General features: G+C 31.4%; 13 protein-coding genes and 2 pseudogenes across 20 annotated transcripts; 8 read left to right on the forward strand and 7 right to left on the reverse strand.

The window, feature by feature from the left end:
• The first annotated feature begins 1,647 nt into the window (after positions 1-1,647).
• LOC113852610 (putative inactive cadmium/zinc-transporting ATPase HMA3) lies at positions 1,648-7,332 on the forward strand. The gene is made up of 9 exons (XM_027482924.1): positions 1,648-1,906; positions 2,494-2,751; positions 2,920-3,017; positions 4,136-4,391; positions 4,470-4,607; positions 4,780-5,104; positions 5,201-5,403; positions 5,715-5,917; positions 6,235-7,332. The coding sequence occupies exons 1-9, from the start codon at positions 1,726-1,728 to the stop codon at positions 7,147-7,149; spliced, it is 2,577 nt and encodes an 858-aa protein (XP_027338725.1). The 5' UTR covers positions 1,648-1,725; the 3' UTR covers positions 7,150-7,332.
• An 851-nt stretch (positions 7,333-8,183) lies between these two features.
• On the forward strand, positions 8,184-9,278 carry LOC113853243 (annotated as a pseudogene).
• A 10,900-nt stretch (positions 9,279-20,178) lies between these two features.
• On the forward strand, positions 20,179-22,571 carry LOC113852543 (LEAF RUST 10 DISEASE-RESISTANCE LOCUS RECEPTOR-LIKE PROTEIN KINASE-like 2.2). The gene is made up of 2 exons (XM_027482849.1): positions 20,179-20,469; positions 20,778-22,571. Exons 1-2 carry the CDS (start codon positions 20,349-20,351, stop codon positions 22,061-22,063), a joined length of 1,407 nt encoding a protein of 468 aa, XP_027338650.1. The 5' UTR covers positions 20,179-20,348; the 3' UTR covers positions 22,064-22,571.
• Positions 22,572-27,133: 4,562 nt separating this feature from the next.
• On the reverse strand, positions 27,134-28,233 carry LOC113852312 (annotated as a pseudogene).
• Positions 28,234-31,365: 3,132 nt separating this feature from the next.
• LOC113853154 (G-type lectin S-receptor-like serine/threonine-protein kinase At1g34300) lies at positions 31,366-33,001 on the reverse strand. The gene is made up of 2 exons (XM_027483632.1): positions 32,890-33,001; positions 31,366-32,779 (listed from the first exon to the last, which is right to left on the reverse strand). Exons 1-2 carry the CDS (start codon positions 32,948-32,950, stop codon positions 31,587-31,589), a joined length of 1,254 nt encoding a protein of 417 aa, XP_027339433.1. The 5' UTR covers positions 32,951-33,001; the 3' UTR covers positions 31,366-31,586.
• Positions 33,002-35,230: 2,229 nt separating this feature from the next.
• On the reverse strand, positions 35,231-36,349 carry LOC113852313 (rust resistance kinase Lr10-like). The gene has a single exon (XM_027482545.1). It carries the CDS (start codon positions 36,332-36,334, stop codon positions 35,231-35,233), a length of 1,104 nt encoding a protein of 367 aa, XP_027338346.1. The 5' UTR covers positions 36,335-36,349.
• A 2,450-nt stretch (positions 36,350-38,799) lies between these two features.
• LOC113867209 (adagio protein 1-like) lies at positions 38,800-45,618 on the reverse strand. Of its 2 annotated transcripts, none has more exons than XM_027502361.1 (2): positions 45,081-45,552; positions 38,800-41,023 (listed from the first exon to the last, which is right to left on the reverse strand). In XM_027502361.1, the coding sequence occupies exons 1-2, from the start codon at positions 45,301-45,303 to the stop codon at positions 39,438-39,440; spliced, it is 1,809 nt and encodes a 602-aa protein (XP_027358162.1). In that variant the 5' UTR covers positions 45,304-45,552; the 3' UTR covers positions 38,800-39,437. The 2 variants fall into 2 exon arrangements, with proteins under 2 accessions (XP_027358162.1, XP_027358153.1); XM_027502352.1 differs by having other exon boundaries at positions 38,806-41,043; positions 45,071-45,618.
• A 4,401-nt stretch (positions 45,619-50,019) lies between these two features.
• Positions 50,020-52,698, reverse strand: LOC113871914 (pentatricopeptide repeat-containing protein At2g18940, chloroplastic). Its single transcript, XM_027509009.1, has one exon. The coding sequence runs from the start codon at positions 52,690-52,692 to the stop codon at positions 50,068-50,070; it is 2,625 nt and encodes an 874-aa protein (XP_027364810.1). The 5' UTR covers positions 52,693-52,698; the 3' UTR covers positions 50,020-50,067.
• A 2,216-nt stretch (positions 52,699-54,914) lies between these two features.
• LOC113868741 (probable homogentisate phytyltransferase 1, chloroplastic) lies at positions 54,915-62,063 on the forward strand. 4 transcript variants are annotated; one of them, XM_027504592.1, is made up of 13 exons: positions 54,947-54,998; positions 55,085-55,132; positions 56,280-56,548; positions 56,661-56,744; positions 56,980-57,054; positions 58,508-58,591; positions 59,076-59,165; positions 59,865-59,966; positions 60,441-60,536; positions 60,657-60,728; positions 60,814-60,909; positions 61,329-61,433; positions 61,880-62,013. In XM_027504592.1, the coding sequence occupies exons 1-13, from the start codon at positions 54,947-54,949 to the stop codon at positions 61,919-61,921; spliced, it is 1,215 nt and encodes a 404-aa protein (XP_027360393.1). In that variant the 3' UTR covers positions 61,922-62,013. The 4 variants fall into 4 exon arrangements, with proteins under 4 accessions (XP_027360401.1, XP_027360393.1, XP_027360417.1 ...); XM_027504600.1 differs by lacking the exon at positions 55,085-55,132 and having other exon boundaries at positions 54,915-54,998; positions 61,880-62,063; XM_027504616.1 differs by lacking the exon at positions 59,865-59,966.
• A 1,803-nt stretch (positions 62,064-63,866) lies between these two features.
• On the forward strand, positions 63,867-70,430 carry LOC113868423 (lysine--tRNA ligase, cytoplasmic). The gene is made up of 16 exons (XM_027503994.1): positions 63,867-64,070; positions 64,160-64,235; positions 64,409-64,477; positions 64,564-64,729; positions 64,821-64,914; positions 65,637-65,722; positions 66,209-66,327; positions 66,403-66,462; positions 66,948-67,073; positions 67,157-67,439; positions 67,542-67,798; positions 68,681-68,824; positions 68,904-68,972; positions 69,073-69,216; positions 69,291-69,380; positions 69,862-70,430. Exons 1-15 carry the CDS (start codon positions 64,009-64,011, stop codon positions 69,327-69,329), a joined length of 1,794 nt encoding a protein of 597 aa, XP_027359795.1. The 5' UTR covers positions 63,867-64,008; the 3' UTR covers positions 69,330-69,380; positions 69,862-70,430.
• A 14,945-nt stretch (positions 70,431-85,375) lies between these two features.
• Positions 85,376-93,526, forward strand: LOC113866090 (plasma membrane ATPase 4-like). The gene is made up of 16 exons (XM_027500982.1): positions 85,376-85,606; positions 88,488-88,607; positions 88,701-88,937; positions 89,018-89,779; positions 89,873-89,995; positions 90,067-90,171; positions 90,267-90,411; positions 90,524-90,688; positions 90,796-91,034; positions 91,133-91,165; positions 91,259-91,340; positions 91,436-91,596; positions 91,678-91,851; positions 91,998-92,180; positions 92,404-92,582; positions 93,011-93,526. The coding sequence occupies exons 1-16, from the start codon at positions 85,547-85,549 to the stop codon at positions 93,105-93,107; spliced, it is 2,865 nt and encodes a 954-aa protein (XP_027356783.1). The 5' UTR covers positions 85,376-85,546; the 3' UTR covers positions 93,108-93,526.
• Positions 93,527-97,182: 3,656 nt separating this feature from the next.
• Positions 97,183-98,449, reverse strand: LOC113853278 (ruBisCO-associated protein-like). Its single transcript, XM_027483829.1, has one exon. The coding sequence runs from the start codon at positions 98,402-98,404 to the stop codon at positions 97,511-97,513; it is 894 nt and encodes a 297-aa protein (XP_027339630.1). The 5' UTR covers positions 98,405-98,449; the 3' UTR covers positions 97,183-97,510.
• Positions 98,450-109,484: 11,035 nt separating this feature from the next.
• Positions 109,485-110,090, forward strand: LOC113852314 (transcription factor bHLH146-like). Its single transcript, XM_027482546.1, has one exon. The coding sequence runs from the start codon at positions 109,485-109,487 to the stop codon at positions 110,088-110,090; it is 606 nt and encodes a 201-aa protein (XP_027338347.1).
• A 7,014-nt stretch (positions 110,091-117,104) lies between these two features.
• Positions 117,105-119,066, reverse strand: LOC113848545 (nifU-like protein 3, chloroplastic). Its single transcript, XM_027478144.1, has 4 exons — positions 118,873-119,066; positions 118,619-118,739; positions 117,939-118,237; positions 117,105-117,420 (listed from the first exon to the last, which is right to left on the reverse strand). Exons 1-4 carry the CDS (start codon positions 118,984-118,986, stop codon positions 117,229-117,231), a joined length of 726 nt encoding a protein of 241 aa, XP_027333945.1. The 5' UTR covers positions 118,987-119,066; the 3' UTR covers positions 117,105-117,228.
• Positions 119,067-131,340: 12,274 nt separating this feature from the next.
• Positions 131,341-135,147, forward strand: LOC113872825. Of its 4 annotated transcripts, none has more exons than XM_027510670.1 (3): positions 131,341-131,839; positions 133,116-133,354; positions 134,255-135,147. In XM_027510670.1, the coding sequence occupies exons 2-3, from the start codon at positions 133,118-133,120 to the stop codon at positions 134,882-134,884; spliced, it is 867 nt and encodes a 288-aa protein (XP_027366471.1). In that variant the 5' UTR covers positions 131,341-131,839; positions 133,116-133,117; the 3' UTR covers positions 134,885-135,147. The 4 variants fall into 4 exon arrangements, with proteins under 4 accessions (XP_027366471.1, XP_027366463.1, XP_027366489.1 ...); XM_027510662.1 differs by having other exon boundaries at positions 131,365-131,956; positions 134,255-135,134; XM_027510688.1 differs by having other exon boundaries at positions 131,365-131,956; positions 133,155-133,354; positions 134,255-135,127.
• Positions 135,148-136,853: the final 1,706 nt, after the last annotated feature.

The raw sequence follows: 136,853 nt of genomic DNA on the forward strand, positions 1-136,853 counted from the left end.
TCATATAAGAGGTTTTGATGGCAATATTTTATTATTTTATAATTTCATTACTCGCATATCTGAATTTTATTGCCATGCCTAGACATATTATTGGGATATTTTATTTTATTTTTTGTTTGAAGAACATGGTAAAATTCAATCAAAACACTTTGACCTAATTTGGATTGAGTAGGTTATAGGTACATGCAGCAATGTGATGAGATGGGCACGTATAGTGGATATTTGCTACTTCCAATTGCGAGTTAAAATTTGTCTCATATCTATCCATGTTTCTATAAAATGAGTTTTAAACAAATTTATGATTGCTTACGAATAGCCATATACATCTATAGATACTTATAAAAAAAATATAAAAATAAATCTCACAGCAACCTAATTGAACATATCTTTTATAAAAAAATCTTGATTAAGAAAATAAAACAAGTTAATTATAAAAATAATTTACTATTCTGTTTCAATGACGATAACATAATACTACATTATTATTAACAAATAAAAAAGTTAACAGCATATTTATTTTAATATAGAAATAATTTAATGATGTTATTGACAAATATCTCATTGATCGAACTCACCACTTAGAGACATATGCAAGAGCAATGGACATTCAATTTAGACGAAGGGAAAAAAAAGGTCTTTTTTTTTTAAAAATATTAACACTATTGTAAAGTGATTATTTATATAGGCTTAATTAATTCTGTAGTTATTGCAAATTGCATGAACATTTGAGAGTAGAAAAGGATAATGTATTTAAATGAGTCATGACGAAAATCAGTAACGTCAGTGAAAGATTGAAATTGTTTTTGTCCAAGTGTATTGAAGTCAAAACGAAGACCATGAACTTCAACCCTCCCAGTGTAATCCAAATGAGGATTTAGTGTGTGAACAATGGTGTTTTAGGGCAGTTTTATCTCAGACTAAATCCCTACATGGAATATTTTAATTTTAATTTTTTAAGGGTATGCCCCAATATCATCTTAGGACAATTAGACGAATTCATTAATTGCCTCAAGTTACGTAAGTAACAACACTAGATGTCTTTATTTTCTATAAAAATGATGATATCAACTAAAAGACCAAGAATTTTTTATACACATACATACGTAGAATTTACTAAACATAAAGTCAGCGATTACTCTCTTATATTTTAAAATGGATACAAAATAAATAAACGTATTTGGGATAATTATGTAAAAGATTTGTTAAATAATAAATTAATAACTGAAATTTAAGCACCAAGACAAAATAAAAGTTAAATATGTTTATTTACAAATATAGAAAATTTAGGATGACTGTATGTAATTTTCTGAAAATAATAATAATAACGATATATCTTAAAATTATATTCTTAATTTTTTAAACTCTTAAAGATTTAGGTATGATACTTTATTTAAAAGAGACCTGTTGCCTTATTTAACAATCTTATTATAAAATACATTTTTAAATAAATTTTTAGGCCAAACTAAACTTTACAAATGATACGACAGGCATTAAAAAAGTGAATACCTGATCAGTGTCTTTTATTTTGGAAAATAAGCTAAACTTGTTCAAAGTAAAGGTTTAAGAACCGTATTATATTTGATAGTATTTGGGATTGAGAATATAAAAACCATATAAATATGGATTGTATAATTCCCTCCACATATTAGAGAAGGCACCAACTACTAATATCTTGTAGTTTGAGTTTGCTTCTTATTTGTTTCCCTTTTGAACACAGTGAAAAAAATGGAAGATAACTTGAAGAGAAGCAACTTTGAAGTGTTGGGAATGTGCTGTGCCACAGAAGCGGCACTGGTTGAAAGAATTCTGAAGCCTCTGCATGGAGTCAAAGATATCTCAGTGATAGTCCCTACCCGAACAGTCACTGTGGTCCATGATATTCTCTTGATTTCTCAGTCACAAATAGGTGACTTCTATTCTCTACTATTTTCTCTTCACTTTCCTTTGGTGCTGAATTTTTTACATGAATTGGTTATCCAGGGATACATTTAAATTTCTAATATGTAAGTTGACTAGTTCCTTATGTCATAGCTCTCATATCATAGCCTCTTTTATTACTTGGATTTCCTGTGGTGTGTTACTATATGCTTTTTACAGTATGTTCATTGATCAAATGGTTTAATGCATCTCTTTTGAAGAGTTTATAAATGACTTATGATAAACAACTATTTTCAGCTCATTTTAATAAACTTTTTGGGTCCAATTTGGGTAAACCTAGTCCTTATAAGAAAAAATTCAAAATAAGTTGTTTAGATCTTATAAGAGAAGTTGTATTCATTTTTTTAATGATTTTGTTTTACGTGAACAAGGACTTTAAAATGAGAAGCTTTCTATCTTCATAGGCTTTCTAAGGGATTGTAAATACTTGTAATTCTATCCAATTGCATGGTAGTTTGTTTCCAATTAAGGTGAAAAATCTTATCAGTCATTGTTTTATTTTCTTCGAAGAGACACGACCTATATGTCTTGATTTTAATTATTTGATTGTGTCAGCTGATGCACTGAATGCTGCAAGGCTTGAAGCCAGTTTAAGTCTACAGGGAGAGACTGATAATGACAAGAAACGGCCAGATTTACCAACAATGGCATGTGGATTTTTATTGGCACTTTCTTTCTTGAAGTATATATATCACCCTTTGGGATGGTTGGCACTTGGTTCTGTTGTCATTGGCTTCCCTAAGGTTCTATTCAGGGCTATAGCCTCCATTAAGGCTCTCACTCTTAATATCAACATTCTTGTTCTATTAGCAGGTAAATTTTCTACATCTGTGACATATGATGGAATTATATTTTTATTTATTACACACTGAGAAATGGGTAAGCGGTACTGCTGTAAATTACTTACCAAAGAATATGTATACATCTGTGACATATGATGGAATGTTCTGTTTGTGACGTTTCCCCATTCATATCTTACAGTGTGTGGCACTGCTGCTTTACAAGATTTTTGGGAGGCAGGAGTCATCATATTCCTGTTCTCCATTGCTCAATGGCTTGAGACAAGAGCAACTCACAAGGTTGGTGACATTACTTCCCTTTTTTCTCTTAAACAGTTTGCAGCTTTTTCTTACTTCATTAACTCTTCCTATTTGATTAATACCAAATTGTTTTCTTTTAATGTGAAATTGTGAATATTAATGTACACTAGCTTCCTTCTATACGGCATAATGTTAAGTCAATTTTCTTAATGTTTTGTTTGACAACTCCTGCCAATGACTAATTGTGGTTGAGTATTCCCTAAGAAGTGTGCAGTATCAGGTTAAATGAAAACTAACAATGATTTCTTAAGACTTTAAGGATATGTTTGAGGCATAAGCAAAGTTCAATTTTATATGATCCCTTTGCTCTTGACTAAAGATGGATTCAGCTATAATTCTAGTCTATACTCTTATTATCAAATCTTGAAGTATTTCTGTTTTCTTCTCTGCCACACTTAATTCATTGCTAAGTTGGTAATACTTAACTATGCTACAAGAAAACATTTCAATTGAATGCCAATGCATGTACAAAGTACAAAGTGATAAGGAAGTTCAAGTTACATGAATTTCACTATTATATTCAATATGATTTCTCAAATTCCAATTATATTTTCTCTCAAATTAATCTTCGTGCTTATTGCCGAATCATCACAAGTTTTCCTTGTTTCTCAAGGTGTTTTCAGTTTTATTACAGATATCTCTGGAACTTCGATTCATATCTGGAATTATTAAGATTATATGCTTTTAGAACTAGTTCAGAATTATTAACAATGCAAGCCTGCAAAGAGGAGCTTGAAAGATAAGGCAAGAATCTTAGAACTAAGTTGAGGGGAGAGTGTGTTAATGTGTATGAGAATTGTACACCAAATCAAAGCAGCCTGTGTTATCATGGGCAAGTTTACGCAACAAATATATGTATCTTTATGATAATGGTTTGTCTAATTGAACATGCTCCAGCTGAATCTTCTTGGTCTATTATTATATTATATTTATAATTACTTTTGATTCTTGACACTCATAAACATAGATTAGTTCTTGGAGTTAGAAACATGAAAAATTTAATCAAAGAACAAATGATAAACAGACCTGATTTATGTTAAACATTTGACATTTGACATTTGAGTTTTAAGTCAATGCTTCCTTCATTACATACTTAGGCAGTGGTTGCGATGTCCTCATTAACGAACATGGCTCCGCAAAAGGCCGTTGTTGCTGAAACTGGGGAGCGTGTTGATGTCAATGATGTAAAGATTAATACCATCCTTGTGGTTAAGGCTGGCGATGATATTCCTCTTGATGGAGTTGTGGTGGAAGGAAAGTGTGAAGTTGACGAAAAGATGTTGACAGGAGAATCATTCCCTGTAACCAAAGAGTTAGATTCATTAGTCTGGGCTGGAACTATTAATCTGAACGGTTAAGTATCTAGTTATCTCTTATGTTTTTCTACTAAAATAGTACTCCTAATATACTTTTGGGTATATATGATTCTAGGATATATAAGTGTAAAAACTACTGTGTTGGCAAAAGACACAATGGTGGCAAGAATGTCAAAGCTTGTTGAAGAGGCTTCTAGCAGAAAATCTCGAACACAAAGATTCATAGACAATTTTGCCAGGTACTATATTCCTGGTAAGTATTAAGTGCATGCACCAACTTTCTCCTTTTTGTGAAAGTGAAGAAGAAAAATCCTTCATTGATGTTATTTTCACTTCCAAAGTAATATTTTGATTGATAAATATCCTGGAGAACTTCATTATCCCAGTAAATACTGATATTTACATTAATTTATGTTATATTGCAGCTGTTGTCTTGATTTCAGCAAGCATTGCTGTGGTTCCGGCTGCATTAAGAGTTCCTGATATTACGCCTTGGTTTCATCTGGCCATTGTGGTTTTATTGAGTGCATGCCCTTGTGCTCTCATCCTCTCCACACCTGTTGCAATCTTTTGTGCTCTTACAAAAGCTGCAATCAGTGGATTACTATTTAAAGGTGGAGATTATATTGAAACACTTTCTGGAATTAAGACAGTGGCTATTGATAAAACGGGCACTATAACAAGAGGAGAGTTCACTGTGACAGATTTTTCTGTTGTACAGGACATAAGCATTGAAACTTTATTGTACTGGTAATTTTATAATTTAAACAAGTGTTAATACAGCATGTCTGGAGAATTCATGATTCTTTCAATGATATATTCATTTTGTTAATGTAAACTTTGTAGGGTTTCAAGTGTTGAGAGTAAATCAAGTCATCCGATGGCAGCTGCACTAGTGGAATATGGAATGTTGCACTCTGTCAAGGCAATGCCTGAAAATGTGGAGAATTTTCAAAATTTTCCGGGGGAAGGTGTTGTTGGTACAATTGATGGGATAGATATTTATATAGGAAATAGGAGAATTGGTGCTAGAGCTGGTTCTGAAAGAGGTGATTATAAAATTGCATCTTTAATTTCATAAATTAATTCTTGTAGACTTCTATAATTTTGAATATCCGAATGTTTGTGTGTTTTTTTCCACGTGCTGTTTCTTTGGTCATCCTTGTCTAATGACAAATTCGAATGCTTAATACACATTTTTTCCTAGTAGTATAAAATCGTATTTGGAGTCTCGTTTGTGAAACAATTTAGGTTTGTTTCAATATACTTTTGATACATGCTGATATTTATGTGCTTATCATTTTACTTGTGAAGTTGTGATAGTTTATGATCTATAATTAAATTATTCCATCCTATTTAGTTGATTGTGACATGCAATTTCAAAGCCACGAAATTTCTACCCCGAAACAATGCTGTGGACCAACCCTTGTTGGAGTCTTCAACTTATCTGATACATGCAGATCAGGTGTTTTGGAGGCAATAGAAGAGCTAAAGTTGTTAGGTGTGAGGTCAGTCATGCTGACAGGAGATAGCACTCAGGCTGCTAAGCATGTTGAGAGTCAAGTACGTTCACAATAATCTACACACTATTTAATCAGCAATCTTAGGACAAAATGACAAATTTGTTATGTAGAAATCCCACATCGACCACAGATATTGCTAAGAGCTTATAAGGACTAAAGTAATCCTCACATTATAAGCTAGTTTTTTGGGTTGACTTAGACCAAAGTCCAGAATTTAAGATGTTACTTTGATAAACTTCATTACTAACAATGTCAATTTTCTTTTTCTAACTGAAAAGATCAACCCTCTTTAGTTTTGGTGATTGATATTGCTTATTATGACTTATATTAAGAAAATTGTTGACTTACTCTCTGCAGTTGAACCATGCTCTAGACATTGTTCATGCAGAACTTCTACCTGCGGAAAAGGCCATGATCATTGATAATTTCAAGAAAGATGGGATAACAGCAATGATTGGAGATGGCGTGAATGATGCTCCTGCATTAGCTACAGCTGACATTGGCATCTCAATGGGAATATCTGGCTCAGCTCTAGCAAATGAAACAGGCAATGCAATTCTCATGTCAAATGACATGAGAAAAATACCTGAAGCTATTCGGCTAGCAAGAAAAACTATGAGAAAGCTCATTGAGAATGTCATTATTTCAATTGGCTTCAAGAGTGCCATTCTGGCATTGGCAATCTCAGGACACCCAATAGTTTGGCTTGCAGTGTTGACTGATGTTGGGACCTGTTTACTTGTGATTCTCAATAGCATGTTACTTCTAGAAGAGAAACCAAAACATGAAAGAGAATCTACTAGCTCTAAATATGGCACCTTCTTGGAAGATAAGACCATAACTTTACTTGACAAGAACTATAATAGTAATGAGAACCAAGTGCTTCTTACTAAAGAAAAGTGTGGTAAAGAGTGCTGTAAAAATGTCAATCATCATGTGGCAACTGTTGAAGTTCATATAGTGAAATCTTGCAATGGTTGCTGTCTAGGAAAAGTCAAAATGTGTGAGGATTCTTCATACAGAACAAATAATAGGTGTGCTAGTTGGCAAGTGCACTACAAGACTAAAAAATGTGGCACTGGTTCTGTTGTGACACAAGATGAGAAAATTGCTGCTACCTTGGAGTCTGTTGGCTATAAAATAGAGTCTATGGATGATGTTTCAGAGTTGTCTGAGACAAGTGGGATTCCAATGTGCTGCAAGAATCGATGCTGTAATGATAGAGTAAACAATATCAGTAGCCTTAACAAGCCAGAAATTATTATTGAGTGATTAGCGTTTCAGCATGCGACTTTAGTTTCATGCAATAAGTATAGGATTTTGGTGTGACATTTATGAAGTCGCACTCTCTTAATTCAATAGTAAGTTTTTGTTATGTGCTTCTCTTAGGCCTTTCATCATGATCATTGTAATTTGAACTTAATTCTTATTAATTAATTTCCCAGAGTAATTTTTATTTTTTTTTGTGAAATTTCGATGAAATTGAGCAAAACTAGAATCGAGGAGCGATTATTAGTTCTCATTTTTATTTTAATATTAATTTAAATTTTGAATATTTCATAAGCTTCTTTTTTAATTTAAATTTATCTCTTTGTTTAATTTTTTTTTTTTAATGTGAGCCAACCATCAACTAGTCACTAGTTTAGTCTGAAAAACAACGTACAAAACAGTATTGGAAATTAACTAGGCACAAAATTTATGAGATGTCTTTTAGTTATTGTTAGTACTGTTTATCAATTAACATCAGAATTTAGTAAATAACATCAATAATACTTAAATGACTTGATCTTGTTTTTTAATTTGAGAAATTGGGTGACCGACCGAATTGACTCCCCATGAAAAGACAAAAATGAAAAACTTTACTGAAATACAAGTCTCCGCTGCCTTGAATAAGCATTTAATCTCACAAACCGTGTTTTGACTAAGCTTGGTGGTCATGCATAGAATATAATAAATGTTACTAAGCTTCACAAAACAAATAAATTGCAAGCTATAGAATTTCATTATTAGTTGCTCTCTTCCTTTCACTTTTGTTCATCACTATCATTTTAGTCTTTTGAATTCTTATCTCTTGTTTAATGTCACCCAATATTATCATCGGTATAGGTAGGATTTTAACCTATGATATCTTTATATTTTCATCTAATTCTGTTCTATGTCCTCTTATTGGTATTTTAGTGACAAGAGTTTGTTCTGACTGAAAACTAACACATGTTGCAGTTGTCGCTCTTGTGCTGATAAGTATTGTGATTTGGTTAATGCCTGAATGCTTAAGAACATATCAGATTGGTCGTAGATTGGTTACACCAGACAAAGAATTTATGATACTAACTATGGATAAATTTCTGAATGAGATGGAAAAAGAGAAACCAATGAGGTTCACTGATCAGCATCTAAAAATTGCAACTGATAACTACTCTTACTTGTTGGGTTCAGCAGGTTTTGGAGCTGTTTATAAGTTAATTTTTAGTGATGGAACTCTTGTAGCTGTGAAGGTTCTACATGGGAGTTCTAACAAGAGAGTTGAGGAGCAGTTTATGGCAGAAGTTGGTACAATTGGTAAAGTTCATCATTTCAATCTTGTTAGGCTCTATGGATTTTGCTTTGAAAGAAACTCTTCATCACTAGTTTATGAGTACATGGAGAATGGTTCTCTTGTATATATTTCGTGAAACCAATACTAATAGGATTTGAAAGGCTTCATGAGATTGCAATTGGGACAGCTAAAGGCATTGCTTACTTGCATGAAGAGTGCCAACAAAGGATAATTCACTATGATATCAAACCAGGGAATATTCTCTTGGACAAGAACTTCAATCCTAAAGTTGCTGATTTTGGTTTGGCCAAGCTTTGCAATAGGGAAAATACTCATATAACTATGACTGGAGAAAGGGGTACTCCTGGTTATGCTGCACCTGAGCTTTGGATGCCGTTTCCTGTAATTCACAAGTGTGATGTTTATAGCTATGGCATGCTTTTATTTGAAATCATAGGTAGGAGAAGAAACCTTAACATTAACCTTCCAGAAAGTCAAGAGTGGTTTCCAATGTGGGTTTGGAAAAAATTTGATGCTGAAGAAGAGTTAATAATAGAATGTGGGATAGATGATCAAAACAAGGAGATGGCAGAAAGAATGGTTAAGGTAGCTTTGTTATGTGTTCAATATAGGCCAGAATCAAGGCCTATAATGAGTGCTGTGGTAAAAATGTTGGAAGGTTTAGTTGAAATTCCAAAACCATTGAACCCATTTCAGTACATGATTAATGAGACTTTCCCTTCACATCATGCCAACCATTGATGCAAGTACTAGTTCTGGCTCTTCATTGATATTAACTGAATCTGGCGTTGCAAGTGCTACTCCTATTATGACAAAGCATGAGATTGAGCCATCTTCCACATAAACTTATTTCAATGATTCATGTTCCTGTTAAAGAAACACTGGTCTTTAAGTCTCTACTCTGAAACAATGACATCCTTCTGACTGTCGCTGACGTGGGGAGGGTACCTGCAAAAGGCACTCTGATGCTGAAGTCAAGATTCGGTTCTGAGTAATAAATGGTATTTAATAATGAAAAGTTAACCCTTTACCTGTACTTCCTACCTTCCTTTTATAGGCTTTATTATGGGCTAATGGGCTTAATGAATCATCCTTGATTTTGACCCTTTGCTTAAAGTAGATAATACTCTAATTATTAACCTTAATTGAGTTAATTACCTCTTAATCCTGATACCAAGGTATCCGGCCAGATTGGACCGAATAGGTACTCGGTTTCCTTTTCCTATATGTAGGACCGAACAGTTCCCTGTCTAGTACACTAGCCCCCCAAGCCCGACGAGGTATGATGTAAGGGCTAAAAATATACAAGTATTAAGCACATGCAGATGAAGGGGTAATCGGTTTGGTAGGTGGTAAAGAAGACTAAGGAGGGTATTCGGTGTTTAGGAGTGTAATTAAGCCGAATAGGGTATTCGGTTAAGAAATATGAAATCTTTTGGTAGGTTGGAATGCATACCGAAGGAGGATTCAATTTTTTTAAAAAAAAAGTGATGTAGACCAAAGAAGTAAACAATAAGAAAATAAAAATAAATAATAAAAAAAGATTATTCTAGAACTTCATGTTTCTTAGGGTTTTCTTGATGTGTGTGTACGAAACGAAAGGGTGCTTGATCTCAACTGTTTGATCTGGAAGGGATCTGTCGGTCAGGAAGGGGTGTGACTCTTCACATCCGAGGACCCTAAACCCTATAAATACATGGTGGTCCAAGTATTTTGTTCTCCACTTTTTCTCTGAGCCGAGAAGTACATACTATTGCTTCAAACCGAAAGGTATTCAAATTTTTATCTTTCTTCCAACCGACTACCTTTGAGGTATGTTTAGTTTTCTCTTTCCCTTCCTTATTTTATTATGGCTGAATCCTTGGAATGGGAAGACTCGCTGTCGGACTCATCTAGGCCGACTAATGTCAATGGTCATAATGTTTAGGGAACCAAAGGGGGGGTTGAATTCTCTTCAAGACCGAGTGATGTGAATGAAGAAGTGGAGACCGACTCTGGAGAATGTAGCGTCGAAGCCGAATCATCTGAGTTAACTGATTCTGATTCTGCTGAGCTCCTACTGAGCATGAGCCCTCCTAGGGAAAGACCAGTATTCCCTCCCTGTACAGTTCATGGATACGAGTAGGTACACAGTGAAGTGGCCGCCTACTTCTCTCGGTTTAAAAAAAATAGGAGTCTTCAATCTTTCATGAACCATTGTGAAATTTCATTATGGGAACCTTCTAATCTCTACCCTATATCCATTGACCCTTGCCGAGGAAATGAAACCGGGAACCTTGAATTTGTTTTTCTAGGGGGTGCCGGGATGGCCGACATCTTCTTTGTGTACGAGTATATGTTTAGGGAACTAGGAATAAAAATGCCCGAGTACTGCGGGTTTTACATGTAGTGCCAACACAACTCCATCTGAATGGATGGGCGGCTATCCAAGCATTTAGAGTACTTTGTAAATTTCATTATATAGAACCTAGTGTAGGCTTATTTCTTTATTTCTTCTGTACTCGTCCATCAGACTTAGCAAGATGGATATCTTTAATAAGACAACTAGAATTGCCACTGTTTAAGCCTTATGCTTCATCTTTTAAGGGTTTTAAGACCGACTACTTCAAAGTAACCGTCCACCCTGTAGATAGAAACTTTTTCTTTGATAATGAGAATAATCCTCTCTTCCCCTTCCACTGGACTGGAGTGCCTCGTCGGTACGATTGGATTCCAGAGGACCTGTTATCGGCCAAAGAGTTATCAGCTTTGGATTACTTGAAGTCTCTTCCCCGAGAGCTTCCTGCCCGACACATCCTTTTAGTGTTAAAATCACCTCACCCTCGTCTAGATATGGATGGTATATTTCGTCTTTATGATTTAGTTTTTGAATCAAATTGTATTGATTTGACTTTTTGTTTTTACTGTAGGCTTAATGGCTCAACACGATGTTCACGTACCAACATACCGTAAAACCTTGAAGTCTAAGGCACCTGAAAACATATCCATTGAGGAGCACTGAAACCCTCAACTCGACCATACGCCAAAGATAATTGGGCCTCGTCCTCCTCCCCAAGACCTTGTCATTGTCGAGAATCAGCCCAAGAGGCGTAGAGAGAAAGGAAAGGAGAAGGAGAAAGGCAAAGACAAAGAGGCCGAGAGGGAGAAGAAGAGGAAGCATTCCCACTTGGGTAAACCGAGTGATTCAGAGGGGGCATGAAATCAAGCCCGAGGTGATTTAATGGTCGGGGTTGGCAGCTCTTCAAATATTCCTCCATTCTTCTTATCCAACACCTTCCTCATCCCAGGAGTACATGCTGGACGAGTGGTTGCACCTGACTTGCTTTCGGATGCAGGAAAGGAAACAGTCAACAACCTAGACCTCGAGTCCCTCTGGAAATGCTACGTGGAGTTTCAAATCCAATCCATGATGATGCTCTGAAGACTAGTACTAGAGCTGACACTTGAGATGAGGAAGGTGCAAAACGAGTTCTCCACCTCCCAACAAGCTTTAGCGGATAATGAAGAGATTCGGCTAAATCTTGCTGAGACCAATAAAGCTTTGGAAGCCAAGGTTGTTCAATATTAGGAACACTATCATATAGTGGAGAATCGGCTCCAGGCTACCGAGCAAGCAATGAGGGCTAAGGAGGAAGAATTGGGAGCTTTGAGGGTAAAATCTTTGGGATTGGAGGAGGCCTTAAGGGCCAAATCTATTGAAATGGAAGAAGCATTGGCTCTTGAGAGGCAAAAGGCTGATGTTGAGATGAAGGCCTTTGCTGACAAGTGTTCGGTCCAAGTGGCTATTGAACACGAGTCGGGTTTTAACCATGCCTTTCGCCAGTGCTATGACTTCTGCCAGGTGCCGGCTGACTTCCATTTTGATCTTACCAAAGATTTTTTCGGTGGTAGGTTTTTACCATATAATGATGTGGATGATGAACTAGAACCTGACACCGAAGCCCCTTCTCGAGTTGAAATAGATAACAATGCTGAAGCCTCTGGTACTGATGCACCCTGTCCTGACGCCCCCGATCCGGATGTTGGAGAAGAGGGAAATTAATAATAGTTTTTAGATTTTCTTTTGTACTCATGGGCCGATAGTGCCCAAATTTTGTAATCCTTTTGAAGCGAAATACAAGTTCAATTCTTTCTTGTTTTCTTGCAAATTATCTTTAAACAACTAAGCCGAATACTTCTGTTTGTTTCATTTCTTGGCCGAGTAAGGGTACTCGTGACGGAATTAATGAATTCGACCTTAGCCAAGTAGAGGTACTTGTAATGATAATTGATTCATCTTTGGCTGAGCAGGTGTACTTGAGCAGGTGTAATGATAATTGACAATTTAATTCATCCTTGACTGAGCAGGGGTACTCGGGAGGGAATTAATTCAACCTTAGCCAAGTACTTAGAAGGGAATTTGTAATAATTGTTTCATCATTGGCCGAGTAGGAGTACTTGGGAGGGAATTAATTAATTCAACCTTAGTCAAGTAGAAGTACTTGGGAGGGAATTTGTAATAATTGTTTCATCCTTGGCCGAGTAGGGGTACTCGGGAGGGAATTAATTAGTTCAACCTTAGTCAAGTAGAAATACTTGGGAGGAATTTTGTAATAATTAATGATTCATCCGTGGCCAAGTAGGGGTACTCGGGAGGGAATTGAGAATTTGAATTTTAATCAAGTGCTTGGTAGGAGATTAACTAACTCATGAAAACCAAATATCTGAGAAGAAATATTTCATTGATAAGGTGCCTCATTAAAAACATTCCTAGGAAAACTCCTTTTCACTTTCTTTTAAGAGGACAAAACTTGAGCGAAGAAAAGAGTGCACCGATTACATGTTACAGAAATTTAACTAAAATAATGCTTCAAGTGTGTGACATTCCAAGTTCTTGGTATAAGCTTTCCTTCCAACGTCTCCAACTTGTATGCGTCATTGTCTAATCTTGCCGCTACCCGAAAGGGTCCTTCCCAGTTTGCTGCCAACTTCCCTTCTCGCCGATCTCGTAGTGCATCTCCAGTTACTCGCCATACTAAGTTGTCAACGTAAAATTGTCTTGGGCTGATTTTGGAGTTAAACTTCCTAGCCATCATTCTTCTGCTAGCTTCGGTCATTATTCCTGCTTGGTCGCGTACTTCATCTAGCAAGTCCAGGCTGACAGCTAGGGATTCTTCATTGGCTGATTCCTCAAAGTTCTCCCTTTGAAAAGATGGTTCTCCAATCCTGACCGGTACCATGGCATCAGTACCATAGTTAGCCAAAAAAAGGTTTCTTTTGTGGTGGTTTGTGACGTACAACGATAAACCTATAAGTTCTCAGATAGTTTTTCTGCTCATTCTCCTTTAGCCGCTCCCAACCTCCTTTTTAGTTCATGTAAGATAACTTTGTTTGTTGCCTCGGCCTAACCATTAGTCTGCAGATGTTTAACAGACCCTGTGTTTAATATGAAGCCCTTTTAAAAATCTATTAAACCGGCGATCTGTGAACTGCAGTCCGTTATCTGTTATTAATGCATGAGGAATACCGAATCGTGTAATAATGTTTTTCCACGTGAATTTTTGAACATTATTCGCCGTGATGGTGGCGAGTGGTTCAGCTTCAATCCACTTGGTGAAGTAATCCACAACGACTATTAGAAATTTACACTACCCTTTTGCCAAAGGAAAAGGGCCGAGAAGGTTCATACCCTAAATGGCAAAAGGCCAAGGAGAACTGATAAGACGAAGGGTGTCGGCATGTTGGTGTAAATGAGGACTGTGCTGTTGACAGGGAATGCATTTCTTTACAAATGTTTGGCAATCCTGGGCAAGTGTTGGCCAGAAGTATCCAGCTCTTAGTATTTTAGCAGCCATGGTTCGAATGGGTACCACAAATACCTTCATGAATCTCCCTCATAACATAGCTGGCTTGATCTTCATCAAGACACTTAAGCACCGGTGTTGAAATTCGTCTCCTATATAATTCTTTACCGAGAAGGAGATACTTTGTTGCATGCATTCTTATCTTCTTAGCCGAAGCTGAATCTATTGGTAAGCTGCTGCTAGCAAGGTACTGAATAATGGGGGTCATCCAATTTTGAGGCATATTTTCTATGTCCATGCACTCTTGTTTGGCGATGCTAGGTTGAGGAATTTCCTGATGGATCACACTTTGTAATTGCTCAGGTTTTCTTTGACTAGCAAGTCGGTCAGCTTGTTCTTGATAATACTGGAGCATTATCGAATCCTTCACTTGATATGCTCCATTGACTTGTTCAGCTACTATTTTTGAATCACTCCAGCAAGTAACACGTTTTACTCCAGTTTCTTTTCCCAATCTGAGACCGGCTAATAGAGCTTCATACTCAGCTTGATTATTGGAGGCTTTAAATCCAAACCGAATAGATTGCTCAATAGTTACAACATTCGGCCCTTTCAGTATAATTCTTGCTCCACTACCCAGTTAGTTTGATGATCCATCAACGTGCAAGTTCCACATATTCGAACTGGTGTGTGACTGAGTAGTGAATTTATTGACGAAATCGGCGAGTACTTGAGCTTTAAGAGGGCCTTGGTTTTCAAAATGAATATCAAATTGGGACAATTCGATCGTTCAGGATACCAATCAATCGGCTAATTCTGGTTTTCGCAAAACTTTAGCCATTAGGCATTCTGTACGCACCACCACCTGATGGCTTTGAAAGTAATGTCTTAACCGACGAGCCGTATAGACTAGGACTAGCACCACTTTCTCCATTAACTGATAGCGTGATTCAGGGCCTTGGAGTGCTCAGCTAATAAAGTAGATAGGGACCGGTTCAGGCATTTCTAGTAATAAGACTGAACTTATGGCATTTTTTGAGACGGCCAAGTAAATAATTATCTCCCTTTCAAGCTTCGGTTTTGCCAAAACAGGCGGTGCTGCTAGTATATTTTTATACTGTATGAAGGCAGTTTCACATTCGTCGGTCCAAATAAATTTTTGGGATTTTTTAATTAAATTAATGAAAGGCCGAGATCTCTCTGCCATGATGGGCAAAAATCTAGCCAAGGCAGCAATACGACCAGTGAGTCTTTGAACTTGCTTGACGTTTCGAGGACTAGTCATCTCAATAATGGCTTGGCACTTGTCAGGGTTCGCCTGGATCCCCCGTTCTGATAACATAAACCCCAAAAACTTACCACCAGCTACACCAAACGTACACTTTTCTAGGTTAAATCGCATTCCATGTCGCCTGGCTTCCCCGAACACATCCTTTAAGTGAGTGAAATGATTTTTCAATGCAGTAGATTTTACCACCATGTCATCTACATATATCTCCATGCATTTTCTCACTTGTTTTTCAAAAATTTTATTCATTAGCCTCTAATAGGTTGCCCCTGCATTCTTTAGGTCGAATGACATTACTCGATAGCAAAAATTTGCTGAGTTTGTGATGAATGTCGTCTTCTCTTCATCTGGAGGATACATTCGTATTTGATTGTATCCAGAATAGGCATCCAAAAACTAAGTACCCGGTGACCGGCTGCACCGTCTACCAGGGAATCAAGATTTGGTAGAGGGTATGCGTCCTTTGGGCATGCCTTATTCAGGTCTGTAAAGTTTGTGCACATTCACCATTTACCATTTGCTTTTTTAACCATGACTACATTGGCCAACGAAGTTGAATATCTAACCTCTCAGATAAAGTCGGCCTATAGCAACTTACTAGTTTCCTCCTCTACTGCCTTTGCTCTATCCCTGCCAATCTTCCTTTTCTTTTATGCTGTCGGTTTGGCCCCTTTATAAAATGATAGGTGATGACAGAGAAATGCAGGGTCAATGTCGGGCATGTCTGAAGCTGACCAAGCAAACAAATCAGCATTATGTTGCAATATTTCCTGAAAGGCCTGCCTCTCTTGTATAGCAAACCGAATCCCAAATAAGTGACCTGTTCAGGCTTCGGTCCAAGTTGGAAAGGCTGCTTGTTTTCATTGGGCTCCACCCTATACCCCTCATCCACTCTAGGATCAAGTTCAACATCCAATTCCTCTCCCAACCAAGGGGATACAATATTGACATCTCGGCTACCCCCATGAAAAGGCTTAAGAGGTAGGCTTGCAAAGTAGCATTCTCTAGCCGTTTTCTGATTAGTGTGGACTGTAACGATTCCACCCCTTTTAGACAGAAACTTCATGGCCAAGTGTGGAGTAGATACTATGGCCTTCAATTTGTTTAGGGATGGTCTGCCGAGCAGTATATTATAGGAGGTATTCGCATGCACTACAAGATAAGTGACTTTTATACGTTTTTCCTCGTGCTCTGACCCGAACGAGGTGTACAGGTCAATACAACCCCGAGTCTCCACTCGTTTCCCAAAGAAACCCACCAGCGGCTCATGATATTCTCTGAGCTCTTCTTCTGGGATGCCTAATTGTTTAAACGTATTCTAATACAGAATGTCAGTCGAGCTCCCCTGGTCAATTAGTGTTTTCCGGTCAGTGCAATTAAGAATGTCTACACTAATGACCATGGGATCATCCTGTACCGGATCCACTTCTTGAAAGTCATCATCTGTAAATGTGATAGGCGGGATTCAGATTCTGCTGCCCAATGAAATGTTATTAACAGAGATGCCTCTTTCTAACCAAATGAGTGGGTCCTCCACCTGCAAACCCACCAGCTATGGTGTTGATCACCCTCTTCAGGTATTTTTTTTCTCGTTCATTAGATCTTCTTACAGGAGGCTCTCTTGACCTGCTCCGCTGTCTCTCAAGCTGCTTATTCTCATACCTTCTTGAGGATTAAGGATACCGATCTCTCCCCCTTTCGGTGTAACTGGTAGGGTTTGTTTGAACAAATCCTCTAAGGTGCCCATCTTTGATCAAATCTTCTATTTTATCTTTTAGGGTCGTGCACTCCTTTGTCGTATGACCCCTATTGCGATGATATTAGAAAGATTTGCTCTTATCTGCCCGAGGGGGGTGTTTGTGCGTCTTGGCATGGTCAGGATTTCTGTTGCTAAAGCCTGATCAAGTACCCTGGATCTGTTGGCATTGAGTATACTGTAAGAGGGGTATTTTGTCCCCCTAGGCGGCCTCTCGGGCTCATCCTTTCTTTTATTTTCTTGCCAGGGTTTGAAAGTTTCTCTCTTATCTGGATTTTTTGAATTGGACCCCTGGTCCATGCGAATTTGATTTCGGTATTCGGCTAATTCTTCCATCTGCATGTACTTTGCTGCCTTACTCCTCAATTCATCCAAATTAGCTGGTGGTTTTTTGCAGATGCTGTTAACGAAAGGCTCAAGCGTAAGGGCCGTTGTAAGGTGGTGCATGGCCACTGCTGGTTCCAAATGGTAGATGGAGAGGGTCACTTTGCCAAATCGTTCCATGAACGCTCGAAGTGATTCTCCTCTTTCCTGTCGAATATTGACAAGAGCTAGGGATGTCAAGGGGTGAGGTCGGCTTGTAGCGAACTGTAAATTGAACCATCTTGTGAGGGTTGTGAAGGAGTCAATAGATGACGGAGGGAGTCGGGTGAACCAAGCGAGAGCTGGTCCTCTTAACAAAGTGGGAAAAATTCTACACCATAAGGAGTCATTCTCCGTGTACAGGCCTACCTGAATTGTGAAAACATCTAGATGTTCCCCGGGATCAGTTGTGCCATCATATTTTTCTATTGTTAAGCCTCTTCAATTGTCCGGTAGTTTAGCATCCAAAATATGGTGAACAAATGGGCTTCGACTCACTACATCATCTCGGTCATTCTTAGTTTCAGATTGCTGTATTCTTAGTTTTTCTTGTAACGCCGAGGACTCCCCCTGATCCTGAGCGAGAGGTGTAGTTTGGGAAAGGATGTGTGTTCTTATTTCTTCTCTTAAGTGGGCATTTTCCATTCTCAAGACCGAGAGCTCCAGGGCATCTTTTTCCCTTTCCTTTTTCATGTCCATCATTTTTGTTTTGAGATGCATTAACACCGCTAAAAGGCCTTCATCGGTTCCTGCTTCTACCAGAACCTCAGGTGTCGGTTGGGTGGGTGTGATATCTTCTTGTCGAGAAGTTTCCCCTGCTGAACATGTCCATCCTGTTGGCTTCTTGTTAGTACCATATTGATCGAATAAGCAAGGCTCTTAACCTTGTGGTCGTGGGTTCGAGCCCCACGGTGGGTGCCAAAATGTTCTTATTAGAGAAACACTGATCTTCAAGTCTCTGCTCTGAAACAATGACGTCCTTCTGACTGTCGCTGACGTGGGGAGTGTATCTGCAAAAGGCACTCCGATGCTGAAGTCAAGATTCGATTCTGAGTAATAAATGGTATTTAATAATGAAAAGTCAACCATTTACCTGTATTTCCTACCTTCCTTTTATAGGCTTTATTATGGGCTTAATGAATCATCCTTGATTTTGGCCCTTTGCTTAAAGTAGATAATACTCTAATTATTAACATTAATCGAGTTAATTACCTCTTAATCACGATACTAAAGTATCTGGCCAGACTGGGCCGAATAGGTACTCAGTTTCCTTTTCCTATATGTAAGACCGAACAGTTCTCTATCCAGTACAATTCAAAAGATCCCTTGTACACAAGTTGTCCGTAATGTGCCAAAGTTATTTATTTTCTACAAAAGTATGTCTCACAATTAATTTAATACTTTAAGGTTTGTCTGTTTCCTGTTCACAAATGATGTATTTACTGAAGTAATTGCATCTTCATATTTCTACCAAGTCACTTAGAATGTAATTAGTTTATCTAGGGAGCTTATTAACATGTACCTTGATCGTGAGCAAGTCAAAATTTAAGTGAAGTTATTTGGTTTTATTTACAAATATCCTCTCTACACCTCTTTTGTCTGCGTCTTTTAATGTTTTCTTTTTGGTAACGCCTATAGTGCATAAGGTCCAAATATAAAGTCAACAATTTGGATAAAGTTTTTAACAAATAATTTATAAAAAATAAAATAAAGAGATGATATAAATTAAGCTTTTGTATTATATATTAAAATTATGATCAACTTATATAGAAGTTAAAAGATAAAGTTTCTGAAAAAAAAATTGCATAATTTTTAGACTTTTAATTTATGAAAAATATGATTATTTTGTTTTATTATTTTTATTTTTCTCTCCTAAAAGATCATGTTAAGACGTTTATTTAAATTAACTCGTAATATTTATTTAAATGGATGACTCAGATTGATTAATTGGCAATCTAAACAAGTATTTTGTGCAGCCCACACAAAGCTCACAGAATTCTGGAAAAAAAAAAAAAAAAAAAAAAAGCTTTCACCTTTTCTTGTAAGTATGTTATTTTTACAATATTCCTTTTAAAATTATTTCTCACTCATTGATAAATAATTTAATCATAGGGACTAAGCTATGTCAATTGTGAGCTATATTAGATATTATAACCGTGAATTGTCTTCTCTCCAATGCTCTATTATAATTTATATTTGTTTCCATTTTTCCTTAACTTAGGGTATAAATTCACAATATTTTGAAAGCAAAATGTGTTCTCTATCTTACTTCTCCCTCTTTCCCATTCACTGTACTAGGAAAGTTCTTAACGATTTCCCATAGGCCAATGCATTAATACAACATTAAACTGAACCATAATGGTCCACAATATACCAGTTTTAAAATGTTCCATGCTACGCGTTGCCATATTTTCATGGTGCAATTTCGACGCAACTAAGCAAAACGCGTTTTGTGGATAAAATGGTCAAAGATTTGTAGTACAAATGAGTCATGCTCGTAATAAACTGGACCATAATGTGCTATAAAGTCTTATATAAGACTTTGTCAGAAAACACATTTGTCAAACACTTAAATTATTTCACACTCCCATACATGTTATATACCTCAACAATTGCATATCCCTTTGCATTTGCATGCTATGTAATATTAATCTTTTGCAACTCCAAAATTCGACCATTAACTCTTTTCTTGAAGCTTAATTTCCTGCACATTAGAGAATAAACATGAGTTTTCGCTTTTCTCCTCCAGATTTCTACTCTTCATCAAACGATTTTGACACTCAAGCGCAAACCACTTTTGACAATTTTAATTCCTCTGTGAAATGGGCTGTGGCAGGCTCAGTTGGTAAGCACTTATCATATTTCTGTTGGGCCTGTTTTCATATTTCCTTTTCACTGCAACTTGCAAAGCGATTATTGGTTTCAATTTCTCTTTTTAGATGTATACAATATTGACCAGTTTAGGATCTGAGGTATATTAAATTATACTAAAAAGTATAGCTTCAGAGATTAAATGGTAAATGCTTATTGCAATGACAAAATGAAAGTAAGAAAAAGGGCAAATAGCTTCAAATTAAACTTGTGTTATAGTCTTCTGAATTAGAATTTCGAACAGCTTTAACTTGTGTATTTATGTGATATTTCAATTTTCAGTTTCTGGAGTGGTGGTAATGATAGCAATTGTAGCAATAGTTTATGCCGTCATTGATTGCTTGAAGAAGACAGGAGCAGCAATTCCATCTTACACTCAACTTCCAACCATAGAAAAAACTCATAAAGCTTCAAATTCCTTTCCTTCAAGTAAAATTGAAGTTATAATACCACCAGATTCCACTGTTCAAGGTTCAAAAGTTGAGTTTGCAACTATGGAAAGGTTCTTAAGCAACATCAACAAAGAGAAACCAATTAGATTCTCACCAGAACAACTTGATGAAGTTACATGGAACTACTCAATCATATTGGGTTCTGGTGCTTTTGGAGTTGTGTACAAAGGGGAATTGTCAAATGGAGAGCATGTAGCAGTCAAAGTTATCAACAGTTTAGATATGCAAATGGAAGAGCAAATCAAAGCAGAAATTAGCACCATTGGAAGAACTTACCACGTCAATCTAGTTAGACTTTATGGCTTCTGTTTCCACCGTGACAAACGAGCCCTTGTCTATGAATATGTGGAAAATGGGTCTCTAAACAGGTACTTGTTTGGCAGCCAGAACCGCGACATCGCGTTGGAAAAGCTTCATGAGATTGCAATTGGAACGGCTAAAGGAATTGCTTATTTACATGAGGAATGTCAACAGAGAATAATTCATTATGACATTAAGCCAGAGAATGTTCTTCTTGACATGAAAATGGAACCAAAGGTAGCAGATTTTGGCCTGGCAAAGCTTAGCAACAGAGAAAGTAATGTTGCAGTCAATACACACTTTAGAGGAACAAGAGGATATGCTGCACCAGAAATGTGGAAGCCTCATCCAGTGACTAAGAAATGTGATGTGTATAGTTTTGGTATTCTTCTCTTTGAAATTGTAGGGAGGAGAAGGCATTTTGATTGTAACTACAGTGAATCACAGCAATGGTTTCCAAAATGGACATGGGATATGTTTGAGAATAATGAGTTATCTGTAATGCTTTCACTTTGTGGAATTGAAGAGAGAGACAAAGAGAAGGCTGAGAGAATGTTAAAGGTAGCTCTATGGTGTGTTCAGTATTTGCCAGATGATAGACCTCTTATGAGTACTGTGGTGAAGATGTTGGAGGGTGAAATTGAAATTTCTCCACCTCCACCTCCCTTCCAAAATCTGGTGTCCAATAAACCAAACTTGACTCCAGAAGGAAGCACTGGAGGTTCAGATACTACTACGTCATGGCAGACAGAATCTTCCGGAGTATCTGGCTCCAAAACCAATAACAATGCATTTCAGATTGAAAAGCCTACTTAACTGTATCATGATAGTATAGTGATTGCTGTAAAATATAAATTCTATTTAATTTTGTACATTTAAACAAAGTGAGAATGGTTTGAGCTTTGTTGAAAATTACAATGCACATTCTGCTATCCAACTCTTGGTGCCTAAACTAAAACCTCTGAAAGTTTGTATCACACCAAAATAATAGAACTATGCTCTATTTCTTGTGTCTTCAATTTGTTGTTCAACTGCAGAATAGAATCAATCATACAATTCGCTGACCCAAAGCCAAGCACAATGTATCATGTCTTGTAAGCATCTCTCACATTTTCTTTTGGCTGAGAGTATACTTTGGTGGTTTTCAAGCTTCAGCCAGCTAAGGTCATTCTAGTAGGTAAGAACTCCACTTTTCAGAGAAGTAAAGCCTAAGATTATAAGATAGGAGCAAATCTTTGCATAAGATATATATTGAGTTCAAGTATCTCTTTCAAATTCATGTAGAATTTAAAGAGATGTTTGATTTCATTTTTCAATCAAAATAGAAAGTACAAAAAAATCAAATTAGAAAAAAGGAAAACATTTTACAACATAATCTAAGCTACGGAAACCTTCCATCAACAAGCATGTGTCTCTCTTATGCCCCTCTGCTAGAGCCTGTTTTATTGTCTTACCTCCTCATAACAATAGTAGGAGTGGCACAAAAAATGCAGGATGCGATTACCATCACATGAGAGCCAGAATGGACAATGTGAATTCAAATAAAAGCATTCCAAACCTGCATTTGTGATTTACTTGAAAAGGCATCCAAAGTTCAGGTGCCGCACTATCAATATCTCAATACAGCTGTACATATTTATTGTAATTGATAATTGTTTATTGTAGAATTATTTTATTACCGTATATAGATATCAGTTTTAGGAAGTTGTTTATAATCCTTGAAAATCTGCTGTATTAGAGGAACATTTACAGCATATTCCTTTTTGTATAGTTTCACAATTAATATTTAAAGAGAGACAGGGCCTCAAGGAAGGCAAACAATCTTATCACAGAAATACTCTAGCTTATTATCTTTTTATGTGTCTTGTATTTTTCTGACATAATATCAGAGCTAAAACTCTAAAACGTGGTCAGTTTTTTTGTCCTGGTTATTTGTGTCTTGGACATATCTCAACCCATTTCTTAGTTGTTGCTTTTGTGTTTTCGTGGTGCATCATGTCTTGTGAGAAAGTAGAATCTTTCCATATTCGTTTTAATGAAAAAAATTACTTTGCTTAGGAATTTTAGTTCAAATTGTTTGTGAAAGGGAAAGAATTAGGGGTCATATTGATGGGAAAGATCCAGCTCCCAAAGATGCAAAGGCCTTGGCAAAATGGGAAATTAAGGATGCTCGTGTCATGAATGGATAATCAGCATAGTAGAGCCTCACATTGTTCTCAATTTGAGACCTCATAAGACTGCCAAGAAAATGTGGGAATATCTTAAAAAGGTTTACCATCAAGAAAACTTAGTAAGAAAATTTCAACTTGAGTATGAGATAACAAATTTCACACAAAAAAGTCTTTCAATAGAAGAATATTTCTCTGCTTTTCAGAACCTTTGGGGAGAATATTCAGATATTGTTCAGGGTGATGTTCCTGATGCAGCTCTCACTGCTATCATAAAAGTACATGAATCCAGTAAGAGGAACCAATTTTTGATGAAGTTGCGTCCAGACTTTGAAGTGGCTCATTCTAATCTGATGGACCGTGATCCTGTACCTTCCTTAGATGCTTGTTTGAGTGCACTTCTTCGAGAAGAACAACACTTACTAACTCAAGCATCAATGGAACAGAAAGCTAATGCTAATGACCCAATTAATGTAGCCTATGCAGCACAAGGAAGAAGCAAAGGGAAAGATGTACGTGGTATTCAATGCTATAGTTGTAAAGGATTTGGTCACATCGCAAAGGATTGTTCACAGAAATTTTGTAATTATTGCAAACAACGGGGACACATCATTTCCTCGTGTCCCACATGACCTATAAGGAGGCAAGGAACTGCATATCATGCGTCAATTGGTGCGTCAAGTTTTGCTGCTACTCCTATGATCGAACATGATACAACTACACCTTCTACCTCGTCTCAAAATCCAAATACACTAACTCCTGAAATGGTATAACAGATGATACTTTCTGCTTTTCCTGCATTTGGATTCTCAGGTAGTTCCAATTCTCATTCTCTGCCTTGGTATATTGATTTTGGAGTCTCTAATCATATGACAAATACAACTATACCTCTGTCCAATGTTCAAAAATATGATGGAATTCAAAAAATACATACTGCTAATGGAAATTCTCTGGATATAAGTGTTGTTAGTGATATTTCTCCATCTCTGACTAATGTTTTTGTGTCTCCTGGACTATCTACTAATCTTATTTCTATTGGATAATTAGTAGACCATGATTGTAATGTGCAATTTTCTTCTTTTGGTTGTATTGTGCAGGATCAAGTGTCGGGGAAAATAATCGCAAAAGGGCCTAAAGTGGGACGACTCTTTCCTATACAACTTCCTAGATTTCCTCTTTCTGGAACTTCTCCTAGATTTTCTTTACTCTCACTTGCTTGTATTGATGCAAAAATTGGTAACCAAGAGTGGCATAAGCGTTTAGGCCATCCCAATCCTTACATTCTTTGTACCTTGCTTAAATCTGGTTCATTGGGCAATAAAAATTCTCACATTCTTGATGTTTTCTTTGATTGTACCACATGTAAATTGGGAAAAAGTAAAGTTCTGCCCTTTCCTTCTAATTCATTCCATGCAATTGAATGTTTTGATGTAATCCATAGTAATATTTGGGGTATTGCTCTTGTTATTTCTCATGCACACTAAGTATTTTGTTACTTTCATAGATGATTGCAGTCGCTTTACATGGGTGTATTTTCTTTGGTCTAAAACAGAGATTTTCTCAATTTTTAAACGTTTTGTAGCCTTCATTGAGACTCAATTCTCAAAGCATATAAAAATTTTGAGATCTGATTCAGGTGGGGAATATATGTCTAAAAAATTTCAGGCCTTTCTACAAAACAAGGGAATAATTTTTCAACGCTCTTGTCCTTCAACACCATAACAGAACGGCATAGCCGAAAGAAAGAATCGTTACCTTCTTGATGTTGTTCGAACTCTTCTTCTTGAATCATTTGTTCCTCTTCGTTTTTGTTGTGAAGCTCTTTCTATTACAATTCATTTAATAAATTGTCTTCCATCTCCTGTGTTAGGTAATATTTCACCATTTCATAAGTTGCATGGATATACTCCTTCTTATTCTAGTCTTCGTACATTTGGTTGTGTTTGTTTTGTGCATCTTCCTATTCATGAGGGTCATAAACTTGCTGCTCAATTAGTTAAGTGTGCCTTCTTGGGTTATTCTAATTCAAAAAAATGTTATGTTTGTTATGATCCATTTGCTCGTCGCATGAAAGTATCTAGGAATGTTATATTTTTTAAAAAACAATTTTTTTTCAATCATATGTTGAACCACAATCTTCTTCACTTTCGCTTATGCCTCACTTTTCAAATGATTCAACCACGGTGGAACGTTTCAAACCTAGTGTTGTGTATGAAAGACGTCGTAACAAGTTAGGCTCTCATCCAGACCCTAGCTCGGCACAAGATCCTGTCGTGCGTCCTATTCGTGATCCACTCGGCCATTTAGACCTCCAAATTGGTATGGTTTTCTTTCCCATGTATCCTTTAGTACTACTTTGACTTCTATTTATGTTCCATCAAGTTATAAACAGGCAATAGAACAAGAGTGTTGGAAACAGGCTATTCAAGCGGAATTGGAGGCTCTTAAAGAGAATCAAACTTGGGACATTGTTCCTTGTCCATCGAATATTAAACTCATTGGGAGTAAATGAGTTTTTTCTATTAAGCTACATTCTTATGGTTCTTTGGATTGTTATAAAGCACGTCTTGTGGCTCTTGGTAATAAGCAAGAATATGGAATTGATTATGATGAGACATTTGCTCCTATGGCTAAATTAACTACTGTTAGAACTATACTTGCTATTGCTGCATCTCAGTCTTGGCCACTTCATTAAATGGATGTGAAGAATGCTTTTCTACATGGTGATCTTAATGAAGAAATTTACATGAATCTTCCTCCTGGTTTGTCTACTTCTTTTTCTCAGAATGTTTGTAGATTAAAACAGTCCTTATATGAACTTAAGCAGGCACCTCGCGCTTGGTTTGAGAAGTTTCGTCATACACTTCTCAACTTTTCTTTTTCACAAAGTCACAATGATTATTCTCTTTTCTTTCATAAGTCTTCTACAGGGATAATTCTTCTTTTAATTTATGTGGATGATATTGTTATCACCGGCTTAAATAGAAGCTTAATTTCCAAGCTTCAAGAAATGCTTAATTCTACTTTTCACATGAAGGATCTGGGTCATCTCACATATTTTTTGGGTCTAGAAGTTCATCATCAGTCAAATGGAATTTTTGTGAATCAATATAAATATATCCAAGACCTTGTGGCTTTGGCAGGTTTACATGGTGCTAGTTCGGTGGATACTCTTATGGAAGTCAATGTGAAACACAGCAAAACTGTAGGAGATTTGCTGCCTGATCCTACTCTTTATCGACGTTTGGTTGGAAGTCTTATATACTTAACAATCACTCGCCCTGACATTTCATATGCAGTTCACCAAGTTAGTCAATTTATGTCCTCTCCTCGATATCTCCATCTTGCTACTGTTCGTCGTATTATTCGCTACCTCCTCGGCACTACTATGCATGGGTTGTATTTTCCCTTTGGTAAATCTTTACAGCTCACAGCTTATAGTGATGCTGATTGGGCCGGCACAACTAGGAATTCCCCTTCCTCCAATCATGGTTAACTTATTAGTATTTTCCAATAGGTCCTACTCTAGCTATTGACTTGCCTATACTTCTTTGCTTCACTCAATACATATGTTTATTTTAAATAATACAGGAGGGAAAAGCATATTATTACCAAAAAATAAAGCACACATATATAGATACAACAGGATGAAATTAGTAGTAAAGAAGAAATTCTTAACTTTTTAAAGCAATGTAAAACATAAATCAAATACCCTGTCTCATTCATCTCCATTGGTAGAGGCCAATCCAATGTCACCCTTACTCATCATAGGAGTGGCATATGCATTGTCAGATTCGGATACCATAGCATGAGAGTGAGAATTGAGACTTGAATTAACATCAGTCCTTGATGGTTGGATTGGAAGAACAGGGTAAGCCTCATCCATCATTTGCAGAAATGGGAACAAAGGTTTTGGAATTTCCAGAGAACCTTCCAACATTTTCACTACATCACTCATCATGGGTCTTGATTCAGGCCGATACTGAACACAAGGCAAGGCTACATTAACCATTCTTTCTGCCATCTCCTTATACTTCTCCTCTATACCGCATGCAGTTATTAACTATCCCACTTCTCCAGCATCAAAATTTTTCCAAACCCACTTTGGAAACCACTCTTGGCTTTCTACAAAGTTAATGTCATGGTTTCTTCTCTTACCTGTGATTTCAAATAACAGCCTGCCATAGATATAAACATCACACTTGTGAGTCACAGAAGCTGACATCCAAAGTTCGCGTGCAGCATAACCAGGAGTACCCCTTCCTCCAGTCATAGTTATATGAGTATTTTCCCTATTGCAAAGCTTGGCCAAACCAAAATCAGCAACTTTAGGATTGAAGTTCTTATCCAAGAGAATATTCCCTAGTTTTATGTCATAGTGGATTATTCTTTGCTTGCAATCTTCATGCAAGTATGCAATGCCTCTAGCTGTCCCTATTGCAATCTCGTGAAGCTTTTCATATCCTAAGGTTTCCATGAAAAAAATACCTATCAAGAGAACCATTCCTCGTGTACTAATAAACCAGTGCTCTCGAGTCTCTTTCAAAGCAATATCCATAGAGATAAACAAGATTAAAATGATGAACTCTACCATTTGTACCAACTTCTGCCATAAACAGCTCCTCAATTTTCTAGTCAGAATTCCCACGTAGAACCTTCACTGCTAATTTGGTGCCAAAGTTTCCTTTATAAAGCAGCTCCAAAACCTCATGAACCCTGAACCAACAGTGTAGAGTAGTTATCAGTTGCAGTCCTTAGTTGCTCACTGGTAAACTTGATTGGCTTTTGTCTTTCCATCTGTGTGAGAAATTTATGCATGTTGAGCAAATCTAATTTGCTGCCACTCTTGTAACTTTTGTAGCAACCTATAGCCACAAAAATCACCGAGGACAGTAACACAACTGCAATAATATTTCAGTAGTAGCAGTCAGAAATTTTGTCACAAAACCAATGAGAAACCAACATAGAATTAGAAGGAAAAAAAAAAGTAATTGGTTCAAATCCTACCTGCTCCAAAGGCTATCATCATGATATTGCTTTGTTCTCCAAAGACAAAGCAAAATCGAATGTAAAAAGCATTCATATATACATGATATGAAGTTTGAAGTTTCAAGCAGAGAGGAATGTGTTCATTTTTTTATTTATTTTACTAGAATACTACTCATCCATGGTCTAAAGTTATTATTTTGACATTAATAAAAGAATAAAGTTACTTATTACTTTGACCATGGATATGCTTGACTATATGAGTTAGTTAAGTTCCGAATACTACTTTCAATATTTGCACATTCCTTCTACCTTCCGCATGACATGATCAGAAGGTTATTGTTTGCTAAATATGGAATGTCAAAAGGCAAATGTCTATATCATTAATTATTTACCAATGAGTAACGACATATTAAGAGTAAACCGCACTTGCCATTCGATTCTGTTCACAAGGAACGCCGTAGTATAAAATTAGAAATGACAAAGATTATCAAAGGGAAATTTTCATTTTTCCTTTTTTATTTAAGGTCATTATCTCTTGGAAAATTAAGTTTACTTGGATAATAATGTCAACCTTGATTTAAACCCACACACAGCATTGGTGGTTAAATGCCTTAACCATGACAGTAAGATATATCCTTTTTTCATTTTGTCGAAGTGGCTCAAGATAATACGATTTTTTTAAAAGAAAATAAGCTAATGTAACTGTGAGAAGCAATTCTATTGACATGTCCTAGGGTACTTAAGAAAAAATTATTTTTAAATATGTTTCTTTATCCTCTCAATTTATATTTTCGCTCAAAATTTCTTAATACATACATTTGTACGGATATTGTTGCTAGTTAAACATTTTGGAATCCATAATATCAAACATTCTACCTCAAGCAAGCACATGTGCATAACATTATATCATAACAATGAAAACTCATCTCAATAATTATCGCTAGTAGGTTTTTATATGTATTACCTTAAATTATCCTTAAATTTTTTTGGTAATGACTCAAATGATGAAGGAATAAGCTTATTAAAATTTGTACCAAAACTTTTCCGTTTCTGCCAATAGATTTATGCTAAGTTCGCTTTAACCAAAATAGGAAGAATTAAATTAGAAGTCAATTCAATGTAACACTTGCTCATTATAGGAGTGGCTTATAAGAGAGCATAAGAGCTAGAGTTAACAAGTAGTATCAACATGGATTGATCCGTGTTGCTTGGAATGGATCCATCATTTGCTTAAATGGGTTATCAGGTTTTGGAATTTCTACAGAACCTTCCAACATTTTCACATCACTCATTATAGGTCTTGATTCTGGCCTATACTAAACACACAAAACCACTCTTGATGAATCTTACAATACAAACTGTAACCACTTCTGCCATAAGCCGCTCCTCAATTCTCTTGTGAGAATTCCCATGTTAGACCTTCACAGCTACAATGGTTTCATCACTATAAACCTCATAAACATAACCCAATAATCTAGAGTAGCTATCAGTTGCAATCCTTAGCTTCCTAACAAATAATCCTCGTTGGCCTTTTTTTTCTTTCCATATCATTCAGAAATCATCCATTGTGAGAGGGTCAGAAATTGCATGTCTGAGTTGCTATCAGTCTTGGTCTTGGATCTTTTATACCAACCAACAACCAAAAGAATCGTCAACCACATTAACCCTGCTGCATCATGCCAGCATACAGTAAGAAATTTTGTGACATGCAAAAAAAGCAACATAGAACAAGAAGTTAAAAAATATATATGACAAGTTAAAATCCTACCCGCTACAATGGCTAAGATAGACTTGGTTCCTCCATACTTGACATTAATTCATTGATAAGAATTGAAAAATATGAAGGGAAGGAAGGGTAAAGGTTTGTAATTTATATGCAAAATCAATTCTGAAAAAGAATGATGTCTACATGATCTGAACTTTCAAGTTTCAAACATAAAGGGATTGTGGTCATTCTAAATTCAGTTTTGTTAACTTTAATATGTAGTTACATCTAAAAGTATTAAGTTTAAAAAAATAATATTTGTTACACTTTTTAAACTTATAATATAATGAATATTTTTCTAGTAAAGAGTTATTATTTTTAGATATTTAACACCGGGCCTTAACAAAACGATTCTAAATTTTACTGGTCATTCCCAGTCTAAAGTACTAATTTGACCAATAATATTCTTGATTAAATGAGCTAGCCAGCCAAATTACAAGACGGCCAGAAACAATGTTTTGAACCAAATCTTTAACTACAAATGCTAAGTTTAAGATGTCCACCTTCCTAGTATTATCCCCCTAGATTAGTTAAACTTTATTATTCTTACATATATTTGTTTTCTCCATATCACATCGAAGATTTTAAAAAAATGAGAACACCATGTGATGTTTCCTACAATGCCTCTTGATAGGGTGCTCAAAGAACCTTTTTCTTTCTAATTAAATATGAAAAGTCAAAGGCAAATATAATTCACGAAATCTTCTTGGATATTAACGACGTATCAGGATTAAACAACATTTGTCATTTTAAGCAACTGACAAGGAACTCCACCAACATAAAACTAAGAAATGACGTTGAATAATAAAGGGACAAAGACTTTGTTTTGTTTAATATCATTTTCTTTTGGAAAAGTTCACTTCATCTGTTGTTTCCTAGCCACGCCTGTGCTCATTCCTCGATTCAAGTGTGTACATAGTCACCTTGTTTGGTCATTTTCCAAAAATCAGATATCTTGATGCTAGTTTGAAAATATAACGGAATTTCTCAGGAACGATAATGGGACTATGCAGGAATTAATAAACACGAATGAGAACCTTATTTTAACTTCATGATATAATATTGATAGGATTAGAAATTAAATGACTACGGAAACAATTGCGAAGGATGATGTATGAGATGCACATGGAAAGTGGAGGCCATTTTACCTGTCCTGTAGATATATATATATATATATATATACACACACATATGATGTTGCAGATTTATGCATTACCTTTATGCTTCACTTATTACACTGTGTTTTAAACTCCAAAAACTTCAGAGCAAAATGAAAAGGACATTATCACCAAGAATAAAAAGGACATGTGAGTAAATAAAATGGATTAAACAAAATCCAATTACCAGAAGAAAAAAAAATTAAATTGTACAACTTTTAACTCATGGAAACCTTCCATTAAGTAGTGTATGCCCTCCATCACACACTGCTAGCGGCCAATTCAATCTCATACTTTATCATAACAGGAGTAGCACATACAAAGCTGGAATCATTTACCATAACAGAAGAAGCAGGAGAAATACTTGCTGTATAAGTCTCTGAAACTGGGATTGGATGAGCAACAACCCCATCCATCAAGTGCTGAAATGGGTTCATAGGTTCAGGAATTTCCACTGAACCTTCCAACATTTTCACCACAACACTCATTATAGGCCTTAATTCTGGCCTATACTGAACACACCACAAAGCTATCTTGACCATTCTTTCAGCAATCTCCTTTTTTTTCTCCTCTATCCCACAAACTATTATTAACTCCCCAAGATGTCCAGCATCAAACTTTTTCCAAACCCATATTGGAAACCATTCCTGGCTTTCAGAAAGTTTAATGTCAAGGTTTCTTCTCCTTCCTATGATTTCAAATAACAACATTCCAAAGCTATAAACATCACACTTGTGAGTTATAGGAAATGGCATCCAAAGCTCAGGTGCAGCATAACCAGGAGTACCCCTTCCTCCAGTCATAGTTATATGAGTATTGTTCCTATTACAAAGCTTGGCCAAACCAAAATCAGCAACTTTAGGATTGAAGTTCCTATCCAAGAGAATGTTTTCTGGTTTTATATCATAGTGGATTATTCTATGTTGACACTCTTCATGCAAATAAGCAATCCCTCTAGCTGTTCCAATTGCAATCTCATGAAGCTTTTCATATCCTAAGGTCTTGTTTTCATGAAACAAATACCTATCAAGAGAGCCGTTTCCCATGTACTCATAAACCAGTGCTATCAAGTTTCTTTCAAAGCAAAATCCATAGAGCCTAACCAAATTAAAATGATGAATTCTTCCAATTGTACCAACTTCTGCCATAAATTGCTCCTCAATTTTCTTGTCTGAACTCCCACGTAGAACCTTCACTGCTACCATTGTTCCATTATTAAAAACCCCTTTATAAACAGCTCCAAAACCTCCTGAACCCAACAAGTTAGAGTAGTTATCAGTTGCAATCCTTAGTTGCTGACCAGTGAACCTGATTGGCTTCTCCCTTTCCATATCATTCAGAAATTTATCCATAGTGAGTGTCAAAAATTGTGAGTCTACACCCACTTTACTATCATTCTGATTTCTTTTTCGGCACACACAAATCAAAATACCAACCTTCACCCCAACCACAACTGCAAAATATTAATGTTCAATTAGAAATCTTGTGACTTAAGCAATGAAAAACCAAGGCAGAACAGAAAATTATATGAGAACAAAAATATATCATAGGTTTAAATCATACCAAGTAAGATGACAGCCCCAATCGCCCCAAATTCAGTTCCATCACTAGTGCTTGTTGACATTAGACAAGAGATAAGAATTCAAAATACTCAAGTGATTGTGAGGAATAATGTGAGGAGGAGAGGCATAATAAGCTAAACTTATATGAAAAAAAATCCCATCCACTTGTAAAAAAAAAAAAAAAAAACATATCAACATCCTAAATTTCAAATGAAGGAATAACGCGTAAATTTCCATCATTTAGATGTCATCATCACGGGTCAAAGTAAATACTCTGGTACCATTTAGATATACCAGATCGAATAAGTTAGCTAGCTAAATTCAAAGATGGCCTGAACCCAAAGAAACTTGAAATTCCAGACAAAACTTCTAATGAAAAATACTATGTTATGCAATTTAAAATACATGTTGATACTGAATTACAAATTAATTACTGTATATAAAAAATTAATTTAGTCTCGCGAGTGTTTTATTACATTTTCATTCCTGTAGTTTTAACATTATTGATGTATATTGACTAAAGTATAATAAAATATTCGTATAAAAATTAAATAGTAAATTTTTATAATATAAAAATTAATTTATCAATGAATATTAACGATAAAACTACAAGCATATTTAAAACCTTTCATATCAACACATTCGAAGTTCGTTGAATCTTCCCACCCCACGTAATAACGACATATCAAGAGTAAACAGAAATTAACATTCAAGTCAATTCACAAGGAACTACATTATTATAAAATAGAGAGATAAGAGCGATTAATAAAAATTATTGTATGCTCTCTTTTATTCCTCTAGACTAGAAGCATATGTACTGTCGTCAAATCTGTAATGTAAAATTTACGTAGATCTAAGAGTTGAATATAAATTGGCAATCTGATTAACTTCACTAAACAGAGTTGGAATGTTAGTACACAGTCATTAATTTACACTTTTAATTAGGAGACGTAGCCTTTGAGAAACTCCGAAACATAAATATCATTAAAAATAAGTACTCCACTAACTCTAAACATAAATAGTATCAAATGATCATCACTAATTAACAGAAGCGTACAAAAGACAAGTGCTATGAAACATGCTTCAATTTGATGTGTAAACAATTTAATCCCTTTCCTTTGAGTTTGTTCATAACACACTTCTTTTATTAAAAACTATAAAAATTATGTGTATCTTATACTTTTTATTCTTAAATTAATGTTTTTCTTTTAGTTTAGTGTTAGCATTCTTTTTCAAAATCAGCAATGTAACTAGGGGACCATATGTGTGTCATTTAAGATTTCATCCTTTTAGTTTTAGATCTTGCATGTGTTATTGGGCTAACAGAGCATTAAGTTTGTCATGCAGCTCTTGGTCAGATATTGTGTCAACGCCATTGTTATTTAAGAAATGAATCAATACCGTCTTGGCTAAGCTCAGCTTGTTTTTCATGTTTCATCCGTTTCCTTGCTTCGGTGGACTCTTGACTGGAGAAACTTTTCTTTTCCATGAAAATTTTCTATTATCCCAATTTCGATAGAATGGGAATACGAATTAGTACACTGGAATGAGAATATTATTTTAATCATACATGGTATAATTTACTCTCTGAGAAACAATGCCGAACTCTGACTATAAAAATTTTATATCTTTGACTTTATAAAACATTATATTCTATTCGCTTTGCTTGTTAATATTATCAACACAATGTAGCCAAAAAATTATTAAAGGAAATAAAATAAAATTATAATATTTTACAAAGGCAAAATTTACAGTAAAGTTTCTGTAAAGCAAGAGATTAAAATATAACACTTATAATCTCAAGACCAAGGTAGTAAATTTGGTGGTTTACTAATTTTATTTGTATAATACGTAGAGAGACAGGGGGGGGTAGAAATTGGCACATTTATAAATTGGCTTTTAAATGTGTAATTAAAGGTACGTAAGAAAAAATATTTATAATATTTTTTAGTAAACATAATATCATAACATTTAATACATTAATAATATCAAATATTATAATTTTAATAAAAATTATTATTTATTAATTTCTTATTTCCTGACATTGAATAAACATTAAAAAAGATGTTTATAAGTTTAGATACTTTAAAAAGTTTGCTATAGGTGATAATGCAATGTTGTTAAATGACGTGCCATATTTTTGGGGACCAATATTTCCTTCTTTGCTTCACTGATTATACAAAGTTGTTAACTCTAAATATAAAAGAACATAATCATAAAAAAAACAAATAAAAGTAGACATGAATAAATTGGATCCAAAACAACAAACAAGCAGAAAGGAAAACATTTTACAGATTATTTAACCGATGGAAATATTGCATGAGGCAGCATATATCCTCCCATCAGCCCTGGCTGGAGGCTAATTCAATGTCATGGTTCCTCATAATAGAAGTGGCATGCAAAATGCTAGAATCAGATGCCATAACAGAAGAACCACAAGTACTTGTACTATATGTCACTGGCACTTGAACTGGACCAGCAATGAAATTCCCATCCATAAATTGCTGAAATGGATTTGAAGGTTTCGGAATTTCCACTGAACCTTCCAACATTTTCACCACATCACTCATTATAGGCCTTAATTCTGGCCTATATTGAACACAAGATAGAGCCAAATTAACCATTCTCTCCACAATATCCTTACTCTTCTCCTCTACCCCACATGCAATTATCAACTCCTCAACTTCTCCAGCATCAAATTTTTTCCAAACCCACATTGGAAACCACTCCTGGCTTTCAGGAAGCTTAATATCAAGGTTTCTTCTCCTACCTATGATTTCAAATAAAAGCATGCCAAAGCTATAAACATCACACTTGTGAGTCACAGGAAATGGCATCCAAAGTTCAGGTGCAGCATAACCAGGAGTACCCCTTCCTCCAGTCATAGTTAAATGCGAATTTTCCCTATTGCAAAGCTTGGCCAAACCAAAATCAGCAACTTTAGGATTGAAATTCCTATCCAAAAGAATATTTTCTGGTTTGATATCATAATGGATTATTCTTTGTTGGCACTCTTCATGCAAATAAGCAATGCCTCTAGCTGTCCCAACAGCAATCTCATGAAGCTTTTCATATCCTAAGGTCTTGTTTTCATGAAACAAATACTTGTCAAGAGAGCCATTCACCATGTACTCATAAACCAGTGCTATAAAGTTTCTTTCAAAGCAAAATCCGTAGAGCCTCACAAGATTGAAATGATGTATCTTACCAATTGTACCAGCTTCTGCCATAAACTGCTCCTCAATTTTCTTGTCAGTACTTCCACGTAGAACCTTCACAGCCACAATGGTTCCATCACTAAAAATTCCCTTATAAACAGCTCCAAAACCTCCTGAACCCAACAAGTAAGAGTAGTTATCAGTTGCAATTTTTAGATGCTGATCAGTGAACCTAACTGGCTTTTCCCTTTCCAAATCATTCAGAAATTTATCCATGGTGAGTGTCATAAATTCTTTGTCTGGTGTAACCAATCTACGACCAATCTGATATATTCTTAAGCATTCAGGCATTAACCAAATCACAATACTTATCAGCACAAGAGCGACAACTGCAAAATGTGTTAGTATTAGTCGATCAGAACAAAAATAATTTTTCCAAACCAATAAAAAAAATATAACAAAATAAGATGAAAATACAAAGATATCATAGGTTAAAATCCTACCCATTACAATGATAAGTACAGTTGGCATTAGACAAGAGATAAGAATTCAATAGACTAGTTAAAGTGATGTTGAGGAACAAATTGGAAGAAGCAGCAAAGTAATTAAATTTATATGCAAAATCTGTTCCCATTGTTACATAAAGAAAATAATCATATTTACATTATAATTTTTAAAGTGAGGAACTGCGTGGCCGATCCATCATATAGATGTGAGTTATTTAGCTAAATTCCAAGACCGTCTGAAAAAAATAAATTTAACAAAACTTCTAACGACAAATACTACGTTTTAGATTTCCACTTTCTTAATACCATGCTCCTGATTTTCGACGCTTCTCACATTAGCAAAACGTATTTTGCAGTTTATGAAATCCTCCCACGTAAATAATAACGACATATCAAGAGTAAACACAATTTGACATTCTATTTAGCTGGCAAGGAGCTACGTGACTTCGAGATGAAGTCACTGTTAAAAAGCAAAGCATTCTTTTTTTAACAACGATGTTTTATTGAGAAATCATTGTTTGCTGCTCCTTTTTCTTCATTTATGCTATCTTTCCATATCTAATAAGGGGTGCTAAATAGGAGGAAGGAAATGGAGAAGAATGAAATAAAATAAAATAGAATTACTATTTTATTATTTGAATAGATTAAAATACACATATATAGTTAATATTTATATACAAATATATTTTAATTCTTATATAATATTTTATTATGTTTTAATATTTTTATTTTAACATCATTAAAAAATATTTTGTGACTAATTCAATAAATAGTAATTTTTCCAGATGGCAAAAATTAAAGTGTAATAAATATTCATATAAAAATTAAGACATTTTCTTTTTGGGCATAAAAACGAAATTGTAAAGAAGTATAAATACAGAAAACTAATGTATATTTTAATTATTTAAATATTTTATAATAGGATAGGCAGTTCATCTCTGACCCTCAAAATAGAGGGAACTAAATGAGGATGGGCATGAATGAGTTTAAGAGCACTGTTGTGTGTGGAATTTACGAATGAAGATTGTGCCAATTTGAGTAGGATATTTTAGATTATCATGTTTTCATGTCCGGACATGAGTTGTTGACTCATCTAAAAAAATTTATTAAAATAAAATAATTTTTACGATATCTTGTAAATTATATATTTTTCATACGTGAAATTATTATTATTATTTATTTTATATTAAATATGTATAATAAATAATGAGACTTAACAGTTTATTTTTAAAAAATGTAAATATTTTTAAAATTTTAATATTTTAAGTTAATTTAAAGAGAATATACAATATTTTTTTTAATTTATAAATATTGTAACACCTTAAAGAATGTACTATACTGTACAAATTTATGGTTTACACAGGATAAAAAATTGATGATGTGATGGAAAAATATACAGAATAAGCTATAGTAAAAAAAAGTATCTCTATAAAAATATATGACAAAACAAAAATAATTTGTATTTATATGAATCAGATACTAGATGTTTGATTTTGAACATTTGGGGGCAATGCTTTCAATATTTATTGTTGAGTTTGAAGATTTTAAAATATATATAAATAGTCGTACCTTTTAATTATTTAGCTATGAAAATGAGAAAATTATTTCGAAAAGTTCAATTCTGTAGAAATCTATTTTGCTTGGTTTCCAAACGGAGCACCATTCATTCAATTACTATAGGTGAGAGGTGAGAGTCCATGCCTTCGTGATGCACTTGTTCCCTTAGATTGGCCGGTATGAACTGTGGATTCTAATGTCAAAGTAAGCATTTACGGATATTTACGATACAAAATAAGACCTAGTTTAGCCATATAATTGCATTTTGATGCCCGTAAGGCTAAGCATTTGGTTAAGATAATTACTTACAATCATTTCTGCAGTAATATCAACAGTGAGAGAAGTAAAAATTTTAAATATTCTAATGTGCAAATAATTATAATTACAAGATCCCAAAAAAATTAAAAACGTATATCCAGATTTCAAAATTCATTCTACTTTGTCAGTCAAATAAAATCATTTTTTTTTTCTGAACTCACTTTCAAAAAAATCATTTTCAAAACACATTAATTTAACGTCAATTTCTTAAAAGTGTAATTGTGCCAAAACCCGAACTAAACAAATCCTTACTTATTTTAACTCTTGTATCATCGACATTACAGTCCAAAAGATATTGATTTATCACGGTAACATAAATAAATTCAAAGCAACGTCATCGAACACACAATACCGCTAGACCATATGACAAGAAAAATAATAATAAACCATACAAATGTTGACATACTCCATATTATCACAATATTAAGGAAAATATGTACAAACTGCAGGGTTCCCTACCTTATACACCTGTTTGCAGTGGCACAAACCAGTACAACCAATTATGACCATGTCAGCTGACTCGTGTTCAGAAGCATAAAAACAGAAGTAGAGACTTCCATTACATACAATAGACCTAATTACGTTACTATGAACATGGCATTTTCTTTTTTCTATCATTTGTCATGGCTCAAATTACATGATTTGAACAAAACAACACGTGGGGTAATCAAGTGATGAACTACCCTAATATATTACCTACTTGTTATCAGACACTAATAATCTATTCAGGAAGAATAATTCATTGTGCATACTGAAGGGCAAAGTCTCACACAACCTCAAAAAAACCAAACATGGTATGGTGTCACTCATTGGAAAGTTCTCCTCCAGCCAGAACCAACCATACAATAAAATGCATTGTAGAAACAACTTAATACACAAACGTTCTGACCAGAGCAATGCTTGTCAAGAGGTATCAGTGACCAACACAACCGTTGCCGCCAATTCAGCTTACAATGATTTTCACAATTTTACCATTCCCCTCACTACCGCATGCAGTTTATTCACTGGATCTAGATGACTGAACTTGCCAAGGAAAGTTCATGGAGCTCACTTAGCATCCATTCCTCCCCTGTTTGACCACCCAGTACAATAGCTCTTGTCCCTCCAACAACACACGTACTATGTCCCCAAGCAAATCTCGGAGGGTGCCCAGGTACATTGAGGATTCTCCATGTAGGCTTCTCATCAGTTGGATCTAGTATGTAAAGCTGGGAGGCAGAATGAAGGCCTGCAACAGACCCACCAAATATTAGAATTCTCCCACCTGGAAGGCTAACAGCCACATGATCAAGTCTAGGAGGAGGGGCTATGCCTCCAGGATTTCCAGCACCGGGCATTCCACTCCCTGTTACACATCTCCAGCAAGGCTCCTCCTCACTTAAATCCATTGTGAATACATCGCTGGAGCGGAAACGCAGGGGCCCACTCTTGGCCAGACCCCCAAACATCAGTATTTTCCTACCACCATAAACAGATAGTGTGTGACCCAGCCGTGAAGGTGGAGTCCATGCCACTGGTATCTCTCTCCACACAGGTTTCTCCATCGACAAATCAAGGAGGAAAGTATCACTCAAGAGTACTCCAGAATCAGCACAGCCCCCAGAGACTATCAACTTGGTACCATCAAGAGTACACGAGCTATGCCAAGATCTTGGAAGTGGAGGTGCCAATCCAGAAATTTCACGCCAAGTTGGAGGCTTTGCATCCAGGTCCAAAACAAACACATCATTGAGCAAGCCCTGCCTTCCACAGCCTCCAAATACAACTAAACGTGAACCATTAACACAAGAAAGAGTGTGGCCCCACCGGCCAGGGGGAGGAGAACTCACTTGGACATGTTGCCACTCAGGATTACTAGAATTGAGATCCAATACAAAGGTGTCATTCATAGGTTGCATGTTAACCCCTTCACCACCAAAAAGGACAACTCTATTACCAACTGCACAGGCACTAAAATTACAGCGTGAAGGTTCAACAGCACCTCCAACAGTTAGTTTCCTCCATGCTGCTGCTTCAAGAGTGGTCAGTTCCCTTGCCAGACGACCCCATCCAAGTCTCCTTGCACCAGGCACAGTCTCTAAAACACGTGTAGTCTCACTGCCCCATGCATTCTGGCACACCATTCTCCAAAGGTCCTCATTTTTTGTTAGCTCATACAATCGCCTACAAACAGAACCAACTGATGCAATATCTCTTGGAGTTAACCGAGCAAGTATCTTGAGAGACAATACCTCATCACTCAACTGCAATATCCCACAAACTCCACGAGCAACATTACGGTCCCCCACTGGAAGAGGATGCAATGACGAAAGCACAGAATGAAACCGATCTGATGATTTAGTAGATTCCTTAATTGTAGAACCCGGAACAGGACCAAGATCAATGTTTGCCTCCGTGAAGAACTGGATTCCAATGACATGAGTTATCTCATCATCTCCAAATATAGGTGTCAGCCGCAATCTGTTCATAAGTGGAGATCCATCTTTCCGAAAGTTCAGCAACTCACCTTGGAATTCAATCCCTTCCTCAAGGCATCTTCTAATTTCTGAAACTACAGTTGAGTCCACCAATGGATGCCTTCTCTTAGCAAATGGACCTCGACATTGCAAGAAACGGCTGCAAAATATTTTAAATGATTAGAACAACAAAGCCACATTGAATTAGAAACATTCAACCGTAGAGACTCAAGCAAGCAAGACATGTAATGAAGGGCTACCAATTATTGCTTAATTGCTTAAATAGAATGCTCTTTTGCCTTCTTTTCTTTCTTTTATTTCCCCAGTACAGTGTACAGGTTACTCATTCTATTTCCTGAAGAAAATAGTTTCAAAATTACTACAGAGAGATTACAAGTCTATCTGGATGAGCCACCATCGCATATTAGTCCAAATGAGTTACAAGCCAAGAGTAGTGTTGTTAATAAAGTAATTTTTTAAATACCCGAACTACCACATCATTTAGCCCTTCTTAGTATGTCTATGCAAAAACATAACAAAAAAGCACTTGCAGGAGGGTCATGTGAGAGAAAATGGATCTGCAAATAAATTACTGTTAAGAAACTACATCAATTTCTTAGCTAATTCACTTTTTTATCATAAAGCATAAGACAAGACAAACCCAACAAATATACATATCCACATCCTCATAATACGTACATTAAGATTAAAAAAAATAAAGAAAAATAAAAGTCACTATTCTGAATGCTTTAAAAGGCAGATACTCAATATTTCATACAACCACAAATAAATTACCATGCAATATCTAGTCTAATTCTCATTTTTACTCAATCAAAATTCTAATATGACTTCTATTACAGTTTTAAAGCCTTGCCCCAAACTGCAGCATTACAAGAAACTCTGATATAAAAATACCAAAAATCACCTTTCTATGAATTTTTCATAATTATTATTATACATACCATAAAATTAATTTTGCATAACTGTTCTAACCTAAACAGTCCCACAGTTGATCCAGACCAGTAACCGATTCATACATTAAACATTTCTATTTCAAATCCACACCATCAAAGCACAAAGTTTTCAATGCTTTTTATTCATCATTAAACCTATCAGCCATCCCAGATTCTCAGCAGCCAACCAGCCATCTAAGCTTAAATTGAGACACTTCTGTCCTACATCACCTCACTGGAAATAACAAAGTAGCTCTCCAAATGCACACTTTCTACATCTCTAAAAACTAATGACATGTGGCTGACAATTGCATCATCAAGTGTTCCAAACAAACTAAAAACTACTGAAGACCAGAAAAATTCTCACTTGAAGTGACAATGATTATCCAACGTATTCTCACAAATGTTACTAAAAGAGTTTAACAGCAACAGGACATTTACACTCAGCTTACATAAGAAATCTTTCAATTATGTAAGGAATTATTATTATTGCATAACCTGTCAAAGAGAAGCAACTTCTTAATGCAGGTAACAGTATACTAGTTAGGAAGGATGAAAAGCAATTGAGAGTTTATGATCCATCATTTAACAAATACTACTCCAAAAAACACAGTAATAATACATGAAAAACATTTCATCCATGTAGAAACTACATCGTCTAAACTGTCAAACCACAACTTCTTTCAATGCTGGATAAAAGTTAGTGACTCTAATGGATGTATGCAATGCAAACTATAACCCAATCTCAATTAAATCAACATAAGAATGACAAATATTGTTTCATACAATTCAACATTTCAACTTGCAGATGCATTTGGTTGTTAACATTAATAACATATTTTACATATTAACACTCAAAGCACTGGACATTGAAAGCTGGGAAACCAAAGCCATTGAAGGCATCCAATCTTTGATAATATTTTTTTGGTAGAGATGAAGTTTTAATGGGTATTCAAAATTTGAGATGGACCTTTTTGTTGAATTTTGGGTTTCTGGAATTATGGACTCATGGTTGTTCAGAGCTTCACTGTTTTCTAGGTTGATGATTACAATCAGGTAGGGGTGTGCATGGTTTTGATTTATGAAAAACCAAAACAAATCTACTATATTTGGACTGGATTAGATTTCAAAACCAAATCACCGTGTTTTTTATAAAATGGGTTTGTAATTGGTCAAACCAGTTTTAGGACCAAAACTTGTTTTAAACCCAAAAACTTCCATAAAATCCAGTTATAAGACCATTTCTGCTCTACAAAACTGGGTTAAAAACCAGTTTTCAGCATCCCAAACCAGTTTTTAAATCAATTAACTAAACAATTCACAAAAAAATATATCAATTATGTTTAAAAAATGGTTTTCATCATATGGTTTTTTAAACATGGTTCAGCTTGAATTATGGTTGGGTTTGAGTTATTTGGATATTTGGCCCAGCCCCTGCTGTTATTAAGATGTAGACAGTGGGCATTCTGGAATCTGGATTGCTGGGTCTTCTTTGTTGGCTGAGTTTCCTTGAGATTCAGGATTTCTTTTCCTTGAGGAGATTTTTGTCTGATTTTTCTTTTAATTTCCATTGGTAGTTCAGATGGAATGTAAACAGACGACTTACCACCTTAGATCAGTACCTGTCCTATTATTAGGTTTTTAGACAACTTAAACTACATACTTTATGCCATATTACATTATTACTCCCTACAGTTTTAATAATGCTAGTTGCCTATAAATAAGAGAGGACGTTAAGAGGGAGATATTTTGTCATTTGAGAGGAAATTAAGGTCCTTGGCTCCTGGAGGTAAAGGCCCTCAAAGTTTTGCAGTGTCCAGTCTTTGTAATTGGGGTTTATCCCTATTTCTTCTTAACATACCAGGTTTCCAATCAATTGATTTTAGGATTCAATTGTAATTTGCAAGTTATGGGACTTGAGTCTCACATTGGAAATATGGAATTCTAGTGTAGGGTTTATAAGACCTTAGGATCTCCAACTACATCAACGAACTTTTCTGGTGTAATTTTCCCAAGGTTATTTTTACAATTCCAGCCTGTGGAAAATCAGAAATAAATCAGAAGTGGCTCTTAGCCACTTATTCTAAAACCTTGCCCAAACTTATGCTTCTTTATTCTTCCCACTGGAATTTTCTTTTCCCATTAAAAGAGAAGAAAATTCAAAACAAAAAATGCCCCAGTATTTCTTTCCATGAGAAATCTTCGAAGGAAACATCTTTCTTTTATGACAGATAAGAAATATTTGGATAAGTATACAGCAGAGACACTCAATATATAAACTAGAGCCTAACAGAAAAGGCGTAATAAATTTTAGGCTGGTTCTAAGCCTGTTTGAGAGTTGAGACACTATTTGTTCATTGTGCTTATGTAGCAAAGTAATCCAAAACACCTGTTCCCTAGACAGAGTAGACAGGCGAGAACATTTAAAAACCATGATATATGGTTGCAATGATTTCTCTAATTGAGGCCATAGAAGTTGGAACTTGAAACTGAGGATACCAAAAAGATAAATTTAGTGAAATAGCATGTTTTACTAGGATTGTGGAAGCCAAGTTCTATTCTAATTGATTCATGTTGCCTCTATAACTCTTTGCAGACTTCAACCAGTTTTAGAATCTGAAAGAAAAAATCTAACCTGTTTCACTACCACACTGATCTTTCCACATTTACCGAAAGAAATTAAAAATCCAGAAAAAAAAAAGTGCTCAAAATGAATATTTCATAGGAAGACATCATAAAGGTCTGGGCCTGGCCCTAATAAAAACCCATTCCACCAACATTGCAGACAAGTTTATTACACAAGGACGAACCTACTGCGTTGAATCCCCAAACCCCTTCAATCAAGGGACCAAAGTGATAACGTCATTCCTTCTTTACTCAATACTCAGTAATTCTAATACCAACATATAACACAGAGACAACAAAATTCCTAAAAGCAATCCGAATTACATGAACAGCCAATCGCGAATCACGCAACCAGTTCACTCCCTCGTTAGTTAGCATTTCACGGCACAAAAGTCAAAACTCCAACCCTAAAATAAATATCAAACACGCACAGCACAATAGCTCCAAATCCGAGCCCCCACTAGCATTAAGTACCACCAGCATTACACCACGCCCTAACAGCCATTCAAATTCAAGTCGTTTCAAATTCTAACCGTTACCTAGGGTTTTCAAGCAAAACGAAAAACCTAAACCTAATAAACAGAAATCGAGAGAGGAAAGAGTACTAACCAATTGCGACCGAGCACTTCTTCGGCACGGTAACCGGTAACCATCTCGAACACGGCGTTGACGTATATGATAGGGTGGTCGGGTTCGAGCGCGTCGGTGACGATGAAGCCACACGGCGCCGTCTGGAGGACGGGGAAAGGGAGGGGTCCAACGACGTCGTCATCGTCGTCGTTTAGGAGGAAGGAAGCGGCATCGTCGTCGCCGCTGAGATCGGAATTGCTGTCCCACTCCATTTAATTGAGAGCGAATGGCGGTGGTTCAACCCATGTGAACGACGGGGCGTTGAGAAGGAAGAAGTGGAAACGGGGAATGAGAATGAAAAGAGCAATGAGAGGGAGAAAGACTTATTGAGTTGGTGAGGGTGTGGTGCTTGTTGTCGTTTGGAGTTGATGAGAGTGGGGAAGATTGAGAGGCATAAAACGAGTGGCGAGCAATTTAGCTAAGAAGACAGGGTTGAGGTTTGAGGTTGTTCCAGAAAAAGAAATTAGTTGATGGTCTTGTTTTTTTCACATGTGGGCTTCCCAGACACTACTGTTTGTTTCCAATTCCAAATATCTCTTTCTGAACCCTTCTTTTACTTTCTTCCCTTCCTTATTTCCATTTACATTTCCTCCATTTTATTACTTTATCTCACTGCTTTTATTTTAGGATTAACTTTACCTCATTTTACCATACATGTAATTTTGATAGATTACTCTTAAATTTTATGTAAATTTTATAAATATAAAAACACTAAAAATAACCATGTATATTTTTTAGTCCTAGTTTAAAAAAATATAAATTGTAAAAAATCAAAATTATATATATGCAAATTAATTCAAGAAACTAAAATGAAATGTTATTTAAAAATATAAATTGCTCTAAAAAAGTACAGGATTATCAAATATATAATTAGAAATTTTGTATAAAAGTTGATAAGATAACAAGAGATATGGATTTGGAGGAAATCTACTATAGTTAAATTTGTGCGTTTTAGTACATTCTGATTTGGCAGAAATAGGTATGCTTGTTATTTTGTACCGCAGAAAGGTGTGTTGTTGGGTGCCTTTCTAGTTTCTACTTTCTACTATATTGTGCTTAACACAGTAAGCGCTTTTTCATACTCTTGTCCTTCTGCTATGAATCAGGGAAAAGGGTTGGTGTATTTTTTTTCCTTCTTTGAATATAGTCTCTTGGATGGAGATAATTCACTGAAGAAAGTAATAACAATGGTAGATAATGATGATGTAATGAGTTGAATATTGACATATATAACATAACCAAACTCTTCTTTCTAAGTCTTTGATTTGAAATACTTAGATGCTTGAGTACGTTTTTAGTTTAACTGAAAATAAAATTAAGATCTTCGTATTCACTCACTTGTATAGTCAATTGTTTTTAGTGTGCATAAAGGAAAAGCCATATGAAGAGGTAATGCAAGCATTTACTACTGAGAAATTTAGGTAGAATATTGTTGGTGAGCTATAAAGTTACATGTTTCCTATTACTTATGAAAAGGATTGCACAACCAGACAAAATGCCAACAGATTTTTATCTTTGTGTTCAGTTAAGGGTGCGTTTGTAATTACAAACTGAAATTATAATTATCAATTAATTTCTTCTTTTGAAATTAGACAAAAATCATTCTAAAATTAATCATTATCAAATACTTTAGCCACTCAAATTGAATTATAGTCAACGTAGTCCCTAATATTATTGCATTGGTTAATTTAGTCATTAAATTTGACAACTATCAATTAATTTAGACAATGATATTAAAAATTAATACATGACAACGTCAAAGACTAATCACTAAATTCAAGATCGATCTAGTAAGAAATTGATTGTAAGTGCATGTTTGAATTATTGTTAATAATTTAAAATTAATTTTATTCAAGTTTAGAAAAAAAAAAAAAAACCCTTATTAATAGTTGAATGAAGTAGGTGCAAGGGTAACTAGTTAGATTCTTTAAAAATATTGATCAAAATTAAATTCTAAATTATCTGTATGAAAAAATAAATCTTTAAAAAAAACTTTGATATTTTCTCCATCTTAAATGATTATTACATAACCATGAAAGTGAGAATATACTTGATATACACACCAAAAATTAATAATAATTAAATGAAAATTATGAATTTTGAAGAAGAAGAAAACTCTCTTAACTTTCAATTGCTCGATGTGAGCAATTATATAATTGAGTAAAAAAGAAAAGATGCTTGTCTTTATCCTTACTTATAACATTTTATATGTCTCTTGGTGTTTTTATCAAGAATAGAGCATCAGAAAATAAAAAAAACAAAAAATAGATAAAGGTGTTTATTCCAGTGAAAGTTCTACAAAAATTTGAGCGTCAATTTTCATTATAAAGGTTATTATATTAGTTGGATTCATTGTCAATGAGAAATTTGAATATTCTGCATCTTTATTTTGCATGAAAAAAAATAACATAAAATCGAGTTTCTACAGTTACATCTACATATTTACTTGATGCATACATTAATTTTTTATAATTTAATTTAAGAGTTTAATTTTAATATATTATTAATGTAAAGGAATTTTTTTAATGATTGTAAAAATAAATTTGTGTTGTCTAATTTGTGATATAGGATAAATATTTTTTATTCCATAGGTATTGAAAATAAAAAATTAAAACAAAATTATTATTTAAGATGATGATTAGTATCACAAATTTAAGCAAAGATGGTTTGATACAACTAAATACTTTAATTGGGGTAGGACTACTGCCAAAAATGTATTAAAATTTAAGGGAACCCCAAACTTATAAATATATGCACTAGCCTACTCAAGAGTTCCCATGTTATCAAATTAAAATATGTTTATGTTTCAAACATGCATGCGTCTTACACTTGTACTTCAAATAAAAATAGTATAAAATTATATAATACAATATGACAAATAAAATAAATATAAATTTAACTTTATAACAAAAATTAAAATAAACTTACATATATGGTATGGTAATTACTAAGTCTTGTGATAACTTTATCTATTGGATGCAAGTTTTTGAATTACTTTATAAAATTCCGCAAGGTATTTCTGCACATTAAGTATGGAAGAATACATCACACTTAAACTATGTGTGAATAAAATAATTACAAATATGTCTCATTAATACATAGTTTTTCAAGCGTTTGATATGTCTTAGGCAATTAGCATGCATAAATCTTTGAACATCATTTCCCAACATGAATCACATTGCTTGTCTTAATATTTATATGGGTATATTAATAACATAATTTATTTTATAATTATGTTGGAAAATAGGTCAATATGCTTGTAAAAATCTTAGCTATGGCCTAACCTACATTAGGATTAGATCAAGTCAAACTTATTTATTAAATAAGTCAGTTTAAGATTTTTCTTTTTCTTTTTTTAAGTATGACCAGTTAAAAAGCCTAGACTTTGAGCCATTTATCAAACCTTCTAAGCAAAATAGATTTTCCTATTTAAATTATAATAATGATATTTAGATATTATATATTTATTTTATTTAAAGATACAACTCTGTTTAGTTATATATAAGTTTAGACTTATTAGTAGATTTAGAAGTAAATTTTTTTTATATATTTAAAAGATTTTATTGTTAAGTAAACTTTTAAATAGACTTGTAAGCAATATTAAATTTTAAAAAATCAACTATTAAAAAATAGGTCAAAATTAACAATTGAATTCAATAGTTAGGTTTGGCTCAAATTTTATGAAACTTAGTTTTGCTTGGCTTGTTTTCACCCTTTCTATAATTTCACATTTTTAAAGTTAGAAAAATTAAATAAAAAACACATTACTTCAAAAAAAAAATTTAAAAATTGTCTAAAAGTTTATTTTAGATTATCATTTTTTCTACCTTTAGAAAAGCACATTTAAAGACGTTTCTTTATACTTTTGATGTTTATTTTTAGAAAGTGTATAATTTTTCTTAAAAGTAAAAGAGACAAAAATAATTTGGTATAATATTATATGTGGTGTCAATTTTTAGTAGTTTAAGAAACAAAATTGTTATATTATTGTGACATCATAAATTAGGTTTTAAATCATCTCTATTTATGGCAGAAATTGAACATCCAAAATTAATAGTCTAAATTAGTTAAAAATGGTTGAATATGGAGATTAAAGAGTAAGTGTTAGACATGAAGAGAATAAGAAAAGAAGACGTAAAATTCGCTTAATCCAAAAAAATTTCCTTAAACAAATTTACAAAAAATTTTGCTTAAGCCAAAAAAAATTTGCTTAAACTAATTTTGTATAAATTTTTTTTATTATTTTTGTATGAGTCCATTTTCGCTTAAATAAAAATAAAACTAGATATACAATTCCCGCTACAACTGAAGAGAATTTAGATCCCATAAATTAATAGTTTGACCAGATTTAATTTCTTCGAATTTAATTCAACTTCACTGGTGGGATGCCTATTACAAATGTCATTTTGATGTTATGGAACAGACAATTACAAATGCTGTCAAACTCCTCAAAGTTCCTCGAACACAAGATGTTGTGATGGGATAGAATCACCGGTGTCCTAGACTGAGTATGATCTGATTGAACTTTTAGTCTAATCCGGGGCTTCTTCTGTTTAATATTTCATCTTATGCAGGCTATTTTGTTAATTTTATTTGTGCTGAAGTTTCATAATGAGTCTTCACTCTAGAAGTTCAAAATTTGATTCCAAATTTGCACATTGTTCAAATTCAAGGCCTAAACTTCAATTTTGTCTCCCTGATCACATTTAAAAATGAAAATTCAAGTATGCAAATTACAGACTTAGGAAACTTTCTTATACCAAATTGTGTAGCTTTCAGTTGTTTAATTAAAATTTCCCATGGAATTCAATATATTTCTTTTTCTTTTATGGACCGAAGTGGTCATTAAGTTAATAGAATTATAGTATAAAATGAATTTTCAAAAGATTAAAGAATGCAGCAACTGATGGAATTGTATTTAGCAAAGGTATTATATTTATATATATAAAAAGAAACCCAATGAATAGGTGACAAAGTCAAGTCCCTAAACTCTCCCTTATGCAAGAGGCTAGCCTTTTCACAGATTGATCATCACAAGAGATATCAATCTCCTTAATCTTAGACAAAAAGTCCATGGCTTCTTTATGTTTCCTTGCTTTACAATAACCATCAACTACAATCTTGTAAGTTAGTTCATTGGGCCTGCAATTGTGCTCAATCATATATCTAATGACTTCTTTTGCTTCGGCAAATGACCCCATCCATGCATAACCTGTCAAGAAAGTATTGTATGTAACTATACATGGTTGAATCCCCTTAGTGGTCATCTCTGAGAAAATTCTAATAGCCTCCTGCATGAGCCCTTTTCTACAAAATCCCTTGATCACAGTATTATAGGACACAACATCTGGCTTTGGACCAGAGTTTTGAAGCCCCATGAGCACTTCATTTGCTTTCCAACACTCGCCCTCTCGGACATACAAGTCCATCAAGCTATTATAGGTGACAAGATTTGGCTCCAACCCACTTTCCTGAATAAAATGTAGCATTTCGCGAGCCTTAACAAACATCTTGTTTCGGGCAAACATTGATAGCATGGAGTTTACTATAACCAAATCAGGTTTGTATCCATTCTTTTGCAATTGATCAAATGCCTTTTCCATTCCTTTGAGCTGTTTGCACTTGTAGTTTGCAATGATAAGGGATCTCAGAAGTACCCAACTAGGAAAGACATGACCATCATAAATTTCTTTCTCAACTTTTTCTATCCCCTTGACATTCCCATCCTTGGAATAACAGTGAAGCAACAGTGAGTATGAAGTTTCATTAGGCTTAAAGCCTTTAGTCCGCATATCCAGAATGACAGATTCTGCTGCTTTCCAATCACCTCGCCTTGCAAGAGCATTTAGAAGAGCATTATACGTTGTTACACACGGAGTAAAGCCTGCTTTGACCATCTCCCCATACATTTTTGCAGAATCAACCTCAGATCCACACCGACCGTATGCACTAATCAATGTATTGAATGTGTCTTTGTCAGGCTCAAACCCACATCTTTTCATTTCCCTTAAAACCTGATTAACATAATTGTGCTTACCCTTCTCACCACAAACAGCAAGCATGGTGTTCCACGTAGCTCGATTAGGAGCACATCCATTCAATTTCATGTCACAGAGAACATTTATCATCTCTTCAGATCTTGACTTCTTGCCTAGCATTGCAAGAACAGAGTTGTAAGTGCACACATTGGGAACACAACCCAAGTCCTTCATCTTGCCAAACAATGCTAGCGCCTTGTCCTCCTTTCCCGCCTTACCATATGCATCTATCACAGTGGTATAAGTAATAGCATTTGGCATCACTCTTTTGCTCATCATCGTATCTATGACAGCAGCCCCTTCATCAAGAAACCCAGCTCTTACATATGCCGCCACGAGCTCGTTGTAAGTAACACAATCAGGAGGGCAATTATTATCCTCCATCTCCTTCAAGATATTCAATGCCTCAGCGTAAACCCCAGCCTTTCCAAAAACCTGCAGCATAGAATTATATGCAACAGTTCCAGGTTTATATCCATTCAATTTCAACTCAGCAAAAAACTTCCTTGCTTCATCAAGCATACCCTCTCTCCCACAAGCAGATATCACAGTGCTGCAAGTAAATTCATCATACTCAAGCCCTTTACTTCTCATCTCATCCAAAAGGTCCAAAATCCTATTCCAAGACCTACCCATCTTGCCATAAACATCAAGCATAACATTGTAAGTGACCAAAGTTGGATCAAGACCAGTCTCCTTCATCTTCTCAAACATATGAATAGCCCGTTTATACTTGCCAGTGCGAGCATATGCATGAAGAATAGTGGTGCAAGCCCTTACATCAAGTGAGTACTCTTCAACAGGAATAAAATCAAACAACTTGCACACAATTGAATGCTGTGACTCTCTCCCCAATATCCTAACCATAAATTCAACAACCTGATTATCCACCCTGACATTCTTCTGATCATTCCCACTATGCAACCAAATCCATTCAAACAGCAAGAGTGCTCTTTCCCAGTTTCCAGAAAGGTCCAAAGCTTTCAACAAGCTGGGAAAGTCAACCTCAAGCAAATCAAACTTGACAGAGTTGAAGAAAGCATTCAATTCATGCAAGGGTGACCCAACAATTGAATTCAGCATAAACTTACCCTTTTCTGATAAAAATTTAAAATTTGCATCATCAAAGTGGTCCTGAGGGGCAGAGGGCGAAATGGGGTGCTCTGAAATAAGAGAATCTTGGAAATGGGTTGTGTTATTATCATGAATTGGAGGCACAAGTGTGAGGGTGTGAGAGGTGATGGGAACTGAAGAGAGATGATTGAGATGTTGGAGAAGGGAATCTAAATGAAAGGAAGGAGGAGGAGGAGGAGGGGGAGAGGGTGGTGGTAAAAAAGTTGGTTTGAATTTCAAAGGGTGTGTAGGTTTGTGCGGTGTGGAGGGTAAAACTGGCCTATTGGGGAAGAGGGTACCCTCCATTGCCACAAGGAAGTGCAGTGGCAACAGAAGAAGATGAGTTTTGGGTTCAGAATAAGGCTGAGACTGTGACTTGTAAGCAATTGGAGAGGTGTGGGGAAAAGAAGATAGAGAGAGATGAGTCACAGTGAAAGTAGTGATTGGCATTAAAACTAGGATGATAATCTTATGTCATCCGCTATATAGTAAGGGGAATATTAGGTTTTACTTCAGGGGAGGAAAATGCTCTTCAATCTTCATCAATCTTTTATTTATTTTGTTAGTTTGGTGTTTGATTCACTATTCTCAGTTTCTCACAAGTAGAATCAGTGCCCGCGATAAAGTTTGTGATTTTAATATCTTGGGCTTGTTGGGTTGTTTATTCGCATGCATTAGTAAGTAAAATTTTTAATTTAGATGGACTTGCTTATACTTGAGAATTTTAAGTTTTTTCTTTTAAATATATAAATTAATTGTTTTTATTTTACATTAAATATCTTTGCACAGTTTTTTTTTTTGTCTAAAATATAATTGCTCTTGTTAAAATCAATCTTTTTGACCCAATAAAATCATAAGAGAGAGTTTTAACAAAGTTATTAAAATTCAAATTTGAGAGTACAAATTAAACTCAAACATTTTTTTAAACAATCTACTTTTATATAATTTTTAAAAATCACTTCAAATAATTTTTAAACAATATTTTTTAATCATAGGTGAGGTTGCAAAAATTACTCCAAATAAGTAAATAATTTTTAAACAAAATTTTTTTCAACAATCATGGTTACAAAAGTTGATCATACGCATCAACTTTTTAAATAGTTTAATCATGTAATGTTTTTAAAACTACTCAAATAAACTAATAAAATTTTTAAAAGTGATTTAATTACTGACACGTTACTAAAAAAAAATATTTACTTAAGTTGACTTGATTTAACCTGATAACATATGAAAATTATTTATATTTAAAATTTACAAAAGTATCATGAAGTGATAAAAAAATATATTTAATTTTTAATCAGCAATAGACTGTTTCAAACAAGTATTTTTAGCTTAATTTTAACTAATTTTAGCTAATTTTTGTTAAGAAACTTAGTGTAAGAGATGATGAACAAAAATATAAAATACTAGTTTCAAAGTACGAAATTAATCGTTATCTTTAGAAAAATATTCGCTACTACACAAAGTTGCTATAGATTAATGACGATACTTTTTCAAGGTTCAATAAAACCTTTAAATTTCTTATCTAGCAATAATAAGAATTTTTTTCTCTTAAACTTAAAAATTAAGAACACTCTAACTCATATGTTATATAAAATAAAGTTTGTTATGTGTTTAATAATAAAAATTATTTATAGTTAATAATTTAAACTTAAATGAACAATTATATCTTTTTATTTAAGAGTTATACCATTAAAACTAAGAAATACCGTTGAAAGTTATATCCTTTCACTTCAAAGTCATATTTTTAAAATAAAAAAATACTTACATGACTCAACACATTTATAAATATATTTCAATTTTTCTCCAATTTAAATTAGTACAAATTATTAACTAAGAGTTAGAAATGTTATTCACTTACATTTTTTTAATACAACTACTTTCTCTCCTCTTTCGTCCATATTAGCCTTTGAGGTTAGAAAACCAATTTCTATACTTTTAATAACAAAATATATTCTAATAAATATAAGTATAGAACTTAAATTAATTTAATATGCTTTTCAACGATATTCAATAATGTCAAAATACTTCTATTAAAATTGACTATACTTGAACTTTAAATCAAGAGAATACTTGTAACACTTACAAAACTCAATTCATCAAAATTATTAACCACACATTACTTATATTCCCATATCTGTCATATTGACCTTTCAACCTTAGTAAAGAGCCTAACTGTAAAAACAAACAAAAACAAAGTGAGATATTTAAGTATAATAATTATATGGTTAGATATTAGATGATAAAGGTTGTGTCCAATTAGTATTTAATGATAACATTGAATTTGTGTTGAAGAGCAGCATGCAATGTATTTTATTTATTTATTTTAACAATTTTAGTATTAACGAGTAATATGAAATGTTTATGTTTATCATATATATAATTTTTATCAAGTGAAATTCATTTTAATTTATTATAAGTTTTATTAATTAAAATATATATATATATATATATATATATAATATTATTTTTTTTGTTTCGTACAAAGTTAGCAGCTAGTTCGCAGGAGCTGAGTTATGACATGACAGATTACTGATTTAGAAAAGGGAGAGTCTTGTCATGGATCCAAATTACAACCATTTGATTAATGTGAATGAAACGTGTCTAATTCCATGCTTGGATAGGATCATTCTCTATCATTTATTCAACATTTGAAGGGTCAAAGTGAGACCTGAGTTTGTGTGGGTGTGGCGTTTCACTGATAATGGATTCCTTGCTTCTTCCCTCTTTCCACATAGCTTCTCCTATTACCACTGGTGAGACATAAAAATTGCTCCTTTTTTCAGTGTAAAGTTTCTGAAATTTCAAGTTATTTGTTCTTTTTTCATAAAAATATTGGCAGGTGCAAGTTCCTGGAAGAATAGAAAATGTGCCAAAAATTACTATGCAAGTATGTCTAATATATTCATCTGTTTGTTCCTTTAAGAGAAGAGTTGTTATATATTATGCTTACTGGTTGCATTCTTTACAGTTCAGGCATTGTTAGACATTGCATAATATTTTCACACTCAAGTTTAGTTGCTGTTGTTGCTATTGTTCATACACCCGTGCAATCCTTCAGTTTTTTGGGAGTTTTTGATGAAGAAAAAGGAATCACTTTCACACTTTCGGCTTAATCTTTTTGATCTGTTTAGATGGGGTAGAAATAAGGAGGAGAAAAAGATATGAGGAGGAAGAAAGTAACATCTTAAGAAGGAAAGAGCTGAAGGATGAATTTTTGTTGTTTGTGAGAGGGACAGATGGATAAGGGAATGGAGAGAGTTTTGGTTTTTTTATTAAAAAATATTTGATAACAAAAACATAATATATTTATTTTAGTTTTGTATAATTTTATGATTATTTTTAATATATATATATATATATATATATATACACATATATTTTACTTATTCAAATAAGTGATTTTTTTTCATTTCCCCCCTATTTTAATTCATCTAAATAATGTATTTTTTGCTGAATTTTTTTTATTCTTCTTTTTTATTTTTTCTCATGATATTGCGAGTTATGCTATTACATTAAATTATTACATTAGATTATGTTTGAATGTAATTAAAATAGATTCATGTTTGAATAAATATGACATTTCTCCAAACATGCCATAAGTAAACAGTGATGCATTTCGATGAATGAAGATTGGAAGAGTTCAGTTGGACTAGGAATTTAAGCCTTTCAATATTTTTCCAACCACTCCACTTTATTTACGGCCTCAAATGTGTCCTTTATTTTTTCACTATATTGAATTCAAATCCTAATATGGTCGTATATTTAAGTAAGGACTCTTCTCATCAGTAATTTTTCTCACATTCATGAATTTTAAAACTAAACTAATATATATATATAACATGTTGGATCCTAAGTTTAATATAACTACTTGTATTGCTTTCTTGTTTTTTGTTTTGGTGAGTACTACTTATATTGGTTGCTCATTCACTAGAAGAATTTTGCTACATGTTTATTTCATCCTAAATGAAGAAAAAAAATGTATTTTTTCATTTATTGGGGTCACAGCTACCAACTTTCCACATGTGGTATTCTAGGCTATTCCATAACAAAAGCTTCAAGTTACAGAATTAAGAAATTCCAGAATGAATATCCTATGATGAGGATTCAACAGCATAATTACAGAGGCATTGAGTTTGGATCCACATGTGAAGAATTTGCAAGAGCTTATGTTGTGAATGCAGCCTCTGGACAATCATTTGAATCTGAACCTCAAGCTCATAGTCCAAAAACCATTTGGGGTTCTCTCAAACATACATTGAATGCTTTCTACAGGTTTAGCAGGCCACACACAATCATTGGCACAGTTAAGTAGAATCAATCTTATATAAGTATACATTCAAATCTTTTTCATATGAACCTCTAATTTCAGTAAAATTGTAACATTAGAAAGGCTAACTTTTTTTGTGTTTGCACAGGCATTAAGCATAATTTCTGTGTCCCTTCTTGCAGTGGAGAAATTAACAGATATATCTCCAGCATTTTTCATTGGTGTACTGGAGGTGGTAACTTGAATATATTACTTGTTTAAAAATGGCTAAGATATATGCTAGTAAAAAGTCTCTAACACACTTTTAATTATGATAAATTATTAAAAATTATATAAGTTACATGAGTTTTATTTTTAATTTAACGATTTTTTTTTCATACTTGTGTAATTTGTAATAAATTTTAAATATGCTATTGCCTACTTCTCCTAACTTATTAATGCTTGTGTTATGAGCTTTTCTGTTTCAGGCCGTGACAGCTGCCCTTTTTATGAACATTTATATTGTTGGCTTAAATCAATTATCTGATGTTGAAATCGACAAGGTATGCAACTTATTAACTTCAATCAACAATATAAAATTTACCAAAACAAAAACAGAGGAATATATATTGTTAGTTTTGTATATTTTGTCATAAATTAAGAGCATGTTTAATTTCTGTTTTAAAAGTAGTTCAATAGAATCTTAACCTGGTCATATCATTGGACTAAGTTGGAGTGTAAAAAATAATTAAAGCAATCAAAATATTAAATTGAGGTTTATGTTAACTTAAAAACAAGATCCAAACCTGTTGCATTTACCTTTCTTTGGATTATTTTAATTGGATCAAGATTTTCATATTTATATTAGTAAGGAACATACTAATGTTATGCTGCAAGAAATCCGTTCTACTGTTTGAAAAAAAACTGTATAGAATATTATATTTTTTTCTTCATTTTTTTAAAATTACGTTTTAAATTTACTCTTAAAAATAAAAAAAATGTTGTTCTATTTTAATATTCAAAATCACAACTTCATTTTTAGAAAGAAGTAAAAATTAAATTTGAACGCTTCATAAATAATGGTGAGTTATAACATTTGTTTTTGAAATGCTGGTAAAGTATAAATCGTATAAACAAATTTGCTAGAAAAAACAAAACCTATAAAAAAAATTAAGAGAAACACACTTGAGACAATTAACTTTTTTTTTTAAGCTCACTCTTGAGCTAACAAAAATCTACTTAGTCAAAATAAATTAATTCAAACATATACTTATCTGTAATAAAAAAAATACATTAAAATATTAACACAGACATGTGACACTATTAACTTTTTAAAAACCTAAAAAATGATTTGATTGATGTAAAAATTTGTTTTATTAATAATTTGTAAATATCTCATTATGCCTATTATTGTTTGAAAAAAGTAGTAAATAAAAATTGAAGAAAGTTAAAATCTTTACCTTCGAATTAAGATTATCACTTTTAGACCCGATCCTACAGAATGATTCAAATTGAAAAATTACCTTCGAATTGGGTTTATCACTTTTAATAATTGAATTAAATATTTATTTAATAAATTTTTATTCTATAAAGAGTTTATATTACAATTATATCATAAAATTTATTGACATAAGATAAAAGTAATTTAATTTAATGAGTTATGTAAAAAGAATCATTAAAATAGGAGTTTTTGTTAACCTCAATCTTAGGACTGATATAAGCAGTTAATAATAATAGAAATTTATTAGAAAAAAAGTATTTATTATAATTTTATAACTTCAATACAATAAATGTGTATTTTTTCATAAAAAAATTTTATTTGTAAGTACTTAAACTTAATTCTAAGGGTTGAAGTTAACAAAATTCTTAAAATAAATTGAAAAAACTTCTAAGAGTACATTAAATAAACATGAATTTAAGTAGTTTAGAAATGAGTTAAATCTAGAGTCCACACTTTGCTGGGGAAATAATAGGTGGGTTTTCTTATGACTGATTTTGCTACATGTTATATTGCAGATAAATAAACCGTATCTTCCATTAGCATCTGGAGAGTATTCCTTTGGAACGGGTCTCATTATTGTTGTATCATTTTCAATTCTGGTACTATGTGATGCACATCATGTCTCATGCTTCATTTTCATCTTGTTCTTAATATAAATCATTTTCTAATGGTTTTAAGGAACCACTTAGTTCCTCTGTTATTGCTCTATTACTTAGTAGTTAGCATATATTTTGACATAGCATAAATATTAATATACTTATTTTTCATTTTTGCATGTTTTATTCTCTTCCGGATATCTGAAGTAGTATGACAAGTTGACAATTAAGAACTTGTGATAACATAATTAGGCTTCCTTTTCTGTGTCTGTATACTTTGGTAGTTCTATTAGATACCCTCTTGCAGAGATTGTTACAAAAATACAAACTGTATTACTAGTTCAAAGCCTTTCCTTTTAAATAATTTTCTTTGTTCATATGCTATGGTCTTTGGCCTTGCCTGTGTTTAGCCATCAATTTATTCTCTTCAAGCTGAAATGCTGACAGGGTAGAAGGAAAGATTATCATTTTTTATTCTCTTTTCCAGAGTTTTTGGCTTGGGTGGATTGTAGGTTCATGGCCATTGTTTTGGGCTCTTTTCATCAGTTTTGTGCTGGGGACTGCTTATTCAATCGATGTGAGTTCATTTGGATGGTATTCAAACCTTCTTTGTCCTCTAATATTATTCAGGGGATAATTAATAAGGCTCATTGTACAATTTGTTCATTTCAAAATCAACACGTGTTAGTAGCACTTGGACAACTTTAGCTTCTCTTACCCTTGAAAGGAGAGGTGGGTTAGATACAATTTCGAAGAATCTCTTTAATATTCAAACAAAAAATGATAACCAAAATTTTAAGGGTACTGGTTAAAAAATAATAAATTAATTTTTTTTATTGAAAAATATAATGTTGCCCTCATCTTGTGATTTCTAATGCATTCTCAATGTGATTTTTAATAAAAGTTTTTTATTTATTGATTCCTAAACCAATGCTTTTAGGACACTTGCCAGGAGGACCCTTAATATTATTTTAATGAATAAAAGCTCAAAAAATTGGAGTATAGAAGCTAATTGGAGAAGGTTGTACTTTTAAGGATATGAGAAGCCCAAAAAAGAAGGGCCAAAATTAAAGACAAAAAAATGTTACACAATATTGTACTTCTCTTAATTTTCCATTTATGATGAAAACTCTGGATTAGAGAGTTAAAACAGTGGCACTAGCATGTTCTTTTACCAGTTACATTCGGATTGTAGCTTCTTGAAATTCTCAGTTTGGAAACTTTATTAGATAATTATAACCTTTTTTTAATAGCCTCTGTCTATGAAATTTCTCAGTTGCCCCTGTTGAGATGGAAGAGATTTGCAGTGCTTGCAGCCACGTGCATCCTTGCTGTTCGGGCAGTAATAGTTCAACTTGCATTTTTCCTTCATGTGCAGGTCTTACAGTTCTACTGAATTGTGTGCATGCATTGACATTCTTACCCATAACAGCAATAACAAATCTTTTATCCAAACTTTTGGCGTAGATTAGTTGAGTTAAACCATTTCACCATGTAGTTGTAGCCTCCTAGGTAAGACTATATTCCTTATTAACGCTTTTAGGTAGAAAGAAAGTAGGGTGAAAAAAAGGTGTTGGGTGCATTTTTAGGCTTTTAGCTAGTAGCAGTAGTAGTAGTGTTCATGACATGTTTGACAAGTACATTTTAGTTTCACAAATCTTCTTTTCTAGGAAATTTAAGGAGCTGTTTGGTTATGAAAACGTTTTTTTTTTTTTAATTTGAAGTTGTCATTTTGTTTGTTTGTTTTTTTTAAGATTTATACAAAAAACATTGAAAAAAACAGAAAACATTTGCACAAACCAGACAGGTCCTAAGGTTTTCTGGTTGCTAATATAAGTGTATAAATGTGCAGACCTATGTGTACAAGAGGCCAGCTATCTTTTCAAGATCACTGATTTTTGCTACGGCATTCATGGGCTTCTTCTCTGTAGTTATAGCATTGTTCAAGGTAAAATCTTTCTATTTTTCTTTTTTAACAATGCATTTGTCTTTTCAATAACAGACTTTTGGTCCAATAGTTACATGATGTGAAATGTAAAAGCTACCTTTTGTTGGCTCTCATATATAGGATATACCTGACATTGAAGGAGATAAAATATTTGGCATTCGATCATTTTCTGTGCGTTTGGGTCAGAAACGGGTATGTTACTCTCATGCAATATTTAGTAGACTTGATTGTGCCCTCATGTATGTGTCCATGGTTTTCCATAATTAATATCTGCCAGGTATTCTGGATTTGTGTTTCACTTCTTGAAATGACTTATGGTGTTGCCCTTTTGGTGGGAGTAACATCTTCTTGCCTTTGGAGCAAAATGATCACGGTAATGTGCTAATTATGGATTTGCAATATCCTTCTACCTCTTAAGCATTTCATAATTTGTGTCTAAAGGATATGAATATGATTTTGGTAAACAAGTTTGTAGAATAGTGAGTTTCAAGGATTTTCATCCACATACTCTCTTTCCATCTTATGCTGCTTCTTCACATTGTAGTTGTTGTTCAATTATGCAATTGTCTACCTTTTTATAATTGTCTTCTAGAAGTTTGAAAATGGTGCTTCTTCACTAATGCACATATAGTGTATTGAGCATACTAAAATAAGGAAATTCCTACCTTGGATTTGCAATTTTTCTGTTACATGGAATATCCTGACCTTTACTATAGACTGATTTATATTGTGAATATGGGCATGTTTGATCATTTCAGAAAAATTTGAAGTTTATTCTCACTTTTGTGTTAGGGTATGGGACATGCCCTTTTGGCTTCAGTCCTCTGGTTTCATGCCAAGTCTGTAGATCTGAAAAGCAAATCTGCCATAACATCTTTCTACATGTTTATCTGGAAGGTAATCACCAACCTTGTAAAAATTCTAGAACTCCATGGATGTATGAAAATTCTGGAATTATCTTGGTAGTTGTAAAAAAAAGTCTTACAACTAGTAAATATATCATGGTTGTAAAAGATTCTAGAGTTTGAAAACTTGATGGATTTAATTAAGAATACTTGAAAAAGGAAGTTCCAAACTATTGTGACAAATTTTCTAGTTTAATTATCCAAGACCTATAATACTCTCCCCCTTATCCTTGTCTTCACAAACCAAAGTAAACATGTTCCAACAAATATGCAATGTTTGAAAGCATGCTTGGTTTGACTCTTTTTAAGAAATATCATTTTTTAGCTTTCTCAAAGGGCCAAGCTAATCTATAGCTTAACATGCACATATTTACACATAAAGTGGAGCACGTTATTAGCTCTTACTGATACCTTGTTTGAATTGCTCTCTTGTTCCAGCTATTTTATGCAGAGTACTTCCTCATACCTTTAGTTAGATGAAAATGCAGTGGCATATTTTTTGAAGAAATGGTGCTTCTTTGCTATATCTGAAGTATTAGGCGAAATTTGACAATTATAAATACTGTGTACATTGAATACTAATTTTGTTTGTGATAAATTCTATATGTCTAGATGACATTGTAAAATGAAAATTTATATCTATCTCCCTTTTTTATATAAATTTTGATAGTATTATTTAGATTTAACATTTAATAGAAAGATAAATGTTTTTTTTAAAACCTTATAAGATCTTGTAAAAATTTAAATTGTGATGATCTCTTTTCCTTCATTACTGACACCAACAATTTGGTATATCACGCTTTTTCTAAAGATTTGATCTAGTTGAAATATTTAGGGTAATGTAAAGTTAATAAGTATTAACAAAATAATCAATTTATATTTTACTTTGAAATTATGAAGTAAATTTTGAGAGAACCCAAATTTGATATTTATATAGAATAGTGTGAGTGAAGTTTTATAAATGTTTCATTTCTTATACAGCAATGAGAAATTAATTTTCATTCTATCTATTACTGATCAATCAACTCTTATCTTCCTCTGTATTATATCTTAATTTTTATTCTTAAATTAAAATACTTTTAGAGATTAATCTTCATTCTTAAATTTAAATACATTTAGAAGTAATCTTCAATAAAAGTGTTTTTAATTTTTTTTATTATAACATTAACTTTTTTACATTAACGTTGAATTCTTAAAATTCAATTTTACTTTAAATTTTCACAACATAAAAATTTATCATAAATAATTATTTATGTCAAGATATTTGAATATTATATATACAGGGTACACATACAACCTGAGAAATTCTCAAGACTTGAAAATATATTCTCTTTAAGAAAAATTGTTAAAAGTAGTTGATATATTAATTTTAAAAAATTATAATATTTCAACTTTATTTTTAATTCTATTGTATTAATTATCAAGAAGTTGGAAACGTTCAACAACAATGGATAAATATATAAAAATTAATAATCTTTAAAATTTATAAAGTATCTCATATTCAAAACCAATATTTTTTAAAAAAGAAAATACAGTTCTTAAACCTCAAAATCAGCACTAAACAAAATATGAAAATATTTAAAAAATGAAAAGAAAGATTAACAAAATTAATTATAATATAACTTATTATTGGTTGAAATGTTTCTACTAAAATTCACAACTTCTAATTTAATAAAATGATTTGCTCATTTATACGTTACATGATTAACTACTAATTTTTGTAATACCAAGTGTCAACCTAATTATTATATATATTTTATTATTTTGAACTTCTCCAATTATTACTTACTTTTCATTTATATTTATATTATCCACAAAATATTTTTAATAAATATTTTTAGCTTTATATTTTACGAATATTTATAAATATTCATACACTATATAAAATATTTGCTACATTCAACTTTCTTGACGTCAAAGCGAAAGAATGATTTTAAAAATTTTGAAGGGAAAGCACGACATTTTCCAGGAAATTTGAGAAGCTTGATGTTCAAGCAAAAGAATACTCTTTCAGTGTAATATATAATAGGAAATTTTTAATCATGTGCAATTTTATTATATCTTAATTAAAATATATTTCTTAAATCTCTATTTATTTTATTAATATTTTTAATATATGTCTAAGAATACAAGAATAAAATCGATATATTATAATTTTATTAAAATTTATACAATTGAATGTATTAATAAATTGAATTACCTGACTCCTAATAAAAATTTATCATATATAAATTTATGCACATTCAAAAATTATTATTTTATTTATTATCATTTAACTTCTTACAAACACATTATTTGGATATGCAGAAAAAAGATAATCATAATATTTAACTGAGTAATTATTTATAATATTAAACAAGAATATAATAGAAAATTAAATTAATTTTTAGATATAAAGAAAGAACAAATAGCAGGTGAAAGTCCTGAAGCCCCTAGCATCACAGTTACTAAGTTAGAAACAAACGTCGTCGGATATATATAACACAGAGAAGCGCCGTTTTGTAAAACCCTAATTCCTCACACTCTCCTTCGCTTCTCTCATCCAACTCCTCTCTTTCTCCTCCCCAATGGAACATCCTTCGGAGCCGCCGACTACCGGCGCCGGTGCCGGTGAAACCATAAGCAAGAAGTTAGTGCTCAACATCCTTTTCTGCATGCAAAATTTAATTCACAACTGAATTCATTTTTCATTTCTATTTGCTGTGTCTTTTTGCGCAGTGCACTGAAGAGGGAACTGAAGAACAAGCAGAAAGAAGAAGAAAGGAAACGCAAGGAGGAGGAGAAGGCCAAAAAGGTACTTCTCAGTTCTCATCGTGTAATGTAACATTCGATTAGCGGTGAAATTGTTTTTTTCCCCCAAATTTGGATTTTGCATGTGTCGGTAAGGTTTTGTGGGATTGCATATATTTTGCATTTGAATTTCAATTTCTTATTTTTAGTATAATATATATTATTTTATTTTTGTAGGCAGCTGAAATGCAAAAGGCTAAAGATAACAAATCTGCAACTGCCGATGATGAAGATATGGACCCAACGGTATAGCTTCACTTTTGTCACCGAAATGGAATATTGTATGAACTACTTTATTTTTTTGGGGTAATTTTTGGGGTTTTTCATTGCAGCAATACCTTGAGAACAGGCTTAAGTATCTTGCAGCTCAAAAGGCGGAAGGGAATAATCCGTATCCGCACAAGTTCTATATCACTATGTCTATTGATCAATACATCAAAGAGTATGGAGGTTTAAGGGATGGGCAGCACCTGGATGATGTCTCTGTCTCCTTGGCTGGTAGTTAGATGTTTTTGCATTGATAGTTTTATCTTTGGATGTTGCTTTTGTTGCTGTGTATGTTGATTCTAATAATCTCTCTGCATTTCAGGCCGAATCATGCACAAGCGTGCATCTGGTTCTAAGCTTGTCTTTTATGATCTGCATGGTGGAGGTTTCAAGGTTCAGGTTATGGCTGATGCCAGGTACCCAATGTTGTTCTTTGACTTTACACGTGGTCATTTTGTGCTGTTGAATTTAATTAGTTAATTTCAGATTGTGTCGTATTGATTGTGACAGAGCAGAGTACTTTTGAGGTGCTTGATGTCGTTGAACCAAGTGAAGGAGCATATTATCCAATATAGAACATTTAGTTAAAGGATTAAACTTAGTGAATGATACATTATATAATCTGAAATAATATCTAATTGAAGTCTGGACATGCAATTTTTTTACACTCTAGAATAACCTGCATTATCCTTTTGGGCCCTATATCATAATTCATAGTTTTATTACACAGACAATAGGCTAAATTTATGTAGTGAAGGGAAGTATCTTAATTTGGTACCATCAATTTTGCGTGTTGTTCTTCATACTACTCTGTCTTGGTTCTATGTAGCTTGAGTTATAAAGGATAGATATTTAGTGATAATAAATCTAATATCGCAAATGTAATTGTATAGGGTTGCATTATAATTTGACATTCTATGGTACTTCTTGTTAAAATGTCATGTCTGTGGTTTTCATTGTTAAGTTGGTGTTTGACTAAGATGTAGCCATTTCTATTTGAATTGTCAAATTATGATAATGTTTTATTATTTCTAATCCTTTCACAATGTTGTCTTTTTCTTATTGTATATCCTATATTTTTTTTATCTTGTTTGATTTTAGTAGGACAGATGAAATAACTGTTATCTCTGCAATGCAGTAAGTCAGACTTGGATGAAGCTGAGTTTTCCAAATTCCATTCTAATGTGAAGCGTGGTGATATTGTTGGTATCACTGGGTTTCCAGGTGTGGGATGCTACAAAATTTCAGTTGTCTGATCTTTTTATTTGCTGTCTTTTACTCTTACTTCCATATAAGGTCCTGTACTCCTGTTTCTAATTTTACAACTTTAACCATATCTTAAGGAATTTTATTTTTTTAAATGAAGAAATAAGTTAAAATAAAAATATCTGTTCTGTTAGTTTGTATATTATTACATGGTTTTATCTCAAGACTAGGGAAGTTATGCGGCATTGTGTGACTCAGACAATTGGGGACTTTATAATATAAACCCATGAATCACTTTGAAAATATTAGCTTATTGTCAAAATTTGGAGCCATATTTTTTTTACTTTCTAATTACAAAGGGATAAAATTTTCTAATCAGGCTTATATTTTTTTACTTTGATATTCCTTAGGTTGGATGCTTTCTACAGTATTGTATTCTGAATTATAAATTTGTTTATTCTGTAATCAACAACTTTTTCTGTTTTCCCTTGTGTAATTATCCAGGCAAAAGTAAGAAGGGTGAGCTTAGTATTTTCCCCAAGACTTTTGTGGTGCTGTCTCATTGTCTGCATATGATGCCAAGGCAAAAGTCTGCGGCTGCTGCTGATAATGCTAATTTGAAGGTCAGACGAATTCCTTAATGTTTGATGCTGTTTGATGACTGTATGTGATAATGTTGTTACTTTATTGACTTGCAGAGAAATCCATGGGTACCAGGAAGTACCAGGAATCCTGAAATGTACATTTTAAAAGATCAGGTATTATTGACCTGAAATGTACTCTGATAGATACTTTCACTGTTTTTGGTCTTTTTCGAAAACTTTTGTGCCATATAATCTCTCATGTTCTTGGAACCAATTTTAGCATGGTGGTAATGAGAGGTGAAACCGCATATGTAATTGATATAATGTTGGATTGTGATTTACACTTGGTCATTAGGGTTAAGGCTAGGAAATGAATTGAGATAGATAGATGGAAACTTTTCATTGTTATTCACAATTTTTCTGTGTGCAGTTTACATGTTTATTATGAATTACCTTTCCTAAATGTATACTTGTTGCTGTTAAGCATATTCTGTATTTCTTTATATTTTTATAATTTATGGGCTTTTTATGATTAAACATGCTTGGATGACTGAAGATTTCTTTTTGACTATCTCCTGTTTGCTTTCCCCCCTCAAAATTCATTAGTTATGTAATAGTAGTAACATGTTTTATGCAATTACTTATATATGTTTTTGTAGGAAACAAGATATCGGTTACGCCATTTGGATTTGATGATTAATCCAGAGGTTCGAGAAATATTTAAGACAAGGTCTAAAATCATTTCTTACATTAGGAGGTTCCTTGATGACCTTGATTTCTTGGAGGTTTGTTCTGTGTCTGATTATTTTGATACTGGATCCTATGGTACCTTTCCTTCCATTCACCCACTTCTTTTCATCACTTTCAGGTCGAAACACCTATGATGAACATGATTGCAGGTGGAGCTGCTGCACGTCCATTTGTAACCCATCACAATGATCTTAACATGAGGTTATTCATGAGAATTGCTCCAGAACTCTATCTTAAGGAGTTGGTTGTTGGTGGGCTGGATCGTGTTTATGAAATTGGTAAACAATTCAGGAATGAGGGCATTGATTTGACCCATAATCCTGAGTTTACTACCTGTGAGTTCTATATGGCTTATAAGGACTACAATGACTTAATGGAAATAACAGAACAAATGCTGAGTGGTGAGAATTTAATAGGCATTTTGATTGTCATATTGATTATCTTTCATATATCTTATCTTCAAGTCACCTGCTTAATCTCATTATGTGGAAACCATTAAATAGGTATGGTCAAGGAACTTACAAAAGGCAGCTACAAAATCAAGTATCATGCTGATGGGATTGATAAGGATCCTATTGAAATTGACTTTACTCCTCCTTTCAGAAGGCTTGACATGATTGATGAGTTAGAGAAGTTGGCAGGCCTCAGTATTCCCAAAGACTTGTCAAGTGAGGAAGCTAATCAATATCTGAAGGATGCATGCTTGAAGTATGACATCAAATGTCCTCCCCCAGAAACAACTGCTCGATTGTTGGATAAAGTAACCTCCTTTTACATCCCCTATTATAATATCATTTTTTTAATTTTCCTTTTAGGTTAAAGCAGATTTCCTGTCTTTTTGTGTTTGAATTGGTTAAAATTTTCAATACCCTTTTAACCGTGGTATTTTCTGTGTAATGCTGCTTGTGGAGTTGCAGGTCTATGATGGAAACTAGATCAGAAACTAGAATGAAATGAGATTTTATTGATCAAATCACTAGTTATCAATCTGTGTCATAACACCCAAGAATTTGAGATCCTTGTCTCTCCCACCCAAAACTAATTGTCACCAATTAACTTCCTCTTTCTTCTTGTGGCTCTATTTTTAATAGTCTAACTAATCCCTATTCCAACAGGTTATAAATCCTACTCTTAATAGACAAGGCCTAACTCACAAGGTGTCAATCCTTACAGTCTGACTTAAGATGGTTATAAAACAGATAAGACCTGGATAAGGTCAATCCTTATATAAAAAAGCATTAGTTTTTTTATGTTGTGGTTGGGATAATGAAATAGAAATGAATGGTAGAGAGGGAGCGGGAGATATAGACAATCTACTCTGAAAACCATCAAGTCATTCCAGCAATATAGCTGTAAGTTCCAGTAAAAAGCTAATGTGATAAAGTCAGTGAATTATATCATCAAATTCTGTGAGAATAATGCGACTGCTGGTTTAGTTAGGATGGGTACAACTCTTGTCTACTATTTTTTTATCCCGCTTCATGTTTTACCTGTACAGCTTTCTGTTTTCATTTTGATTCTTGATTATAGGCATAGGTTCAGTTTTAAGTATGTGCAATTCTAATTTGCATTTTGTTCATTTTGTTCATGTCTCTTATGAGGTGTCTGCATAAAATGTAATTGTATTTTTTCTGTATTGCAGCTTGTGGGGCACTTTTTGGAAGAAACGTGTGTAAATCCTACATTCATTATAAACCATCCTGAGATAATGAGTCCTTTAGCAAAGTGGCACAGATCAAAACCAGGCCTGACTGAACGTTTTGAATTATTTGTTAATAAACGTGAAGTAAGTTCATGACATATGGCGATTATTATTTTAAAAAACACAGAATCATGCTTAAGTTCTGACCACTGTTATTTTTTAGCTTTGCAATGCATATACTGAATTGAACGACCCTGTAGTGCAGCGCCAGAGATTTGCTGAACAACTCAAGGTATGGGATGTGATACAACTGTGCTATATACTATGCTCAAATTGTAGGGCATTTTTTATATAAAACAAGACTAGTAACTTTTATTTGATTTACATGTCAGGATCGGCAATCAGGTGATGATGAAGCAATGGCCTTAGATGAAACATTTTGTACAGCTTTGGAGTATGGCTTGCCGCCTACTGGTGGTTGGGGTTTGGGTATTGATCGGTTGACCATGTTACTGACTGATTCACAGAATATTAAGGTTCTTGCTCTCTCTATCTGCGTGCTCACTTTATTCTGGCAAATTTTAACAATCTTTTGGCCCTTTGGTTACAGGAGGTTCTTCTCTTCCCTGCTATGAAACCTCAAGATTGAGTCACCTGAAGTTGTGTTTAAATCTCATCTCAGTAAAATAATCATACACAGGTATGTTCTGCTTCAAGCCATTAGCTGGCACTCCACATAACTACCTGCTATTTTCTGGGGAAAGTGCGGGCAGGATACTGCATAATTTGTAGCCAGTACCAAAGTAGTTAATCTTGGGTGGTAGTGTCAAGTGGCCCGCCCCAATAATGCTTTTGTTTTAGTGGATTATGAAATGGCTGCAACACAAATTATAGCAGAGATACAAAGCAAATAATTCCTAGTACGAAATAAATACTCGACACTTAACTTCAGATATTCGTCATTTCTACTAAAAAGTCATTGCTTAAATGGCATGACACCAGAAACACACTATTTTGGCTACTATAGCCCATGACACCAGTAACACTTGGCAACTCTCCTATCATAAATGGCAAGGAATTCTGTTGGCATTGATTCGTTTTTGATATATGCATTTTGCAGATATGTTGCTGCTAATCCTTTTTTGTTGGAACTTAATTTTATTTTCCTCTATTGACTTCAGGAGCATGAGAAATGCAAGATGACCTTGATCGGAACTCAGTTTTGATTTGTGTATTTGATTAGTAGACTTGGCATCGACTGGTCGTACCTCATCTACAATTTGATCTATCATTCAAGGGCTGTTCGGGAGGGATGTTATTCTATTGTTTATCTTTTGGTGATTGGATTGATATATCAGCTTATTTATTTATTGTATATTTGAGATAATTTTTGGTCCAAATTTCAGAAAACAGTTGACAAGTAAATGTCCTCCACCAAAGCCGATATTGTCTAGTTCACAATCTAAGACTTGTAAAGCCCGTGTTAATCTAACCCCGAACAAAGCCTGTGAACACTGGCGTTGAATTAAAATTAAAACGTAAATCAGGTATTTGATATGGAGGATTACACCAACCTTGTCTCTTTGCTACATTGAGACCCGGTAATGTTCATTAGCTTAAAGCAGACATTATTTGACGTAGATCATGTAAGTTCTTGAGAATGAAAAAACTTCAATCCTGGTTCGTGTGCGCGCCTTTTGCCCATCATTTGAGGGGTTTAATTTTAATTCAATGACGTGTTTGTGTACGCCCAGTTTCTTGGGCTGAATTTGTGGTTTTCAATTGTCTCATGGAGGGTACGTGTGCACCCTATTTCTTGGAATGAATGTGATGTGTTTTTATTCAGATAGGAGAGATCGTACCAAGTTCTTGGGGATTTATGGTGTGCTGTTGTCCTTGTAAACCTAAGCTGATCGGAAGTTAGATCAAAAGGGTGGTAAAACACGCATGCGCACGCCTTTTACATACCTTATAGCGTTGATAAGGCAACAGGAACTCAAACTCAAGAATAACATCAAGGGTGAACGTAATGCGAAATCTAGTTTTATCTCCTATCTGCTGATTTTTATGAAAGTATATAGGATTAAGGATATATTTTAATAAAGAGGCATGAAAGTATATATTTTAATACTAGCACCTTTTGTTTTCGAAAGAGGCATTTGATCTACCATAATTTTCAAGAACACTATCAACCGTAATTACTGGGGAATAGTAATTACGGTAACTAGAAGATGTGTGCAGATATCCATTAGTTGAATAGGAATTATTTAAACTTTGCAACTTTTTTTAGGTAATTTGTAAATTGTGTTTTTTCAACTTAATCATAAGTCTTGATTATTACAACAGTCAAATTGAAACATTAAATTTGGTCATTGAGGAAAGGTATTTGATTAACTATGTTGTTAAGGATAATTCTTCTAAGTTCTGTGTAAAATCCTCATAAATACTACTAAATGCATTTACTTTTTAATCTATTTTTTCTTTATGTATTATAAGTATTATTATGATATTTTAAGAGAATATAACATTACTACTATATATTAATTGTGACAACTTGTGTCATTATACACATTTTGATACACTTTTACATTATATCTATGACTTTTAGGGGGGAGAGTATGAAGCAAACTAACGAAAAAAAAAGTGTGATAATCTTGTGGAGCTCAACATGTATATTGAACATGGGTTAACAGTTAAAGTTGAACGATGAATGAATTGAGCCTCGATAAAAAGGAAAATAAATTAAATTCTCATGAAAATTGTTCAAATAATATATTTGTATACAAGTAATTTAAATTTTAAATAATCTTATATTTTTAATTTATATATTTCTATTTAAAAATTTTAAAATTATTTTACTTTTAATAAAATGATACTTTATATCATTTTAATATTAACTTATGTTTTATTTTATTATATTTTTATTTATCTTAAACATTAAATACGATGACATAATATTATTTATTTTATTATTCTAATGCACATCAAATAAAAAATATAATAAGAGTCAATCCTATTCTTGTCATATTTAAACTTTATTTATCTTTCATATCCTACCCTCTCTTATTTATCAAGCGAGTCCTTAATATTATAATTAAACTGATTATATGTTGGACTAAAGTCGAAAAAAAAATGCTTTGCTTTGGTTCCGAGGAAATATAATAATTTCTGAAGACAAATGTCCCAAAATAGAAATTATTTGCACAGACAAAGTTGGGTGAATCCAATGAGAAAGCAAACCTTGAAAGAGTGAGGGCATGATGTTAGGAATGAATGCGTATTCCCCAAGTTAGCATACTATTTGCGTATCGTTCTCTGCAACAAGGCCTCACTAACCCAACGTGTGAGAACTGTGTGCCCTTTCATGCACTCACAGGGTAATTGACTAATTGTTCGAGTTGACCATTTTTGTATGAGAAATAAATGTACAACAATTCATATTGATAAGAGATAAATTGAAAGAAAAGAAAGACAAATACAAAATAAGATAGGTAACATAATAGAAAAAGATTAAAAAAAAATATTGTATTGTATAATATTGTATGAATATGATCTTTTTCTTTTCCTTCACAAGGACGGACCAAAAGACACCCTCAGGTCTTTTTTGTTTGGACAGAACTTAATAGTACCCTTTTAAGATATTTTTTAATTAAAATTAAATTTTTGTCTTAATAATTTGTAATAATATTAGATTTTTTTTTATTGAAGCAAAACTTTAATTTCAACTGAAAATAATATAAAAATAGCCCCGAAAATGCATAAAATTGTCCTTTTTGTTTTTGGTCAAGCTCTCTGAAGTCTGTTCACAAAAGAATGTGATTTGGTATGGTAAATGGTGCCTTTTGCTCAGCCCTAAAGGAAAAAAAGAAAATGTTACTTCTAAGATAGCACATTTTTTTTTATCATATTTTGAGATTAGAAAGAGAAGCTATGTAGAAAAAATAAATATTAAAAGGAGTTGAATTGATGAACAAAACTCAAACTGAATTATTATTAACATTCAATAATTGAAAACTACTCGCTTTAGTTATGTTTATTAATTTGGTGTGTTTCTTCTTCTATCTCAAAACTCTATATGCTAAATAAATAAGCCTATGGATTTGGTCACAGATATCCTACTTGTGATTGTCTTACTTGTTTATTTATTTACTTTTCTCCAATAAAACTTGTTTGTTCTTTTGTTTGTATTGATGTTTTATGTGTCTGTTTTGTTCAATTTTTGATTGTCATGCATTCAGCGGTGATATTTTTTACACAGATTGAGAAAGATTCCTAACTTTGCAATAATTTAAGGTCAAATATAGAGAATCAAACACGTTTCGCTATCTTTTTTCCACTGTTCCATCTATTCTAAATTCATTGTCGTTTAAGATTTTTCATATAAAATTTATAAGTTAAAAATAATTTTATTAAATGATTTTTTAACTCTTTAAGATAATTAACTATGTCATTATGCAGTTTGCTCCATTACGTAGTACTCTATTATTAAATTAATTTTTTAAATTCTGTTTAAGATTGTGTATATGAAAAAACATTTTATTAAGAAAAATTATGTTTATTTTAATGATATGTTTATCTTGAAAAAAAATCTTCAAATCTTGATTAAAAATCATTACATGGATTATTGTTTAAGAATATAATTGAATAAATAGTAACTGAATTACTTATTTATAATTATTTTTTAATTTTTTATTGAACAAATATTTTTGTTAACAAAGTATCATTTTAAATTATTTTTAATTAGTTTTGAAGGTTGATATTAACATTTATTTATTTTTAACTCACTGTTAAATCTCTTAACTAATTTGGCTTTATATTTTTGCTTTTGATTCTTAACTTGAAAATGCCAATTTTTAACATTTATTATTATTATTGCTAAAAAAGTCAAGGGGACAACAATCTCTGAAAAATAAACAAATAAAAGTTATTCATTATTTGTATAGTTTAAAACTTTATTTGATTCTCCATTTATTTGTTACAAAAATTGGGTCAATCAATAAGATATTACTCAATGGTATAGTGAAAAATGCTGTAAAATAATATAATAGAAAGCTAAACTACAGCCCCTGAAAGAATGGAAGGGTCTTACATGGATCTTGCCACTAAATTGTAGTTTGGAATAAAATAAAACACAGCAGCAAAGTGTATCTGTGATCAAATAATGAGTTTTCTGTGTGATACCAACCATTCATCGACATTTTCAAATATCTCTTCACATGCTTCCATGTTAGCGCCTCTCCATAATAGTACGTAGTATAGTATAATCTATGATTTTTTTTTTATGTGTGCTTCGATAACATATAATAGTAATGTTTATAACTTTTTTATTCAAAAATATAAAATATAAACAAATTTCATACATTAATTATATGAAGTGACATAGCTTTTAACACCCAAATTGATGTCTTTTGCTGTTAAAGGTGTCTTTTTATGCTTATATGATATATTTTTAGTAGTTTTAGGATGCATGCATAAAAATAAGTGAAAAAAAAATAATTGTATAAAATATTATATATGGTATACATTTTTAGTAGTTTAAATATAGATAGTAAGAGTCTTTTTATTTACTCACATGTACCTACAAATTTATGTGCAAGTTCTCAGTTCTTATTTTATAAAGAATAAATTGAGTTAAATTTAGCTTTCGACTTAATTGCTTTAACAACAATAGTACGTGGTTCAAGAAAAATAAATGCTACAGTAACAATTCCATTTAATATAATTTTTATTATTAATTAACAATTATATATATGTGGAGCTTGTTATATTAAGAAATGTCCTAAAACTAATAGTTAAGAAATTAATTAATTTTTTTAAAAACACCTTAAACATGTACAACAAAACTTTTTATAATTTTTAAAAAGCATTTTGAGAACACATATTAATAGTGTCTCTTAAAAATAATTTATTACTAGGTTATTTGGGATGAAGAAAGTGCATGATTGGACACTGACTTGAGTGGCCTTAATTTCATAGTTGGCCATGATTCCTCTTTCTGAACATTGGAAACATAGCTGACCAAAATATAATCTATAATAAGCTTTAGTTTGATTCAGAAATTATCATAAAAGGGTTTCAATGATTTCGTTAATCTAAGCCACTAAGAAGGTGATTAATTAATTTTGTTGTTTCTCTCTGTCATCTTGAATAGCTGCACCCATGTTGGAACTAATAATTGACCTCTCCTCTTTTGCTTTGAGGGGTAACTTCTTGGTCTTCTTTGCTAAACATAACCTCTTTCTTATTTACTTTATTTTTCAATGACAAATAGCTCAAACATATATGCTAGTCTAAAAGTCATCGAAATTCTTTGTTTTAGACCACACAAATAAGCTAAAGTATATATCTCTGTTGACTTTTAAATTTTCAATAAACAATATTAAGACATTGATAATTATAAATTAGTAGCAAAAGGAAAAGATCGATGCAATTATAAGTGGGTTGGTGAAACTATATACACACAACCATACAATCACACACACTACTAAATGGGTAGATTAATTGGCGTTAAACTATTTTATTTTAATTTATAGTTTTGATTTTGAATTTTAAAGTAAGCATATTAACCGATATTTTTTTTATATAAAAACGTGAGAATAAATTTTAACAATTAAATATTGTCATAAATTATCAAAATTAAACTATAAAATTGTATAATGAATTTAAAAAATTACGTGCTTTTTTTATGTGATGATATAATTTTTTAAAAAAAAACTAATTTTTGTCATTAATACATAATTAAATAATTTGAATTTATTATTCTCATGTGAGCGTAATCAGATTGAAATTTTGCATAAAATGGGCAACACAATAACTAATTAAATAAGGTACATTGCAATAAACGTTTTGTTTTTCATATAAATTGGAACAATGGCAAGAAAGAAGACGCCTAGACAGACCTCTGAATATTTATCGGTTGTCAAAACCAACCACTCTGCATGTTGAAAGGTTAAACGTAATCGTGATTTTGATTGAGAGTTTGTGACGAAAAAATTCAATTATTTGGTATAATAATTAAAAATAAAATAAAATAAAAGCATGCCTGGTGATTCAATCACATCATAAATGCTCTTTTAAGTTTATTGTATTATTAAACAAATATCTTTCTGTATACAAAAAATGTGAGAAATATTTGTCCTTTTGTTAGCAATAGCGATAGGAATAGCTTCTATCCAAAGTTGACCTTTAAAGTGGATGTGAAATATGACATAAGGCTATAATAGAGACCTTTAGAAATTAAAACTCCTTCTCTGTTTATCAGTAAGCGTGGATAATGGTTCATTGACAAAGAAGTATTGTGTTAATATTTAGCCAAAGAGCATACGTAGTATTTATCTGAAAATGATTTATATCCAATTTAATTTGTGCGTAAGATGTGACTTATTAATAAAGATAGTTGACAATGTATATAAATGGATATTATCATCCTACCTTGTAGTTGACAAAAATTTGTAAAATACTATTATGTGTAATATAACACTTGACAAAAGTAAACGCAGGTTTCTCTTGTATTACTATTTTAGAAGATAGCTATGCTTCTTATTAATTAGTGAAATTAGTTGAAGTGTGTATGAAATATAACATAAGGCTGACATACTATAATTTGAATTTTTGTTAAGAAAAACACTTATATCAAGTATTTGTTTATGCCTTAAGTGGGATTTTTTTCATGAAAAATAGTTATTAAGAGAAAGAAAAGAAAAAAAAAAACAAGACCTACCCGTCCCGGTTATCAGTATACGTGAAGAATACTTCATTTACAATTTTAGCAATTAAACTCCAAACCCTATTTATTAGTTTGCATGGTTTGACTTAGAATCATTTTTATTATTATCATCGGTGCTTCATTGCTTTTTTGTCCTCTCTTTTGTTGTTGCTTTGATTATCTGTTGTTACTGCTGGTTAATTATTGTTACTGTCAAACAAAACCAGCTAAATAGGATTGGTTTGTGTATCATTTGAATTTAAATTAAATTATAAAACTATGAAGTAGTTTTAAATTTTAAAAAATTTAAACCTAAAGTTAACAACCATAAAAAATTGGGAATTAGTTCTATAATTTATGCTGAAAACTCTTTCAATTAGGAAGAAATAGAGTAAAACTCAGGACTTGATAATATTTGGGATACAATTTTATCACTGATCCAATCAAGTTGTTATGTCAATATTTGCTTACTTTTTATGTATAAATGAAGTCGATTTAGTTCAGAATATATTAAACTTATATATATACACCCTAAAGCACACACACACATATTGATATGACACAAAATATATTTCAGTTAATGTATAATAACAATATTATAAAAATGAATAAAAAATGCAAATGTACATATCCAGCTAAAAATAATATTATATTAATTTTTATCTATATATTTTTTAACTATACACTTCATTATAACAATCTTATAAACATTTATAGATAAAGTTTAAATTAACCAAAAAATGGTTTCAAATATAAAATTTATTTCCATAAAAAGTAATTACAGTAATTATAAGTAGTACACATGTCACGTTTTGATCACAGTTCAAATATCAAAACACAAGTGGAATAGGTTTCTTTTCTTTTCTTTTATACCGATATAATAATCAATTGATTAATTTTTTAAAGATAATTGTATCCTTTTTAAAAGTAAAGTTTACCAAGCATCTCTAAATTTAATGATGAATAAAATAGATACTCACTCACGAAGAACTGAATAAAACACAGTTACTTTTTCTCTTTTTGTTTTGGGTTTTGAAACGAATATTCTTTGTAAAATCAAAGAAGAATGGAAACAAATTGAGATTTAAATGAAGAATCATAAATTAGAGTCATGCACGGACGCATTGCTCAATAATCACTTTGTAACCAATAAATGTTGAGACTAATAAAAGGGATTAATCTTTCATAAAATGTCAAATCATAATTCGAACTTCTATTAGGAAATCTGTCTATATTTTATACCAAATTATAAATTAATTGTCTCAAAGTTTTCTATAGAATAATGCCAATAGATAGGACATTAATTTTGGTGAATTTTGAATTGCTTCCCTTTTATTCTTACATGCTCTAATATGACTTTAGGTTCTTTTCTTAGTCCTAGTTACAGATTAGACCAAGGAAGTCATAATGTATCTCCTTAGCACCCACTTTTGAATCGACTTTCAATGTAAGTACTTAAGACAAATAATTAATTAACAATCACTTTTTTGAGAGGATGAATTGTTTATTTTATTTAATGGTGAGGAGTTCTATGCAAAGCACAATAAAATAAAATAATTTGATGAATTTATATTCGTACCGTATAATGAAGAGTTCTATTACTTAATTATAAAGTAGATTATTATTGTCAACTTGAAGACAAAGCATTGAGAGAATTTAATTGAAATAGTAGAAAAGCCAAAGCATTTTAAATAGGTTATGTCAGCAATTGGGCATATCACTTGTCACCTCTTCACGATCAAACAGCTACCTCTACTGATTATCATAATCTTCCACCCACCCCAACCATTTCATTCACCACCACTAATTGTAAAATCAAAATTCAAAAATCATATTAATGGAAAAGCTAAATTTAAAAGGTGAAAAAATCGTAAAATCAACATCTTTTTTCCTCGGATTCTTCAGGTCTTGAATCTAGTTTTAAAATCCATTCAATTCAATTCAACCGAACTTGTGAATACATATGTATTTTATTTATGAAATTAAATTTGCATTTATACTTATACAATATTACATATTTATCAAATTGCAATACTTAATTTTTTTCATGATTTTGCTTTTAACGTTATTACCTATTATTATTTTCTGAGTATTCTCATTCAGTTGTTCTAACATATTTATAATTTTTTTATTTTACCTTAATTTAAAGTTATTCTTAAATATGATATTTTTTATGTATAAATTTATGTTTTATATAAAGAAATCAATTAAAAATAATGCAAAAAAGGTGATAAACACCTTCTAACTAAATTTAAAATAAAATTATACAATTAAATTATCAATTTCAATCCAAATTGCTTTTGACATAATTGGATTAGATTATAACTGTTTTTTCAAATCAAACTGTATTTTGCTTTTATGGTCGAATCAAATGGGCTTTTCTAACAAAAAAAATAAAATCTAATTCTCTAATTCAATTCACATGCACCCATGATCTTAGTGTAGGGATTTTTAAATTTATTATTCTATGTTTGATTGATTTTTAATGTTGACTTATTAACTTCGTATTATTTAATGCATTTTTATTTTACATAATAAATATATTTGACATTTTACTTTTGAATTTGGTTGTCTTTGGCAATTCTGCTGTTAGCAGTAAACTGAGAAAACAATATATTGACATAGCTGAAAATTTGTTGTTTTATTCATCTGACTTGTAGCCATAATACAGGCCACAGCCAAATAACAGAATGAAAAATCCAACAACAAACCTCGTATCAAAACAGAAAAACAACAACAACAAAGTACATCACTATCCCAGAAAAGTTAGCAAACAAGAGAACTAATGGATAAAATTCCTTCCCTTAAATCAAGCTTCTACGAAATTTGAGTTTAAGAAGTAACTAGCAAAGCAACAACTTCTTAACTTAAACCATCGTTGTGCATAAAATTTAGCTTTTTAACGGAATGTATTCAAAATAAACAAATTGTATGGTAGATTGGTAGTATAAAAGTAAATTAGCGATCAAATGTATCGGCTATAATTTTGGCCATAAAAATTTTAGCAACCCAAACAAATGGCTTCCAAGATTTAGAACCTTATCTACTCAAGTTCAAAATAATCGTTTCATTAATGATTTTAATACTATTTTGGCTTTGTTCACGTTTAATAATGAGTCATATGAGATGGTCTAAAATTAAGATTTTATTATTAGATATTTTTTAAATGATACTAAATCGGTTGTTGACTCGAATTAACCTCCATTGGTTGCAACCTTTTCTTTTAAATCAACCTATAATTTGATTCAAAATTATTAGAAAATTATGGTCCTATTAATAAGAACTTTCATATGATTTGAAAATGAAAAAGTTTTCCTATAATCAAAATTTTCTTACGAAAAGTAGCTGTGCTTAGAGATTTGTTTGTATCTAATAGTTATCCTAGATGTAATGGGGCTCGAAGAACCGTAAATGTGCTTAGAGATTATAACTTTGCTTCAGAAATTTAAACAAACTTGGTTCATTAGAATAATTAGTCTATTTTCTTTAGTGTAAGTTTTAGTAACGAGATTAATTTCAATCCTAGTGAAAAGATTAAATCTAAGGAGTCAAGTTGGAATAAGTTGTCTAAAATTACTAGTTAAATGCTTTAGAATGAACGAATTTTTTGGTGTCTAAAGCAAAATAATATGATCCTCAATCTCTTTTAAGATTGTAAAGTTTCATTCTTCTATGAATGCTAATCTATCTTTTGCTTATTATATTATGTCTAGACTAATTAAAAAAGGAAGTAATTTATTGGTTGGAATCCTCAGGAGAGGAATCAAGATGGAAGCAATTAATGTATATGACATAGTTTGTTTTTGAATTCTCCAGCAATCTTGGTACTTAGCAACTTAAAAACATCTAAATCAAGATGTTTTTAGATTTCAAGTCTTGTTTGTCATAAAGAAAAAAAAACAATTTAGTCAACTGCTAAACTTGAATATAACAATTTTATTATTATTAATTAATAATTCAAATAGCAACTGAAGGAAACACAACTAATGACCATACGAAGCAACAAAATTTTCAATTTAATGACTAGTTATTTTGGTTATCAAATTAACCAAGTTAACAACCGAACATGTCACCATTCGTTTTGACTGGACGTTTTATTACAAAATCAAATTTTATATCATAAATGAGATTATATTAATTGTTAAGTGTAATTTCTTTCGTAAATAATCACATATACTTTGTAGGATTAGAATTCATTAAAAATATAAATCACATTATCTTTTATTATTTATATAAATTTTTAAGTTTCTTATAAATACTTATGTTTACATTTATAAATTTTAAAATACTTAAATTAATATATCTTTTTTCTATTAAAATTACAAGCCTATTTTCATATAGTGATTTCTTTATTTAATTATAATAAATTTATTTTCGGATATTAGTGTGCCTTTTATTTTTATTTTATCTATTATAATATTATATATATATAAAATGCATATACATTTTATATTTATCTTTTAATATTATACTATATATGCAATTATAAATTTGTCTAATTTTCATTAGTGTATCATTCGTGATTGATTTTATGATAAAAAAAAAAATCTTAATTTCTATGTCTTTCAATTTTTATAATATATTATGATGTTTCATATTTATTTTACGAAGCTTTTTGTTTTTTATTTATTTTATCTATTAGTATTTATTTTGTCATATAATTTGTAGATTTTAAAAATTATTTTAAAGATACATAAAAGTTCATATGTATGTTTTGTTGTACTTAAGTACATGATCTTGACTTCTTCTTTTTTTAATTTAAAGGGTTCTTTTTTACTAATTTAGAGTTTATTTTAACAGTCTTATTTCTTAAATAATTATTAATATATAATTATTATAAAACATAATTAATTTTTTACACTCTATGATGAAAATATTATTCTAAAACAAATTATATTTTAATTTATTTATTATCATTATTATACATACATTCAGCATACATACACAAATATAAAATTTAATTTTTAAATTATTAATATATATTTTTTAAAATAAAATATATGTGTATTACATAAGCAACTAATTAGTTAGCTAATTAATGTAGTGGTCATTTTTCAGTCTTAATTAACTTGTCTTATTATAATTATTATTAGGATAAAATTTCATAATTCAAGTTAGATTGTTAAAATTTATTTATAGTAAAAATTAGTAAAGGTATAATTTTATATATCTTATCTAATACAGATGCATAAAAATAAAAATCAACTATTATCATAAATCACAAGGAAAGTTGTCGTTTTTGTTTAGATGCTTTTCCATTGTTAAGTATTAGAATATAATTATGTTATAATGTAAAATACAATTTTAAATAAAAACATGTCACGACTGCATGTATGATTTATTTATTTATTTATTTTTTGCTAATTGCGTGTATGATTTGTTAATTATATTTAATGAAGTTTATTTTACTCTGTTTACTAAGACATGGTCATAATCTGCTACTTAACTAGAAAAGATCAAAATCTATTTTTCCTAAATCTATATGAAAACGTGCATTTTCAGAATTAGGTTTGAAGCGATGGTGAATTTTGATGTAATTGGTTCTATTCCATTCTGACAGCGCAGACACAGCACCCGAAATAAAAATGAAATGAAGAAGAAACGTCATACCCAAATAAGTTATATAAACTAAATAGTAAAACGAAACACACAAAAAGTGATTTCAAAGTCAAAAAAATCAAATTGCCAATGCTTTAATGTTGGATAAGTGATTAATAATTTTTAATAAATTAATTAACAAATTAGCGTGAAATTATAAAAAAATAAGTTGGGTAAATTTTTTTATTAATGTAAAAAACCATATTGTATGTTTTACCGGATAAAAAATCACAATAAATAATAACAACTTATATACACGTATGGTAGTTTTTATTTATTTTAAAATTTAATATTTTTAAATAAAAATAAAAAACATTTAAAAAATCTATTCTAATATTGATTTATTGTTGATTTTAGCTAATTTTGATTAATTTTTGCTTCATTAGTTTTTGAGTGTTTTGAATTAATGATTTGATTCATTTGAGATATAAAGAAAATATTGATAATAAATTACTATGAGACATGTACTATCTAAATGTAACACATGTGCGAAGAAGCTGAGCCTCTTTAAATTGTAATTTTAAATATTGAATCTAATTTCGTATAGATTGGAAATTATTTGTTTGAGATTAATGTTACAGAAATTTTATCTTATTATTTTTTAGATTTGATTAGTCAATCTAGTCTAATTTTTAAAATAATGATTGGATGAAATAATTTTCAAAATAATAATTAAGCTAAGATAATTTAATTTTTTTTTTATCATTTTGAAACAATGCAAAAGATTAAAATGTGCATGAAGCTAGAGAATTTTAATCAGCTAAATAAAGTGTCCGAGGTTTACTTTAGATCAATTTTTAAATAAAAATTCATTTGATTTGATTTTAAAACAATTTATTTTTATTGTAATCAATTTAAAATTAATTTTAATTTTAAACTAACTAAATTCAATTTTCTGTAGTTTATATTAGATCATTATTTTGAATTTAAAATCAATTTTTGAATTTTTTTTTTAACAAGCTTAATTGAATTTTTAAGAATTAATACTTTATCTGTGAATGAACACAACGGAGTTTTGTTACTTAGAGTAGAGATATTTTATTTGTATAAAATGTTATTAGAGATTTTTTAGATATAATATAAAATAATAACCCATTTTTGTCGTACGTTGCTGTCGATGATATTAATATTACAAAATAATTTTAAAAAAATGATTTTTAATATTCTATCCGCATAATTTGGCGATCAGTTTACGATAAATTTTATTTGAAAACATGATAGAAAAATTAATTAAAAAATATATTAATAGTGTAAATTTTTTACATTATTAATTCTTATTCAATTACTGATTATTGAGTCATTAAAATTATTGACTTCTAAAATAATAAAGTTCAAAGTTATATTTATATTAATTTTGAATGAGTTGATAATATAAATCTTTTTGTACACATAATACATTAAAATTAATTTAAAAAATAAATTTTATATACACCTTGTATTCAATTTTTTTATAAACATAAAAATAAAAAATTAAATTGCATAAAAATTAACACAACGAAAGTGGTTTACAGTTTTACTTTGTCGCCGCCGAAGCTCAAAGGTGGCAACTTAGGATGGACTTGACGTCTCTGGTCAGAACAATAAGATTTTTTGAAATTTTTAAGATATGAAAATTGGAGTGTGCATCCAATTAGCATTTACCATTTAAGAGTTTATTATTTTTTCTTTTTATCTCATTGAATTGACTTTTTTTTTGTCTTTTTTATAATTCCATTAATTGATTTGATGAAATTGTAGAGAAGCAGAAAGTGGGTTGGGGTCCACACACACCCTCCATTATTGCTTGTAAAGAAACTATGTTTTCAATATGTCACTAAGACAAATTTCTATTATTGTGGGCCCCATTTAAAAAGTCAATCCTTATTAGTGATGCTAAATGAAATATTTTAAATAATCAATTTAAAAATTTCCAAAAAGTTAGCTTCAAACCAAAAACTCAATCTCTTTTATCTTTTTCAATCTCAAAGTACATTAAACAATTTCATTTTTCATTTGATATAAAAATATGTTATTGTTAATTTATACATAATTTATTATATTTAACCGTGATTAAAAAATGAGTATTAGTTGAAATAAATAAGGAAACTAAATTTATTTGATTGAATAATGAATTAAAAATAATTCAATAGAAAGTATCACAAAACGAGAAAAGAGCAGAGCAGAATAACAGTATGAAAAAGAAAGTTCATATGAAAATCACGAGTCTCTGTTGTATGAATTGTAGTTTCTCCCAAGTGGAAGTTTGGCAGAAGAAAAATTCAGCTTTATTTGTTTTAAGGTGCCTCGGGAAGTCAAGTTCGGCCTTTTGTACTCTGTTTTTTCTAAAATTAAAATGCTGATTAAGTGCTTTTGAGTACTCATTCAAGAAAAGTTTATTATTTAGAGATCCATTTGGTACAGTCTAATTTTTTTATATTATTAATGTATTTTTTGTATTAATTCTTTTAGAAATAATTTTTTTTACTAACATGATAATTTATAATGAAATGTTAGTGTAAACTTTTTTTTGTTTTAAATTATATTAGACTATAATGAAAATCTTTAGAGGAGATGTATGATTTTTGATTAAAAAAAATTACTTTTAATTATTTAATCAGTATCCTAAAAGTACTTGTTAGCATTTGCCTTATTTAAAATTTAATTCAAGTAACAGTAAAATTTAATTCTACAATGCTTTTATCCTTTTTTAAAAAAAATATTAACTTTGGCTGTAATTAAAAAATAGTTTTTTTAAAAAATAAAAATGTATATTTTAAAACATTTAAAATCAATCTTAAAATTGAAAATTAAGAAAGTTGATTTTTTAACAATTTGTTCTGATCTTTCCTTAACTTTATCCTTTTTAATCTACATTCCTTAAAATTATGTTATATGATTTTTTTTCTTTATTTTTTCTCATACTATCTCTTCTTATCTTGCTTAATCTTATAGATTTTTTTATCTCGATTTCTTTCACCTCACATTATCTACTTTATATTTATTTAGTTCTATTGTTATCTCTCACTAATACACAGTCCACGCCTATATTTAATAATGATAAAAGGGTTTTCCACTAGAATAAGATATGATTAATGAAGTAGAGAAATAACATAGAGAGCTGAGGGCCAACATGATGCAAGCCACCTCAACATGGCTAGTACATAGCGTTGGGACCCCCTAATTGGGTAACATGCGCAGTTGCTCTGAATAAGATAATAATATTTGAAAACCAATAATAACAATATAAAAATTTTGAAACTCAAGAATATCACTATCATCAACATCAGCAGTAAGAACCGACAAGTCACAGGGAATAAGAGAGAGAAAGCGAGGTCGTATTTGGAGTCTCAACTTGGGAGGCTCATTCCTTCACAAGAGTAGTACTAGTAGTTTAGAAAAGGGTATATAAAGAGGGGCATAGAGGGTAAGCTTATACCCTTTTCCCCTGCAATATTCATTCGTTTTCTTGGGATACAGAATTCTCATTCAATGACCCTTTAATCTTTTCTATCCCTTTCTGCCTCTGCTTGTTGTTTGTATTTGCAGTACCACCTCTCTCTCTCTCTCTCGGTTCAACCAAAAACATGGCTGGTGACAAGGGAAAAATCACTTTGGAAGAGATCAAGAATGAGACTGTTGATCTGGTATATACTTCCCTTCTCTTGGACCCTTTAATTTTCTCTCTTTTTCCTTTATTTTCATTCTCTTAAATTCTGTGTATAGAGTGCTGAAGTACTGATCAAATGAAAGAATCATACAAAAGTTTCATTTTTTTCTTCATTTGATTTGATGGGCTTCAATGGTTTTCCCATCCATCCAACAACAAGTTGAGATTTCTTATAATCAAACCTTTTTTTGTTAGCCCTTGATTATTTTAACAACTCCTTCAGAATTGGTCTGCTTTACAGGTTCAGAAAAAATTTCTTTTCTACATGTATGATAAAATTTTCCCTGCCTAAACGTTTCATTGCTCAGAAAAATACTGATAAAAGTTAAGGTGCAGCTGATCGGTATTTTTTATTTTGTTTGAAAATTAATAATTTTTTTATTAATATTATTATCTTAAATTCCTTAACTAATAACGAGTTAAGAATACTAATTAGCTAGTCTAAAAAATATCGGAAGGCCGTTATGGGGAAGGTAACATGCATGATGAGGAGTTTGAATGACTTAAGAAACAACTATTTGAAACTAGCGTCATTTAAGGGGTATCTTTAAGAGTTACACGTTAAGGGGAAATTGGTCAAAAACTAAAAACTGCAAGGAGAGGGATATATGAGTAATTCATCTAAGCATGTGAAGGATAAAGATCCTTTTCTTTTTCATCCTTCAAAATTTCCTGCACTTTCTCAGCGACCAAACAGATTAAAAATCTCCAGTGGCCTTACTAGTGGATCTAAACATGTGAGAGACAGGTAAGACATGGGAGATCAACACGGCTTAGAATTGAGCCCATAATATGTTAAGGGTGTAACATATTTTAGAATTGTTCATCATGTGTGTGTCTCTCTCTCTCTTTCTATGTCTGCGCCCTGTTTGGTGGGAGGGAATTTGAAGTACTTTTCCGTGGTACTTTGGCCTTATATGAATATGTTGTGTGGATGATGGCCCTTAGGATTAACCGTTTTCATAGTAAGTCTCACATTCAACGGTCCTGACACTTGGGGGGTCCATGGTTTTGGTTTCATAAATGGGTGTGTTATTTGAGCTGTCCATTTTGCCCTCAGCCTCAAAATTCAAATTGTTAGTTGGCCACTAGTATTAGAATAATAAAATAAAAAGGAAAAAGTATTATTAATTAAAATGAGGCCAAACGGGTCCCCAATTTGTCTAAGCTGTGGAAGAAGTGAAAGCTGTTAACACGCGCCAATCACATGGACAGATGGCTCTGCTGTCTACACTGACACTCAAGACTTTCCTGATGAGACGGTGTGGCGTCCAAGGCCTGTTTGGCCACACACTCTTCATATGGCTTATTCCCCATGTGTTGACTCCCACTCAACTATCATTAATCCTCTATTTTAATCTCACAATTTTAATTTTTATCTTCAAATATGATTTCTTGTGATTTTTAATAATTTTTTAAATGCAAACTAACAATTATAAGTATTTAATTACTATTCATTTTTTTAGTCTTCCTGATTTGTACGATGAATCTTTAAGATATCAATTGTAAAATTAATGATTTTTTAATTAAAAAATATATTATTTATGTTTTTATTTTTTGAAAAATAATTCTTTGAAAATAATATTTAACAGTTTTCTTATATATTTGTATAGTATTTTACCATATTTTTTACTTTAGTTATTTTATTTTTTCCTACTATATCATAATCATTTATCATTTTTCGTTTTCATTTTAATTTTCTTTCTATTTCTCGTATTCACCTACCCTCTATTTGGTTTAGTGAAAAAAAATGAGAGGAGAAAATAGAAAGAATAAAAATTTAAATTGTTGTTTCTAAAATTGAATTTTCTCTTTTTTTGTTACTTCAACCAAACAAAGAAAAAAGTATTGTTATTTGTATTTTCTTTCTTTTTCTTCATCCAAATAAAACACTAGGAAATATGTGCTAGTAGTTTTCTATAACAATAACAATAAAAATAATAAGTTTTGTTATGACATTTGTTAAAAAGAAATTATAAAAATATTACCGGCACATCTTAGTATAATTTTTAATGGAATTTCACCTTAATTTTTAATATATATTTCCATTTATTAATATTTTAAAGAGTGAAGATATTCATTACGACTCTTGTTATTATTATTAGAATGAGAAAGTTATCTAGGATTAGAGTTTTAAGTTTCTTGCCAACGAAGATTGGTTCACGCTTCATATCACTGTATTCCTGTTGAGGCATGTGTCAAATAATAAAACACTAATAAAGATATTAGTATAATAATATTTTGATATAATTATCATATTTTTAAAACCATTACCGTAAGATAATTTATATTAAACATTTTCAACATGAAAAATTAATGAGGGAGACGTCAATTTTTAAGGAGCTGTTAATTCTTAGAACATGGGCTGAGAGTAGAAAAAGGTTTCTGCTAGTAGCTTTAGAATTCTATAAAAGATTTTTGTTTATCCTATCAAATGTAAATTTTTTTATCAAAATATTGTTAAAGCTATGCTACAATATCACTTCCGTTCCTATTCATATATTGTTATTTTGATTTTTATATCATTGCACTCGCGTGTGTGTGTGTGTGTGTTTCTGTCTGTCTGTGGTTTGGGCATTAATCTTCTCAGAATATGGAGGTTTGGTAGCATAGTTTTGGAAACAAAACTTTGAAATGCAACTCAACCATAGACCAAAACAGCAAAAATTGCAACTTTTGCCGCAAATATTCTGAAATATGAATTCGGTTGATTAAGAATTATCTGCACATCAACAGTTACTGTGCGCAGTAAATATGGACAAAAGATCTTAAGTTATTTACCACAATAATCACATAGCAACCAAAAAGAAAATGAAGAAAACATTGCATTCATGAAAAAGTGTTGAATGTGTTTATAGGAACGTATTCCAATTGAGGAAGTGTTCGAGCAATTGAAATGTACAAGGGAAGGTTTGTCCTCAGAGGAAGGAGCCAACAGGATTCAAATATTTGGGCCCAACAAGCTAGAAGAGAAGAAGGTTCATTTCTTTATGATATAGTCTAATCAATGTATTTCTGATGATCAAATACAATTTGTGATGTATAATAATTGTAACTGTAATGACATACAGGAAAGCAAATTTCTCAAGTTTCTTGGGTTCATGTGGAATCCCCTATCATGGGTGATGGAAGCTGCAGCTATAATGGCAATTGCTCTTGCAAATGGTGAAGGGAAGCCTCCAGATTGGCAAGATTTCGTGGGTATTGTGTGCTTGTTGCTTATCAACTCCACCATCAGTTTCATTGAAGAAAACAATGCTGGAAATGCTGCTGCTGCTCTCATGGCTGGTCTTGCTCCTAAAACAAAGGTAATAAAATTGAAATTGTATGAAAGATCTTTCTTTGATCTCTTCTGATGACTGACAACAAAATGCTGATGCATTTGCAGGTTCTTAGAGATGGTAAATGGAGTGAGCAAGAAGCTGCAATTCTAGTCCCTGGAGATATCATAAGCATAAAACTAGGTGACATTATACCTGCTGATGCACGTCTTCTGGAGGGTGATCCATTGATGGTTGATCAAGCAGCTCTGACTGGAGAATCACTTCCAGTGACTAGGCATCCAGGGCAAGAGGTTTTCTCTGGCTCAACTTGCAAACAAGGCGAAATCGAAGCCGTTGTTATTGCAACCGGAGTTCACACATTCTTTGGGAAGGCAGCTCATCTGGTGGATAGTACCAACCAAGTTGGACACTTTCAGAAGGTTCTTACAGCAATTGGAAACTTCTGCATTTGTTCCATTGCTGTTGGTATGTTAGCTGAGATCATAGTCATGTACCCAATTCAGCACCGCAAGTATAGAGATGGAATTGACAACCTTTTAGTCCTTTTGATTGGAGGGATTCCCATTGCTATGCCTACTGTGTTGTCTGTCACAATGGCCATTGGTTCTCATAAGCTTTCTCAGCAAGGTGCCATCACCAAGCGTATGACTGCCATAGAAGAAATGGCTGGTATGGATGTCCTTTGTAGTGACAAGACAGGAACACTCACCCTTAACAAACTCAGTGTTGACAAGAACTTGATTGAGGTCTTTGCAAAGGGTGTGGACAAGGATCATGTCATCCTTCTTGCCGCCAGGGCTGCCAGGACTGAAAATCAGGACGCCATTGATGCTGCCATTGTTGGAATGCTTGCTGATCCTAAAGAGGTTTGATTAAGTTGAAAAATATATGTCACTTGAAAACCTTAGCCAAACATGTTGGCCTTAAATATTGAACATATCTATGCATGCCTAATGCAGGCCAGGGCTGGGATAAGAGAGGTACACTTCCTACCATTCAATCCTGTTGACAAGAGAACTGCTTTGACTTATGTTGATGCACAAGGAAATTGGCACCGGTCAAGCAAAGGTGCTCCTGAGCAGGTAACCTTGTTCATAATCTTTGAGACTTTTAGTTACTAAATTGATGCTAATATATTTATTTTGGTGAACAGATCATGACCCTGTGTAACCTCAGGGATGATGCTAAGAAGAAGGTCCATGCTATTATTGACAAGTTCGCGGAAAGAGGGCTTCGTTCACTTGCTGTTGCTAGACAGGTTTTTATGGATGCTCCTCGTGCTTGAATTTGTATTCGAAGTCTTCATTTTCCTTCACAGTCATAAACCCTCGTTCTCCTTCTCTATTTCTTCAGGAAGTTCCTGAGAAATCAAAAGAAAGTGCTGGTGGTCCATGGCAATTTGTTGGTTTGTTGTCATTGTTTGATCCCCCTAGGCATGACAGTGCTGAAACCATTCGCAGAGCTCTTAATCTTGGTGTAAATGTTAAGATGATTACTGGTAACTAATCTCCCTCATTCCTTTATCTAAAGCAAAACTATATTAATTGTAAAAATAGCAATTATCATCAAACATCTCAATTTGATATCTAGAGTTTTATCCTGTTCTCTAGGTGATCAACTTGCCATAGCTAAGGAAACAGGAAGGAGACTTGGGATGGGAACAAATATGTACCCATCTGCTTCATTGCTTGGTCAAGACAAAGACTCAAGTATTGCTGCACTTCCAATTGAAGAACTGATTGAGAAAGCAGATGGATTTGCTGGAGTTTTTCCAGGTTCATACTCTTTTGCCAACTCTCAATTTATTTTCCCTCTCCTTATGTTTTTTCAAAATGTTTAGTTCCTAATTATGTCCTTACTATATTTTATTTTTATACCACAGAGCACAAATATGAAATTGTAAAGAAGCTGCAAGAGAGGAAGCACATTTGTGGAATGACTGGAGATGGTGTCAATGATGCCCCTGCATTGAAGAAGGCTGATATTGGAATTGCTGTTGCTGATGCTACTGATGCTGCAAGAGGTGCTTCTGATATTGTCTTGACAGAACCTGGATTGAGTGTTATTATTAGTGCAGTTTTAACTAGCAGAGCTATTTTCCAAAGAATGAAGAACTACACGGTTGGTTACTCTTTGATTTCATGTTGTAGATGTTTTTTTTTCGCTCACCATGTTGAAAATTAACTCTTGACCCTTTTTAATTTTTATTTGTATTTCAGATCTATGCAGTTTCTATCACAATCCGTATAGTGGTAAGTAGAGTGTTAATTGCATTGATTATATAAGTAATTCATTATTTCAAGGAATGAACACTGATCAGTTTGGATTTTCTATTCCGAATGCAGTTTGGCTTTATGTTTATTGCACTTATCTGGAAATTCGACTTCTCTCCTTTCATGGTTTTGATTATTGCCATTCTAAATGATGGTAAAGTTCTTATTTCTCTAAAATATACTTGAAATCTCTTCATGACTATGATAAACGGCAATGGTGATCATAAACAATAATTCTTATACTATTAGGAACAATCATGACAATTTCAAAGGACAGGGTTAAGCCATCTCCTTTGCCTGATAGCTGGAAACTGAGAGAGATATTTGCTACTGGGGTTGTTCTTGGAGGTTACTTGGCATTGATGACTGTTATATTCTTCTGGGCAATGAAAGAAACTAGGTTCTTCCCAGTAAGAAATATTCACCTTTCATTGCTTGCATTTTGCATTTCAATGTTCTTGTTTTTTGGCTCAATTTGTTTGTGACTGCAGGATAAATTTGGAGTTAGGCCACTTCATAATAGTCCAGATGAAATGACTGCTGCTTTGTATCTACAAGTCAGTATAGTTAGCCAGGCTTTGATTTTTGTAACGCGTTCACGCAGCTGGTCTTATGTTGAACGCCCTGGATTACTGTTAATGAGTGCTTTTGTTATTGCTCAGCTGGTAAGGATCATGTAACTGTTCCATTATATCTGCTAGAGTTGGATTTATTTATGAAACTTAAATGTGGTCAAATTAGGATGTAACTATTTCATTATAAGAACTATGAGAGAAGGGTGAAATCATGTTTTGAGCTTATGGTCTTGCAGATTGCTACAATAATTGCAGTATATGCCAACTGGGGCTTTGCAAAGATCAAAGGAATTGGTTGGGGTTGGGCAGGAGTCATTTGGCTCTACAGTGTTGTCTTCTATGTTCCACTTGACTTTATGAAGTTTGCCATCCGCTACATCTTGAGTGGCAAGGCATGGCTAAATCTCCTAGAAAACAAGGTATTCTAACACTTTCACTTATTATGGAATGGTGAAGTTTCTATGTAAAGTAAGTTTTTATTAAAAATCATAAAATATAATGCGTTGATAATATTAAATGATATAATTTTAACAAAAAATTACTTCTTTTTTTCTTTTGTTTCTTATTGTGTGTCTTTGGACATACTTTAGAAGAAGTGTTGTGTGGATATATTTGTAAATTTTGTTTCAAAATGTGTGGCAGACTGCCTTCACCACCAAGAAAGACTATGGTAAGGAGGAGAGGGAAGCTCAATGGGCTCTTGCTCAGAGGACACTGCATGGACTTCAACCACCAGAAACTTCTATCTTCAATGAAAAGAGCAGTTATAGAGAACTTTCTGAGATTGCTGAGCAGGCCAAGAGAAGAGCTGAAGTTGCAAGGTTAGCAACCACATGCCTAGATTCTAAAGTTGTCATCACAATTATCACAACATGAATAACAACACAGATGATATTCCCTCATTCTTCTTCGATTGACATTTAAGGTTTTGAACATGGATTAAGAAAATGATTAGTATTCTAAATTTCATAAAAGGTTATTACTTAACTTCCTAGTATATCCTTCATCTATTATATTAATTATATCATTTATTTGTTAACATCTGCCAAACAAACATTAACTATGAAGGGTAAAATTTTAAAAAAGCATAAACTTTTCTTTGATATGATAAAATGACAATGAAAAGTGAACAAAACAAAATTGCTGAAGTGTCAGAACAAAAAGCGAAGTATCATTATTCATTATTTTCAGAAAAATACTTCTAGTGGAGCTAACATGAAACTTGTCTCTTGTTAACCAACCATTACAGGCTTCGTGAGCTTCATACACTTAAGGGACATGTTGAGTCTGTGGTGAAGCTGAAAGGTCTGGACATTGATACAATTCAGCAGCATTACACTGTGTGATAAACAACACACAAAAGTTGTAGATAGCAAAAAGGCCAGAATACAATGGCTTAAATGAAAGAAGAAGAGTGAAGGAAAAGGCCTAACTACTTAAATGCTTACTAGGTAGGGAGATGAAGCCTGTGATATATCTCTCCCAGTCTATTTATCTTCTTTTTTTTTCTTGAATGTATTTTCAGTTGCAATGAAAGAAATGTCCTAGTCCTAGCCTTCTTTTTGCTTTGATGCTTGGGGAAAAGTAACGTTAGTTTCAATCCTTGCTTTTCTCTTTGATTTTCATATGCTTGTGGGTCCTTCCTCATCCTGGTTTTTCAATGTTTCTTGTATGTCACTTTCAAGTGGCAGTGACTAGACAATGAACTACATATTGGGAATTTTGTGGTGGGAGAATAAGAGTTCATGAAAGCTTTTACGGCATTATGCAAAATTTGAAACTTTGACTTCTTGGTCGCAACATACTTTTTATATTAATTGCTTGCCTTTTGGAAACACTATTCATGTTAAAGAATAATTCTACATCTTATTACTTTTTATTGATACAAATATTCTTAATTATTAAATTAAAAAAGTATTAAGTATATTTTTTTAAAATTTTTTAAGATAATAAAATAATATGTAAGAGGATATAATGAAGCTAGAAAAAAACTTGTATCGCAGTCCCTATGTTTGGATAGGTGCTGGCTTTCCTTCTAGACACTCCAATGCATCATTCAATTAGTGGTTTGTTTGAATGAGAGCAAAATAAAAATAAAAATACCTATAATTGTACTTTTTTGTTTAATTCTTAACGATGCTTATTTTTCTTTTACATTTAACAAGTTCTTTCCACGTTAACATAACCTTAATACATTTTGTCAGCTCCCCTCCCCTATTTCAAAATTGTAATTTTTTCAAAGGTAGAATCTATTTAAAGTGTGTTTCGGCAAAATATTTTAATTATTTGAAAGTATATTTAGTTAACTAAAAAGTTTGTTTTAAAAAATAATATTGTTTGACAAAGTACTTAAAGTGCTTAGCTACTAATATTTTTTTAATGTTATTCACACTAACAATTTTTTTTTTTAATTTAGCTATTAGTTGAAAGTGATTTTGTCATTTTTGTATTTATTATTTTTATATAATTTGTTACCTATTCAATTTCTTAACCCTACTTTCTTTAATTTTTTTACATTGAAAGAAAATAAATAAACATTCACAACAATCATTGTTTTAGAAAATTATAAAGTATTAATTTTTTAAGAAAAATTTAACAAAGTCATAAAATTTTATTATATTATAATAAAATACTGACTAATGAGTGAAATTAAAAATTTATTATCCTAACTTAAAGATGATACATATTTCAAAGAAATTATAATTTTTTGAAAATATATAGATACTAAATTTTAAATTTTGATCTACTTAGTTATGACGCTCTTATTTATCATTTTATATTGATCAGCTAACCTAATTCCTAAGTTTAGAAAGTATTTTTAATTCAATTAGTTAGTACTTCAACTTTCATCCTTCAACTAACATTTCATATTTTAATTAATTTTTCAGATTTTAGTTAACTTATTGCTAATTTTATCAAAAACATTCTTACACGGTCTAAAATTTCTAATTAAAAAATTTAGGGTATATAATTTTGCAAGCGAAATCTATCTGGAAATGAGAAAAAAAATGAAAGAGAGAAAGATAAATAAGTTAAAATCAGAGAAAAATAGGATGAGATAAAATGTAAAATTAGTTAACTAAAGATTAAACATAGAATGATATGTATTTGATATTTATAAAAAATTATTTTAACATATAATATATTTATTAAAATATAAATAAATGTTGATTATAAGATTAAATATTTAATTTATTTTTTAAACTTAATATATACTATTTAAAGGTTATATTCATTGAATTTAGTTTTAAGGTTATTAAGAATATTAAGCATTCAAGACTTATTCTTAGAATAAGAAAAAAAATTATATAATGAAGGTCTAAAATGATATCTCTAACAACTTTTTTCAAGACTAAATTTTATCCATCCAACTATTAATTATTCTAAAAATATCGTATAATTAAAGAGCATAAATATGAAATTTTATACAATTAAATATTTATAAATGTGTAATTCAATAGTAACTATGTAATTAGATTGTAAATAATATACCATTTGTTCAAATATAATGAGTCAATGACGTGTCATATTAGTATATTGAAGTCGACAAAAATTTTGTAAATTTAATCTATTTTATAAGAACGTTAAATTGCATGATTATATTAATAAAATTTATTTCTGATAAAAGAATAATAGAGATATCATTTTACTAGGTGTTTTTTTATCAGCAGAAGGTAAAAAGACAATGACACTCTACAGATGAACAACTCCCAAGGCATCAGCCAGGAGGAGAGGACTGAGTTGAGGAGGAGGAACGACCCAACGACTGAAACTATGAGCAGCAGAAGATTCTTGTTTAGCCATCCAATCAGCACAGCTATTTTCTTCACGTAAAATATGAGAGAAAGATAATGTCAAATTTAATAGCCAAATGATGAAACCTATTAACTCCTTTGATCAAAGCAATAGCATGAAGGGAATATCTAATTCACAATGAACTGTCTTATCCCATATTCCAGGCAAGCATTAGTCCATTATAAATAGCTAAGACTTCAGCATAGATATTATTGGATAATCCACAAAAACCAGAGAAACCCGCGCATCAATTCAACATTAAGTTTGAATTCAGCACGAACCTGGAGTTCGATTCTGAACAACATGCAGAAGAAGAAAACGCTGCAGTTATATCACGTAGCGGAGAATTATTTCTAGATTCAACTTTTCAATTAGGCCACAATGAACTAGAAAAAGCTGCTGAATTAATTCGTTGCAGTCCAATTACACCAAGTTATAACAGCAAAGGTAGTACCATGCTTTTCCTGGACAAAATAATTCAATCCTTGGCATCATTCTAATTGAAAAAGGAATCATGTGAAAAGTGCATATAAGACCAGATACTTCTAGCTTTGATACAATCACTTAGAGAGTGCAGTCAGTGCACTATGGATTGAGTTTCAGCTACACAGCGCTGACATGAAGGGTCATTTGAAATATGACAAGTGACGCGCATGGAATTTGTTAGAAATTTTTTTATTTTCTCCAGAATATGTAATTTCCCGAGCCATTATACCCTTAAAAATTTTATTCGTATATGAAAAATTTTAACTAGTAATATTTAAAATGTTTAAATAATAAATTTATTTAATAATAAATTATTATATTTGTTATATTTAAATAAATTAATAACAATTAAATCTTCAAATAGAAACAAAAAGTAATTAAAATTAAATAAACTAAAATTTAAAAATTAAATAATAATATTATATTAATATTTTTTTTATATTTTTAATTTTATTATGATTAATATTTAATTATTATATTAATATATTATGTTATAATTATTTTTATTTATAATAAATAAAAATTACTTAAATATAAATTGTATTTTATTTGAAACTAAAAATTTATGAAAAATGATAGAAAAATAAAATAAAAAATTTAATATACAATATATATATATAATAGGATTATATAGCAAATAATATAAATAATATAATTTTAAATAAATTATATATAATAATATATTTTTAGTTTGACATGTCTCTCTTTTTTATTAGTATAATTTTTTTGGATATAGTACCTATTAAAAAATTTTAAAGTACCACCACACATACCAAATTAATAAAAAAAATTTATTAATATAAAAAATTCATAAATATCATTAATACGTTATATTATTATGTTGATGGATTAAATTACATATTGCTAACTTATACTAACTGTATTCATCATTCAAATTCTATTAAATAAATATTTTATTAATAAGGATGACGAGCTTAATAATTAACACTTCTGTTTATATATATGACTTTTTTAGTATTTGTAATCTTAATAATTTACTTGTAATGTTTGTTTATTTTCAGTCACACCCTTAATTTTCTGGATCCGTCCCTGCGATCAAACAACTTAATTACACACTCCAACATGACGATGATCCAAACTTGCAACATAATAAATAATACAGAACAACCAGAAATCAATCCAACTTATATAGATACGAACATAAATGGGTCTTCTTTAGAATATTTAGCAGACTACGAATTATCATACACATGCACGCTTATCATAGTCTGTGACCCGAACGTAAAGCACACCAAATAGCATAATACAAGAAGAAACCTTGCATGCATCTATAAGCATGCCACACATACACTGACAACATTACGGGTCTTATTTAGATTATATTATTCAGCAGACTATAGTTACTGCACACATGCATATATATTATAGTCTGTGACCCGTAATTAATAATATTAAACATATATATATAGGCATCGGATAAGATTTCATTTCAGAATTTCTCCTGAAACTAATCATCAGATCCAGTGAGGAACGCCTGTGCCCTCTGTTCTATGTAGAATGGAGGCAGGTAACGGGCAGAGTAAGAAGCATTCCAAACAGAAATGCCTTTGAGAAAACCGCTTTCGATGATTTGTTGGCATAAATCAATGAAGACAGGTGGTGAAAAGTTGACATATTCACCAGGAACAGTGCTGAATCCCACCATTAATTTGTTTTGGCCGAAGACGGTGGATCGCAAATAATAGAAGCGGTGAATAAAGTCACCGACTGTGTGCACGTCCTCAGTATGGAACTGGTAGTTGACCAAGCCAATAGCGGCTTGGTTATCTTGGAACAAGGCGCTGTATTGGGGTAGCACATTACGTGATGGAGTAATAGATACCACATCGACCAGGTTTTCGTTTTTGAGGCGGTTTATAAGTTCCCCAATGCAGTGGTTGAAGTGATCACTATTGATGTACTCATAGTAAACATCGATACCATCAATAATCTTCTCCAGATTCTCATTCTCGTTGTTGTAGCGTCGGAGAATGTTTGTGAGGGAACATTCAGCATTGCGAATCCAGTTTTCGCTGTCAACAGGATTGAAGCTATGATCGGCGCCACGGCCTCCAATGCTTATTACAAACTTTGCGTTCGTATGGGCTTGTTTAAGGCTTCTGATGTCGGCAGGACCGAAGCGCTCGATGTCCCAAGTGGAATTGAAGTGTCCTGTTCCCCTGGGGTTTTCAGCTTCCCCCTGGTAGGTCTCAACGGCAAAGGTTAAAACGAAGTGGAATTCTGAAATATTGGGGTTGATGATATTATTAGGGAAAGGTCGAAAATGATTGGGATCAATATATTCACGAAAAATTGAAGGTGGAGGAGGTGTGGGATTGGAAGAGGCAGGAGTAGAAGACATGGTTAATTGCTAGTTTGGGTGTTTGCTTTGAGGGTTTTGGATGGGGGTGGTGGGAATGACCAACTCTTGTTGCCCTTTTATAACCTGCTCCAGGCTCCAGCTTCTTAATATGCATGCAAAACATGACATAATCTTTCTTACGTGAGCATCATAGATATTTTATTCCCTTGCTTTTTAGTATATTTTTAAGTTCTACAAATAATAAATTTGCTTTGCCATACATTAGAAAACATTTTAATTGGCCAATTAAGTATATTTTTTAACCATATCTTGTACGTGAGACACTTTTAAGTTTAAACGGTTTAAAACTGATGTATCCTCCTAGTTAATGACTATCATTAGTATCATAAGACTTTTTGCTAAATATATTGATCCAATACATATGAATGTAAATGTAATGGAGTTTTACGCCACTGTACAAACTTTTACCGTAAACTATTCTATATATTTATTTAAGGTTTAAATAGTTCTTAAAAATATTTTTTTTTATTTAGCCTTTATAATTTTATATTTTTTAAAAGATAATTTTAAAAAATACTTATATTATCAATAAATAAATGTTAATATAATACATCATATTATATACAAATTTATAATATTTTAAAATATAGTTTAACTTTTGTTTGATAAAAATAATAATAAGATATCATGTATTGATTAGAATACGACTATAATATATTTTTTATAAAATTTGGTAATCTATTTTTTATGAGTTATTTTTTTAATATAGTGTTGAAATATATCTTGTTTTAAATATTAAGTAATTTGTAAATATTTTTTTAATATAAGTTAAAATGTCACACATTTACTAAGAATATAGTTAAAATAATTTTAATAAGAACTTGAAAACCATTCTCTATTCCAAGAAATATCCATATATAAAGAAAAAATATATATAATTTTAACATATAGCATATTGACTTACATCCATAAATATTCATAACAATTTTATTATTTTATAATTTTTAAGTAAATAAAAGTATACATTATTTTATTTAAAAATTTTAAATAAATAAAATTATAATTAAACTCCAGCAATTATATCAACAAACTCTCACTATTATAATTCTTGGACAAATTCTTATTTTGGATAAAGTCTTCTTATTAAGTATTTTAATGTAACCTTTAATGACTCACTTTAACCTAACCATAACTATCAGAAAGTTAGAATAAGAATACCATCTATTGAAACTTAATATGAGCTAAATTTTTAAATAGAGTTAAAAATTGATGGCGATGTTATATGTATTGGAAAAAAGAAAAAAAAAACAAGTCAATGAAGAATTAGAGTATGTTTAATTTATTTTTTTAAAATAATTTTTAGCACAAAGTTGATAGAATTGTCTTTTGAAAAATATTTTTAATATTTTTTTTTATAATTAATGCTTGCTATTTTTTTTATTTCGAACTAAAAATGTTTTTGTATTATTCATACAAGTTAAAAAATTTAAAAATAATTCATATAAGAATATTTTATTTATGTATTAATTTTTAAAATTATTATATTGTAGATATATAAAAAATAGTAATATAATAATATCTTATTTTATTTCATTAATTTTATTCTTCTGTTATATAGCTAATTGACTAATGGCATGAAAGGTAGAAACATTAGGTCTTGTGAGCAATTATTCTAAAATGCATCTACTACAGTACCTGACATGATTATAAATCGTTAAATACAGAAAATGAACATCAGTTAGATGTTCAAAGTCACCGCACCGTGTGTTAATTATTTCTCTTCGTGATTTGCATAATTCCTTGTGCCTTAACGAAGCGACTAAGACTGTTATTTAATTATTAATAGACGCGTTTCACTATCAGTATATTTGTTCTTTCTCATTTCATTACTTCGTGTATATATTTGTTTTTGTTTTGCGTTTTTTTAGTTAAACTGCGAGTTATAATTCTCTTCCAAGTATTTTACCATTTATACTTTCATATTTTATAAATTAGTTCTAGTTTGTCATAATATTCTTATAAAAATTTAGAAATTAAAAAATAATAAATATAAATATTATTTCAATTGTTAAATACTGCTATAATTACCATCATTTAATATTTCTAAAATTATTAAAGTAGCAAAGAACCAGTCCCGTATAACAAATTTAGTTGAGTGTTTTTAAGATGATAAAATCAAAATCGGTGCATCATTAACGAAGAATTTGTGTTTTTTGTTTTATAATCAAATTTGTGTAAATTTTTTTTGTTCACTTTCAAGTTCATTCAATGAAGTGAGCACGACATGCTTGACTTGTTTCAAGAAAAAAAAAATGAAGTTCTTTATACCTTATATATATATATATATATATATATATATATATATATATATATTAATAATTAAATAAAAAACTTAAATATTATTTATATTTTAAAAATAATAAATAAATGGAGATTAAAATTTTTTTTTTTACAAAATAGTAAAATTTAGAAATTATTTTTCTAATTTGTATGCAAAGACAAGGATGTTCATGAGTTTTGTTAATCTAATCAACCTAACCAATCCAACTTAATTAAAAACTAATGGGTTAATTTCACGAAGTAGGGGTTGATGTGTGAGTTTGCAATGTTAAAATTTGATCTAACCCTAATATTGTGTTTAGTCAATGTCTTTCGTACATGGGTCTTTTTTCTATTAACCCTGCACCGTTCAACTTTTAAATATTGTATATTGTCTTAAATTGTAAGATAAATATTGAATTTTATACTTTTTTTATAATTGTTTTTTATTTTGTACCTCTTTAACTTCTTATTTAAGATTAATATTAAACTATTAGTATAATATTATATTTTATAATAAATACTCTCTCATTTATCTTAATAGATTTGTTACATGAGATGTTAAGATTAAGTCATTAATTGTATACAAAATTTTTATTATTTTTAAAAGAAATTTTTTTAATCAAAATCAACTCAACTCTTCTACAGAAATTCTAGGTTTTATTAGTTTTTATATCAAAATTCAACAAATCCATCCCCCGAACACTTTCATCAAAGACACATGTTCCAAAAAATTAAATAACTTAAAATTTATTTGTATAATTTTTTGTGAACAAATAAAAAAGATATAACAAAACTTTATTTGTTTAACATTCAAGAAATTGAACTTAAAAATATTTAAAAAATCATCAATTGCTGTATAAATGTGTTTCCATTGTCGTTGAATGTTTATGCCGTGTCAATTAAATGATATTGAATGGTGCCAACTAACGTCTTTACACTTGATAGAAAATGCTAACCAGAATTATGTAAACGTGTTTACATTGATGAAGATGTTGTTTAAATTTTAGGGAAAATTCTTTTTTATTAAAATATGATAAATGCTTTTTTCTATAATTTTTAACATATTTTTATGAATTTTTAACAATATATTATTATTTTTTATGTGCACAAATACAAAAATATGTAACAAAACTTTAACTGTTGAGGAATTGACCTTAAAAACATATAAAGAATGGTCAATTTTGTATTAATGTGTTTACATTGTGCTTCAGTGATTATGTTTTGTCACTTAAGACAATGTTTACATCAATTGTTGTAGAAATGTGTTTACATTGTCATTCAACGAATACGACTTATCTTAACCGTGTAAAGGATTTGATAAAATTAACTTCGTAAGAAAATACTAACCATAATTACGTGACAAAGAATCTGTTGAAATTTTATGAAAATCTATTTTATTAAAACAGGATGTAAATGATAAATGTGTTTACATTGATGAATAATTATGTATTTACGTTGTTAAAAATTTGTTATTAAAATAGGACAAATGCTTATAAGTTTAATATCTTTTAATGAATTTTTAAATTTGTTTTTTTATTTTGAATCAATATTTTCAAAACTCCTTATAGAACGCGTAGTTATTATTATTTTTTTTAAATTTTCTATACATTTTCCTCCATTAACAACATTTTTTAACGCAAAATATCTGTTTAGACCACAGTCCACAGAGAATCGACTACTGTAGTAGTCTACTTTTTCCTGTTCAATGTTGGTGTTGGAATTATGCTGCGTAAGCACTTTGGATTCAATTTGGAATTAGCATTTATGTTTTTTTCCCACTTTGCTGAACTTTGCATTAAAGGGGTGTTCTGCAAGTTACTTTATGTTCTTTGTATTTGATTTGCTTAAGCTCGTCAATACATTTGGACATTGGGAAATTTAAGCTATATAGAATATGGCAAATTGATTTTATAATTTGAAAATGAATTTATTTTCACAATTTAAATCTTATTAACATACAACAGAACTGTCAATTTTATTTTATTTATCTAATACATTCAATATTCATTTTTCCATCTTGATGATTATTGTCCTGTGGAACATAAGAAGGTATAGTCATTTTCCCCATTGTAGTTATAAGCAAAAGAAGAGGTGAGTTATGAGAATTTAGTTTATGTTTTTTATTATAATAATATGCAATTGTTTAGATATATTGAAGTCCTGAGTAAATTATATCTCATGTACGAGTTTGTAATTTTATTTATTTAAAAATTATGTAATTTTATATAATAAAAATTACAAAATAATAAAATTATTTGAAAGTCGGGGGATGTAAGTGTAAAACTACATTAAATATGTGTTATTGCTTTTTTGTTTCTTTATTTTTATATAACTGCTTTTAAAGATAAAGAATTTAGATGGCTCTCTTATTTTATTTTTTTTAAATTAATATAATTTTAGGTAATATTTATTTTACATTATAAATGATGACGATGAAGTGATTTGATAATATTTGTTATTTTTATATTTGCTAGACAGATATTTGATGTTTTAAAATTTAATGTGCTTAAAAATTTATTATTAACATAATCATTTATCTTTCATACATATTAAAATAGATTTTGAAAAATATCTAGTAAAAAGTTCATTTGTATAAGTTACAGTGCAAAGGACTTAACTTGTTCTGTCATTTTAGAAACTTGAATTAATTTTTTTAGTTTAACTTGCATTAACTTGCTACTCAAAGTAAGGTCGGAGCTAAGTAGCCTAAATTAATAGTTCTACTTGTAGTTCATAGATAAAAAAATAAAAATAAAAATCTCTATTTAAGTCTCCTTAAATGTCCTATCAACTAGTATCAAGGTTAATGGTTCATTCAAATGATGATATTAGAATGAAGTTTTATAGAAATAAAAATGCAAACAAGTAGTTCTTTGAGTATGCTAGAGGCTTAATTAATTGTATATGAAATAAAGATTTAAAATTTGTCTGTTTAAATACTATAAAATAAAAATTTATTTTATTTATTCAAATTTTATAAAATAATAAAATTATATTTAAAATTTACGAATTTTTTGAGTAAGCTCAACTATTTAAATATAATAAAATGACAGGTCAGCATAGAGCAGCCTACATGATCAATACTTCATTGGATCAAAGTAAAAAAAAATAAATTTATTTAACCCTTTCAATATGATGGTCAAATTTTCATTTTCTTTTAGTATATTTAGATTAGTCCATAGAACTGAACTGTTTTACCATGCCTATTCCCAATGGAGCTAGGACAAGAAAATTAGTTGATAAATACTCTTGAGTGGTTTTTTTTAAGCCTTTTTATTACAGTAACGGGTTTGGGCTTTCTAATTTGGAACTCTGAGCCCAGAAGTTGACCAGCAACGCCATCTACAGTACCAATATACTGAGAAGTTCAGAATTCGGCCTTTATGTTTTGATCTATTTTTCAATTACCAAAAAGAAAAAACTATTCTTTGATTTAAAAGCACGTGACATTTTTTGAAAAAAAAGAAAAAAACACCCCATTTGTCATAATTCAAACTATGGAATTTAACATCTAATTTTAGATTGATATACTAGTTAGTATTTATATAATGATTTTTTTAAAACTTGTAATATAAGAAGATATATATAACAATTTTTTTTGAAAATTGTAATATTTAATATTATTAGTGTATTTAATTATATTAAATTTATAATTGCTATATATAACTTGGGTTAAAAAATCATTAATAAAAAATGCATTGGTCATTTATAGGAGCACACTCACTCCAATTTAAGAGTTTGGTTGGTTGCTTCTGCTACATGGGGAATTGAATGATATAGACTGTTGGAATGATGCTGCAGAATCATCTTGTATTGAATTTGGAATTAGCATTTAAAGTTTTTTCCCCCCACTTTGCTGAACTTTGCATTAAAAGGGTATTGTGCAAGTTACTTTATGTTCATTGTATTCTGTGTCAGTTCTGCTGTTGACTTGCTTAAGCTCATCAAGACCTTTGAACATTGGGAAATTTAAGCCATATAGAATCTGGCAAATTGATTTGATAAAATTTGAAAATGATTTTATTTTCACAATTTAAATCTTATTAGCATAGAACAGTGTATATCAATTTGCTACTGTCATTCTTTTTTTCTTTTTTTTGTTATAGATCCAACCTTCCAAGTGCACCCTATATGTTGATGATTATTGTCTCGTGGAACATAGGAAGGTATAGTCATTATCCGGCATTGTAGTTATAAGCAAAAGAAGTGAGTCGGACTATATATGGTGTATTATAATGTAACATGAGAATTTATTTTATGTTTTTTATTATAATAAAATGTAATTGTTTAAGTAGTTGTATATTAAGTACGAATTTTTAATTTTTTTTTAAATTCATAATTTTATTTAATAAAATTTATAAAATAATAAAATTAGGTTGAAAAGTCAGTGGACGTAGGTGTTAAATTACATTAAATATGTGTTATTATTTTTTTGTTTCTTCATTTTTAGGTAAGTGCTTTTAAAGATAAAAAATTTAGAAGTTTTTTTAAATGAATATATTTTTAAGTAATATTTATATTATATTATAAATGATGACAATGAAAGATAAATGCAATTAAAGATATAAAGCTTTAAATAATTGAGAGACTAGTTAGAATATTTTTCTTAAATTTTTGCAACAATGTATTTTAATTTTGTTGAATAAAGTGATTGATAATATTTGTTAGTTTTTAAATTTTAATGTGCTTAAAAAATTATATTAACATAATTATTTATCTTTAACGTATTTTAAAATAAACTTTAAAAAATAACATATTATAAGAAGGTCGTTCATACAAGCTTAGTTCATTGCATGCAAATGGCTAAGCTTGTACTATCATTTTAGAAACTTAAATAGGCTATTTTAGTCTGACTTGCATTAACAAGTAAGGTTGTGGCTAAGAACCTTAAATTAATAGCTCTACTTGTAGCCCATAGATAAAAATCTCGGCAATATTTAAGCCTCCTTGAAGGTCCTAACAACTAGTATTCAAGTTAATGGTTCTTCTAAATGATGATATTAGAATGAAGTTTTTGCTCTAACACAGAGAAACAAAAAGGACAGTCAACTAGTTCTAAAGTTTGCTGGAGACTTTATTAATTGTATGTTATGTAAGGACTTAAAATTTTGTCTATCTAAATATTATAAAATGAAAGTTTATAAATTTATTTAGTTAAAATAATAAAATATTTAAAATTTACAAATATAACAATTTATTATATATATATATATATATATATATATATATATATATATTCAATCCATTCAATAAATTTGCAACAAACATTTTAAATGATTTTAAGCATTTCAAGTTATAATTTTAAATCATCTTAATCATGTAAAAATTTAATATAATTATTTTTTATTCAATTCAATTTAAATCTGATTTAAATTATATATTTAGATGTAGTAAGTAAGTTTATTATTAAAAATATTTTATATACATAAAAATTTAAATATAAAATTTTACTTAAGCGATATCAATACAATTGTGATCATCTTTAGTTGATAAATATAATTATTTTATAATGTTTATAGAAAAATAGCAATATAAACGGCCAGTGGTCGGCATACATCAGCCTACATGGGTCGATACTTCATTGGATCAAGGTAAAAAAATCAAATTATTTAACTCTTAAAATATAATGCTCAGACAAAAAAATTAGTTGATAAATACTCGAGGGTATAAGAGAAATGATAATTAGAAGAAAAATTAAAACATATATAACAAACAATATAACATAATAAAAAAAACTAAAGAGAGAAAAAATAAAATTAATACAACTAAAATATTTGTAAACCAATTACCACGACAATTGTAAAATATGGGGGGTGCGTGTGGCACTGAAAGAGGGGGTGTGTGTGTGTGTGTGTGTGTGAGAAGTGAAATTGAAGAGAGGAAAATGAAGGTGTTGGTTTTGTGGCCTCTCACTCTCACATCACCAGCAGCGTTGAGCGAGTGACAAAGTGTGGCCTTGTCGTTCTCGATCTCTTCCACCAAGAAAAAGGTTGTGTCCGTACAGACAGCTTTGTGATTCAGAAGTAGATGCCGTGGAGCATTCTGTGCCTATAGTGTGCAGAGGGCTATTAGGAGCTGCATGATTTTGAGTTGAGCTAGAATTTGCTGTAACTGTTCCCACCAAAGATGTCACCCTGTACAAGTTTCCACGTGATGTCACTGTTCCACTATACTCCCAAATTAGGCTAAAGTACAAAACCCAACTACGTGAGTAATGTCCCCATGTGTTGTCCCTCCATATCCAACCATATCTCCTTAATCCTTTTTTTATTTATTTATTATACCATACATATATTGTTGAAAAATATCTTAGCTACATGTTTATTCATTTGTTGGTGATTAGATACTCTGTCTATTATCTATTAATTTGCCTCTAAATCTTAGTGGTAATTGTTTGCTTCTAAGGTTCTGGTTAATTAATGCCGGGGTTAAGAGTTTGAGATTTGATTGCTGCCCCAGTTCAAAGAATTAAGGAAGATAAAAATAGTAAAAAATGTACTAGTGCTAGAGGTTAATTTTGGTTTCGATTTAGATTCTCTCTTGAACAAGATTTATATATGGTCCTGTTAGAAAAAGAAAAATTATCGTAATTAATTGAAAAATCTAATAGTTACATTTTCCTTCAGTTTTGTATCTCTCTCTGATAATGTCCCGTTATTCAAGAATATCAAACACTTGAGATGGTATCTAAAATGATCGAAGAGGCAATAAGAAGACTCAATATAAATTAAGATGAAATCAAAGCTTACACCCCATTTGAGAAACTGTTAGAATCTTGTTCCATTTCAATGATCTATATATGTTGTATGAATGGAAATAATGATAAAGCTTCTCCCGCTATGTCTTTCTGTCGTCAGTCTTTTCTTGATGGTATTAATTTTTTTCCTGATATAATGTATATATCACATATGATTTTATTACAAGGCACCATCATGCATTTGTGTTGTCTATTCGTGCATCGTCACAAACACACCCATCATAGATCATTCAATATAATCAAACACCCTGACAAATTTTCACTAACCCATTAATTGTGTGTGACTCGTCAATGCAGTTCTCTAGTACTATGCTAGCATTCAATTAATGTTAATACCTGATTTCTTTCCTGCCAAGGCTAATTGCAGTATTGCTTTTGATCATTGACTTTGACGTGGCAACAGGCCATACCCAACAAATTACTGTTGATTATGTCATCCTGTATGAGAGGTAATATTATACATGCAATTGACAATATTTATTCATATATAATTCTTAGTCTTTCTGTTTCTGCATCAGGTAGAATAACACCACTATTAATAATTATTAACTGTGAGAATGAGAACCGTACTTTATACTAACAATCTGAATTCTGAGACTCTTTTGCACATGCAAACTTGTCCCACAAAATGTCCAAAGGGTGGTTGGCATTTAGTTTTGCCTCAGACTTGGAAACTACCAGGTCCAGGATCCTCTGAAAGCAAAAGGACTTTGAGCTAACTTTCTTCATGATCTTCTTCTTCTTCTTCCTTTTTTTTTATTCTTTAATTAGTTCATTGTCATTTTAGTTTCCTTTTTGGAATAAACAGTATATAAATCAGGTGGGGCTCTCATAGGAGGAGTGATTATATTACCAAACATGAAGGTCAAAATTTGATTTAAGTTATCAAGCTACCAGAAGATGAACCTTTTTGCTTTCACTTTTTCTCAATGAAGACAAGTTATTGACTTTGCTTACCCAACTCTAGGTTTATCATCTTTGCGCTGCAATCACCCCACTAGAGTAGGGCCAATATGGTTTGGATTTTGTTTATCCTTTCAAAATCCTAACTTTCTTAATGTGGGCGGTTTATGGGACTAGCTAGCTGTCACATACATCTTATCAGAATATACCACATCTGTTAGGTTAATTTACCTGTATTGGGGTCACAATGGTGAAACTTTCATGAATTTGACTTCTCTATAACAAGACTAGAATTACAATTTAATATGTCAAAGTTTTTTACTAATGATTATAGTTTTATATTTTTATCTTTTAAATCTTTCTATTAAGAGTAAACTTAAACTTCCATGCTAACAATAATACATGTATTGAGAAATATAAAAGTACAAAGTGAAGAGGGTAATTAAAAAGGAAAAACGTAGAGAGAGAGAGGAGGGAGGAGTGGGAAAAGGAGGATGTGAGCTGGTTGATTTGAAATGAGGGGGGAAAAACTTGTAAGCAGGGGAGAGGGTGGGAGTGCAAAGAGAGAGAGGGTTGGGGTCATGTGCGGTGCATTTATAGTGGGGTTTTGGTGTCTTTGTTTTGTAGTGGCACATGGGAGAGACTCCATTGTGAAAAGCAAGAAGCATGTGACGCCATGTGCCACTCAAAATAGACCACTCCCACTATTTTGCACTCACATATCTCACTCACTTCTTTTTGTGCGTGTGCCTGCGTCCATACTTCCTTCCTCTTCTTTTATTTATAAACCAATTTCCTTATCACTCCAATTATTCAGTGCATGGGGCCTCCTCATGTCATGCAAATAATATATTTTTTTATTTCCTATTCAACTTCACTTCCTTATCAAGCCTATAACTTCCACTTTCTTCAACACTAATCTCACCACAACCACCATTTCCTAAAAGCTTCTTTTTGCCCTCTTTCTCTTTAGCATAGCTGACAAAATCAACCAATTTTTCTGTGTCTCTCTCCCTCGCTTCAATTTCACCATACCCCATTACTTTGTTTTCCTCCCTTTAACTACTGTAATCACTCATCATCCTTACATCTTCTTTTCCTTACACTTTGATCACAAAAGGGTGTTTGGATTATTACATGGAGGGTCAACCAGCTAAACGTAGACGTGTTTACTCACTTGAACCCAACAAAGTGGTACAAGCAGCGTTTGCTAGAAACTACATGAACTATTTGGTTCCAGCTTTGATCAAGATTAAAGATAGGACTACTTCTTCGGAACATAGAAGCCATTGTGATATTCACAATGTTGTTAAGTATGAAGTGGACATGGCAATGGTGTTCTCAGCCCAAGGTTTTGCATGGAGCAATGCTCTAAGTGTCAAGCTTCAAAGGGATAGAGTCAAAGTAGATAGTGACACTACTAGCTTTGATGAAAAAAATAAGACTGGTGAAGATTCATCAAGGATTTGTGACCAAAATGAAATGGTTGCACTGGATTATTTCTCTTCAACCCCTAGTTTGAAGAATTCTAAGTACAAGGACATTCCAGAAATGAAAAAGGGTTTGAGAGGAGAAGTTGATGACGATGACGAGATCATCAGTGGCCAGTTGAGGAGCCTAAGAAGGTTGATACCCGGTGGAGAGGAAATGTGTAATGAACAAATGGTGGCAGAACTGGAGAGCTATATAAGTTGTTTGCAAATGCAGGTGAACATTCTTCAATGCCTCGCCGAGACACGTTGATCAATTCAAATGTGTTTTGCTTTTTCCATAAAGCCATTAATTATTATCTATACGTGTTCTCTCTCTATATATATATTGTCAATGGTCAAAGCAACTATATATATATATATATATATAGTATGATGTATTTTGAATATGGTCTTGTATATATTTTTCAAACCTGTTTTGGGGGAGAAGGGAACGAAGGAAAAGAAAAGCTAGAAGGAAGTAACGAAATGCTCTCCAATTATCTACAATGCAAAGAAAATATGTTAGTTTTTCTTTCTATTAGTTTAATTTTCTCCTCAAGTGTGTGTATGTCGTGTATAAAGGGGCTAATTACGCAGTTTGGTTATATAATCTGAATGCTTATTGTATAAATAAATACAATATTTTAGGGAATCGAAAATTCGACTGTTAAACTAACTTCTGGATTCGCTTAAATATTTAGATATTCAAGTTGAAGAGTTGACACGCGCAGTGTCTGTCGTATGTTCAATCTTCTTCTTTTCTTTTTCCCACTAACACCTGTCCCAACGCTTAATTCGCCTAATTTACGCATTCTAAACACTGTTTTAAATTTTGGGACCACCAAAACATGTCAGTTTCATGCATCATCAAGATGGAAGTAGAATCAAAAAGTTGCTCACCTAAAGCTTCCGTTTAGTCAGTGATGTTTTGGAATTCAAATCAGTGAAATAGAAGACATCTTTAGTCAGAAAGGCATATGAGTACGTACTCTGGCATGGGGCTATTAGTTAAGAAAATGATCAATTAATTATTTTTAAAATGATAAAAGTGTATTAATATTTTTTTCTTAATCTCTCTTAGAAGTACTAGGTAGTATTTTTCAGTTTTCTCAAATACAAAAGGTTTAGAGGTTTAATTTGCTCCATGTGTTAGGACATATATTCCCCAAGCTTCAGAAATTACCTTACAATAATATAACCTACCGATAAAGAGTTGTCAAGGAAATTCTATAGTCATAGAGTTTTAATGTTTCATATATATTGGCTGGTCCAGTTTGAGTACATCAAGCAGCTGCCATTGATATCAAAATTAAACAGCCTTTTGGTTGTTTTTTCCAAAAAGAAAAGTAAAAAAAGGAAGGCTTTGCATACATTTCATTAGTATATATACTTATTTATATAACAAATTAAGTGAACATCAGCAGAGTTCTACACCCACAAATATATTTCATCATCATATTACTACAAAAGTTTAATCACTTGAAAACTTTACCAAAAACGTATAATCATAATTAATTTTAAATAAAAATATTATAATTATTAAATTATTATATTAATTCATTTTTTATCTAAAAAAGTATATATAAGATATAGCTAAGACATTATGAATTTATACTAATGTACTACATAAATGAATAATTTTGTTAGTAAAATTATTCATATATATTATTAACATTTTAAATTTTCGTATATTATATTATTCACTAATTTAAACTTTTAAAGTGTATACTAATAATTTTTTTATTATAAAAAATATGTTAATAAAGGCTTCTAATACTTGACCGTTTTATTTATTAGTAAATGATATATATATATATATATATATATATATATATATATATGTGGGTATACAGTGTAAGTTTGATATAGCTAGGATGCCATGTAAGTGATGATTACAATTGTAAATAGCTCGAGCTCAGAACTTAATTTGATTAATTAGTAAAGTGTGGTGAAGAATTTGTTTGAACTAGCTAATTTCATGAGTATATGTAAGCAGAAATTAATGTACGTTAAGACGATTTAACACATTTAAACAAAATGAATTATAATGTGGTCTTTGTTAGGCGGGCTTTGGTTTTGTACGTTCTGATTGATCACATCCATTTCTCATTTTCTTTTAGATGATAGCATTATATATATATATATATATATATATATATAATATATATATATATATATACAGAAAAGTCAATAGAAACTAATGCTAATAATAATGAAGAGATTCGGTAACCTATAGTTAATTTGATTGGTAGAAAATAATTATGAATTGCTCCTTCTATAACCCTAAACTCTACTCTTACTATGATCATGTTAATTATGTGTGGTATGGTCACCAATTCATCAATTAATTAAACTTTTATAATGAGCGATTCATTCTCAATTTAATTCAAGCAATAGAACAAACTCAAATGAAGAAAAAGTAAACCATAATCATTTGAGCCTTCAAGCTCTTGAAAGCAACATCTTGACTTAATTTTGAGTCTTGTCTTGGTTATGGTAGGCAAGAATTGTCTATTAAAGATTAAGCAGTTTTTAAAGCGACCTAGTAGAGTGCTATGCTCATGAATTTTGAACTTGACTGTTCTTGAGAAAATATAGTAGTGTCAATGGACTTTAATCATTCTTTATAACTCTTGAATGATGTATTTGGATATGTAGGATAATTAACATATACTTAGGGTGGTTTATTTTTTAAGTTTTCACAAATCTTGTAATCCTAATTTGAGGTAATAAATATTTTGTTGGAGTATTTTCTTTAACATAGGCAGACAACATGTTAAACCTCATACATCTTGTGCTTTCCATTACTCTTTGGAAATGTGTTTTATGTGCATTCTTATCATTGATCCTAATTAATATATGCTGTTTTTCCCAACATTACTTCGTTACAAGAATGAAAAAGAGAAAATATTTAGTAACTTTAATTTACATACTGCTGCAATTATTGATTTCAGAAGGCATAAGTCTTAGCTTAGATATGGAACAATAGAACATGCATGCCCTATCTTTTTTTTAAACCAAGTTTTCAGTTGGACATGAATGTAGTCATTTCAAAATGCTATATATTATTCTCTTGAATAAAATCTTTTCATTTTTATTTTTTTGCTTGTTTATAAAGATGTTTTCAATAGATGTCTTGTGCTTATATATATATATATATATATATATATATATATATATATATATATATATATAAAATAGTCATGTCTCGTGATAAGGAATTTTTTTTCCTCTTCAATCTCTAAAACTTGAGTATTTCATTTTGTGAAATTGAGTATGTACAAGGTAAACATATATCTTAGACACGTCTAGATACATTCCAACATTAATTGTTTTAAAAATTTATAGGTAGCTTGGGTAATGACTCCTAGGAGACGAGCTGCAACTTGGAGGGCATGCCCTAATTATTGTAGTCAGATTACTTTCTCCCAAAAAAATTATTAGATTTCCAATTAAAATTATGGGGTGGGGGTGTTTCCCCTTTATATTATTTTTGTTTACCTATCCAATCAAACCCATTTTACTTGTCAAATGTGTTTGCTAAAATTTTTTTTACTACATGTAACACTCCAAATTTTGTAATAAAGTTTAATTATTAATGTATGGATTTGTATATATATATATATATATATATATATATATATATATATATATATATATATATATATATATATGCATGTGGATATAGGTATACAGGCTAAGTATGGATGTTGTTGCAAGGCATTCTCGTTGTAGTGAGAGGGCCCTGAGCGTGAGGTATGAAATTGTCGCCTTGTCACTGTAACGACAGAGTCATAGTTTGGACTGCATTTCTAGGTGCAGTCTCATTATAACGAGATTCTGCAGAATCAGACCAGAAAAGATTTAAAGGGGTTAGGACTTGAGAAACTCATTTTTTTCTTTTCTCTCTTTAAGGTCCCTTCAATTCTCTCGACTCAAAACCTTATTTCACCAATTAAATTACCTCTAAGCCGTTTGAAGGTAAGATTGAAGGTTGAAATTGTGTGAAAATGCTTGGAGGTAAGTTTTAATAGTTATGGTTTCGATTTTTTATCCACATTCTCTTATTTCTCAATTTTTCTTGGTTCTCACGAGAAGTTTTCGTATATTTAGGACTAAGTTCGTGTGGGGAGCCTTCTCATTACTGATTTTACGTGTGGGTCTTCATTTGAAGTAAGGGGGACTTTACCCTATCTCATTGTGTTTAATTCACCGTTTATTTCGTTGAATGTTGTGATGTGACTGAGATAGGTTGTAGGAAATGTGTATGAGCATGTTGAGCAATTGATATTGAATGTGATGAGTGAAATGATTGAGCCCAATATAGGCGAATAGGTGTGTTTGTGTGTTTGTGTGTTCTTGAATGATGTAAGTGGATGAAATGAGTATAGATGGCATGTTGAAATATTGTGTGTATAAAATGGACATGTGTGTCGTGTGTGGTAGATGAATGTGGGTCCATGGGCCGTATACTGTGAATGAGTGTGGGCACTTGTGCCGTGTGTGCGAATGAATGTGTGCTTATGTATCGTGTAATGTCAATGACTATGGATAATTAAGTCGTGTGTTGTGAATGAGTAATGTGTGTGGTTAAAATGTGTGTAAATAGGAGCATGTTGAATGTTGTTGTAATGATGCTATGAATGGTTCAGCAATATACTAGAGGTGTGGAAGATGAGGACGATAGAAATACCTTAGAGAAGAGAGAGTGGTGGTGACATCAACAGTGAGCGTGGGTGCACCACGAGCTACATACTCTCCTCCTGACTAGACATCTGATCAATACTTTTGCTGAGTGACCCGTGACTGCCCACGCATTATTTGTGAGGCGGGGTGACTGGCGATCATTCATAGTATGAATCTGTGATCACAGTTTCACAATGTTCGTGGCTAGGTACGGTCAGAGCATGTGCATAAATTGTTATGGTGTCGTGAATATATCAATTATGAACTGGAATGAAATGCTTGAAATGTTGCTTGTAATTACCTAGACTTGAGTAAAACATGTTAGAATACCTATAGATATGCATGGTGAGATTCTATGTTAGTTATATGTGTTAGATAGTGTAGAGTACTCATTTTTACATTTATTTTTCAGGTGACCAAGACGATCAGCACCAGACTCAGTGAAGGAAGGGTGAACTACTATAGAACTGATATTGTATTTTAAAATTATGATGTAACTGAATTAGTTTTGTAGTAGTCTTTGATATAAATTGTAATTCTTTATTATTTTGAACCGTTTTATGAAACTCTGTAATGAGATTTTTTATTAAATGAAAATTTTATTACTCCCATTTTGTGAAATTATTACTTGAAAATTAAATTTAAGGTGTTACACTATAAATATTTCATTCCATTTTATGTTATACTATATTCTGATTTTTATTTTTTTATCATTTATATAATTTTAATACTTTTTACTGTATGAAAATATAATTTCTTTATTATATAACTTTCAAAAGTCACCTTAGTAGCACCACAAAATTTGAAAATAAATGAAACTAAAATAATGTTAACTAATACATCCTTAATATTATGTAAATGAGTTGTATAAAAATATGTATATAATAAAAGATATTTTTTATATATCAATATAAGTTAAGTTTGTTGCAATACAATCATAAAGAAGAGATGTGCAATTTTTTAATTTGCTAAATACAATCAATGTTAAGCATAATGAAATATTATATTATATTCTAAATATATATTTTGTGACTTTTGACGTCTTCCATGTTCGAAATTTATTTTTATTTTTTCTCAAATTCATATGATTGATTTCTGAGTTTTTTTTTTAAAGTATTATATTTATGCTTTTTAATCAATATTGACTTTCATTAAGGATGTTCTACTATGTTGTATATGTTTGGATTTTTTTTTTCACCAGCTGACTCTTCATCTAATTAATGATTTTGTGATGTAATATTTGTTTAGAGATTCTCCTCCTATATTTGAATTTGATCTTCTTCACTTAATAATGTTGTGTATGCATTTTATCATGATATTGAAAAATGTAAAAGAAAAGATTAATTCCATAGTACAACAAAGAAAACATTAGGAATATGTATAATTATGAATGTCGTTTAGATTCACAAATTGTATAACTATTTTTTTCAGTAGTATTTAAGTTCAGAGTTATATATTAAATTGGTTAAATTGAAATTAAAGCATTTATATATTTATTAATATTTTAATTTAAATAAAAATAAGTAGCCAATCATAATTAACCGTTGATATTAGATTATGATCAAGTAAAATATAATCTTAATATGAGATATAGTTAAATTATAGAATTAATGAAGTATGAAACTAAAATTAAAGTATATTTTGTAGTATAATTTTAAAATGAATAATATCAATACAAATATGATATCACTATTAAGTCTTAAAGTGTTATTATTAATATATAGACAATGGGACTGAATTAGAAGAACTCAAACTATAACTCGAATCTTAAACATCGGATCAGGTCAGGTTCACAGGACAAGTTGGATGGGTACAGACAACTATAGTATTGGTGTGTTATTCCATATGTTAAATGGGGCTGAACTCCTTTTTGTTTCAGGACCAGGTCCTAGTGTACCCTACACATAATGGAGCTTTACACTATGGCATTGATTATATTTCTTGGTATTGCTGCTACAGTTGTTATGGGATATTTAATGTCAAGAGATGATGATGGTCAATAGTACTACTTTCAAAATACATAGGTTGAGTAGCTGAGTTAACAATTAGTCGCAAATTGAGATATTATGCTTAAAAGAGAAGCCATTTGTGCTTTCTAATTGTTGGTTTAGATGGTTGTTAGGCACTATAAAGAGTTGGAGAAGAGCCATAACCAGGTAGCTATAAAGAAAATAACATAACCAGGTAGCACTGCATATATGTTAATTGTATCTAGAGTCATTGTTTTCCTTCTCTTCATAACTATAATCTCTTATATACTGCAGAGTTATTGTGGTAATATCTTATTTTTGTGTGGATATACAAGTTGATCAAACATTTACTTCTTGTTCTTCTATGGGTTTTCCAAATCAATCAAACTCCAAGGAGCCTGAAAATCTAGGGTCTGTTTTAATGAATAATTATAACCATGTAACTTAATTTTCACTTTATTTGTTGTATTCAAATATTTGTATAAATAGCAGTGAAAACAACTCTTGTTTTAAGACTTCCCTGTTTAATTAAATCTTTGAAAACAAGAAACAAGCTTAAAGTACAGTGGCATTTTTGTAATTTGTGAAAAATAGGAAATAAAAGCATTCAAAAACCAATCAGACCCTATGTTTTGGGGGGCAACATATCCATTAGCAACTAGCGTGTAGAATTTTACATGTTCTTTCTGTTGTATGATTCCATTCCATCTTGTAACAGATGAGTCAAAAATATAAAAGAACTTGTATGTTACATCAGTCTATCAGCTGCACAGCTGCAATAGAAGGTATCTTGTCTCTCAGCTTCTGTGTTAAGGCAACACGAACCGTCATAACCCCAGCTGCTGGTCCACTTAGCCGAACTTTGACAACATAATCATTGATTTGAACAAGCTCTAATATTCCTCCCCCAGTCCCAACAAGGTAAGGTCTGATTTCAGAAAGAACCTGAAAAGTGAACAATGTTCTTATAAGATTTAGAATCTATACCTGTAGCAACAAGTGCTCACTAGTAACATGAATCCTGCAGCTTATAGATACATGCATGCATTTGTTTTAGAGAGAATTTATACAAATATACAAGCCACTAGAAATAGATGGCATGGGAGATATGGTTAATTAAGCATTTATCTTCAATTCTAGTTATGAGTATACATGTTTATTCAACTATCTGAGTGAATGAAGAATGACAGGCTGTCTGGGATCAATAAGCAAAGATTATTCATGGTTTTGCATAATACACCAATTATCGGTTGTCAAATTGATGCGTATGATACATGAAACTTGAAGAAAAACATTTGAATCAGAAGTTAAAGTCCTATGATCAAATATTTATAGTTTGTTATTGTTCCACTTATATGATACAAAGCAGTCATTTAGTTTTTTTACACCTTACGTTAAAATCCAAAAGGACCAATGAAATTATGAAAATGCTATTTATGATGCATGAAAATGAAAATCCATACACTTTCAACATTTTCTTCATTTAACTCAAGACCAGTCTCAGTGTCCAGTATCTGCTCCACTTCAATGATTTCCGGAATCTTATCCCGGAGGCGAGTTTCAATTCCCATTTTTAAGGTCATAGCTGAGCTAGGACATGATCCACATGCTCCTTGTAGCTTGAGGATAACAACAAGGCCATCTATCTCATGTAAAGCCACATTCCCTCCATCAGCCATCAAGCCAGGCCTTACCTCATCCAAAACCTTCTCCACATTCTCTTCTGTCAGTGGCAGCATACAGCATGGGGAAACAGCAACTCCTGCAACATTGGAACGAGAGTTCTACAATCGATTATTTTCTCACATTCTTTCCTAGCTTCTTTCATACATAATTGCAAATATTATGAAGTCTCATTATGAAATAACATGCCTTACACATTCAACACCCCCCTTTTTTTTTTTTCTTTCATCTTTTGGCATATTCAACTTTCACGTCAATAACTCACAATAATCAACATCAGATTTGCAAATGACACACAGGTAACATTCCAAATTTCCACGAAAACATTGATGTTATAATATGCAGTACTCATTTTCATCTAAGAAAACACAAGGCATAATGTTAGAGTAATAATTAATATAATTATATTCAAATTGACTAAGCCCTTGAAAATTGCATTGACAGCAAAGTAGCATAGCACCTGCTTTGTTTCGTGGAGCCCGACCAGATATAAGGCCAAAAAATTTCTTGATGTTGATTTGGTGACCTCTGATAAAACAATTCTCTTTTGAAGAAAATCCTCTAGTATTTGATACTGGGTTCTAACAAAACAAAATTTAAGTTAGAAAAATATTCAAAAGAATTTACACGTGCCCATTATCACCAAACTAGAGAATCATAGTATAACAAGAACAAACATAAGGAAAAACAGGAACAACAAATTAGAAAAAGTACCTTAAGGAAACAAAAATGGGTAGACAATAATCTGTGAGTAGGATAAGGCATTGGAATTGTTGTTGTTGCCTTGAGGCCTTGAGTTGTTGGGGCTGAGAGGGCACCACCCAACATCTGACAGTGAGTGGGAAACCCAGAAAGGTACCATAAGAATGAAACTGAAACTTTGGTTATATAAGATGTGTGAGTTTTGGTTTATGGATGAAGTTGTGTTCTGATATTAGTAGCAGTAAGGTAGATGCTGATAGCTACCATTTTTTGATTGGCTGAAATTGATTCTTTATGATGATAAATAAAATAAAATAGTCACCTAAGTCTGTGGACACAAACATACAAGCCACACAACACAGATAGACTGGTTATAGAGGGTTCTGGGCCCATATACCAACCCAACCCAACACAAATCAAATCTACGTTTTTGTGAAAAAAACTAGATTTTCCGTGTGAGCCCAAAAGTAAGAAAAGGCACTAATTCAGAAGTGCTGTTATAGGCCCATGAAAACATCCTTGGGTCACGAAATTTAAATTAGAAAGTGTAATTTTTAATTTTATATTAAGGTATTTTTATTATGATTTTAATTATTTGTTATTAATCCTCTATATTATGTCTCTTTAAGTATTTTAGTTTGTCTCAAAACATTTGTTACTTCCTTCAGTTTAAATTTTCATTTTAGCGAGCAAAAAAAATCATATTAACTGATGCTTTAAGATTTCAATGAATTATTAATATTTTTTATTTTAATTTCCCCAAATAAATAATGAATGCAATCGTTTTTAAATACTGTGCAGGCCATATTTTAGCAAATAATAAGGATAATTTAGTAAAATTATTGTATTAATTAAGATATTTATTATTTTCCTGAATCCTAGTACAAAAGTTTTTGGAGTTGTTCAGTTTTAGAAAATATATTATTTTCACTTTTTTATTTTCTTTTTTAGGGAATTGCATAGAAAATAGTGAACTCAATTTTATAGTTTTTACTGTTTTTTTACACAAATCTCTAAAAACAAGAAATAGAATGAAAAAGGAAGTAATTTGAAATTAAAATATAAAATAAATATTTGCTAACTTTATCGGAGATGGAAGGAGTAATCTAAATAATCAAGTAAGCATTGAATTTTTTTTTTCCCCAATAATATCCTAATTCATGGGAATCTCACCTTTATACTTAAATGCATTTTTTAAACTATTTTATAACTTTTAATAAAGATATTTTTGTCAAAGAAAATCATTTAATTGTACTATCTCACCATAATTCTTGAGACCGATCAAAATAAGCCATCAACCAATACCCTAAAAATAATATTGTCTAGACTTTAGCGAAGCCATTTTAAATTTGTCATTGTGTAGGTCTCTTAAATTTAATGACAATTGACAACACCAAAAAAGTCACAATAGTATCTTGTAATACGATGAATGGACATGAAACTTGCTTCAAGTAAAACAAACTAATAAATAATGAAGATAAGGAATATATTAACATTAATTGCACATTAAGTAAGCAAAGTCCAATCAAAAGTGGACATCTTCCATAGGAAGGATATGAGTTAAGAGCATAATAGATTAGCTGGAAGAAAATGTTCGAACATACGAAATAGTTTTCGTGAAATACACAAAAGTATAATCTTTTTTACCAAACTTTCTCATTTCTACACTCATGTACATGATTAGCTACAAAATCATGAGTAGAACTTTTTGTAAACAGTCATTTATACTAAATAGTATTGCTAATTCTGCATGATACAACAAAATAGGTACCACGATTGTACAAAAAAATGAAATGGGTAATGGCCGTTAGTGTCTTTTTGGGCCTGTAGTGTGAGTGGAAGACCTGTGTTGTGGCGCACTTTGCCACAAAGGTCATTTCCAAGTAGGCACTCAACACTTCCTTTCCTATGTCACTTGGGTTCGCCACAACAACCAACCAACCAAGTGAAGTGAGTGACATGCAACCGAATTATGCATTTCCTCTGAAGCACAATCACAACCCCACCATGTACCCTTGATTGAAAGGATAATCTTAGTCATGAAACAAGACTTGTAACATATATATGATCTTTTTGACCAACAAAAATAAAAGCAACCCTATCCTATCCGACCAAAAGAGATGTTCCCCCCACCCCCTCTTTTCAGCTTAATTTTCCAAATCAATAATGTAACGCGTCACACCATTTTTTTTTATCCTAATGTCATTTTAGTCTTTGATGTTGCAATGTGGAATAAAAGGAAAGGCATGACTAGACAGCAATATATAGAGATTTTTCTTTTGTTTGGCTCTCTAGCTGTCTTTCCCATCAGTTGGTGTGCATGCAATATCTTTCCCTAGCCAGCTAATTAGCCCATTTAATTTTAAACCTTCAAACTTCGATTGCACAATAACACTAATTCCAAAAATATAAAAAAGAGGGCATTTTACTTCTATTTACATAAAGAGAGCAGCCAATTATAAACATTCCATTCCCTCCTAAACTCAATGGATGATGAGAATATAAGGTCTATTCACCAAACACATGGACAGATTGTTGTTTCGAGAAATTTTATTTTTATTACCTCCGAACTAAACAGATTCCTCCTAGGAACAAAAGAACAATGCAATCAAACTTTCAGATTCTTGTCTGTTGTTCCTTATTTCTAAATCACAATCCAATCCTAACTCAATGCTTCCTCCATGTGATGATAAAACAACACCAACTTTTGTGGATCTTTGGAGGTCCAATAAGAGAACTATTATAAAAGTAAATTATTTCATGCCCTCCCCCAAATAAAAGAATGCCAAGTATTTCAATGCAAAAAAGAAAAAAGAGCATGAAATATGGCTCAGGGCATGCACTAAACTTTTCTCGTGGAATTTTCTAGTAGAATCTAAGCCAAATGATCAAAGAGCCAATAATTAAAAAAAATTAAGAAAATGTCAGAGCCAGTCTGTGAAAGAAAAGAGTGCTCTTGTATTGTAACGTATACAACCACTTTGTACCTGATTTAATATTTAATATCACAATGAAGAATGACAAGGAAAGATATACTATAGTATAGAATAATTTTGACAACAATAATTGAGAAGGGCTTAAAAAAGATTAAGAAAGAAAGTAGAATAATATGAATGTAAGCAATGGAATAATTAACATGGGGATGAGGATATTGTTATAAATGAAGTGAGGGTATTGGATCCAGAGAAGATAAGCCTTCGTCACAAAATGGAGAGATTCCCTTTGTCCTTTAAATATCAATTTTCATGTTCTTATTTTAATCTTTGTTGGTGGGGAAGTCATACCCCGAATCTGATGCATTGAATGTGGGAGCTGAATTGGATCCAAACTTTTCTTTGCCTCTTCTATTTTTCACAATCGTGCTTAATTTTTTCCAGTGTTCCTCGATGAACCAACCTGTGGGATTCCCTTTCCTCTCTCTCTCTCTCTCTCTCTCTCTCTCTCTCTCTTTCTTTTTAATACGAATTATTATTTGTTTTAAGAAAATGTGTTTTTGGTTGGTCCTGTGTTGTCATGAACCAAGTGTCACATTTGAATTGGATTGCTGCAAAGCATAACATGTATAAACTACGTTGAATTTCATTTTAGACACCACAAAATCCATAATATTGTAATTTTCCTATTACAAATATGATGTGTTTTAAAACCCTAGTATCGTATAAGCACACATCAAACTATATTTTTAACGATAGTTTATATCAAGTTTTCTTGATACCATTGACAAGATTCACATATTTATAATATGGGTCTTGCTAATTAGGACTCTTAACATGATAGTTTATATCAAGTTTTTTTATACCCTTACAAGATTCACATATTTATAATATGACTCTTGTTAACTAGTGCTCTAAGAATGTTGAATAGGGAATTAAAATTTTACAAGTTTTAATTGAAATTTATGTTAGATTGTAGCAAAAATCATACCAGAGGTGTATTTATTATTTTTTTATCAAAAAATTTTCCTTAATTTTCTTAACTAGTGCTTTAAGGTCACTCATTACCATTTACCTTATAATATATTCATCTAGAATTTATTTCAGTATATTGATCGAGTAAAAATTTAGTTGTATTTAAAATTTATTCCCAAATTACTGAGGTGCATTATTCGTGTGTGTTCGACATATATTTCCAGAAGGAAGTGGCATTTTGTTATCATGATAATGTTTTTTTGGTGCGAAAACTTTTTCATATAGAAATACTAACGGGTTAGTAATAATTGTCAACGAAATGTCAACTTTTGCAAGTTGAATTCAACCAAGTACAAATTTGTACCATGAACTTCGCATTCAGTAGCAAAGTTGAGTTACTATTCATTTATTCTATCTAGTTATTAACTTCTAAAAACTGTAAATTGGTGGTTTTTGTTAGCTTAAAATATCTATTCTTTGAGGCTATTGAATTTACGAAAATTTGTTTTTTTTTTCCAATGATATACAAAAATTTGGTGATACCAGCCTATCCTAATAGCACACCGAATTACACGAGGAATACTAATTAATTTGGCCTATCAGAAGAAGAAGAAAGAGACAACGAATCTTCATCAAACATGTGAATTAATAGAGTTTTTAATTATGATAGTTTTGAATTATAGATCTAGTTCGAAGACTTTATGTACGTCAAGTGTTCACACTAAAGCTTAGTTGAAGGAAATTTTAACAAAATTACTTAAAGAAAATTAAATAAAATGCCTTTTTATATTATATAAAAAATAATTGAGAAAGCTTCTTAAAAAGATATAAAAGCACAATTTAATTTTAACATAAATTTGTTTCATTCATTTACTTCTTTAATTTTTTATCTTATAAATATCGAGCTAATCAAAGTTAAAAATAGTCTAAAAAGAAAGTGCTGGATGATGTCAATTTTGTTCATTTTTCTTTACATTTGAAAAATATTTTGAAAATCTTGATATAAAAGTAGGAAAAATCAAATAATTGAGCACAGTATTTATTATTAAACATTCCAACAATATAAGTGAATATTATATCTCTCCATGTATAGGAAACTGTGTTTTGAGGAAGGTGGATACTTACTAATTTCAAAGATGATAACGCTGAGTGTTTAATTTAATGTATGGTTTTGTTTGCATACAGGTTGGCTTCACATAAAATAGTGTTATATGATATAATATAAAGTAGGCATGATGCTCATGGGATCACTTTTATTTGAAGTAATGAGGTCCTTGGGCCTTGTGGATCAATCAATGAAAAGAAAACGAGACTTTAATTAAGCATGCTTAAGCAAAAAGCTCAATCTTGAGTCAATGGCTTCTTTAATGAACCAAGTAGAGGCCTATTAGTGAAGCCACATGAAAAAAATCTTAACTAATCAACAACTGATCCCAAAACATGTCAAATCAGAAAGTGAACATTAGATCTTCTGCACTCTGGTTGGAACTTGGAAACAACATGATAAGAGTGGTACTATAAACAATTTGCATGGTTGGGTGAGTGACATTTGTCACACCCACAATGTTTTGACCCCACATAACACACAACATTTTTTGGTCATACCTTATCAACAAGGCATCCATGCGACCCTTCTTATGAATCTGTGGATCATGACGGCTCTCAAAGTGACACCCATTTGTTGTAATTTTAAACAAACCATATGAAGGGACCAATCATATATAAAGTTTTTTTTTTTCATACAGTGGAGCCCACCAAGTGTGCCTCCTGAAGATAAAAATATGCTCCATTTTTATATCCAATTGAACATTTATTGCCATGCGATTTTCATATTAGATTGTGTGTCCTTTTGATTAGTTAAAATAGGGAGGTTTTTCTTCTTCTTCTTCTTCTTTTCGAGCTCTGTTCTATAATTGAGGCAGAGTGGGGCACATACCAGATTGACGAGGAACATTCTAAATACCCAGTTGGTATAATTAAGTGTTATTTTCAGGAACAGCCAAATTTTGAAGCAATTATGAATCATCAACACACATAGTAGCGGCAAGAGAACAAAACAGCGATTAAAGGATATTAAGTTTTATGTGACCAGTCATTACGCACTAAAAAGAATCTATTTTGGTTTTTAGTGGGGATCATTATATGAATGGTGAACCAAAACAAAACTAAATATGAATGTCTATGTTACTTCATTTACCTTCCCGTAGAAAATGAAAAATATATAGTAGAAAATTTCTTACTACAATATATTTAATTTTAAACTTTGTTTCTGTGATATATTGTTTATTTTTCATATTACTCAACCTTGGAAATTTTTTTAAAAATTTCTATGGTTTTTAATTTAATTTAATATTTTTAAACAATATATATATATATATAATGATTTAACATTTTATAAATTAAATTAACTTATTACATAAATTAATATTAAAATATGAAAATAACAAACTTAAAATTAATGATAAGTTATATATAATACTTCTAACATTTTTTCTTATTTATTATGTATATGACTTTTTATTAAATCAATTTTGGCTTTTAAAATAAAAAATATTAAAAAATTATGTACCGGTTTAAGACATTATTCATACTCTAGCCAGTGAAACTTTATTAATTTATTAGCCAAAAATTGAAATAACGAATCTTAAAAATAATATAAAAATCAAAATAATCAATCCACAATTTTGATATTTATCTTACAAATTGAATCACATTTTTTTATATAATCAGATTGAATAATTTGTTTGTCCTTAATCAACTGAAGCCATGCACAAACACTCACAAGCTCACTCTCCTCCATAAAAGTAAAAATGTCATAGTTCTGCTAATATAAATATCTCCAATTCACTTTTCAATTTGACTTATATATGCCAATATGAAATTGAAGGAGGAGGTGATGACTTGGTGATAGTAATTGGATTTGCTACATCATGTAAGAACTTCAATACTATTGAGACGAATTATAAGTGGTGGATATTGTGAAGGGTGAAGATAAACAACAATGAGTTCAGTTTATGGAAGTTGGATGAAGTGTGGTGTCAAGGTTAAGATTCATGGAAGTTGAAGAGTGTTCAAAACTAAACTAAATTATTTTTAATTTTTTAAATTAATTTAAAGAAAAATTATATTTATATTGTTATCCAATTTTCGATGCTTGTGGTTAAAGTTAAATTCAACTGAAACATATTTATAATATTCTTAAAGTAATTTTTTACTTTTATCTTATTAAAATATTGGATAAATTAATATGTTGTGCTCTTATCTATTTTAGACTAATCCTTTTCTATCAATAAATGTTTTATTTTCTTTTTTATCAATAAAATCATCAGTTTTTTTCACTATGTTACCGTTCTGGTTAACGTCTCTCTTTCCTTCTCTTTGTTTTTCTCAACAAATGCATAAAAATAAAAGTTAAATTAAAATTTATATAAAAATAAATCAATTAAAAAAATGCATGAAAATAAACTTCAACAAAAAATTAATTTAGTTTGATTTAATTTGAACACATTTTTATATAAAAATTAAACTAAACTGAATTAAAAACAATCCCAGATTTGACCATACAAAGAATGTGTTTGAACCAACGAAAAACTTGAGAATAAGAGGAGATTTGTGGTGTGATGCTTCACATTTGAGAGTATTACATTTGGTTTCTCTTTGGAATTCTTGCAAAAGAAAGAAATTAGTCCTTTCAGTCAACAAGGAATCATAGATAATTGCATGTAAGTCCTTTAAATATTTTGTTATTACTTAATGATAATATGATATGCACCCAATGATATATAAATTATTTGTCACTTTAAAACAATTAATTGTTGATATGGCATAATTAAATGTATGATAATTTTATATTAAATGGTGATAAAGATCATTTTAAAAATTAAAATTTTACAAGTTGTAAATATTTTAAAGGAATAAGGTCAAATAAAATATTTATATAGACTAAAAATTAAAAATACATTTAAATCTGAAAAAAAATTCTTATCATGTTTTTAGTTTGTACATTCATCACATCCCATTCTAGATTTTTTTTCTTTCTTGTCACCTTACTTATTAATTTTTTTTTCTATTAATTATATCTATCTCAATTCTCATCATTCTCTTATCCTAAGGGTTTGTTTGGTTAAGGTTAGTTTAAGAAGAAACAAATTAAGAGGAGGACAAAATGAAAACACGGGATATCATAAATTTATTTTCTTCTCCCCAGAACCTTGAAATGAATAGTAATTTCGAGGGGTTGAATTTTATTTTTACATTTTAATTCATTTTAATGTTAAATATTTGTAAAAACCAGTAAAAACATAACAAATATCATATAAAAAGTTTCAATATCTTAAATTCATTTTTTATTATTATAAAAAAGTATATATATTATTTTGCATTAAAAATATATTTTCTTAAAATATAATAAGAAAGGCCTAAGTAAAAAAGAAAAAGCATTAAAAAAAAAAAGAATTTTGGAAATAGTAGGGAGGGGGCCAAGTCTCTTCTGTTAAGGTGTCCCCCACAGCAATTGAGAGTGATAAGTTAATGTTATTGAAAAATAGAAAGTAATATGGTGGGTCAAGTTTCTTACGGCTTGTGCCTTCGTTAGGCTACAACGCGTGCCTTTGAGTAGCTTCTGCAACTTCAACTCTACCACTAGCCTTTATGCTTCTATGTCCTCCTACAACATCAACCCTACACATTCTCCATACTCTATTTGCAATATGGACCCACTTTCATATTCCTCAGACCCTTTCAAAACTTCATCAAATTACGTTTTCATTTTTATCAAAGTTAATAATCAACATGAAAGAGATGGGTGAGGTTACTGTTATTCCTTATCCCCTCGATCTTCCTATGTGAGTTTATCTTCCTACTTCTAATGTAAAATAAACATGAAAGAGTTGGGTGAGGTTATACAAGGATACTTCAATTTTAATCAAACCATTTTACGTAAAGTGTTGACCAAGAAGATTTCTTCAAAAGCTATAGAGTTTGGTGTTTCACAAACACGTAGGTGCATCTAACCAAACTAATAAAATAATGGGTATTTGAGTGAGCTGTGATTTATTACCTTAATAATTTAAAATTTTTTCCTTTTATATCAATAAATATTTTTAATTATTAAGTAAAGAATTTCTTAAGTATTTATATGCTGAAAACAGTAATTAATATTTATTTTATAAAATAAAAAATAAATGGAAAAAGTTTTTATCACCGTCATGCTGAGATCAACTCATGACAGCAGAGAAACTGTGTTTTAATGTCAATCTCCTACAAATCTTAACTTTGATTTTGACAATTTTTGATGACCCCCCCTCCAATCAGTTGGCGATTGGTACACAGGTCTTTCTCTATCTCTTGTATTACCCAATTTCCCTTGAAAACGACAACATAGTCACATAGTTAATAACATCATCCTCCAAGAAAATAGATAGTGATATCTTTGAGATATTTTTAGTTTTGGGATGTTGTTCTGTGTAACGAGGCATGATTGAATCTCTGTGCTGTGTTTAGGTGTTGTTGATTGTTAGGTCCATTAGCCATGTGAAAGGTTCACGTGGCCAACCCAGACATATCAAGTTCCTAATACTTAAATTTTAATCGCTTCAGGCAATCTAATTAATGTTATACATTCAATAATCCCAAGAAAAGGTGAATTCACGTTTGACATATATAACCTACTATATATAATATATATCAAATGAACATGTTCCAAGAATCATGCCCTTCAGACTGGGAAATGGGAAATCCTAATTTCTACCGGTCCTACATTTATTTGCTGCCTTTTGGATAATATGACTAAAACTAGGATGAAATGTCTCATCCTTTTTTGAGACGTTGATTCATTTCTCATATAAAATAAATCAATTGGCCAAATCAGCAAAATTTGTAAGAAACTAATTGAATTGATTTGGAGCTAGCATTTTTGAAAAAAATATAGCTATAGCTTATGCTTTGTTGTTTTATAAGTTTTCTCTGAAACTTACTAGCTTAGAGATCGTCATTTTAAATGTTATATTTAGAGTTATTTACAACTTTATTTCTTTATGTTATAAAAGCACGAATGTTTAGTCAATTATTAAATTTGAATACAATATCGTATTATTTGATTAAATATATTATTTTACTATATAATATAAAAAAATTATTGATTTGAATGTAATTAAACTAGCATAGACCAAACAAGTGTCATCAATCAATAGTTTTGACTGATTTAATGATCTGAATTGAAATTCTAAACAGGCTTACTTAAGTCGAAAAGCATGGTTTAGTATTCAAATTTGCCTCAACAAGTTAAGGAAGATCAACAACTAAGAGAAACTCAGTTTGGATGCTTGCCATAAAATATTAACTGTTACAGTGAATTTGGCTTTCCTGTGACCCAACTTTTACTTTTTAACCACAGCGTATGTTGCATACTTTTTTATAGAGAAGCCGAATTTGATGCATGTAAATAAGGTGCGTTTTATACACCAACTTCTCTTTATTCTTTTTATTCCTCTTATACATTAACATGTTTGTTAAAGTTAAGTATAAGAAAAAATGGTAGAAGTAATATTTATTTGTGGTCATTTTTAATAAATTTATTATTTATAAATTTTTAAAAAAAAAACATAAAATATGAATAAGATTTATTATATTCAAAATGAAACTGATATTTTGAATAATGTATTTTAAAAAGAGTATGTTAAAATATATTACTAACATATGTTTAACCTATCTAAGATTTCTGATTTCTTGAACAGGGAATCGGAACTGGAAGAAAACGCAAAAAAGTGATAGATTAATGCAGAAATGTAGTAGAGCACGCGTGTGCATTGTTTTCTGTGCAAATTGTGAAAGCAATTGTTGCATTAAGGCTTCTGAATATGGGTAGAGGCCAAAGCTCCCAAAGGGATTTGGATAGCAACTAAAATACAAGATAGGACAGACTGGCATGTCCACATGTTTCATCAAACCAAATATTTAAATACCAAAATCTATGCATTTCTTAATCATCACAAACACACGTTCATACGTGTGGCCCTTATTTTTCCGGATCAATATTTTGGAATCTTAGAACACATTTCCATTTCTTTTCAATTTTCCACAATCATCCATCCTTTTTGGTGTAAATAACACTTTTTAAGTAAATTCATTTGAGTAAAAAAAATATCTATATTGTAATCAATTTCACATGATTTCATTTTACTTTATGAGTTGCATTTAAACATTAACATAATAATTTTTATTAAAAAAAAGTATTATTATTAGATATTTAAACTCAATTATTAACATACTTTATCATAATAAAGTTAACTTGTTTAACTATTTTTTAATTTAAAATTTTAAACTCAAACTTATTTACAAAAATTAAACATATATCACTGAAATTAATTCTCATTTGATGAAAAATAGATGGACTCAGGTGGGAAGTTTCTCATCTTTCTACCTTAACTCTTTATGTATTCTTCAAATTATTACTGACAGCTCGTTAAGAAGATCTCCAAGTTTCTATTCACTTTGATAATTATTTATTTATTTAATAAGGTTCCTAATTAGCATCCTCACCAATTTTTTGAGAAAAAAAATGTACAAGGAAAAGGGCAGGAGGGAAGCACCAAAAGAGTGAAGATGGGACACAGTGACGTGGGAACATCCATTCGATGCACCACAGACCATCCATTCTTTTTCTAGTCCATACATTAACATTCCATTCCTCAACTAACACATCAAAGTTATCAAAGCCTTTTTCATTTTCAAACTATATATTATTTTAGCATTCTCTAGAAGAAATTCTACACGATAATTGAAACTCAACTTTATTTAAGGTTGATCCGAGGAAAAAAAAAATACTTCTTTTCCATTTGAATTGCCATGCACTAAATATCAACCAAGAAAGCATAACTTAGGTACTATATATAGCATAATATATAAAAGGGTCCAATTTTTTTTTCCTTTTTTCTTAATTTTTGCGATAATGAGAGGGATCTTTCATCTGAAGTAAAGGGAAAATTTTTTATTGGTGAAAATTGTAGTCAATTCCATTTTTTCACGGATAGAGAAGAAGCATGTGCATGATCCTTGATCCTCTCAACAGAACATTTGAGCAAGTTATGGCCCCCCCTATAGTGTGTGGAAATGGAAGCAGTCATTATCAATTTCAAATCCCAAGCCAATGGAATTTACTGCAACCAACAAGGGAAATTCACTACATGGAATCCCAATGAACACCTGATGCAAATTGGTACTCTGGTGAAATCTCAAACATAACAGATGACTAGATATTGTTCTGCATGTACGGAAAGAATAATCAAATCTCAATCGTTGAATATCCAAAAACAAGAAAATTTAAAGATAGATAGATAGAGAGAGATGGTAGGTCCTATAGGAAAGAAGCACTAACTTTCATTGTTCATGCATATCTTGATTAAGTTTTACAAGACTCTGTCTGGAATATCTTGTTCACTGGCCTACATTGGCTCATGTTTAGGAGTGTCATTTGTTTTTATTATGCAACTTTGTGGTCCCCTCTCTCCTATCCTTTCCCACATTACAGTGAAGCACAAATATACAATATACATTAAATTAAAGTATAAGTTACAAATACAAAAATATTCACATTATAATTTATAACATCCCTCCCTCCCTCTCTCTCTCTCTCTCAATATCATTCAGGCACTCACACATATACAGACACATTGCAGTTCCAGCTTTTCTCTTGCTTCTTTTCTCTCACAGCCTGTCAACTCTGAATTATTAACTCCATGATTCTAGTTTTAAAATTTGAGCTGGTTTCTTTGTTGTTTCTAAGTAAAGGGTTAAACAACCAAGCCTAAGAATTTTGCTTCTTCTGTCTGTGAGCTTTCTCCAATTTCCCCAGATGGTGCACCACTTGGATTGATCCGTCCCTTAAATTTATTTTTTATTTCTTTTTCCAACCATGATTCTAGGAGAACCATGAGAGAATTGGCCACTTGTTATATTAGTATTGGTTTTGTTAGAAAAGACTAACATGTGGGAAAAAAATGCTGGCATGAGGGAGGAAGATGCTCAATGAACTTCATCAGAGAAAGTTGCAATTTTGGTACTTCTTACAACAGGTGATCCTTTACATCAACTTCAAAGCAGGAATTAACTCCTAATAATGATAACTCTTTCTTTCTTTCTTTCTATTTTTTTACTTTGATGAGGAGCCTCCAGACAAATAACCTGTGAAGGTGTTTGTTATTGCGGCTCTCAGATTTAATGCTTCTTATATTTTTCAGCAACTGAGAAAATTGAAGGCCATTTCTGATAGTTTTGATTGCTATGAAAGTGTTGTTCATGTCTATCTATGGTGATGCATCAAAAAGTTTCAAGAAATTTTTTTTTGTTGACTAGCACAAGTCCTTGACATTTAAACTCTTGGGGTCTGTGTGAGGGGTGTGATCTTTTCTAATTTTATTGAATTCTTTTGTTTTAGTCTCTATTTAAGCTGCATCAGATAAAAAGTTTAGTTTTTGTCTTTAGCTTTATTTTCCTTTTCTTTTCACTGAGCCTAGCTTTATATGGAACTATGAGAAATGAACACTTTTATGTGCCTAGTATCTTGGAATAGTAGATCAAAACACTGTTATGGGCCTGGCCTTATTGCTTGTGATGCTTTCATCCCACACTGACACCCACATAAATGCCTACATCTAATGTTCATTATTTCATGCTTCTTCAATGTACTGGCGATGTTTGGTTACACTTTTGAACTTTTCTACCCAAATTCTCTCTGTCTCCTCCCTCTCTACTTTTGGTTAGTAAAGTTTCCCCTGTTTTGACAAATTTATTCAAACACCATACTAGTACCTATGCAATAGTTGGCTCTATATCTATTCACCAAAAAAGGAAGCAAAAATATTTTACAATATACAATGTTAGTGTATGATATGAAGTTATTTTGACTTGTTATTTGGGATCTCGAATTCCGTATGTGAGCGCTTAAGTTTCTTCACTTGCAATGGAATTATGGTATGATTACCTGTTAAACATTCCTAAAACCTCAGTTTCCTTCTTCTATTAGTATTTGGTGTTTTTTTGAGAGATTATATAATTCTACCAATTAACATCAGAAACTCTTACCATATACAATTTTGGGAAGTTGATTGGAATTGTAACAAGCACGTCAGTAGCAAGCTTTCCTTTTGTATCTCAGTTTTCACATTTTTTTAATCAGAGTATACGTTTCTACAATTTCTTCATATTGCAATTTCTCCCAAGAATAAGCATAATTAAAGAAGGCATTTTTCCAATTGCTGATGCATTACTCAACATTCACTAGGCATAGAAGTTGAAGTCTGATGATAGTCAGAAAAAAAAAAACTTAAAAAGTATTAATTTCTGTTACAGGCATGGGAACTAAAATTGAATATTCCATAAATCTTCTAGCATCCTCAGTAGACAGCAACAACTTCATTGTGGGTGGTGTGGATGTCTGGGAGCATTATCAGAACAAAGGAGTGACTAACAACCATTGCAGTATTGGAGTGAATAAATTGCAAGATCCCATGGATAGGATGCTTGACAGAAACAACTTAGAATCCATCAAAAAGACAATGCAGATGCATGAGGACATCTTCAAACACCAGGTATCAGATTCATGTTGTAAGGTTTATCATCCCATCTTAACCACAAAATTCAGGGTTGTCATTCAATTTGTACCAGAAATGTTACACTGCATTAAGAAAATGTCATAGGGTGTGGATCAGATGGTTTCTTTGGTTGTAACATTCAAAGGGAGGAAAACTAAGAATCAAGAGAAGATGTGTTACTCTATTATTTATTTTTTATAAAATTATTTTAAAAAATTTATGATCCTTAATATAAAATCCTTTACAAAGTTTAAGAAATTATTATTATTTTTCATATTTTTTCTCATCATAAATATTGAACATTGTTAATTTCTCCGCAAATAATATGATAAAAGAGTTAACTATAAATAGGAGAAAACTTTTTGGAATGTTATAGTTATTCTTTCAAAAATTACTATATTAATTAATTTTAACAACTTTTTTTAATTTGTGTGATTTAGATTTTTATAAATAACACCAAAAGGAGTAGTCTTTAACCGTGTGTTACTTGTTGATCGGAGGATGGGAATGGGATAGGAAACGGTAACAAGTGATTTTAATCCAACAGTATTAGAGGCTTTCACCTTTCATTAAGATTTGGGGGGAAACTGTATAATAAATTGCTAGTAATGTGCAATCATTATACTTTTGATACCGACCATACTGAGGTCAAAATCAATGTAAGATGTCCTTCATTCTGTAACATATGTACTGTATCCATTGTCACATTCTAAATTTCTAATCATTCTATAAGCTTTATAATTATATGTTTAGAACTCCTAGCAGGCACCATGTGTAACATTATTTTTGCCAATCTAGTTGAAATCTCTTATCATATCCCAATGATATATCCATTAGTGATATGCAGGAATTTGAAGCTATTACTAGTTGGTAATTATGAGTTTTTGGAATTTGTAGGTAAGGGAGCTACACCGGGTATACAGTGTGCAAAAGATGATGATGAATGATCTAAGAAAGGAAACAAAACAAAACAAAATTTGGACCCCTATGAATGGCATAGACATAAGCCGCCATCCTCATATCCTTCAACAACACCACCAGCAAAGTACAATAATTTCATATGGACCTGGTTTGCATGTTCAAAGTTTGAGAGAGGAGCTATGCTCAAAAGAAAGGAGTGGAAGCTGTTCTGGAGAGACCATAAAAAGGCAAAGGGGTTTTGATCTAGAAAGGCCTGCTGAGAGAGACATTTTTGGAGGCTGTGATGAAGGTGAGGCAGGACCTAGCTCCTACACTTGTAAAATAAGCAATGGCGATGGCTTTGATGAAGACATGGAAGTTGATTTGACTTTAAGTATAGGAGGAAGCCAAGTTAAGAAGAATAATAAGAAGTCTTATCTGCTTCCATTAGGGTGCTCAGACTCACCCAATAGGAAAACTAAGGACCTCAATTCTTCTGTCTCTTTCCAATCAGATAGGGTGGGAGATTGCAGTGACCCCACCACCCCTATTAGCAGTTCCAGTGTGACATTTGATCAAGAAAGAAAGGGGCCACATTGGCTTTCTCAAGGTTTAAAGCTTAAATAGGAGTTTAACTTGTTTGATTGTATCCTTCCACTCAACTCTCTACATGGACCACTGAATTTTTATGGTTCATGTGTTCAGATTCCTAGATTAGTTTTCACTTTATTCCAATAAATGCATAACTTACATACCCACTTCTGTATGTCCCTTTCTGTAAATAGGTAGAGTTAGTTTTATGTGCTTCTTATATTACTTTCATGTCCATTCTCAAATGACCATTATCAAATCAAAAGGGTTAATATTTCTTCTTTGCCCAAATTCCTATTTTGAAAATGATGTTCAATTCTTATTTCTGAACCTTATTCTTTAAGGGAAAAAAAAAGCTCCACCACTAAGTAGCTAGAATAAGAGCATCACATGGCAACATTTGATAAATGGCTATCAATGTCATTGCTTTCTTTCAAGATTGTCTCTTGCAAACTGAATTGTCACAAAAACAGGTTTATTCACTGTTGTATGCCCAGAATTTGTATCTTTTAATTTAAATGATAACATGGCTTTTGTATGTGATTAATTTCCACACTCTCAATGCATTTTTATTTTTAGTTGAATATTAAACTCCTTTGTGACACTTGCTAATAGATGGGACCTCAAGACACAAGATTGTGTTAGGCAATTTCTTGTCTGTAGACAGACCTTGTTGACCTTGTAGACTTGTGCCTTGTCTTTATTTCTTTGATAATGATAAGGTTAATTACACGACAACCTGCAAATACTAATGTGTCTTCAACAATGAACATTGATTAGGCATTCAGCTTTGGGAAGTTCAGTCAATTACAGCACCCAATTACGACTTCTATTTTTCCAATTGAAATAATTCATCATAAGTGCCTTCATTTCAACAGTGAGATGTGAAGGTGTATAACTTTTAAATTTTAATTAATTTATTATAAAGTAATTCACTTGAAACGAATTCAATGATCAATATATCAACTAGTGAGTGCGTAAAGTAGTTGACAAGAACTATTCTAACGTAATCAAATCTTGAGCTTTAAGTTCCTTATAATCCAACTAAAAAATATTAAAATTTATAAAATCATAGATAAATCTAGAAATTATGACCTAAGACATTTTGTGTGTCTCATTAAATTTTAACTAAAAAATAATATACTAAAAAGAATATAAATACCTATGATGCTCATCTCCGATTAGAATTAAAATTTTATATCAATAATATGTATAATAAAAATTTAAATTAAAAGTCAACACATCTATTTTAAATGGAGAATATTTACACTTAAATTTTGTCATTTTGGCAAATCATATACTCTGTATGATTGTAAAGGAGTCTTGTCCTGTTTTCATCTTACATTAAATGGTGAAGTGAATGTGCAGTGTTACTCCCCGGGATAGTTGTCAAATCGTAAATCGAATAAGTCGTACGATCATAACAATGAAGAACTTGAAAACACATTATTCAGCACCTCTAACATTTCTCATAAGCCTCAAATGTAACTCAAATTTCACGTCAATATGGAAATAATAAACCATAATGTGGACAAAAGCCGAAATCTAAGTAAATTCGTAAGTCATAATTCTTAACATGATCCAACTAAATGGTAGTTCATGGCTCAGTGTACAACGTAACCCCACATTGTTTGTGGAATAGGGATAATAATTACATTTGACATGAAAGCTGTTATCAAAAACAGTACAAAGTTCCCATATAACATTTATTTTTTTTCTCTTTTTCTTAGCCTCAAAGCCTCACAAAGTGACTGCACCTAGCCCATGCTTATGATGAAAACCGACCAATACGGCCTAATAAGGTAGCATATAGTATGAGATCATCATTCTGTGAAGCATCCATTTCCACAAATAAAAACAAAGCAATAGAGAAGCCAAATAAAAGTGAATCAATGACTGTGAACTCCTTATTTTAGTTTATTTTACAAAACTTTTTTTGCATGAATTGTCACGTCTTCATTTGAGAGATTATGTAATGAAATAAAAAATAAAAGAAATTCAAGCG

Source organism: Abrus precatorius, unplaced genomic scaffold (assembly GCF_003935025.1).
Source record: "Abrus precatorius isolate BTA unplaced genomic scaffold, Abrus_2018 Scaffold10, whole genome shotgun sequence".
NCBI classification, from domain to species: domain Eukaryota; kingdom Viridiplantae; phylum Streptophyta; class Magnoliopsida; order Fabales; family Fabaceae; genus Abrus; species Abrus precatorius.

Coding starts and splice junctions, on each gene's coding strand:
- LOC113852610 (XM_027482924.1), top strand. CDS start 1,726: ATGGAAGATAACTTGAAGAGAAGCAACTTTGAAGTGTTGGGAATGTGC. Junction 3,018..4,135: donor AGACAAGAGCAACTCACAAG/GTTGGTGACATT, acceptor TTACATACTTAG/GCAGTGGTTGCGATGTCCTC. Junction 4,392..4,469: donor TGGAACTATTAATCTGAACG/GTTAAGTATCTA, acceptor ATATGATTCTAG/GATATATAAGTGTAAAAACT.
- LOC113852543 (XM_027482849.1), top strand. CDS start 20,349: ATGAGTTTTCGCTTTTCTCCTCCAGATTTCTACTCTTCATCAAACGAT. Junction 20,470..20,777: donor GGCTGTGGCAGGCTCAGTTG/GTAAGCACTTAT, acceptor TTCAATTTTCAG/TTTCTGGAGTGGTGGTAATG.
- LOC113853154 (XM_027483632.1), bottom strand. CDS start 32,950: ATGTCAACAAGCACTAGTGATGGAACTGAATTTGGGGCGATTGGGGCT. Junction 32,780..32,889: donor TGGGGCTGTCATCTTACTTG/GTATGATTTAAA, acceptor AATATTTTGCAG/TTGTGGTTGGGGTGAAGGTT.
- LOC113852313 (XM_027482545.1), bottom strand. CDS start 36,334: ATGACACTCACCATGGATAAATTTCTGAATGATTTGGAAAGGGAAAAG.
- LOC113867209 (XM_027502352.1), bottom strand. CDS start 45,303: ATGGAGTGGGACAGCAATTCCGATCTCAGCGGCGACGACGATGCCGCT. Junction 41,044..45,070: donor GAAGTGCTCGGTCGCAATTG/GTTAGTACTCTT, acceptor AATATTTTGCAG/CCGTTTCTTGCAATGTCGAG.
- LOC113871914 (XM_027509009.1), bottom strand. CDS start 52,692: ATGCCAATCACTACTTTCACTGTGACTCATCTCTCTCTATCTTCTTTT.
- LOC113868741 (XM_027504592.1), top strand. CDS start 54,947: ATGGATTCCTTGCTTCTTCCCTCTTTCCACATAGCTTCTCCTATTACC. Junction 58,592..59,075: donor TTGTATCATTTTCAATTCTG/GTACTATGTGAT, acceptor TCTCTTTTCCAG/AGTTTTTGGCTTGGGTGGAT. Junction 60,537..60,656: donor TAGTTATAGCATTGTTCAAG/GTAAAATCTTTC, acceptor TCTCATATATAG/GATATACCTGACATTGAAGG.
- LOC113868423 (XM_027503994.1), top strand. CDS start 64,009: ATGGAACATCCTTCGGAGCCGCCGACTACCGGCGCCGGTGCCGGTGAA. Junction 64,071..64,159: donor GGTGAAACCATAAGCAAGAA/GTTAGTGCTCAA, acceptor CTTTTTGCGCAG/TGCACTGAAGAGGGAACTGA. Junction 66,463..66,947: donor TGTACATTTTAAAAGATCAG/GTATTATTGACC, acceptor ATGTTTTTGTAG/GAAACAAGATATCGGTTACG.
- LOC113866090 (XM_027500982.1), top strand. CDS start 85,547: ATGGCTGGTGACAAGGGAAAAATCACTTTGGAAGAGATCAAGAATGAG. Junction 91,597..91,677: donor AAGAAACTAGGTTCTTCCCA/GTAAGAAATATT, acceptor TTGTGACTGCAG/GATAAATTTGGAGTTAGGCC. Junction 92,181..92,403: donor TAAATCTCCTAGAAAACAAG/GTATTCTAACAC, acceptor AATGTGTGGCAG/ACTGCCTTCACCACCAAGAA.
- LOC113853278 (XM_027483829.1), bottom strand. CDS start 98,404: ATGTCTTCTACTCCTGCCTCTTCCAATCCCACACCTCCTCCACCTTCA.
- LOC113852314 (XM_027482546.1), top strand. CDS start 109,485: ATGGAGGGTCAACCAGCTAAACGTAGACGTGTTTACTCACTTGAACCC.
- LOC113848545 (XM_027478144.1), bottom strand. CDS start 118,986: ATGTTGGGTGGTGCCCTCTCAGCCCCAACAACTCAAGGCCTCAAGGCA. Junction 118,238..118,618: donor GGCTCCACGAAACAAAGCAG/GTGCTATGCTAC, acceptor CCAATGTTGCAG/GAGTTGCTGTTTCCCCATGC. Junction 117,421..117,938: donor ATGAAGAAAATGTTGAAAGT/GTATGGATTTTC, acceptor TTCACTTTTCAG/GTTCTTTCTGAAATCAGACC.
- LOC113872825 (XM_027510670.1), top strand. CDS start 133,118: ATGGGAACTAAAATTGAATATTCCATAAATCTTCTAGCATCCTCAGTA. Junction 133,355..134,254: donor AGGACATCTTCAAACACCAG/GTATCAGATTCA, acceptor TGGAATTTGTAG/GTAAGGGAGCTACACCGGGT.